General features: G+C 42.9%; 2 protein-coding genes and 2 non-coding genes across 11 annotated transcripts; 3 read left to right on the forward strand and 1 right to left on the reverse strand.

The window, feature by feature from the left end:
• Window positions 1–10,744: 10,744 nt before the first annotated feature.
• On the reverse strand, window positions 10,745–119,400 carry SLC18B1 (solute carrier family 18 member B1). Of its 8 annotated transcripts, none has more exons than XM_056566563.1 (15): window positions 95,533–95,639; window positions 92,985–93,090; window positions 60,975–61,135; window positions 53,368–53,463; window positions 48,036–48,109; window positions 46,571–46,718; window positions 46,039–46,195; window positions 42,849–42,985; window positions 40,935–41,036; window positions 40,750–40,841; window positions 31,140–31,235; window positions 18,856–18,930; window positions 13,001–13,094; window positions 12,859–12,911; window positions 10,745–11,146 (listed from the first exon to the last, which is right to left on the reverse strand). In XM_056566563.1, exons 2-15 carry the CDS (start codon window positions 93,046–93,048, stop codon window positions 11,083–11,085), a joined length of 1,413 nt encoding a protein of 470 aa, XP_056422538.1. In that variant the 5' UTR covers window positions 93,049–93,090; window positions 95,533–95,639; the 3' UTR covers window positions 10,745–11,082. The 8 variants fall into 8 exon arrangements, with proteins under 8 accessions (XP_056422538.1, XP_056422537.1, XP_056422539.1 ...); XM_056566562.1 differs by lacking the exon at window positions 95,533–95,639 and adding an exon at window positions 95,328–95,494; XM_056566564.1 differs by lacking the exon at window positions 95,533–95,639 and adding an exon at window positions 95,393–95,474.
• Window positions 95,593–102,714, forward strand: RPS12 (ribosomal protein S12). Its single transcript, XM_056566570.1, has 6 exons — window positions 95,593–95,682; window positions 95,807–95,854; window positions 99,370–99,486; window positions 100,961–101,063; window positions 102,084–102,185; window positions 102,625–102,714. Exons 2-6 carry the CDS (start codon window positions 95,841–95,843, stop codon window positions 102,685–102,687), a joined length of 399 nt encoding a protein of 132 aa, XP_056422545.1. The 5' UTR covers window positions 95,593–95,682; window positions 95,807–95,840; the 3' UTR covers window positions 102,688–102,714.
• On the forward strand, window positions 100,814–100,887 carry LOC130363461 (small nucleolar RNA SNORD101). Its single transcript, XR_008891865.1, has one exon. It is a non-coding gene; the product is annotated as a small nucleolar RNA SNORD101 (small nucleolar RNA).
• On the forward strand, window positions 101,931–102,017 carry LOC130363476 (small nucleolar RNA SNORD100). Its single transcript, XR_008891877.1, has one exon. It is a non-coding gene; the product is annotated as a small nucleolar RNA SNORD100 (small nucleolar RNA).
• Window positions 119,401–144,179: the final 24,779 nt, after the last annotated feature.

A 144,179-nucleotide genomic window follows, 5' to 3' on the forward strand; every position in this document is an offset into this window, starting at 1 on the left:
CTTAAACGTCTCTTCTCAAGACTAAACAATTGTAACTCCTTTAATCGCTCCTCATAGCTAAGATGTTCCATGCCCCATATTAGTTTAGTCGCGCGTCTCTGCACCCTTTCCAACTCCGCAGTGTCCCTTTTATGAACAGGCGACCAAAACTGAACAGCATATTCCAGGTGAGGCCGTACCAATGCTTTATAAAGGGGGAGTATTATGTCCCTGCCCCTCGAGTCCATGCCTCTTTTTATACATGACAATATCCTGCCGGCTTTGGAAGCAACAGCCTGACATTGCATGCTATTTTGTAGTCTGTGATCTACAAGTACACCCAGATCCTTCTCTACCAGTGACTCTGCCAGTTTAATCCCCCCTAAGACATACGACGCATGCAGGTTATTAGTACCCAGATGCATAACTTTACATTTATCCACATTGAACCTCATTTGCCAAGTGGATGCCCAGACACTTAGTCTATCCAAGTCATCTTGTAACTTATGCACATCCTCTATAGACTGTACCGTGCTACAAAGCTTGGTGTCATCTGCAAAGATAGAAACAGAGCTGTTAATACCATCCTCTATATCATTGATAAATAAATTAAACAGCAGCGGGCCCAGTACTGAACCTTGGGGTACACCACTAATAACCGGGGACCAATCAGAGTACGAATCATTTACCACCACTCTCTGGGTACGATCCATGAGCCAGTGATCAATCCAGTTACAAACTAAAGTTTCCAAGCCCAAGGACCTTAACTTACCTGTCAGATGTCTGTGAGGGACAGTATCAAACGCTTTGGCAAAATCCAGAAACACTATATCCACAGCCATTCCTCTGTCAAGGCTTCTACTCACCTCTTCATAAAAGCAAATTAGATTGGTTTGACAACTTCTATCCTTAGTAAACCCATGCTGGCTATCACTTATAATACTATTATCCCCTATGTATTCCTGTATGTAATCCCTTATAAGTCCTTCAAACAATTTACCCACAATGCACGTTAGACTTACCGGTCTATAATTGCCTGGCGAAGACCTAGAGCCCTTCTTGAAGATTGGTACCACATTAGCCTTGCGCCAGTCCCTTGGCACAATACCAGACACCAGAGAATCTCTAAATATCATGAACAAGGGTACAGATATTACTGAACTTACCTCTCTAAGAACTCTTGGGTGTAGTCCATCCGGCCCTGGAGATTTGCTTACATTTACTTTACTTAACTTACCTTGTACCATCTCTACATTAAGCCAGTTCAATACATTATATGATGTGTTACCAGCACTGACCTGACCAATGTCAGCTCCTTCTTCCATAGTATATACAGAACTAAAGAACCCATTCAGTAGCTCCGCCTTCTCTTGATCGCCCGTGACAACCTCCCCATTATCATTATTAAGGGGTCCTACATGCTCTGTCCTTGGTTTTTTTGTATTTATATATCTAAAAAAATATTTAGGATTAGTTTTGCTTTCTTTGGCCACCTGTCTCTCATTTTGAATTTTTGCTGTTTTTATTACATTTTTACAGATTTTATTAAGCTCCTTGTACTGTTTAAATGTTATAGCTGACCCATCAGATTTGTATTTTTTGAAGGCAATTTTTTTGTTGTTTATTGCTCTTTTAACCTCATTTGTCAGCCATGTAGGATTTAGTTTTAATCGTTTATATTTGTTCCCCTTTGGTATATATTTAGCTGTATAGTTATTTAGAGTTGATTTAAAGATGTCCCATTTACCTTCTGCATCAGCATTTGAGAACACCTCCCCCCAGTCTATGTCCTGTAGTGCAGCCCTCAACCCAGGGAAGTTTGCCTTTTTAAAGTTATATGTTTTTGCCTTCCCCGCCTGTCTTTGTTTTCTACATTTTAAGTCAAAAGTAACTATATTGTGGTCGCTATTACCAAGGTTTTCCCTCACAGTTACATTACCAACCAGCTCTGCGTTGTTGGAAATGATCAGATCCAACAAGGCATCACTTCTTGTTGGGTCCTCCACAAACTGGCCCATAAAATTATCCTGCAATAAATTTAGGAATTTTCTCCCCTTTGTAGTTTTAACCAACCCCCGGCCCCAATCTATATCTGGATAGTTAAAATCTCCCATTATTACCACTGTACCTGCCCGGGCGGCCCTCTCTATTTGTTTATACAGCCGACCTTCTATCTCTTCAGTGATATTAGGGGGTCTGTAAATTACACCAAATATTATTTTTTCAGTATTTCCCTCCTTTTGTAATTCTACCCACAGTGATTCCACCTTCTCAGAATCATCACACACTATGGCATCGTTCACACTGACTTTCATACCACTTCTTACATACAGACAGACTCCACCACCTTTTCTGTTCATTCTATCCTTGGGAAACAATGTAAACCCCTGCAGATTAACAGCCCAGTCATGCGAGGAGTCCAGCCATGTCTCAGTGACCCCAACTATATCAATTTGTTCCTCCAGTATCAAGGCCTCAAGCTCCCCCATTTTATTTGCTAGGCTTCTGGCATTTGTGAACATACACTTTACATTTCCATTAAGTTTTACACATATAGTCTCACTAATGGGATTTTCAGAGTTATTGGGGTTAATGTCATTTTTTGAGTTATAAGGGCTAATTGTACTATTTAAGTTATTGGGGCTAATGGGATTTTTTGAGTTATTGCGTCTAACGTTGTTATTTAAGTTATTGGGGCTAACGGTATTTTTTGAGTTAATGGGGCTTATTGTAGTTATTGAGTTATTGGGGCTAATGGAATTTTTTGAATTATTGGGATTACAATTTTTCGGGCTACATTTATTTTTACAGCTGGTTTGTAACGCATGAATCTCCTTATCCACTGTTCTTAACCTCCCCCCACAGAACTCCTCTCCACCCGCCATTATGTCCTGACCCCTCTCTAACCTATCCATCCCACTGTCTGCTCTCTTTGCTTTATTATCCTCCCCCCACTCACCTAGTTTAAATACTCAGCCACCCCTTCCAGGATTCTCTCCCCCAGCACAGCAGACCCCCTTCCATTCAGGTGCAAATTATCCGTAGAATAGAGTTTGTACCCCAATGAAAAGTCAGCCCAGTGCTCTAAAAACCCAAACCCTTCCCCCTCACACCACGACTTAAGCCATGCATTTAACTCCCTAAGCTCCCGCTGTCTTTCCTGCGATGCGCATGGCACAGGAAGTATTCCAGAGAACACAACCTTAGAGGTCCTTCCCTTCAGCTTGGCACCTAGTTCCTTGTAATTATTCTTCAAGGACCTCCACCTACCATGTATTCTGTCATTGGTTCCCACATGGACCACGACAGCTGGGTCATCCCCAGCCCCCCCTAGTAATTTGTCCACCCTTTCCACCACATGCCGAACCCTGGCACCAGGGAGACAGCAAACCATTCGGTTGAGGTGGTTTTGGCGACAAATTATTCTATCCGTCTTCCTGATTATAGAGTCCCCTACCACAACTAACTGTCTTGGCCTACCTGCGTTACCATCCCCCACACTACTAGTTGAGCTGTTCCCCCGGCTGTTAGGGAGACCAGTATCCACTAGGGTTGCCATCTCTGATACTGAGGCCCTCGCATCATCGCCCAACTTGGCAATTTTACTTGGGAGATCAGAAGCAGAAGTGACCTTCCTTTTCCTTGCCCCCTTTCCAGTCCCTCTAACTACATTAACCCAGCTCCCTACTTGGGCCTCCTGGCTAGTTTCTCCAACCTCCATTTCTACCCCACTAACTGCTTGCTCTGTAAGATTGTCAATCGCCCTCAATGTTGCATTTTGCTCCTCTAGATCTCTAATACGAGCTTCCAGGTGGGCAACATGCTCACATTTGTCACAGCGGTATTCACCCTGAAGCTGCTGCTCCAGAGATGTATACATGTGGCACAATGTGCACTGAAGAAAACCTCCAATCCTGCTGTCCATATCCTTGGTGACAAACAGCTGTTATTAACTATTAAGAAAAACTACTTTTATCAAGGGAGTGTAATACTTACAGTTACAGTGGGTCCTGCTTACAACTCCTGCTTTCTAAACTTCTGCTTATAAAACTTCTCAAATGTAACACTTAATAATACCACACTTTAGAATACAGACCCAGCTTCAGCTAGACTCAGTCAGAGCAGGGCTCACAGAGTTTCCTAGTTAGTTTTATACACCTGAGAGCAGTTAATCAATTAACCCCTCCCCCAGGTGTGCTACAGACAGGAGGAAAAAAAAAAAATGCAAGGGCTATGCAACCGCTGGAGACACCCTGTTTGGAAAACAATGATCCACAGTATACTTAGCACATGAACTTCTGCTTATAAAACTTCTCAAATGTAACACTTAATAATACCACACTTTAGAATACAGACCCAGCTTCAGCTAGACTCAGTCAGAGCAGGGCTCACAGAGTTTCCCAGTTAGTTTTATACACCTGAGAGCAGTTAATCAATTAACCCCTCCCCCAGGTGTGCTACAGACAGGAGGAAAAAAAAAAAAAAAAAAAATGCAAGGGCTATGCAACCGCTGGAGACACCCTGTTTGGAAAACAATGATCCACAGTATACTTAGCACATGAACTTCTGCTTATAAAACTTCTCAAATGTAACACTTAATAATACCACACTTTAGAATACAGACCCAGCTTCAGCTAGACTCAGTCAGAGCAGGGCTCACAGAGTTTCCCAGTTAGTTTTATACACCTGAGAGCAGTTAATCAATTAACCCCTCCCCCAGGTGTGCTACAGACAGGAGGAAAAAAAAAAAAAAAAAATGCAAGGGCTATGCAACCGCTGGAGACACCCTGTTTGGAAAACAATGATCCACAGTATACTTAGCACATGAACTTCTGCTTATAAAACTTCTCAAATGTAACACTTAATAATACCACACTTTAGAATACAGACCCAGCTTCAGCTAGACTCAGTCAGACCCAGCTTCAGCTAGACTCATATAGAAACTGCTGAGAACCTATACATGATAACTTCTATGGAAGTATACATGGGTGCGAAGCTATGACCAACTGCATGACATAGAGCCGCAACTGTATACCTGACCTAAATCCTAACCGTGCATATGAGATATACTGTGCACGATATAAGCACTGCAAGTATGAGCATAATGCCATGCTATGACCTACAACCTGATAAACTGCTATGAACATGCACATAAAATATGTTGTAAAATAGGAATGGTAAATCTACTAAAAACATGAAATAATTACAATGAATGTACACACAAAATGTAAGCTATGAAACCTATGCCCAGTATAATCCTATGAACAAATGTCCGGAATAGATGCTATGGCGGTATATGCTATGTATACACGAATTTACACACAGAATAAAAGCCACAATCATACACAATATGATGGTATGACTGCAAAAAAAATGCATGCTATGAACATGTAAGCACTATGAAACGTATACTAGGTAAGAATGAACGCAATGGACATAGTTGTGAAGCTACACACATATGCGCAAAGTAAACCTATGATGAAGTAAACTACAACCGTGTGTATCATAACGCCAAGAATTAACGCATATACAGTATAAGTGCTATGAGAATATGCAGTACGAAGGGTAAGAATGCTATGTATATATAAATGCTAAAAGCAAATGTGCAGTATAAAATATGTACAGTGGATTGTTACTTACAGGAATACCATGTATGACAGAAAATACTACAAGCAAATGTACAGTGAACGCTACGAGCTTATGTTCACAAAACGGACACAAGTGTGTATACAGTATAATGTTCCTAGTGTATGTACAGTATAAATGGTACAAACGTAAGTACAGTATAACTATTAGCATATGTGCAGTATGAAAGCTATGACCATGTGTACAGTATGAAAGCTACGAGCGAATGTACAATAAAACTACGTGCGTATGTACCATATGAAAGCTACGGATGAATGAACAATAAAGCTACAAGCGTATGTACAGTATGAAAGCTACGAGCTAATGTACAATAAAGCTACGAGCGTATGTATAGTAAATACAGTATGAAAGCCACGAGCTTATGTGCAGTATAACGCTACGAGCAAATGAACAGTAAAAGCAATGAATAGTAAGAAGCTACAACTGTATGAACAGTAAATGCAATGAACGTATAAACAGCAAGCTATAAACGTATGAACCGTAAGAAGCTACGAGTATATGTACAGTATAACTACTAGCTTATGTACAGAATATGGTACAAGTGAATGTACAGTACGACAACCACTAGTGTATATACAGTATGAATGGTACAAGCGTATGTAACAGTATGAATGGTACCGATGCCAGTACAGTATAACTACTAGTGTATGTACAGTATGAAAGCTATGAGCTTATAAAGCTACGAGCGTATGTACAGCAAACCACGAGCGGATGCAAAGTAAAACCGTATAACTTCGAGTATTTTTTTTTTTTTATCTTCATAATGACACTATAAATTACATATAGCTTGTTATACCCTCAATGTACATTAAACTCACTATACCTGATAATGTATACCTGCTACGGTGGCATGTCCGTTACACCAGAACTGACACATGCCAGATACGCTACCATGCGCCACGTGTACTAATAGTATACTAGCTGGAAGTGACCATGAAGCCATGTACTGCAGAGCATCTGTCTATGCTGGTACATGTAAGCATACCGATAGCATGACTATAAATGCATGGCATGTGTAATATAGTATATGTGCATACTGTATGGTGACCGTATACAAAGTAAAATGCCATACATTATAAATAACAAACTCTACACAAAAGTATGTTCCTGGCGAAGGGATACATCCATCCATCGACTTCCCTGTGTTCTTACCGACTCAGCCAGCGTTTATCTCTTTACCTCCCACACCGGGGTTGACCCCCCCACAACTTTAGTCAGTCAGTGTACCAGCTCCTGGTCTATTCCCTCTGGCTCCAGTTTATATACCAGCTCCCAGCGTTCCAGAAGTAGTCCCTGCCTCTCCAGCACCTGTACCGGCAGTTCCTGTTCAGCTGATCCCGGATCAAGTCCAAGCTTCAGTCCTTAATGAAGAAGTACCTGCGGAGCTTCCAGGGGTCCCTCCAGAGGTGGTGCTGTGCAGGTCCCAGTGGTCTACTTAAGACCAACTGCCTGCTAGATAATGTGAACAAAGCACTTTTGTACATAAAAGGTCAGTAGTCAAAAATATACTATTATTGTCTAGTCAGGTCTAATTATTAGGAAGTATATAATTTAATATACAGAAAGTCAGTAAAAATACTAAATAGTAATGTACATACTATATTTTTTGTACAGAAAATAGTCACGTCATATTCAGTTAGGACTGTAGCCACATAGTCTATATATATTCAGTCCACATCAGTCTATAAAATGTGTCATGTCTAATGCCTATTGTTCCCTGTGCACAGGGTTCTCTTATGGCCAGAAATATCAACTGAAGGTCGTAATTACCACACAAAAGTAGCAGAGCTACTGTGTACATATGTAATATTGTAAGAAGGTAAATAAATGCTAACTAACTGTTACGGGAAGAAGTAGTGTATATGCCGATGGGCCCCATTAGCACAGGCATCCAAAGGATAGGGGATAAGAAGTCTGATTGCGGGAGTCCCGCCGCTGGGAACCCCAGCGATCTCTCCTGTAGCACCCCTGTCATCTGGTGCACGGAGCGAGCTTCGCTCCTTGACGGATGACTGGCGATGCAGGGGCCTGAGTCGAAGCTCGCTCCGTGCACCAGATGACAGGGGTGTTGCAGGAGAGATCGCGGGATGTCTAGGGGCAGAGTACCCCTTTAAGGACACAGGAAAAAAATTTTTGCATTTTCATTTTTTCCCCTTCTCACATTCTAATAATCAGAACTTTTTTATATTTCCATCCACAGACCCATATGAGGGCTTATTTTTTGCGTGACCAATTATACTATTATTTTTTTAAATGAAAACTGCAATTTTGCACATTTTGGAAGGTTTTGTTTTTAAGCTGTACACTTTACGGTAAAAAATTACATACTTTTCTATTATTGTACTGCTTTTGAAAAAAAAAACTTTTTTTTTTACAAAATTTACAACATTTACGCATGCAGCAATACCAAAAAATTTTACACATTTTTATTAAGGGAGAGGATTTTTCACATTAAAATTTTTTATTTTTTTTTGTTACACTTTTTATGTCCCCATAGGGGACTATTTATAGCAATCATTCATAACGTTCATTGCTATACATATGCATAGCACTGATCAGCATTATCAGCGATTTTCTGCTCTGGTCTGCTCGATCTCAGACCAGAGCAGAAGACCCCAGGAGCCATTTTGGAGGATTGGATCTCCTTAGCAGCGCCGTGGGCGATCTGATCATCCAATTTAACGCCTGCATTGCCACAGATGCCGTGATCTGTATGGTCACTGCATCTGAGGGATTAATGTCTGACATCAGCGAGATCGCTGATAACCACATTTACCAGCGGGTCCCTGGCTGCTGTTAGCAGTTGGGACCTTCCACGCATGATGAGAGCTTTGTTCCAGAACACACGGCATGTATAGGATTGTAAATGTACATTCTGGTGCATTAAGTACCAGGGCACTGGAATGTACATTTATGTTCTATGTTGTTAAGGGGTTGATATTAGTAATGCAGTTACTTAATGGTCTTTCACATGGGACCATAAATATCCAGATCTATTATCGGTAATAAATTTTAACCATGGATGTCAATGTATATACCTTTAAAAGAAAACGTAATCAGTTTGGCTATAATATGTAAGACACAAATATGAATCTAGCCTTAAAGTGTGCATGTTTAAAAAGATTTTTAAAAACCTGTGTGGTTTTATTAGAATAACCCTTCAGAATGGTGACTTTAGTGCTCCTGCCAAATGAAAGAAATTATAAAACTAAGACTACCTATGTAGTCTCAAAAGCATGCAATTTGTTATCATCCATGCCATTAAAAAATATGAACTGAGGACTTTTACAATTTATTTGTTATTTCTATATACTGGCTAACAGCATTTTTTTTCCCACACAAAGTGAAAGTAATTCTTACAAGAACCCTTGACAATGAATGGACAAAAGGTTTGTTTAAGGTTTAATAATATTTTAATAAGATGACTATAAAAGACCAAGTATGTTGTAAGAGCTCCCATTATATCACTTTGAGAACAGATTTGGGGAGCTGTATACCGTTCCTGAAATTTAGCTGAAAAGAACATTCAGGAGGAGCTTCATGAGGAGACTATCAGCCAATGTGATCCTGATTGGCTGAGTTACAGAAGCGCACAGTCCTTCTTACCAATGTATGTGATCCTGATTGGTAAGAAGGACTGTGCGCTTCTGTAACTCAGCCAAAGTCCTTCTAAATACAACTTAATCTGATACAAAATCTAAAACTGGAAAGTGTCTTTTTGCATTTCTGCTTTAAATGGGCAATGTCATTTGCAAAAACTTAGATAAATGTAGATAATAACATTATATGTATATTTGTAATATTCATTGGTTAAAAATGTGTATATTTTTGTCCCTGCAGCTATTGCCTGTGTGTCTCTGTGTAGAGACAAAAAATACAGGAAGTTTTGGGAACAAGCAGGGCTCTGTTCATTGAGGCTCTGTGACATGCCCTGCTTGTCCAACCCACATTTTCTGTATTTTGTCCCAGATGAGACACACAGACAATACCTACAGGGACTTGACAGCATTTTTTTCACCAAACATACAAATTTTTTTAACCAATGTGTGTGTGTATATATATATATTTATTACAAAAATACATATGTTATCTACATTATATAAACGTTTTTGCAAATGACAGGGACAATTTAAGTACTATGAAAACAATTCAGCTTTTCAGCTTATATCTTCAAAGTCTGCTTTAGCACCTTCAAAAACAACTATTTTAAAAAAAGAAAAAAACAAACAAACATAAAAACATTGATTAATACTACTGTAAGAGATTGAGAATGCTGTCATGGCTTGTGTCTCTTCTGCCTCCTTAACAGTGAAGAGCAATATTTAGTCTATATCATTTCTGACAGAAAGGTTTCCAGTTGGGGTTATTAGGCAACACGTCCCTAGCAGCGGATCTGTTTACAAAAGAAAAAAAAAAAACTGCAGCAAATGTAAAACATAAAATAAATAAACAGTACAGTACTCAGCTTTTCCCCAGCGATGTTGCAGTGGTTCAGTTTGGGCCTTGTTCACACACTGGAAAATCGGTGCGGATTCCACCTTGCAGCACCCTCTCATTGATGTCAATGGGAATTCCATTGCTTAGTTCAAACAAACGGAAGTTCCATAGCAGAATTGGATGCCGCCAGAAGATTAAACGTGTTCAATCTTCTGGCGGAATCTGCCAGAGAAGTCCTATTTGTTAATGGGATTATGCTTATGTTTGAAGCAAATTACCACAGACATAAGAGCTCATTCCGGATCATTCGAAAAGGAAAAAATTTGCTTGTGAACATACACTTAGTCTTTTTTTTTTTCTTTAGGAGTAGGAGAGCCAAAGGACCATATGTGTTAGGATGGTGGGGGATTTAACAGGTGAGCAAATATTTTTGGGACTCTTAGTTGCTAATTAGAGATGAGCGAACTTACAGTAAATTCGATTCGTCACGAACTTCTCGGTTCGGCAGTTGATGACTTTTCCTGCATAAATTAGCTCAGCTTTCAGGTGCTCCCGTGGGCTGGAAAAGGTGGATACAGTCCTAGGAGACTCTTTCCTAGGACTGTATCCACCTTTTCCAGCCCACCGGAGCACCTGAAAGCTGAACTAATTTACGCAGGATAAGTCATCAACTGCTGAGCCGAGAAGTTCGTGACAAATCAAATTTACTGTAAGTTCGCTCATCTCTATTGCTAATGCCAGGATTTTTCTAATTCTTGGACAACATTATTTTATTTTAAGAAAATTTTTTGCAGAAACTAGCATTAGTAGGAAGTACCCGGTAAAGACAGTGTCAATAAGTGAAGCGATCAGCTTGCATGCACTGTTATGTACCCTCTGCCAGGCAAATGCACTACTATTATTATTCAGTCACTTTACTGAGCCAAATAGAAGTGAAATGTTGATTCTATCACAAGAACAGGAATTCCACAGGACGTAAGTGAACAGAAAAATCACAAACTGAATTTTCACTGGGCTTTATCATTCCTCTTGTAGCAGAGGCACCCTTTCTTCAACTGTAGTGTTAGTTTCCATAGAACTAGACCTGTCAAGAGAAGAAAATATTACCGATACCAGTCAAACTATTTACATACAAAAGCATTAAACCAGCTGACTTAAATGTGTTCACTGTCGAGTTGCTCCAACTCTGTATGTCTGCACCAAGTCTGCTTGTTTAGTGCCATATGGGAAGGATGGGGAAGGGGAGGGTTGCTTCACTTCCAGCAGCACCTATCTTCTGATGGGCTGACCCTATACTTATCAGATAGTCAGCACGAACGCATAACATAGCAGCACCCCCCGGAACCCTCAGTAAAGTGGTGTTAACCGTGTGGAATAAATACCATCATATTTTAATACTTTGGACATAGCAATATAAATTATACTTATTTTGTAGTGTAGATTAGTTTAGACTTTTTTTTTGATTTGGATGAGGCAATATTACTGTATGAATACAAAAATATTGTGTACAGTCCTTTTTTTTTTTTTTTTTTTGCTTTTCTCTTGTTATGCACTCTCTATGGTCTATAGGGGGAGATTTATCAAAACATGCCAACAGGAAATGTTGCCCATAGCAACCAATCAGCTTCCTTCTTTCATTTTTAAACAAGGCCTCTGCAAAATGAAAGAAGCGATCTGATTGGTCGCTATGGGCAACTGGGCAACTTTTCCTCTGGACAGGTTTTGATAAATCTCCCCCTATGAGTGTAATAGGAGCAATCATGGCAACCATGGAGGCCTTCAGAAAGCCCCTGGCCGCAATGTCTATAGATCAGCACTGTAAGATTACCTCATACATGGGGGGAGGGGGAGGGGTGATTGCTGGCCAGAAGGGAAAGGATGTGGCTTCTAACTCTCAACATCCTGTGGTTGCTATTAAACATGCCATCCAGGGACAGAGATTAGAGCTGGTGCAGATGCTGGTCACTAATGGAGACTGTCAGCTGTCACTAGCAGCCAGCACACAGTGCACTACATGTACAGTTGGCTGTGACTTTCATCATGATTGCAGCAGAAAGCTTTTAATTCCAGATTATCAAAACAAGCATATTTTTTTTTTTTTTTATCACATTTTAACTTTGGGCACTTATGATACTTGATATACCAGATAATAACCAATATTCATTATGAGCCATTTGGTCACAATACTATCAATTATTTGTAGGGATAACAAGCTGGGTGTGCTGAAAAGAAGCCACCAGCACATATAAGAAAAGAAAAAAAAAAGTGCATCTAAAAAGGTTAAATAAGCGCTGGAAACTGACTTGTGAAAGATTGGTCATTAAAATAGAAATCTGCACAGCAAACACCATTTTGGCTAGTTTACCATATATCTGTATGCATGTTATTTTATCTAAGTAATGCTATTGACCTCTGCCCAGAATACTTACAATGACTGCACATATAACCAGGCTCAGCATCTTAACTATAGTATGTTATAAATTAGACTAAAGGTCAATGTGACGTCAGGATTAAAAATGAATAAACACCATGGTGCAACCTGTTTGTAATGTCTTCAATGCTTGTACTAGCAATTTGCAGTTTCTATTGACATGATATGAACTTATGTTGAAGCAATAAAGTACTAGCTCCGTGTATAGATCAGTGTTTCCCAACCAGGGTGCCTTCAGCTGTTGCAAAACTGCAACTCCTATCATGCTCAGACACTAAAATGCTGCGAGTTGTAGTTTTACAACAGCTGGTGGCATCTTGGTTGGGAAAAAATGGTAGAGATACTTTAATCTAAGAAAGGCTCACCTTTTTTTCTTTTTATGCGCTTCCCAGGCATAATATAGTAAACTCAGTACAAACTGAAAAATAAATTAATAAAAATGCAACAGTAAATAATAAAACCATCAATATTTTTATCACATTGATATAAAACTCTGTGGTTACTCACAGCCAGTAGAGGTAAAAGTCCTTGACTGGCAGCTGCCCACTTAAAATGAAACTTTTCATTCAGAAACCCCCCAACTGTTGGGCCTACAAATGCTCTGAAAATGTATAAAGAAAAAAGAAATAGGTTAAATAATTGAAGCAAATTTTATACACTGTAGCGGGTGTCCAACTCAGAAACAATGGCCCTGATTTACTATTGTAAACCTAACATGTTTTGGCAGGTTGTGTGCCAGATTCTGGCGCATTGCCCCAGAAATTCTGTCTGCAACAGAATTTGCATCAGAATTGAAAAAAAAATAAATAAATAAAAACAACTCTCCATGTTACTGAGGAAACCCGAAAAAGGGGCGTGTCCATCAGTAAAAGGGGCAGAGTGTCCCCAACATTTTCAAAAAATCCCAACATATTTACTAAGGTTTCCACATAAAATGTAGTGGATATGAGTTGAGGAAAACCAGACAGATCAGAGCAGGTAGTCAAAACAGCTTGGAATCAGGGGCTTGTGTGCAGATCACGGATCCCACAAGCGCCAGAAGTTTGTGTCCTTAAAATACCCTATTATATGGTTCACTGACAACGACTGGTCACTAGCCCTTTTACAAGGGCCTTTTATCAGCAAACATAGTTGTTAGGAACACTCACTACTTTTTATCAGCAGCGGCTCATAGCCACTTTACATAGGGTGATTGTCAGAATCACCCCGTGTAAAATGGCCATGGGCCGCTTCTGCTGAAAAGTCAGAGAGGAGGGCTTTCCCCATGAAAACATCCTTGGCTCTTCCTCTTCCAACAATTGGGCGGGCTCTGCTGGTTGTGTACAAGTTACTAGTACTTTGTATAACTCACTAATATTTACTCATGATATTTACATAAGATAAGGTTCCTGGCTAACAAGGCACACAGGGGAGCCAGCATGTATGTGTAGGATCATGTCCCTCTCCTGCTTAGTGGAGAGGTGGTTGGTAACCTAGGTAATGAGCAGTAAATAAGGGGCAGAAAGGAGCAGCAGTAACATGAAAAGAAAAAGGATCTTTACAAAAGTATCACTTTACATGTCCTAGCTGATCATGGAGCTGGGAATACCTCTTTAGGGCACTCCGGTGGAAAACTTTTTTATTAATCAACTGGTGCCAGAACGTTAAACAGATTTGTAAATTACTTCTATTAAAAAATCTTAATCCTTCCAGTACTTTTTAGGGGCTGAATACTTCAGAGGAAATGCTTATCTTTTTGTATATCTCATCTGTTCCAACCACAGTGCTCTCTGCTGACCTCTGCCATCCGTTTTAGGAACTGTCCAGAGCAGCATATATTTGCTATGGAGATTTTCTCCTGCTTCCTAAAATAGACAGCAGAGGTAAGTAGAGAGCACTGTGGTTGTGACAAAAGAGAAATCCAAAAAGAAAAGCATTTTCTCTGTAGTATACAGCCGCTTATAAGTACTGGAAGGATTAAGATTTTTTTTAATATAAGCAATTTACAAATCTGTTTAACTTTCTGACACCAGTTGATTTAAAAAATAAATAAATAAATAAATAAATAGTTTTCCACCGGAGTACCTCTTTAAGGACTTTTTTTCTGCCACACCTTCTAAAAATCATAATGCTTTAAATGTTTAATACGGAATTTGGGTGGCTACACATTATAAAAGGTAATCAATGTCTGCACCAAGGTACTGAGTTATACTTTACCCAGAAGTGCCGAGGAAACAGAAATAATCAAAATGATGAAAATTCAGCCCTCTAGGTGTAGACAGGTAATAAATGTATAAATATTATCGGTATATAAAAGGTGTAGGATAAAAATGAGGCTGTAGCTGGTTTTCTGACAATTCACATGGATTTTATTATGAATAAACGTAAAATAAAATAAATACAAATATTTATAAAAGACTAGAATCTGAGCAGGGCCCTTGCTACAGATTCAAAATGATATGTATGGTATGGTATGTATGGTATCACAATAAAACATAAAAGTTAATGCTGTTTAGAAAGTACAGTATATACACAACAGACTTAACTGCTGCACAAGGAAGCTTTAAACCAGGTTTGCCAGCGCTACTTCTGCTACTTGATCTCCGCCACCCTAAGCTGGACGCCGATCCATGCCACAGAGCAGCTGAAGAAGCCGGCACCTTCATGCTGTACCAATAGACAGCGCTTCCTCATAGATACCCACTTACAGCTACGATCTCTGTTTTACTCATTCAGAGCCACAATCTCTGATTCGGGAACACAGGTAGCATACACCCATAGGCCGGGAGCAGCCGTGCCAACCTGTGGCGATAGCAACTACAGATAAGCAGCTTGTCTCAACAATTGCCCTTTCCAACCAGATCTATTGTGTTTTTAATTGCATATACTGCTTTATTAAATTGTTACAACCCGGAACTTGGTACTATCAGACATTTACTATGTTTATTTGCACCAATCTTTATGCATCCTATGATAAGGCTATTGTATCAGAGCTATATTTTGGACCTAGTCCAGTAAGGTGGCATATACTGTACTTTCTAAACAACATTTGCATAGCATTTTTCACTTTTATGTTTTATTGTGATACCATATACATATCATGATGAATCTGTAGCCCTGCTCAGATTCTAGCCTTTTAGAAATATTTTTAAGTGTACTTATTTTATTTTACGTTAATTCACGCTTTTTATTTTTTTATTTTGAATAGACAGAAAACCAGCTACATCCTCATTTTTCTCCAAAACATTTTATTTACCCATAATATTTATACATTTATTACCTGTCTACACCTAAAGGGTTGAATTTTCCTCATTTTTATTATTTCCGCTTTCAATTTTTACCTACAGACCCATATGAGGGTTTGTTTTTTGTGCCCCAATTTTACTTTGGAATGACAATCATTTCACCACAAAATCTACAAGGAAACAAAAAAATTAATAAAAATAAAATTATTTGTGGGGCAAAATGGAAAAAAATGCATTTATATTTTTAATTTTTGGGGCCCTTCACCTTCTATGCAGTGCGCTTTTTGTAAAAAATGACACATTGGCCCTTATTTACCAAGAGTGGAGTGTAGGTTTCTTTGTGAGTTTTAATTCCCTACAATGTATTTTCCATGGTATTTACTATGGTATGGTATTTACTATGGTATGGTTTTTTCATTTTTTTTATTCATTTTATTTTTTTTTAAACACATGCTCTGATCTGTCTGGTTTTCCTCAGCTCAAATCCACCACATTTTATGTGGAAACCTTAGTAAATATGTTGTTTTTTTGTGAAAAAAACGCCCCTTTATGGAGACCACGCCCCTTTTTCGGGTTCTCTTAGCAAAATGGAGAGTTAGTCTGGGTTTTTTCAATTCTGGCGCAAAATCTGGTGCAAAATCTGGCACAGAGAGAATTTCTGGTGCAATGCGACAGAATCAGGTGCACAACGCAACAAAACATGTCGGGTTTGCAATAGTAAATGAGGGCCATTGTCCATGATTTACTAAGAGTAGAGTGTAGTTTTCTTTGTTGGGTTTGTTTCCCAACAGGCATTTTTCATGGTATTTACTAATTCTTGCTCTGAGCTGTGGGGTTTACCAGAGCTCAAATCCACCACAAACATTAGTAAATATGTTGGAATTTTTCAAAAACTTCGGGAACATGCCCCCTTTCAGCTGGTACACCCCTTTTCCCAATGGCCACACCCCATTTGTGTTAGTAAAATAGAAAGTTTTTTTTTTTTTGAGTTTTTAGCACAAATTCTGGCGCAGACACAATTTGCGGCGCAATGCGACACATTTTGACGAACACCCCGACAACACAGGTAAATCAGTTTCTTGTTTCATGTTTATTCTGTAAGTCAATAAGGTTACAATGACACCCAAATTATATAGGTTTTATTTTGTCTTACTTCTTTTAAAAAATTGTAACTTTTTGTATGAAAATTAGCATGTTGAAAATCCTCTTCTGAGACCCCTATAACTTCTTTATTTTTCCATATACAGGGATGTGTGAGGACTCAATTTCTGTGCCCTGATGAGTAGTTTACATTTAAAAGCAGGGGCCCAATCGGAGCCTCTGACACAGATGTGAACAAACAGTCCATTCGAAAAGTCTTCAGAGCCTTTTATTTTTTCATTTTTGTTATGTTTCGGCCAAGTGCAAAAAAAAAAAAAATGATGTTTCTTTCCATCAATATGCATATAATAATAATAATAATAATAATATGTAGATAGAATTTTAGAAATATTTGCAAAATTATTTAAAAAAGAAATAAAAGGAAAGATAGGTATTCAGACCCATTTCTTTTAATCAACTTTGAGATGTTTCTACACCATGATTGGAGTCACCTGTGGTAAATTCAGATAATTGGACAGTATATAAGGTGTCGCAGCTGACTAATGCTGGCCACTATACCAAAGTACCGTAATTTGGGAGAAGGGCCTCAGTAAGAGAAGTGAACAAGAACCCAATGATCAATTTGAGCTCCAATGATCCTTTATGCAGATGGGAGTGGTCAGAAATAAACCTCAGTAAGAGACACAAAGCCCATCCGGAGTTTGCAAATAGGCACTTCAAAGACTCTCAGACTGCAAAAAACAAGATTCTCTAGTGTGATGAAAAAAGATTGAATTATTTTGCCTTCATTTCAAGCCTCATGTGTGGATGAAACCAGATACTTCTAATATCTTACTTAAAGAGGTACTACTGTGGTGACAACTTATCCCGTATCTAAAGGATAGGGGATAAGTTGCCTGATCGTGCGGGGTCCCGCCTCTGGGGACCACCGCGATCTCGCACGCAGCACCCCGCTCTCATCAGGCCCCGGATCAAACATCGCTCCGGGTCTGATGACTGCCGATCACGGGGCCGGTGTATCGTGATGCCACGGCTCCACCCTCATGTGATGTCACGCTCCGCCGTCTCAATGTAAGTCTATGGAAGGGGGCGAGACAGCTGTCTTGCCCCCTGCCATAGACTTGCATTGAGCCGGCACACACGGGGGCGGAGCTGTGACGTCATGATCAACGGCCCCGTCATCAGACCTGGAGCGAATGTTCGCTCCGGGGCCTGATGAGAGTGGGGTGCTGCGTGCGAGATCGCGGGGGTCCCCAGCGGCAGGACCCCGCACGATCAGGCAACTTATCCCCTATCCTTTAGATAGGGGATAAGTTGTCAGCATGGTAGTTCCCCTTTAATTCCATCTCAACTGTGAAGCATGGTGGTGGCAGCATCATGTTATGGGGGTGTTTTTGAGCAACTGGGACAGGGAGACTGGTCAGCATTTAGGGGAAGCTGAATGGAGCATAATACAGAGTTCTTAATAAAAACATGATCCAGAGAGATCTGGACCTCAGATTGGACCAAGGGTTCGCCTTTCAACAAGGTAATGCCTAAGCACACAGCAAAGAAAGCACACTGTGTGCTTAGGAATAACAAAATGTCCTAGAGTGGCCCAGCCAGAGGCCTGACTTGAACGCAATTGAATATTTAGAGATATCAGAAAATGGCTGTTTACCGATGGTCCTCATTCAAAAGAATGGTAGAATATCCCTAAAAGTGTGCAAACCTTGTAGCATCATACGCAAGATGACTGAGGGCTGAAATCATTGCCATTGGTGCTTCAACTAAGTACTGAGTAAAGGGTCCAAATCCTCAGGTCAATACAATATTTTAGTTTTTCCTTTTAAATACTATGCTACTATGTTAATACATTAGCAAATATTTCTAACATTCTAGTTTCACTTTGTCATTATAGGGTATTGAGTACAGATTGGTAGGGGACAATTTTTTTTATTATTATTTTAACACAAGGTCTGAAGGCTTCCTGAACGCACTGTAAAATAAATTGGTTGGATCTATAAATACGAACCCTGAGGATATAGATGTACATACCCTGCAGACCACAGTGCACTGAACAGTCCAGATATCAAGCCCAAAGTACTAAGACCTTCTTCAAAGCCGTTCTCACTGGAAGTAAATGAGATGCAAATTATATAAAAGTGCAGGATGTCAAAACCACATGTTTATGGGCATATGTTTATTGTATAGTTAATAATAATAACAATAATATTTATTTATGTAGTGCCAACAGATTTCGCAGCACTTGGGGGGGCGGGGGGTTTGGGGATGTAATTTACCTACTCGGGTCATCTCGCAACTTTCAGTCTAGCCACTTCCGATGTCCTGCTGCCACTTCCAAGATGTGGCAAAGCAGTGGCTCCCCAATCAGCCAGTCAGTGGCCACCGTGGCATCCCGTCTCAAACAAGTCTTTGAGTGGGCAGGTCCTGCTCCAACGCATTGTCACAGAGGTGATTACAGGAAGGGAGCAGTGGGGGACCAGAAGTCACCAGACAGAGCTGCGAAGACTGAGGTATTTTTTATTTTTTTTTACCAGCCTCCTAGCCACATATAGATTCATTACATCTTAGACTACCCCTTTTAGAGATGAGCGAACGTACAGTGCTTTGATTAGTCACCAACTTCTTGGCTCTGCAGTTGCTGACTTTAGCACTGCATAAATGAGTTCAGCTTTAAGGTGCTCCGGTGGGCTGGAAAAGTTGGATACAGTCCTAGGAGACTCTCTCCTAGGACTGTATCTACCTTTTCCAGCCCAACGGAGCACCTAAAAGCTGAACTAATTTATGCAGTCAGTAACTGCCAAGCCAAGAAGTTTGTGACGAAACGAATCACTGTAAGTTCGCTCATCTCTAACCACTTTAATAGAAAAATGCATAGAATGCCACATTTAAAAATAAATAAATACAATTAAAGGGGTTCTCTCACCATAAGGTGATTTTAGTACGTACCTGTCAGGCAGTAATGGACATGCTCAGGAAGGATCTACGCTTGTCTTGGGGCTAAATGGCTATGTTGTGAGATTACCATAACACTGTGGCTAGCTTTTTCTGAACTTGTATTTCCTGTTTGACTTTTCTTTTTTTGACTACAAATCCCACAATTCCATTTTCCTCCCTCCCACACATCAGCCACCCCTCCCATTGAAACAAAAGACCTGTGGTTTTCAATCAAGGTGCCTACAGCTGTTGCATTAGTTGCAGAATGATCTCTCTCCCACCAAGCGATCACTTCACCCATTGAAGCAGACAGGCTCCCTGTCATCAGCTGACTAGTGAGGCAGGTCTCAGCAGCATTGCAAGCTGGGAAAACAACAGTCCTTTTGTATGCTGGTAAAAATAAATATTGGGGTGAAAATAACATAAGAATTGTGAGAAAACCCATCACACACAGGTACAGACACTATATTATGAACTACACAAACTGTACAGCCCCTGTAGCATAGTCAAAGAAAAAAAATCCCGGAATACCCCTTTAACTCATATATATAAAAGCAAAACTAAAACCACACATTAATATCCAAAGCAATTAAAACTTGTGTGATAACAAAAGTCAAACTCCAGTTCATGAGATGTAGATATGCTGTGGATTTTACACACAGATTTTCAGTGCAATATTTACAGAATCCATACTGTGGAAATTGACCAATGGTGTGGATTTCGTATCTACAGGATGTCACCTGTTGTGATGGATTTGTTACAGATTTATTGTGGATTTTCCACATTGTTTTCTATGGCAAAGCCAAAATCAGCAGTAAACCAGCAGGTGTTTGCTGTTGCTCAGCAACATTCAGCTGTGTAAGGCTGGGTTCACCTCACGTTTTGTCCCATATGGGACCGCATTAGGGCAGGGAGAGCTGAAAACTTGCACTCCCGTATGCGGTCCCATATGTAATTCATTTCAATGAGCTGACCGGAGTGAAACGCTGACTCCAGTCGGCTCATTTTTGCCCCGTATGCAGTTTTCCACCGGACCAAAAAAAGTAGTCGACCACGATTTTAGGTGCGGTGGGAAAACCGCATACGGGGCAAAAATGAGCCGATCGGATTGAAATAAATTACATACGGGACCGCATATGAAGGCATAGGGGAGCGCAAGTTTTCAGCTGCCCCTGCCGTATGCGGTCCCATATGGGCAAAAACGTGATGTGAACCCAGCCTAACCGAAATAAAATGCAATGTGTGGCTGTACCCTTATAGTTAATGTTCATGCAAAATAGTAACATAGTTCATAAGGTTGAAAAAAGACCAGAGTGCATCACGTTCAACCTATATCCCTAATGAGTCCCTACTGAGTTGATCCAGAGGAAGGAAAAAAACACTAGAGGTAAAAATTCCTTCCTGACTCCAAATATGGAATAAATCCCTGGATCAACCTTCTGTTCCTATAAATCTAGTATCCATAACCTTTAATGTTATTATTCTCCAAAATGCATCCAGACCCCTTTTAAATTCTTTTACAGAGTTAAAGGGGTACTCCGGTGGAAAACTGGTGCCAGAAAGTTATCAACTGGTGCCAGAAAGTTAAACAGATTTGTAAATTACTCCTTTAACCATGACCACCTCTTCAGACCACCTCCTCAGAAAGAGAATTACACAGTCTCACTGCTTTTACAGTAAAGAACCCCTGTCTGTGCTGGTGTAGAAACCTTCTTTCCTCTAAATGTAGAGGATGCCCCCTTGTTATAGATACAGCCCTGGGTATAAATAGATCATGGGAGAGATCTCTGTACGGTCCCCCGATATATTTATACATAGTTATTAGGTTGCCTCTAAGTCGTCTTTTTTCTGAACTAAATAACCCTAATTCTGAGCTTTCTGGGTACTGTAGTCCTCCCATTCCCCATATTACTCTGGTTGCCTGTCTTTGAACCCTCTCCGGCTCCACTATATCTTTCTTGTACACTGGTGCCCAGTACTGTACACAGTATTCTATGTGGGGTCTGACTAGTGATTTTTACAGCAGTAGAATTATTTTCTTGTCAAGGGCATCTATGCTCCTATTGATGCATCCCATGATTTTATTTGCCTTGGCAGCAGCTGCCCGACACTGGTCACTACAGCTAAATTTACTATTAACTAAGACTCCTAAATCCTTTTCTACATCAGTCCTCCCAAGTGTGCTCCCATTTAATACATAATCCCAGCCCGGATTATTCTTCCCCACGTGCATTATCTTACATTTATCAGTGTTGAACCTCATGTGCCACTTCCCAGCCCAAACCTCCAACCTATCCAGATCCATTTGTAACAGTGCCCTGTCCTCTATAGTGTTTACTGCTTTACAGAGTTTAGTATCATCTGCACATATTGCTACTTTACTATTCAACCCTTCTACAAGGTCATTAATGAATATATTAAATAGAACAGGACCCGAAACGGACCCCTGTGGTACCCTACTAGTAACAGTCACCCAATCAGAATAAGTACCATTAATAACCACCCTCTGTTTCCTATTACTGAGCCAGTTATTAGCCACTTGCACACATTCTCCCCCAGCCCCATCATTCTCATTTTATGCACCAATCTTTTATGTGGCACCGTATCAAATGCTTTGGAAAAATCCAGATATATGACATCCAGCTATTGCCCCTGGTCCAGTCTGGAGCTCACCTCCTCATAAAAGCTTATCAGGTTAGTTTGACAGGACCGATCCCTCATAAAGCCATGCTGATATGGAGTCACACATTTATTTTTATCAAGATACTCCAAAATAGCATCCCTTAGAAAACCCTCAAACAATTTACATACAACGGAGATTAAACTAACAGGCCTATAATTCCCGGGGTCACCTTTTGACCCCTTTTTAAATATTGGCACCACATTTGTCATGCGCCAGTCCTGGGGAACAGTCCCTGTTACTATATAGTCCCTGAATATTAAAAATAGGGGTCTGTCTATTACATTACTTAATTCCTTTAGAACACGGAGGTGATTGCCTTCTGGACCTGGCGATTTGTCTATTTTGATTTTTTGAAGGCGGCACTATACTTCTACCTGGGTTAGACAGGTGACCTGTACTGGGGAGTTTACCCCAGCCCACTTCTCAGTTCCTATGCTTCATGGCTGATGTTTTGGACACTTTTGAATGCTGGTGGTGCTTTCACTCTAGTGGTAGCATGAGACTGAGTCTACAACCCACACAAGTGGCTCAGAGGTAGCCTGACTGCCATTAGGTACGAGATGAGATCCTCAGACCCCTTGTGAGACCATATGCTTGTGCAGTTGGCCCTGGGTTCCTCCTAATGCAAGAAAATGCTAGACCTTTTGTGGCTGGAGTGTGTCAGCAGTTCCTGCAAGAGGGAGGCATTGATGCTATGGACTGGCCCGCCTGTTCCCCAGACCTGAATCCTCTTGAGCACATCTGGGACAACACCATGTTGCACCACAGACTGTCCAGAAGTTGGCGGATGCTTTAGCCCAGGTCTGGGAGGATATCCCTCAGGAGACCATCTGCCACCTCATCTGGAGCATGCCTGGGTGTGTTAGGGAGGTCATACGGGCACGTGGAGGCCACACACACTACTGAGTCTCATTTTGACTTGTTTTAAAAAGGACATTACATCAAAGTTTGGTCAGCCTGTAGTGTGGTTTTCCACTTTGATTTTGAGTGTGACTCCATATCTAGACCTCCATGGGTTGATAAATTTGATAAATTTGTTGTCAGCACATTCAACTATGTAAAGACGAAAGTATTTCATACGATTAGTTCATTCAGATCTAGGATGTGTTATCTTAGAGTTCCCTTTATTTTTTTTGAACAGTGTATTTTCCTCCATTCATTTTCTGTTCTGTTTATTCCCAGATCCTCAGCCCATTTTTTCTTGTTGTGGGTTACTCCCCTCTATTTTTTCTATCAAACAGATTTTGTATATAGTTGATACGAGATGTTTTGGGGGTCGCTTCCTTCACACTGACATCTTCAGGATGGAGTTCAATTATTTTTCTTTTTTAAGTAAATTTATGTAACCCCTGAGTTGGAAATAATAATACCAAAGCTCATTTGGGGATTACTCCTCCCTGAACTATTTCAATCAACTCCATTATTCCCATTGGGCTCCCAACATCCCTTATTCTAGGGAGGCTATTGGGCCACTTAGGGAAAAGTCCACTTTTGTTTAGTGTATATGGTACGGCAGGGTTATCAATTAGGGGTGTTAGAGGATTAAAAAATCTTAATCCTTCCAGTACTTATTAGCTGCTGAATACTACAGAGGAAATGGTTTTCTTTTTGGAACACAGAGCTCTCTGCTGACATGATGGCCACAGTGCTCTCTGCTGACATCTCTGTCCATTTTAGGAACTGACCAGAGAAGCATATGTCTGCTATGGGGATTTTCTCCTACTCTGGACTGTTCTTAAAATGGACAGAGATATCAACAGAGAGCACTGTGGTCACAATGCCAGCAGAGAGCTCTGTGTTCCAAGAAAACCATTTCCTCTGTAGTATTCAACAGCTAATAAGTAAGGATTAAAGATTTTTTTAATAGAAGTAATTTACAAATCTGTTTAACTTTCTGGCACCTGTAGATTTAGAAAAAAAAAAAAAAAGTTTTCCACGGGAGTACCTCTTTAAAAAAAAGAGTTGGGGAAATACTATGGGAATGATTAAAAAATGTATAATAATCTAGGGGGAATGTCCATTTTTAAAGTGTTAATCTTCCCAAACCAAGTTATGTGTTTCAATGACCATTTATTACAATCAGTCTCTACTTTTTTCAAAGCTGTAAAGTAATTATAATTATATAATTCAATTCATCGAGGTTGGAGGGAATATCTACTCCAAGATAAGTAATTTTAGTTTCTGCCCATTTAAAGGGAAAGACTGCTTTCAACATCTCCTTTTCTTCTAAAGGGTAATATTAGTATTTCTGATTTTTTTAAGATTCATTTTAAACATTACTTTACCTACCAAATATTGAGAATTCCTGAAGTATAGACGGAAGAAAATTTTGGGGGAAGTTATATAAATTTAGAGATCATCTGCAAATAAAGCCAGTTTATGTGGTCTTGAGCCAATAATTATTCCAGAGATTGCAGGGTTTGATCTTAATGTGTCTGCTAATTTTTCCATAACCAGTATGTATAGATAAGGCGACAGGTGGCACCCTTGATGTGTCCCATTATGTATTGGGAAGGGTTCAGACAATACCCCATTAACTCAAACCTGTGCCATGGGGTTATGATAAAGAGCCATAACCCATCCAATGAATCTTTTCCCCATGGCTGGCCTTTTATATCAAATCATATATCCTCTGAAGTCAGACTTTTCTTACCATATACATTTTACTGTGGATATAGATATTTTGTTAGTTTTGCTTTGATCTTTATAATTAAGAATTAATTTTATTTTTACTTACTCTGACAAAAAAAAAAATAACACAGTGGTCCCTCAAGTTACAATATTAATTGGTTCCAGGATGGCCTTTGTATGTTAAAGACCATTGTACCGTATATACTCGAGTATAAGCAGAGTTTTTCAGTACGATTTTTCGTGCTTAAAACGCCCCCCTCGGCTTATAATCGAGGGAACTCTCCACCTGTCAATCCCTTCTCAGTGGTCTTCAACCTGCGGACATCCAGATGTCAGCTGTCCGGGCATGCTGGGAGTTGCAGTTCTGAAAACTCTGGAGGTCCGCAGGTTGAAGACCACTGCGTCCCTGTGCGTCATCGTCAAGGCAACGTCACTAGGCCAGGGCCGGGCCTGGAGCGGAGAAGAGGGCCTCCCTGTGAAAATGGACAGCCGGGAACGACTAACCCTCGACACCAGACGGTCCCTGCAGCATAGATGGCCTGGACCAGCTCACCCTTCCTTCCCACCGAGGGGAGTAGAAAACTAAAGGGGGGGGTCTGGATGATGACGAAGGCCGCAGTGGTCTTCAACCTCCGGACCTCCAGAGGTTTCAGAACTGCAACTCTGAGTATGCCTGGACAGCTGATGGCTGTCCGGGCATGCTGGGAGTTGTAGTTTTGCAACATCTGGAGGTCCGCAGGTTGAAGACCACTAAAAGGGATTGACAGGCGGTGATGATGAGAGGTGGGGGATAATGACGGGGTGAAAATGACGGGGGTGATGATGACGGGGGTCTGGATGATGAAAGGGGGGGGGGTTTATGACATGAGGGGGGGGATGATGTATTTCCCACCCTAGGCTTATAGTCGAGTCAATAACTTTTCCTGGGTTTTTGGGGTGAAATTAGGGGCCTCGGCTTATATTCCGGTTGGTTTATACTTGAGTATATATACGGTATGTTGAGACCAGAACTCTATGGAAACCTGGCAATTGGTTCTGAAGCCATCAAAATGTCATCCAAAGATAAGAAAAAGTGAGGATTAAATAGAAATAAGTAGATAACTAATACAGATAAAGCAAATACTTACATATAAAAGAAGGAAAGAGCTGCTGGAAGCTGTAATCACTGTCTATGTCAGTGTTTCCCATCCAGGGTGCCTCCAGCGGTTGCAAAACTACAACTCCCAGCATGCCTGGACAGCCAAAGGCTGTCAAGGCATGCTTGGAGTTGAAGTTTTGCAACCGCTGGAGACACCCTGGTTGGGAAAGTCTGGTCTATATAGAGGACAGGAGCTTCTTCAGGGTCCTGTACAGTACACGCAAAATGTAGCCGCCCTTACCTGTGTAAAAAGGAGCAGCTAAAGAACTAAAGGCACAGGTAAAGAGTAATACAGAACATGTAGTACCTCCCTGTATTGTAGGAAGGTGCTACCAGACAGTCAGTGCATGCACATCAGTAGTACAGGTGTGAATGTCCATTCTAATTGGTCAGTTCCTCCAGCCATTGACATGTTTCGCAGATCTGGACTGTCCGTAGCATTGTATGTGGAGTCTGGTTTCAAGTTACAATGGTCCAGAAAAGACCATTGTATGTTGAAATTACTGTATGTTGAGGCCATTGTAAGTTGAGGGATCACTGTACTGTCATGTTATGTTTTTTTCTATGCAATCCTTAATAAAATTGCTTGGTTTGTTACTAGAAATGCCTTATTGCTTTAAACACATGGCATGCAATTATGCCTCAAGCAAGTATCTAAGGGAATACAGGTGTGGTCTCAGACACTGGGTCTTGCCACAAGAGGGTGTATAAGTGTTTCTGCTGCTGCCCAACAAAAAAAGATTTCAGAGGCTACTTTTGGCTAGTGTAGTGGTGGGAGATTGTTGACTGCTAGGCATATCTCTGCAGTGCACTCAAAAGGCATTTTGCCCAGTTTACAGGCTTTATGTAGGGGTACATCATTGAACTGAGAAAAGCAGAATGGTTGCTGCCTGTCATCTAGGTCATTTTAACCAAGCTGTTAGATGTTGGGAGCAGCGAACTGGCTCAGAATGACCCAGATAGATCACCAGTAGAGAGGCTTATTTGATCTGTGGACAAGCATGAGAAGCTCCCACAATTTCCATGTCCACCATCCAGAAAAAAAGGCGAGACCTTAAAGGGATACTCCGGCGCTAATTCATCTTATCCACTATTCAAAGGATAGGGGATAAGATGCCTGATCGCGGGGGTCCCGCCGCGGGAGACCCCCCCGTGATCTTCAACGCCGCACCCAGTTAGAATCAGTGCTCGCTCCGGGTCTGATTACTAGTGATCACGGGGACGGAGCATAGTGATGTCACAGCTCCGCCCCCGTGATCACTAGTAATCAGACACGGAGCGAGCACGCTCCGGGGGCTGATTCTAACGGGGTGCAGCATGGAAGATCACGGGGGTCCCCAGCGATGAGACCCCAGCGATCAGGCATCTTATTCCCTATCCTTTGGATAGGGGATAAGATGTCTTAGCGCCGGAGTACACCTTTAATTACACATCCCTGTCTCTGCCCAGACCATTTCCAGGTGCTTAACAGAAAGAAATTTGGTGTCATAAAGCCTATTATGCCATTGACTCCATAATACTCCACATACAATGCTATGGACAGTCCAGATCTCTGAAATTTGTCAATGGCTGAAAGAACTGACCAATCAGAATGGGCATTTTACTGGTAAACCACTTATATTATGAATAGTGTTGCTCGCGAATATTCGCAATTCGAATTTTATTCGCGAATATCGCATATTCGCGAATATAGCGCTATATATTCGTAATTACGAATATTCATATTTTATTTTATTTTTTTTCACAGTTCACATCACCGTGATCATCCCTCTCTGCTTCCAGCTTATGTGGTGTAAGAAGGCTCTAATACTACTGTGTGAGACCGGTGTGCAAATTTTTGCTTATGCTAATTTTTGTATATGCAAATTTTCGCACACACGAATATTCGCATATGCGAAAATAAAATGAGAATATTCACGAATATGCGAATATTCACGAATATGACGAATATTCGCCCATATATTCGCAAATTCGAATATGGCCTATGCCGCTCAACACTACTGCCCAATACCATCCCTACAGTGATCATGGTGGGGGCAGCATCATGTCTGGAGGAAACCAGGTACTGCCCATCACCATCCCTACAGTGATCATGGTGGGGGAAGCATCATGTCTGGAGGAAACCAGGCCCTGCCCATCACCTGCCCAATACCATCCCTACAGTGATCATGGTGGGGGCAGCATCATGTCTGGAGGAAACCAGGTACTGCCCATTACCTGCCCAATACCATCCCTACAGTGATCATGGTGGGGGCAGTATCATGTCTGGAGGAAACCAGGCACTGCCCATTATCTGCCCAATACCATCCCTACAGTGATCATGGTGGGGGCAGCATCATGTATGGGGGAAACCAGGCACTGCCCGTCACCTGCCCAATACCATCCCTACAGTGATCATGGTGGGGGCAGCATCATGTCTGGAGGAAACCAGGCACTGCCCATCACCTGCACAATACCATCCCTACAGTGATCATGGTGGGGGCAGTATCATGTCTGGAGGAAACCAGGCACTGCCCATTACCTGCCCAATACCATCCCTACAGTGATCATGGTGGGGGCAGCATCATGTATGGGGGAAACCAGGCACTGCCCATCACCTGCCCAATACCATCCCTACAGTGATCATGGTGGGGGCAGCATCATGTCTGGAGGAAACCAGGTACTGCCCATTACCTGCCCAATACCATCCCTACAGTGATCATGGTGGGGGCAGCATCATGTCTGGAGGAAACCAGGCACTGCCCATCACCTGCCCATTACCATCCCTACAGTGATCATGGTGGGGGGCAGCATCATGTATGGGGGAAACCAGGTACTGCCCATCACCTGCCCAATACCATCCCTACAGTGATCATGGTGGGGGCAGCATCATGTCTGGGGGAAACCAAGCACTGCCCATCACCTGCCCAATAGTGTTGCTCGCGAATATTCGCAATTCGAATTTTATTATATTATTCGAATTCGCGAATATTAGCGAATATAGCGCTATATATTCGTAATTACGAATATTCGGGTTTTTTTTTGTATTTTTTTTTTCTCACAGTACACATCACCGTGATCATCCCTCTCTGCTTCCAGCTTATGTGGTGTAAGAAGGCTCTAATACTACTGTGTGAGACCGGTGTGCGAATTTTCGCATATGCGAAAATTTGCATATGCGAATTTCCACTTATGCTAATTTTTGTATATGCAAATTTTCGCATATGTTAATTTTCGCACACGCGAATATTCGCATATGCGAAAATAAAACGAGAATATTACGAATATGCGAATATTCGCGAATATGACGAATATTCGCCCATATATTCGCGAATTCGAACATGGCCTATGCCGCTCAACACTAATTATGAAGTGCGTGCACTGACTGGCTGTCTGGTAGGGCCTCCTTACAGGTAGGTACAACATGCTCTGTACTGCTCTTTACCTGTGCCAGGGTTAGCCGCTCTTTTGCACATTAGGCGAGGGTGACTCCATGACTTTTTTTGGGACACTGGGGGAGATTTATCAAAACCTGTCCAGAGGAAAAGTTGCCCAGTTGCCCTTAGCAACCAATAAGATTGCTTCTTATATTTTTGACAAGGCCTCTGCAAAAGGAAAGAAGCAATCTGATTGGTTTCTATGGGAAACTAGGCAACTTTTCCTTTGCACAGTTTTTGATAAATCTCCCCCATGGTGTGAACTGTAAAGGACCCTGAAGAAGCTCCTGTCCTTTAAATAGTAAGTGATTTACGTCTTTCAGCAACTCTTTCTTACTTTCATATGTAAGGACTTTCTTTAAATGTTTTAGTTATCTAATAATTTTTTTTCTTTTTTTGTTAACTCCTCATATTTTCCTATTTTTGAATGACATATTGGGGCTTCAGAACAAGGTTTCTATAGAGTTGTGGTCTCAACATACCATGGTTACAACATACAATATTTATTGGTTCCTTGATGAACATTGTAACTTGAGGAACCACTGTATTGTTAATAATTAACCCAGGTCCTGTCTGGAATGGGACGACCATCAGGTCTGAGTATAGAGGCCTCATGGTGAAGGGTTCAGTCCTGCCTTTGCTGTAGACTGACAGACTGCCCCAACTGCTGGTGTTTTGATCAGGGTAGCCATCATATAGACAGTAGGTCACCCCTACTAGTGATGCAAAGCACATTAACAGCTCCCTAATATGTGCAGGACATCCCGCAGCCACATGTGCTACCTCTCATGGCTTCCAACTCCCATTTTTCACTCACATAGTGAAATTTCCCAGCAGGCAAGACATCACTGAAGCCTGGTGGAGGACCACTTTTGCCCTCACATGGTTGCAGAGCTGTGCACCAGTCAATCAAGCTCAGTGCAGCCAAAAGCACTTCCTGAGTTTGGACTCCTGCCAGGTTGGGAGGAGACCAAACTCACTGTATTAACTGTTGCAGGGAACAGAACAGAGCCACCTAGTGGCCATTTTTTATATCACATTTTAAACATATTTATGTTGATAATTTTAAAAGCAAGTGAATGGGGAAGGATCTGCTAATTACAAAACACTATATTAAAATTTTTATGACAGGTACTCTTTAAAGTAGGATTCCCCCAAAAAACTTTTTTGCTGTATTTTTGATATTTTTTTTGTCAAGGAGTGTAGTTACATTCTATGGTCTTATACATCATGCTAGTGAACACACTGACCTCGACCATAGGACATGTTAACATTTTTTCGGAGTCACAAGTGCACTTTAATATTTGAACTAATGCAGTAGTTAGACTTAATGTCTGACCCCTTAGCACTGAACATTAGAAGAAAGATGGTCACAATTATTATTTACTTCTTTGTTCTATCTGTGTCACCACGGCCCCCACTATTTATGAGATCACACTTTCTGAGCATAAAGCAGAGTAGGGGAGAAATACTGAAAATATATTAACATGTTATAAAAGTATAACATACTTACTATGCTTCACTGAGCATTTCTGGATAAACTGGTATAGCAGAAAGACCTAAACAAAATCCATCCAAAACCAGTACAAAGATAAACAGCCAGAGTTTACTGTGAAAGACAAGAAAACATACTAGTTTTGTTAAGTGTATCTTATGATGCATAGTACCCATAATAGTAAGTACATTTTGAAAAGAAAAGTTTGCTATCTACCACATACAGTGCAGGACAAAAAAAAAAGAACAATCCATAATTTTATTGGTAGGTATATTAACCCCCTAAGGATGCATCCCATTTTGACCCTAAGGACCAGAGCATTTTTTGCAAATCTGACCACTGTCACTTTAACCCCTTAAGGACTCAGCCCATTTTGGCCTTAAGGACTCAGACAATTTAATTTTTACGTTTTCATTTTTTCCTCCTCGCCTTCTAAAAATCATAACTCTTTTATATTTTCATCCACAGACTAGTATGAGGGCTTATTTTTTGCGTGACCAGTTGTCCTTTGTAATGACATCACTCATTATATCATAAAATGTATGGCGCAACCAAAAAACACTATTTTTGTGGGGAAATTAAAACGAAAAACGCAATTTTGCTAATTTTGGAAGGTTTTGTTTTCACGCCGTACAATTTCTGGTAAAAATGACATGTGTTCTTTATTCTGAGGGTCAATACGATTAAAATGATACCCATTATTATATACTTTTATATTATTGTTGCGCTTAAAAAAAATCACAAACTTTTTAACCAAATTAGTACGTTTATAATCCCTTTATTTTGATGACCTATAACTTTTTATTTTTCAGTATAAGCGGCGGTATGGGGGCTCATTTTATGCGCCATGATCTGTACTTTTTTTTGATACCACATTTGTATATAAAAAACTTTTAATACATTTTTTATAATTTTTTTTTTTATAAAATGTATTAAAAAAGTAGGAATTTTGGACTTTTTAAATTTTTTTTTCGTTCACGCCGTTCACCGTACGGGATCATTAACATTTTATTTTAATAGTTCGGACATTTACGCACGCGGCGATACCAAATATGTCTATAAAAAATGTTTTTTACGCTTTTTGGGGGTAAAATAGGAAAAAACGGACGTTTTACTTTTTTATTGGGGGAGGGGATTTTTCACTTTTTTTTTACTTTTACTTTTACATTTTTTTACATTTTTTTTTACACTTGAATAGTCCCCATAGGGGACTATTCATAGCAATACCATGATTGCTAATACTGATCTGTTCTATGTATAGGACATAGAACAGATCAGTATTATCGGTCATCTCCTGCTCTGGTCTGCTCGATCACAGACCAGAGCAGGAGACGCCGGGAGCCGCACGGAGGAAGGTGAGGGGACCTCCGTGCGGCGTTATGAATGATCGGATCCCCGCAGCAGCACTGCGGGCGATCCGATCGTTCATTTTAATCGCGAACTCCCGCAGATGCCGGGATCTGTATTGATCCCGGCACCTGAGGGGTTAATGGCGGACGCCCGCGAGATCGCGGGCGTCGGCCATTGCCGGTGGGTCCCTGGCTGCGATTAGCAGCCGGGATCAGCCGCGCATGACACGGGCATCGCTCCGATGCCCGCGGTTATGCTTAGGACGTAAATGTACGTCCTGGTGCGTTAAGTACCACCTCACCAGGACGTACATTTACGTCCTGCGTCCTTAAGGGGTTAAAGGGGTTCTCCGGTGCTTAACCCCTTGAGGACTGAGCCCTTTTTCACCTTAAGGACTCAGCCATTTTTTTGCAATTCTGACCACTGTCACTTTAAACATTAATAACTCTGGAATGCTTCTAGTTATCAATCTGATTCCGAGAGAGTTTTTTCATGACATATTCTACTTTAACAGTGGTAACATTTTGTGGTAACTTGCATCCTTTCTTGGTGAAAAATCCCCAAATTTGATGAAAAATTTGAAAATTTTGCATTTTTCTAACTTTGAAGCTCTCTGCTTGTAAGGAAAATGGATATTCCAAATAATTTTTTTTTTATTCACATATACAATATGTCTACTTTATGTTTGCATCATAAAATTGACGAGTTTTTACTTTTGGAAGACACCAGAGGGCTTCAAAGTTCAGCAGCAATATTCCAATTTTTCACAAAATTTTGAAACTTGCTTTTTTTCAGGGACCAGTTCAGGTTTGAAGTAAATTTGAAGGGTCTTCATATTAGAAATACCCCATAAAAGACCCCATTATAAAAACTGCACCCCCCAAAGTATTCAAAATTACATTCAGTCAGCGTTTTAACCCTTTAGGTGTTTCACAGGAATAGCAGCAAAGTGAAGGAGAAAATTCACAATCTTCATTTTTTACACTCGCATGTTTTTGTAGACCCAATTTTTGAATTTTTGCAAGGGGTAAAAGGAGAAAATTTTTACTTGTATTTGAAACTCAATTTTTCTTGAGTAAGGACATACCTCATATGTCTATGTTAATTATTCGGCGGGCGCAGTAGCGGGCTCAGAAGGGAAGGAGCGACAAATGGTTTTTGGGGGGCATGTCACATTTAGGAAGCCCCTATGGTGCCAGAACAGCAAAAAACCCCACATGGCATACGATTTTGGAAACTAGACCCCTCGGGGAACACAACAAGGGGTAAAGTAAACCTTAATACCCCACAGGTGATTCACGACTTTTGCATATGTAAAAAAAAAAAAAAAAAAAAAAAATTCCCTAAAATGCTTGGTTTCCCAAAAGTTTTACATTTTTAAAAAGGGTAATAACAGAAAATACCCCCCAAAATTTGAAGCCCAATTTCTCCCGATTCAGAAAAATGCTCTGCTGGCGCACTACAGGTCTCAGAAGAGAAGGAGTCACATTTGGCTTTTTTGAAGGAAATTTTGCTCTGGGGGGCATGCCGCATTTAGGAAGCCCCTATGGTGCCAGGATAGCAAAAAAAAAAAACACATGGCATACTATTTTGGAAACTAGACCCCTTGGGGAACGTAATAAGGGGTGAAGTGAACCTTAATACCCCACAGGGGTTTCACAACTTTTGCATATGTAAAAAAAAAAATTTTTTTTTTTACCTAAAATGCCTCTTTTCCCAAAAATTTTACATTTTTAAAAAGGGTAAAAGCAGAAAATACCCCCCAAAATTTGTAACACAATTTCTCCTGAGTACGGCGATACCCCATATGTGGCCCTAAACTGTTGCCTTGAAATACGACAGGGCTCCAAAGTGAGAGCACCATGCGCATTTGAGGCCTAAATTAGGGACTTGCATAGGGGTATTCTACGCCAGTGATTCCCAAACAGGGTGCCTCCAGCTGTTGTAAAACTCCCAGCATGCCTAGACAGTCAGTGGCTATCTGGCAATACTGGGAGTAGTTGTTTTGCAACAGCTGGAGGCTCCGTTTTGGAAACAGTGGCGTACCAGACGTTTTTCATTTTTATTGGGGAGGGGAGGGGGGCTGTGTAGGGGTACGTGTATATGTAGTGTTTTTTACTTTTTATTTTATTTTTTGGTAGTGTAGTGTTTTTAGGGTACAGTCGCACGGGCGGGGGTTCACAGTAGTTTCTCGCTGGCAGTTTGAGCTGCGGCAGAAAATTTGCCGCAGCTCAAACTTGCAGCCGGATACTTACTGTAATCCTCCGCCCATGTGAGTGTACCCTGTACATTCACATTTTGGGGGGGGGGGGGGGACACATCCAGCTGTTGCAAAACTACAACTCCCAGCATGTACGGTCTATCAGTGCATGCTGGGAGTTGTAGTTTTGCAACAGCTGGAGGCACACTGGTTGTGAAACACCGGGTTTGGTAACAAATGCAGTGTTTTGCAACCAGTGTGCCTTCAGCTGTTGCAAAAGCTACAACCCCCAGCATGTACGGACAGCGGAAGGGCATGCTGGGTCTTGTAGTTATGCAACAGCTGGAGGCATACTACTTTGGCTGGGGATGCTGGGGACTGTAGTTATGCAACAGCTGGAGACACAGTGGTTTGCTACATAACTCAGTTTGCCTTCAGCTGTTGCAAAACTACAACTCCCAGCAGTCACCGACAGCCAACGGCCATGCTATGAGTTGTAGTTATGCAACCAGCAGATGCACTACTACAACTCCCAGCATGCACTTTAGCTGTTTGTGCAAGCTGGGAGTTGTAGTTACACAACAGCTGAAGGTACACTTTTCAATAGAAAAAATGTGCCTCCAGCTGTTGCAAAACTACAAGTCCCAGCATGCCCATAAGGGCATGCTGGGAGTTGTGGTGGTCTGCCTCCTGCTGTTGCATAACTACAGCTCCCAGCATGCCCTTTTTGCATGCTGGGAGCTGTTGCTAAGCAACAGCAGGAGGCTGTCACTCACCTCCAACGATCCAGCTGCATCACATCAGTCCCTCGTCGTCGCCGCCGCTGCTCCTGGGGCCCCGATCCCAACATTAACGCCGGGAATCGGGGTCCCCAGCACCCGGGGTGCACGTCACGCACCCGCTCACGTCCTCCGGAAGAGGGGTGGAGCGGGTTGCAGGAGTGACACCCGAATCAGGGCGATCGTGAGGTGGCACCAGTGCCACCTCAACCCTGCAGGCTCAGGCTGTTCGGGGCCATCGGAGACGGCCCCGAACAGCCTGTAATTCCGGGTCACTGGAGACCCGATTGACCCGGAATCTGCCGCAGATCGCTGGACTGAATTGTCTAGCGATCTGCGGCCATCGCCGACATGGGGGGGCATAATGACCCCCTGGGCGATATGCCCCGATGCCTGCTGAACGATTTCAGCAGGCATTGGGCACCGGCTCCCCTCCAGCTAGCGGCGGGGGGCCGGGATTTGACAGGATGTACTCAAACGTCCTGAGTCCTTAAGGACTCGGAAAAGGGGCCGTTTGAGTACGTCCTGCGTCCTTAAGGGGTTAAACATCTTATCCCCTATCCAAAGGATAGGGGATAAGATGCCTGATCGCAGGAGTCCCGCCGCTGGGGACCCCCGTGATCATGCACGCGGCACCCCGTTTGTAAATCAGTCCCCGGAGCGTGTTCGCTCCGGGACTGATTACCGGCGACTACAGGGCGGATGGTGTGTCGTCACTCTTGTGCAGGCGTGTAACGTCATGCTCCGCCCCTCAATGCAAGCCTACGGGAGGGGGCGTGATAGCCATCACGCCCCCTCCCATTGGCTTGCATTGCGGGGCGGGGCGGGGCGTGACGTCACACGCCGCCCGCCCTGTAGTCGCCGGTAATCAGTCCCGGAGCGAACACGCTCCGGGGACTGATTACAAACGGGGTGCCGCGTGCATGATCCCGGGGGGTCCCCAGCGGCGGGACTCCCGCGATCGGGCATCTTATCCCCTATGCTTTGGATAGGGGATAAGATGTTTAAGCACCGGAGAACCCCTTTAAGCATTAATAACTCTGGGATGCTTTTACTTATGAATTTGATTCCGAGAGTTTCTTTTTGTGACATATTCTACTTTAACATAGTGGTAAATTTCCGTCGATACTTGCATCATTTCTTGGTGAAATTTTTTTAAATGTCATGAAAAATTTGAAGATTTAGCATTTTTCTAACTTTGAAGCTCTCTGCTTGTAAGGAAAATAGACATACCAAATAAATTATATAATGATTCCCATATACAATATGTCTACTTTAATGTTTGCATCATAAAGTTGACATGTTTTTACTTTTTGAAGACATCAGAGGGCTTCAAAGTTCAGCAGCAATTTTCCAATTTTTCACAAAAATTTCAAAATCAGAATTTTTCAGGGACAAGTTCAGTTTTGAAGTGAAATTGAGGACCTTTATGTTAGAAATACCCCATAATGGACTGATTATAAAAACTGCACCCCTAAAAGTATTCAAAATGACATTCAGAAAGTTTGTTGACCTTTTAGGTGTTTCACAGGAATAGCAGCAAAGTGGAGGAGAAAATCTTCCTTTTTTCCACTAATGTTCTTTTAGACGCATGTTTTTTTTCCTTTTTACAACGGGTAAAGGAGAAAATGCTCCCCAAAATGTGTAACCCAATTTCTCTCGAGTAAGGAAATACCTCATATGTGGACGTAAAGTGGTCTGCGAGCGCACTACTGGGCTCAGAATGGAAGGAGCAACAATGGGATTTTGGAGAGCAAATTTTGCTGAAATGGTTTTTAGGGGGCATGTCGCATTTAGGAAGCCCCCCATGATGCCAGAACAGCAAAAAATAAAAAATTAAATAAAAAACACACAAAAACACACTATTTGGGAAACTGCACCCCTCAAGGAATGTAACAAGGGGTATAGTGAGCTTTAACACCCCACAGGTGATTGACAAACTTTTGTTAAAGTAGGATGGGAAAATTAAAAATGATTTTTTCACTAAAATACTGGTGTTACCCCAAATTTTTCATTTTCATTTGTAGCGCAATTTCTCCCGAGTACAGTAATACCTCATATGGGATACTAAACTGTTGCCTTGAAATACGACAGGGCTCCGGAGGGAGAGAGGGCCATGCGCATTTGAGGCCTAAATTAGGGATTTGAATAGGGACGGACCCGGAAGCAAGCATGGCACTTGCCTCCTCCACCAAAAATACTGTATGGCAGTGTTCCCCAAACAGGTGCCTCCAGTTGTTGCAAAACTCCCAGCATGCCTGGACAGTCAATGGCTGTCCTGCAATACTGGGAGTTATTTTGCAACAGCAGGAGGCTCTGTTTTGGAATCAGTGTCGTACCAGATGATTTTAATTATTTGCAGTGTTTTTTTTTACCCTTTAGTGTAGGGTAGTGTAGTCGTTTTAGGGTACAGTCATACGGGCGGGGGTTTACAGCGAGTTTCCTGCATGGAGTTTCAGCTGCCGCAGCTCCATCTTTGCCTGGGATACTCGCTGTTAACCCCCGCCTGTGTGATTGTACCTTATACATTCATATGGGGGGGGGGGGTTTGACAGACCGTGCATGCTGGGAGTTTTAGTTGAGCAACAGCTGGAGGCACACTGGTTGGGAAACACTGAGTTAGGTAACAGACTACCGCAGTGTTTCCACACCAGTGTACCTCCAGATGTTGCAAAACTACAACTCCCAGCATGCATGGTCTGTCAGTGTTTCCCAACCAGTGTGCCACCAGTTGTTGCAAAACTACAACTCCCAGCATGCCCAGACAGACGAATGGCATGCTGGGAGTTGTAGTTTTGCAACAACTGGAGGAGAACAGTTTGAAGACCACTGTGTAGTGGTCTCCCGACTGTGGCCCTCCAGATGTTGCATAAAACTTTTACTCCAAGTATGCCGAGGCATGCTAGGAGTTGTAGTTCTGAAACATCTGGCCCTTCAGATGTTGCCGAACTACAAAGCTCAGAATGCCTGGACTGTCTGGGCATGCTGGAAGTTGTAGTTTTGCAACATCTGGAGGGCTACAGTTTGGACTCCACTGTATAGTGGTCTCCAAATTGTGCCCTTCCAGGTATTGCAAAACAAACTCCCAGCATGCCGAGACTGTATTCATCCCCACCCCCTCCCTCCAGCTCTCCTTCTCTTCGCTGCTCCTAACTGAAGGGAGGGGGGATGAATATTCATAAGTGCCGCTGACGTCAGTGCCAGTTAGCTGCAGAAGCCCCGCCCGTGCCAGTTACAGCAAGATATACACATAGAATAAAACTACAATTGCGGGCGAACGGCCAGGCGGATCCAGGTAAGGTAGGGCTCGTTTTAATCAGAGTCTCCCACACTATCCACCAGTACTGTGGATAGTGCAGGAGAAAATATCTGACAATTTTCCTTTAATAATTCAGAAGAGAACTGGGTGAAAAAGGGTCGTGGTCAGATGTGACCAAAATTGAGCTCTTGGTATCAACTTAACTTGTTGTATTAGGATAAGAAATGATCCCTATGACCCCAAGAAAACCAGCCCCACCATCAAACATGGAGGTGGAAACATTATGTTTTAGGGGTGTTTTTCTGACAAGGGGACAGGACAATTTCTCCACATCAAGGGAAATATGCATGCCAAATACCGTAAAATTTTTGGCAAGAACCGCCCTTACCTTAACCAGGGCATTGAAACTGGGTCGTGAGTGGGTATTCTAGCATGGCAGTGACCCCAAATGCACGGCCAAGGCAACAAAGGAGTGGCTACAGATGAAGCACATTAAAGTCCTGAAGTGGCCATAGAACATTTCTGAAGGGAGCTGAAGGTTCGAGTTTGCAAATGTCAGCTTCAAAACCTCAATGACTTGGAGAGGATCTGCAAAGAAGTTTGGGACAAAAGGGGGAGACTGGTTGCCCAAAGCAACCATATTGCTTCTTTCATTTTTTACAGGCCTTGGTAAAAATGAAAGAAGCGATCTGATTGGTTGCTATGGGCAACTGCACCTCTCTTCCTCTAGTCAGGTTTTGATAAATCTCCCCCCAAAATCCCTGACTTCTGCAATTCGCAATAAAATGCAAATCAATTCATAACTGATTTAAAATGTGTTTTTATGAATTTTTTGTTGTTATTTTGTCTGTCATTGTTCAACTAAACCTACCATTAAAATTATAGACTGATCATTTCTTTGTCAGTGGGCATACGTACAAGGTCAAATATCACTGAAGCTTGCCAAAAATATATGTTCTCTAACCTTGGTTAAAAGTGTTAGAGCCCCACCTACTGCAAGCATTGCAGTAATGCAGAGAATTTAGCAAGTTTTTTGCTACATTTGCAATTCTGCCAAAATAATGAAATGTAAGAATAGAGCCAATTTTTATTGAATGGCCACGGAGCTGTAAGGGGACTTTTTTTTTTTGCGTGACAACTTGTACTTTCAAATTACACATTCCATTTTACTATTAGATTTAATAGAGGATTAAACACTTAAGAAATGACAGGAAATTATATTTGTAGGTGACATATATATACATACATATATATATATATATATATATATATATATATATATATATATATATATATATATATATAAAAAAAATTATAAATATATATATATTTTTTTTTATAAGAATGCTTTACCATCACACTTTTTTGTCATACTTTTTCTGGGACCATGTGACCAAAAATTGGCCATTCTAACATTTGCAAATTTTTTCATAAGCACCATTCACTGCACTGATTTATGTTACGTTAAATTTTTATAGTTTAGACATTTCTACAAGCAGTGATACCAAACTACTACCGGTACGTTTCATATTTTTTTGGTCCCCCTAGGCAACTTTTGTAAGCAATCGTTTAATTGCTTATACTGTTTGCTGCAAGCCTACTGCACTACATTGAATTATTAAATTGGGAATCTAATAGTAAAGCTTGCCTGTCATGATTGCATAAGAGGTCTAACAGGACAGTTACCTACAGTCACTACTGATCACAGAACTTATTAATTTAATGCAGGTTATTTTAACTTTCTATGCTAAATGCAATCTGACTTTCCTTCAGCAGAGTATGTGACTCCGCACAGGAGACACCCCCCTAAGAAAGTGAAAGCATGAAACATGTGTAGGAGATGGAATCTCTGGCCTCTATGAAGGCATGTAACTATTTATTGTGCATTAAATCTTACCATTACTTGACAATATAGTATGTTAAGTCTTTTTTCCCCCATTTAGTACATGGAAAGCTCTGTATCGGTCAGGGGTCTAATCATTTATACTGTATATACACACACACACACACACACCTATGAAATTCTATATTTTATCATACCTTTCAATGTGGAATATAGGTGCAGGTCCTAACATAACAAAACACATTGCAGTGCCAAGGTTGCCAACAATAACAAGCCATTTCCTTATTTGCTGTATTTATAAAGAAAAAGGAAAAAAAAAGTTGCTCAATCATAAATCATACTGAAAAGCAATGTGCATATTGAGTAAAAAATTATGACTTACAGGTAATTTGTCACTTATCACTCCAAGAAGTGGTGAACTTAGTGAATAGGATAAAGCAAGTCCAAGGAAAACTAATCCGACATAGCTGACTTTCAAATTAAACTGTAAGTAGAAGAAAAATTACTAATTTAATTATATATATATATATATATATATATATATATATATATATATATATATATATATATATATATATATTTATTACACACACACACATATACATACAACCAGGAATATCAGGATAATGTAAATTTGTATTATGGCAGACACGCACATAGAATATACATTATAAATGCATTTTTGGGCAAGCCTTTTTTGGGAGGGCAAAGATATTACACAAAGTGGGGTATGCACTGTCACAGGACATTTGAAATAATCAGTAAAAATTCCAACATGTGACTTCATGCAAGTTTGTGTAGTCTGTAATCATAGGTAGGTATGCATACATGCTGTAGACACACACCATGGGATATTTTCAGTGTATACTGTTTGTAAAGTAGCTTATTTAAATTGTCACTAACTTTTTAAGCTGTCCTGTGTGTATATGAGGAGTAGCACTATTTCTAACTATAATATAACTTTTACATAGCCTTTTTAACAGTTTCATCTTTGCAGGTTCAACCTCAAATTTTTGGTTGTTTTTAAGCTAAACGGTGGAAGCTACCCTCTATAAGGTCTCCTACACACTGTGTAAACAATACACCGAAGGATACTGGTCCTATATATCTCTGTAGTGCAGTGTTAGAAGCAAAACAGAAGACATTACAGAGCAGTACCGTGCAATGTAAGCTGTATTCCAAGTGCTGGAATTTAAACTTCTTCTATGCTTGTCCCTCTGCCTCTGTTTCAGTCTGCTCTTTTCTTCATAAACTTCTGTGGGCAGCATGTAACCTGAGTTAGCTATATCGGGGTGGGGGAGGAAAAAAGTGAATTGAGTGAAGGAAGGGGAGTGATAACTGGTCAATAAGGCATTTTTTTCTCAAGTAAACTAGGTTTATATGTATTTTATATTTTTTTATTGATTTATGTACAGTCTGCTGAAACGTTAGTGACCATTTAAATTGCATTTAGGAGCAACATAAAAATATGTTAAAAAGCAGACATATCATTTTTGCAGATACTCAGTATGAAAACCCATAGTCAGGAAGTAAACCCAGAAAAAGTATGGCAGAAAGACCTTAAAGGGGTTCTCTGGTGGAAAACAATGTTTTTTTAATTTATTTTTTGTTTGCTTTTTTTTCATATTAACTGGCTCCAGATGTTAAACAGATTTTTAAGTTACTTCTATTAAAAAAATCTTAATCCTTCCAGTACTTATCAGCTTCTGTATACTACAGAGGAAGTTGAGTTGTTCTTTTCTGTCTGACCACAGTGCTCTCTGCTGACACCTCTGTCCGTATCAGGAACTGTCCGAAGCAGGAGAGGTTTACTATGGGGATTTGCTCCAACTCTGGACAGTTCCTGACAAGGACAATGGTGTCAGCAGAGAGCACTGTGGTCAGACAGAAAAGAACAACTCAACTTCGTCTGTAGTATAAGCAGCTGCTAAGTACTGGAAGGATTAAGATTTTTTAATAAAAGTCATCTACAAATCTGTTTAACTTTCTGGAGCCAGTTAATATGAAAAAAAAAAAAAATTCCACCGGCGTACCACTTTAATATTAGTGAGATCAAATAATGTTTTAGAGACTACTACAAACAGCTGTTTCTTCTGGTACACTGACAACTCCTAAGGTGATCTAATATAGAAAGGACTATGAATGGAGTAGTGTCAGGTTATACACTATACAGACATCATTCTGGTTGATAAACAATACTAAAACTATTTGCTTAAGAATGTGTATGATCACATAGGTTCGATTATTTTACCTAAATTTGAGGAGGGGGGGGGGGGGGGGAGGACAAAATACTTACCGTTTCTGTAACAAAAAGTGACATAGTTGGGTCCAAAAATCCTAAACATGAACTGAATGAAAATATATTAAAACACATTAACATAATTTTTGGCAGCTTGAATAAAGTCCAAAAAGAATCTTTTCCAGGTAAAGAATCTGCAACCGATAGAAAAGACATTGTGAATAAAAAATATTTCATTTCATTCATTTGTATTATTAGGACACTAAAAGCCTGCAGAGAAGAAATCTGCTGAACAATATAGAAGGCATATAATGACCATAAATAGCGCTACTTCTCATGTACATACAGGGAAGCTCATACTGAAATTTCCCCTGAAATGAGAGACAAGCCTTAAAAGGGGTACTCCACTGGAAAACATTTTTTTTTTTTTTATCAATTGGTGCCAGAACAGATTTGTTAATTACTTCTATTAAAAAAATCTTAATCCTTCATGTACTTATCAGCTGCTGTATAATCCACAGGAAGTTCTTTTCTTTTTGAATTTCCTTTTTGCCTGACCACAGTGCTCTCCGCTGACACCTCTGTTCATTTTAGGAACTGTCCGGAGTAGGAGAAAATCCATAGAAAACTTATCCTGCTCTGGACAGTTCCTGAAATGGACAGAGATGTCAGCAGAGAGCACTGTGGTCAGGCAGAGAGGAAATTAAAAAAAAGGAAAGAACTTCCTGAGGATCATACAGCAGCTAATAAGTACTGAAAGGATTCAGATTTTTTTATAAAAGTAATTTACAAATCTTCTACCACTGAAGAAGGGGTCACACAATCTTTTATAAATACCCCGAAACACGTTTGGTGAAATTATACAGATACCGGAGCATATTGACCTCTGTTCACATTGTAAGAAACACGTGGACTTTGTTTTTTACCATTCTTCAAGGATGACCACATCATTTGAATACCTGCATTAGCTGATAACAGCTCACTTTGGACATCGCAACAGATTACTGCATTGTACCTCCACAGAGAACTTTCTGTTTGAAATATCTGTTTGAAATAACTGTGGCAAACGAAAAAGCCATTTGAAAGTGTGCGCTCCTTATCTGATCAGCTGAGTCGAGTTTCACATTCGATCAGCAGACCGCTGACGTCAGACGCCGCCGAAAGTACACGCTGACGAGAACACCTGCTGCCGCTCACCTACACCGGAGCTCGCTGGTGAGTACGGTATACCAACACCGCCCCAGCTTGAGCTGAACATACCCGCAGACCGGTATCGCAGCGCACAAACTATTATACTTCAGGCACCAATATATTTACAACGTACGGAGTACAACACGGAGCGCCACTTAAAGCTGTATGAACTGTGCTACTTTATTTACAGGTGTAGGACCTATTAGGATTTTGCAGAAATCTGTTGCAGGACTTTTTCTTTTGCAGGATTTGTCATATATAGGGCTTTCTCACACACAGGATTTTCCATATACAGGACTTTCCACATACAGGATTTTTCTTTGCAGGATTCTTCTTCATATAAGAATTTAATTTTACAGGACTAATGAGTTCCATTTGTTAATAAGATTGACTTCATAGGTGGTTGCTACGGACAACCACAAGGACATTATTCATTTTCAGGATCTTTTCCCAAATATATTTTCAGGATTTATTGTTTTTAGAAGTCATTCTAGCAATATTGGAATAATCAATAATCACTATCCACGCTATTTCTTGCAACCTTTATTATAATTTTATTTTATGTAATTTTTATATTATATTTTTTATATTTCTCTTGGCTATACTTGGGAATATATATGTATACACGGTATCTAATAATATTGTAAAAACTTTCACACTTAATTTTATAAACATTTTATAATAAAGAATTACTGTTTAACATACAACTATACTCTTTTCCTTTTCTCTGAGACAACAAACATCCGTCCAATACTATTTTATATAGGAGTGTGCTGAGGACTGAAACCCTGTCCCTTCTAAACATATTTGTTACATTTATTCTCTGTGGGTGAGAATATTCAGTTAACCTCGCACGCCCGACACTGTGAGCTGCACAGATCGCTTTTTTTCTTTAGTAATTTACAAATCTGTTTAACTTTCTGGCACCAGTTGATTTAAAAAAAAATGTTTTCCAATGGAGTACCCCTTTAAAGGGGTTATCCAGCCCATGCAAGTAAAGTGAGGTAGAGAAAAGGTACCACGATAACAGAGGCTGCGGGGGAGGTAAGTAGAGGCTTTTTAATTTTATTAGACAGCCTAGGCACAGGTCTTTAAAAAAAATATTGCTGGATAACCCCTAAAAAGCTTACCTGCCGTTTCTGTATAAGCTGCCCTGTTGAAAAACATTGATCCAGACCAAACAGGTATCTGTATAGCTCTCTGCATCTAGAAATTAGTGGTGGCTTGAGACCACAGATGCCACTAATGTGACTTCCTTAGTTACATACATTTACAAACCTGATGACCATTAAGCCTATGCACCACACACAGTATCAGTGCTGTATTAATGCATAATCTATGTATAGCAATATAATAAACTATAAATAGAGCAGTCAAGAAGGCCAAAAAGTTTAGCAGTTTGTTAGACTGTAGTCCAGATCAGTTATGACAACAGACGCTCAAATTCCAATGATACCGGTATAAACTCTTTGGGGGAGATCAAACGATTTAGACTGGTTTTTCCTGTCTAAATTTGTCGCACAGAAAGTCGCAGTCTAAATATGTGCGACTTTTCTGCGACTTTTGCTGTAGAGGATTTTTAGAACATGATACATGCAAGTCTATTTTAGACGGAAATGCATTGGAAAATGCATTGGTGATGAATTTATCAAGTGCGACAAGTCGCAGCTGCCCAAAATACGCTGAAATGTCAGACCATGTTGGAGCAGGTCTAAATGCAGTTTAAGCTGTAGACCCTGAAGTCTGAACACAGAATTTATCAAGGACTGTGAGACCTTTGATAAATTAGGAGCACAATAGACAGGAGACTACTACATACGCTGGTCTATAAGCATACCCAGAATAGACTAGATTAGTAAATGTCCCCCTTTGTGTAGTATGTTAGTCCTGTTCCAAGATCCACTGTCAACACAAAAGATCTGTACAGTACTGTACATCCTAACATACTGTAGCTGTAGTACCATTTTGCCTTCTTGCACAGTTGGCCACATTGAAAGTATTTAAAAAAAAGTATTTACAGGTTAAAAAATTATTGTCATTAAACACATTTACGTACCATATTTTGGTAAGATGAAAATATTTAGAGGAACCATTAACAGCACAACACAGCCAACTGTAATAAATGGAACTTCATATCCAAATGTGTCATAAAGAATTCCCCCGATAGGAGGACCCAACACAAGGCCCAGTCCTGTGAAAATTTCAAGACAACCCTGTACATTAAATAGAAGAAAAATGTTTTATTACTGTGGGAATTCTTTCCCAAACATAATAAACAAACATTTAAAAAATTACATAATTCCAGACAGACATCAAAAACACACAAAACATGTGAGTAGAGGTTGCATGGGGCAAAAATAGGTCTTTGGGTCATTTCAGACAGTGGTAATGAGACCGTATTTTAGGGTCCATATAACAGCAAGAACACGCCTGTCTAAGGAAGCATTATGTGTGTTATAACAGTGCTGAATACCCTATTCCTTTTTGTTTTGGGATCTGTCACCTAATTATCCAATTGCGTGTCTTAGGGTTTGAATAGATTATCTTCAGGTATCATCTCGTAATTAATTTATACATAACTGACTTACCATGGCAGTGGCTATATTGTTAGGAAATGCCTTCGCCAGAATAGAAAAAGATGCTGTCACTGAAGCTCCAAAGCCCACAGCATCCACAGATCTCACTAAAAAGCACATAACTATAAATAGTGTTCCTTCTGGAGCCTTATCGAGGAACCTGGAATATGAAACCATAAAAGTGTGTTATGAGACGGATCAGTCATCTTTTTATATTAATAGAAAAAAAGGGTATGCAAAGAATCAATGTATGCCCTTGAGAATATATTATTTTTAAGAAAGTCCTTTCCCATAAGAGGAACTGATGAATTAACAAAGCACTAATAGAAAATCTAATTCGACACAAAGTTTCATTGTTCTGTGACAGCAAAGCACAGTGATGCACAATAACATATTTTACACAGCCAAGAACAAAATGTTGATAGGGGATAGATTATAGAGAGAGAAAAAAGGAATACTGCTTAAGGGCTTTCACCAACCAGTTCTCGCCAGTCCCTCTACTATGTCTCAGAAGTAGTAACGCAGATTCTGTTCCCCTTGCATGGTATTCTGATGACCTATGTTTCCAAACTACAAACTAGAAGAAATTTGCTACTCAATCATACAAGTCCCTTATTTCTCAGCTAAACAAATCCCAGAAATAAAGGAGGACAAATTGCATTTTTCAATATATTTTTGTACCCTCAAGTGTCCCAAATCCAACATTTTTTTATTCTGTCGAGATGCCCTCCCGGCTCCAAGATATAGGGGTGTTACTATTTGGTTGATTATATGTACTTTTTCCAGTATAATCAGAAGGGCGAGAAATGTATTTAAAAAAAAAAAAAAAAATGATGTGCATGCTAGGCTCAGGGGGTGTCATGAGCTTTGTATTGGCTTTATATTGGGGTGTGGGGAGCTTTATATTTTTTTGGTCATGCCACCCCAGAGTTGGTCAACTGGGAGGGCGCATTAATGTGAATGCAAATTTATAAGCTTTAGGAAGTGGCCAAACAGGCTGATGGCAACCCCATCCCCGGGCCTGCTTCAGTAACAGTATAGCACAGGGGGTCATTGTATTAACAATATGGCCTTAAGGGAGATCTACTCAGATTACTGACGTGAACTAGTAAGTGGTAACAGGATTGTACTTACAGTAATTTACATTCAAATACAAACCAGATATACTGAGTTTATGGTTCTGGGAGATGGGGGGGGGGGGGGGTAGTCTACAGGGAGATGTAATGTTATTTTGGAAATTCTTTAAAACTTAATAAAAATTTCCATAAAAACACAGTTTAAAAAGGGTAACAGATCTCTCTCTATGGTCATAATGCTGGTCTTTGGATATATATTTTTTTGCTGCCCTACTTATCTAAGTAATTTATGCATAAAATAACAGCTACTGGGGAGGGGATATCACTTTAAAATGCCCCCCCCCCCCCCTCCCTCCAGAGGCCTGGTGTTGCCATTTATGTCATCCTTAAATGGAACATACCCAAAAAGAATTGTGGAAACTCCTGATATGGATAAACCAACCACAAACATAAATTTTGCTCCAACCTGGACAATCTGGAATATAAAAAAAAGCTGTCATTTGTACATTTCATTGCAAGAGAATTATAGAATTTAATACAAAATTATTTCTAGATGTTTACACAGAGGATTGAGACAAAAAGAATATAGCCCTTATAGATTAACCAACAAACATAATTCTATAACATATGCTATTAAAAGGGTACTCCGGTGAAAAACATTTTATTTTATTTTTTTTTAAATCAACTGGTTGGTGCCAGAAAGTTAAACAGATTTGTAAATTACTTCTATTAAAAAATCTTAATCCTTCCTGTACTTATTAGCTGCTGAATACTACAGCGGAAATTCTTTTCTTTTTGAAACCCAGAGCTGTATGCTGACATCATGAGCACAGTGCTCTCTGCTGACATCTCTGTCCATTTTAGGAACTATCCAGAACAGCATGTGTTTGCTATGGGGATTTCCTTTTATTCTGGACAGTACCTAAAATGGACAGAGAGGTCAGCAGAGAGCACTGTGCTCATGATGTCAGCAGAGAGCACTGTGCTCATGATGTCAGCAGAGAGCACTGTGTTTCAAACGGAAAATAATTTCCACTGTAGAATTCAGCAGCTAATAAGTACAGGAAGGATTAAGATTTTTTTAATAGAAGTAATTTACAAATCTGTTTAACTTTCTGGCACCAGTTGATTTAAAAAAAAAAAAAAAAGTTTTTCTCCGGGGTACCCCTTTAAGTACAATAACCCAGACTCCTACATATATCAGTATATATAAATTTAATTGTACATATGCACTGCCATACAAATTCAGTGAGGACTTCACAACTGAAGTTCCATGCTTGGAAATGGATTTACCTATAGTATGCTTCTACCTCCAGACATTCTGAATGTTTACTTTCTTATCAAAGGACACTGGAGCTGGCCATACACCTCTTTCCTGATATTCCTATATATATATATATATATATATATATATATAATATATTCACACTTTGCTTACATAAAGATTTAGGTGTTCTGAATGTGGAGAGGAGAGAAAGTGGCCATCGGACTTCTCTGGTGGGGACTTTTCTACCCAAAAACAAAAGGATCGGGTAGTAAAAATCCAGCAAATACTTTCCTTCTCTCCCCGTACTTTTGCCGCCAGGAGAGATTCGGGGGCCACTCTAAACATTAGATGATCTTTCAGACCTGCTAAAATTATTAGGTTTGGCCAAGGTGTATGGTCAGCTTTAGGAACAGAACAGGCACATAACAACATTGGATGTACAGTACACACGTCTGAAAGCTCAGCTTGTATACCGTTTTGCATTTATGTTTATGTGTAACACTCAACACAAACAATTGTGTGACTGAGATGGAATCCTAGATCTTACAAAGAATAGATCATCAAAGCAGAGGCATAGCGTGGGGGGTGCAGGGGGGGCCGGCCGCAACATCTGGGGGGGCGTGCTCGCACTCGCAGCTCTCCCCCCCTTCCTGGCTCACTCACTCTCTCTGCAGTGCTGGCTGTGCGATTCCGATCCGAGCCGCCGGGTCGCCCACTGTGGAGGCAGTGGCGGATCCAGGGGGGGGGGGCAACGGGGCAATTGCGTCCCCGCAGCTCTCACTGAATGGAGCAGCCACAGCGTGGGAGAAAGGTGACGGGCGTGAGAAAGGGGAGGGGGGGGAGCAAATTATAAGTGAGAGGGGCAAATGATGAGTAAGGAGCACATGTCAGGGGGCATTATATGTGGGGGCGCATGACAGGACCCCCCCTGTCATGTGCCCCTCATAATACCCCATGTCCTGTGCCCCTCACATATAATGCCCCCCTGACATGTGCCCTTCACATATAATGCCCCCTGTCCTGCCCCCTCAGGGGGCATTTTATGTGAGGGGCACATGTCAGGGGGGCATTATATGTGAGGGGCACAGGACATGGGGCATTATATGTGAGGGGCACCGGACAGGGGACATTATAAGTCAGGGTCACATGTCAGGGGGGCATTATATGTGAGGGGCACATGACAGGGGGGCATTATATGTGAGGGGCAATATATGTGGGGGCACATGACAGGGGCCCCCTGTCATGTGCCCATATAATGCCACCCTGACATTTGCCGCTTACTTATAATACCCAAAGTCATGTGCCTTGGATCATCTCCAGGGTATGGTTCCATTTTGATGTTTAGTTTTTGTTCTCAATATTTTTTGTCGTTTACGATGGTTGTGAGACGACATATAATAGCATGGCCCATGCTAGGTTACTACATTTGTAGATTTGTATTCATAGACCTGCTGAAAATATGGAGAATGTGTAATGCATGTTCGCACTCAATAAAGTGTTTGAAAATAAACTTGTATTTAGATGCATTTTACTTTAATTACATCAGTATTTTCATAACAAACAATACATGTGCTTAGGGGGTAAGGGTTTCTTTAACTAATCTAGTGGAAGAGACTCGAGTGCTAAAATCCACGGGTTAGGGGGCGCAAATTACTTGCCTTGCCCCGGGTGCCAACAACCCACACTACGCCACTGCATCAAAGCGATTAGGTTACCAGTCTTTCATGCTGTTCTTATACTATCAGGTCCTTGATGTCTTTAACAAGTAGGAAAGACATTATCCTTTGTTGTGCAAATTGGTATAGGCCTGAACCTGTATAATTGTTGGCTTCACTTCATCTGAATATGTTCCCAGCATTTAAAAACAATGTTATCCCTAAAATCCTTTATGTATGTAATGTTTATTTAACATTTTACTGGATAGAAATCAGATTCAGTTAACATTGGTTTATTAATATATGGTTATAGTGGTTCACAGTGAATATGCTGCATAAAATATATGCCTTGTGGACAATACCCTAGCAGATTGTTAAAAGGACAAATAGAGAGTATATAATGTCATCTAAAAAGGGTTGTCGGGCAAAATAAACAACCTGCTTATGATGTCAAATATATTAAAGCAACTTACTAATATAATGTTACTAGCCATAGTGCACATATGTTCCATTATCAGCTATGCTGTCTGACTTGTAGTTGTGACATTACGTCACACTCTATGAAAGCAGGGCTCCTACCCCTTTCCTTCCTGTCTACTCAGAAGGAGACCAGTGATGTGAAGGGGGGGGGGCTTGTATTACTGTTCATTAGATTTTAAGGCAGCAGGAAGCCTCTCTCAGTTACAGTAGTTTCTGACAGAACAGGCTAAAAATCAGCGTTCTGCTGCCTTATCTGAGAAAGGCTTCCTGCTGCCTTAAAATCTAATGAACAGTATCCTCTCATGAACAGCTCCTCTCTTCACAACAATGGTCTTGTCCAGCGAGACAGAAGAGGGGTGCAGGGTTTTCTGCATTCAGAGACTATGAGGTTAAGTCAAAACTACAAAAGGGAGAGAGCAGGGCTGAAAATAGAGAGATCTGTGCACTGTGGCTAATAAATTGGTAGTTTCTTTATTATGCTTTTTGACACCATACACGTTGTTTCTTTCACTGGGAAACCCCTTTAGGACCAGACCATTTGTAAAAATCTAAATCCCACCATCAGTGCACTTAGTATCTGCTTCATGTATAAATGAGACTAAGGAACCCTTCACAAATCGAATGTATTGTATACTGATAACTGTCTGTATAATTGTCAACCATGCATCCCATAGGGTAAGCATGCGGCACCATCATCCTTTGTTCCAGAGGTTTGTGTTGAGGACATCAAATGCCTTGAGTCCAACTTCTGAGCCAAAGTCACCTGCCTGTATATCACTCAGTATCTCAGGGGGATGGCTTTAGGTGTTAGATGTCATTAAGCCAAACCCATGGAACAAAAGGAGGATAGTAGCGTGCATACCCAATGTAAGGGTGAGTGAGTCAGCTCTGCAGGAGAGTAGGTAAGTAGAGTGTGACTCTGAAAGGCTTTACATATAAATTAAATAGAAATATATTAATAAAGTTCTCAACTATGTCTACTGGATTTTTTTATTTTTTTTTATGTCCCTTGAATAAGTTTTTTTGGGGGTTAAAGGGGTAGTCCAGTGGTGAAAAACTTATCCCCTATCCTAAGGATAGGGGATACGTTTAAGATCGCGGGGGGTCCGACCGCTGGGGCCCCCTGCGATCTCTCTGTACGGTGGCCAGGCTCTCCAGCCAGATAGCGGGTGTCTACCTCCGCACGAAGCGGTGGCCGACACGCCCCTTCAATACATCTCTACGGCAGAGCCGGAGATTGCCGAAGGCAGCGCTTCGGCTCTGCCATAGAGTTGTATTGAGGGGGCGTGTCGGCCGCCGCTTCATGCGGAGATCGACACGCCCCCTTCCCGCGGGCTGTCGGGGCTCCATACAGGAGATCGCAGGGGGCCCCAGTGGTCGGACCCCCCGCAATCTCAAACGTATCTCCTATCCTTAGGATAGGGGATAAGTTGTTCACCACTGGACTACTCCTTTAAACCATCAATATCAGACTGGTGAGGGTCCATCACCTAAAACCTCCAGTAATCAGCTGTTTGCCAGAACTATGCTAATATACAAAGAGCAGAGCCAGTAGCAAACAGTTCTTTATGTTGTGTAGTGGCTGGACAGTTACTTCAGCTCACCTCCCAAGTTAATGGGGCCTGGGTGCTGGACCCCCACCAATCTGATATTAATAGCCAACCCTGAAAAAAACCCCTTTAAAATCAATTAATCGTGACTGTTAGCAGTTAAATAACACATTTAAATATTTACATCCAATAATGGCACTGGCTCACGGCATGATATGTGTTTAAACAGTTACGGTCATAGAAAAAAATTTTTTGACCTGTCGATCAGACAAGTCAAAAGTTGTTGATCGCACCAGATCTTGTTCCCAAGACCCACTGCAATCTTGAGTTCTTAGCCGGGGGATCTCGCGGCATTGCACTCCTTTCCCTAGACAGCCAAAAGATTTGAACATTTCTCTGCATAGAAGTTTATGCAAAGAAATCTATGAGTCTCTGAGCCATTCGGAGAGCGGAGCGTAATCCCGCCAACTTCCCCGGCTAATAACTCAAAATCTGATTGGTATATTAAAAAATTTGTTTTAATGACAGTAAAGCTTCATATTCCAAGGCAACTTCTGAGCCCGAGACTACAGAAATCAGGAGTTGGATTTGCCAGAAGTCCCACAGACTTGCAGAGGACGTCCAGCAAATCCATATCCTGATCACTGTAGCCTCAGACAAGTCTTGGACTACATATATTCTGCCGCTAGAGTCATCAATGGATGTACAGTGTAAAGCTATGGTTTTTCAAACAAGAAGCTATACAAAATAACTTTTGGGGGAAAAATAAATAAATACTTACATATCTTCCAAGTATTAATGAACTTAAAAAATTAAACATAGCAAAGCAGCCAAATATAAGACCAGTCACTGTGTTACTAACTCCTTTCTTAGCTGCCTAGAAAAAAATAGAAATAAAAAATGTTTTTTATATAAATATATTAAAAAAAAACATTTGTTAATATTTAAACTCAGCCTCTTGGGCCTACTCTAGAGGACGCAATTCTACCAAAAGCAAAACAGTAACAAAAACTAGAACACAGATTAATTAATATTTGGCTTAGTCTGGTTCCCATGCAATTACTGAAAAGAAAAGTTGGTATTAAAACTTCCTCACATCATAACTTTAAAAAGTGAGGCCCTTTTAAAATGACACATTTCACAGATGACATTATAAGACTAACCTGGAATGTGCAACTGCACCTCATAAACAGACGCCAGATTTTGCTCTTGTGGGCCTGCACTAAGTGTACCACATATTCTAATGGAATTTAGTGTTGTACCCAAACCCCACAAGGATCCCTCTTGGCCATTAAAAAAAGATCACATAACATTATTCCAGACTTGCCTGAAATGTTCTACTATAAGCCAGTCTGGCACTGTTCCATGAGTTGCAGCACAGCCTCCACACATACCTACCATTTATGATACTGTTCATTATGATCCCAAAACTGGGACTTCTACTTGATATAATTTTACCAGCCAGTTTATGGTTATTAAAACATTGATATTCAGTAGTCAGATGAGCTTTTCTATCTGCTTATAAAAGCTCATCTAAGTATACCAACCCAATGGAGGCCATATGGACACTCTTTTGGCCTCCTTCAGAGCTCTATGGATGTGTCATGTATACTTTGGTATTCTTAACATTTATTACGAGTCATTTTAAAATGTAAATTTAGCAAAATGCTACAGTTTGTATGGCTCTCCCAGAGATAGAGCACAGCACCTGCTGCTGTAAACGTTTAATCGTTCAAATTATTTTTCTGCAGACACCGTTGAATAGCTGTTAGGGTATAAGAGCAAACTGTACCTGGAGCTGATGGTGGTTGACAAATTTATAAAAATCATCTCTTTATTCCTCAGCCAAGTGTCAAGGAGATGTTGCCAAGCTGCTCAAGTGCTATAGACGGACACACCTCCTTGCTTGCCCTTACCTCTCAGACCCTCTTTGACTGATGCACAGAGCCCTGTACATCAATCATGGAGAGTCTTGGAGATAAGAGCAGGCAAATAAGTGTGCCAGGTTAGGACACTATCAGCTTGGCACCACCTCCTTGACACTTGGCTGAGAAATAAAAGGAGATTTTATAAGCTTGGCCACCACCACCATATCAAGGTAAGGTACAGTTTGCTTTTATATCCTAACATTCATCCAACACCGTCTGCGATTCTTAGCAGCAAATACAGCTAACAGATTCACTTTAAGGGTAGGGTCACACATAACAGATCTGCAGCTTATTTTATGCTGTGGATCTGCTGATGACCGACCCTAGAGCCAGTCCCCTGCTTGTGCCTGTGTGTCTGCTTGTAGCAGCAATCCGCTGCTACGAGCACACACACAGGGATCTGCATGACTGTAGTAAACTGCACACACTGTTTACTCTCAGACACTGCAGCCGCTCTCTGCCTAGCTCAGGGAGCAGAAGAGCAACCACAATGTCTGTGAGCAAATCGCGATCACTGAGAGCAGTCGGGACCTGCCGTGCATGATGCAACGCTGTACAGGACATAAATGCACATAAATGTACGTGGTGCGTTAAGTTCCATCTCATCAGGACATAAGTTTTTTGTCCATTGTCCTTAACAACATAGCACGTCCTGGTGCCCTGTTACTTAACACACTAGGACATACATATAAATATATATGTATATAAATGCGAGGACCGGAGAGGTGCTCAAATCATGCACCACAGGTTCCGGATGCACCACAGGTTCGGGCCGCTATTAGCGGCCAGAGACCCGCCGGTAATGGTGGAAATCATCGATCACGCTGATACCTGCCATTATCCACTGTGATTTTGTGATCAATAGTGATCAGGGTATCTGCGGCAATGAGGCACTTGGAATGGATGATTGGATTGCGGGTATCCAATAATCCAAGATGGTGAACAGAGGTCACCTCACCTGCCTCCGTCCGTCCACCAGACATTTTGTTCCCTGTCTGCCTTCCATAGCGCTGATCAGTATCTGCAATCTAAAGATTTCAAAAAATAGTTCCCTAGGGCGATATAAAAATTGTAAAAAAAATAAATAAATAGTCTAAAAATCATAACGTTTATTTTTGCGCCACCAATCATTTCACCACAAAATCTATGGCAAAAAAAAAAAAAAAAAATTATTTGTGGGACAAAATATAGAATAATAAAAAACTCCCCAAAACGCTATTTTGTAAATTTTGGGGGCTTCTGTTTCTACGCAGTGCCTTTTTTTTGGAAAATTGAAACAAAACCTTATTCTATAGGTCCATAGGATTACAAGGACACAACTTATATAGGTTTGATAATGTCTTACTTCTATTACAAAATTATAACTTTTTGCACAAAAATTTGTATGTTTAAAATGTTCCTCTTCTTACCCCTATAGCTTTTCAAATTTTTTGTGCCGTAATCTGTAGTTTTTATCAATTCCATTTTTTGTTTTGATGGGACTTTTTGATTGCCTTTTAGAATTTTTTTTTTTAGAGTATACCAAGAGACCTACGCTGTGCGCTGCGCAATGACGAGTGACGTCCTCAACATGACTAAACCAAAACAGCCCAGAGTAGGGACAGGGATAACTAATACTGAAAAACTAAACCTCAATCACCCAAAGGTGATGGGGTAAAAAACCCCTGTAGGTGTATAAAACTTCACTTTTATTGTGTTTAATTAAAAGGTTCAAAATAGTGCTTAAAAACACTAGCACAGTCGCTATTGTAGTAGAATCAAATCCTATATAGGAGGTGTGTTAGTCACTGGACGTCTGCAGTACGTCCCTCAAGGGACTGATCGCTAGTGATTAAAAGGCAAAACTTTGTCTCCCCTACATGTTTCGTGGTGTCATAGGGGAGACATAGTTTTGAACTGTCTGACCACAGTGCTCTCTGCTGACGCCTCTGTCCGTTTCAGGAACTGCCCTGGGAGCAAATTCAAGTAGCAAACCTCTCCTGCTACGGACAGTTCCTGGACATTGACAGAGGTGTCAGCAGAGAGCACTGTGGTCAGACAGAAAAGAACAACTCAACTTCCTGTAGATCATACAGCAGCTGATAAGTACTGGAAGGATTAAGATTTTTAAATAGAAGTAATTTACAAATCTGTTTAACTTTCTAGCACCAGTTGGTTTAAAAAAAAAAAAAAAAAAAAAAAACCTTTTCCACTGGAGTACCCATTTAAAAGAGGTTATCTGGGCATACACAGTTACCCCGTTATAATCAGTCCCCAGAGCATGTTGGCTCCGGGTCTGATTACTGGCGATCACGGGGGCCGGAGCATTGTGACCTCACGGCCTCGCCCCTGTGTGACGTCACACTCTGCCCCCTCAATGCAAGCCTATGGGAGGGGGCGTGACTGAGCTGCCATGCCCCCTCACATAGGCTTGCATTGAGGGGGCGGAGCATGATGTCACATGGGGCGGGGCCGTGACGTCACCATGCTCCGGCCCCCCAGTGGCGGGACCCCCCGCGATCAGGCATCTTATCCCTTATCCTTTGGATAGAGGATAAGATGTCTTAGCGCCGGAGTTCCTCTTTAAAGAACAGAGATCACTCCCTACATAAAGTTCATATTTGAACAGTTTGGCTATGTCTTTAAGGAGTTAAAGGGGTACACTGCCCCAAGACATCTTATCCCCTATCCAAAGAATAGGGGATAGGATGTCTGATCGTGGGGATCCCGCCGCTGGGGACCCAGTGATCTCTCTGCTGCACCCAGCATTTGTTTAGAGCGTCGGGTGCAGCTCCGGAAGCTCATGACATCACAGTCACGCCCCGTTCGTAACATCACGACCAGGCCCCCCTCAATGCAAGTCTATGGGAGGGGGTATGACGCCCGTTATGCCCCCTCCCATAGACTTGCATTGAGGAGGCGTGGCTGTGACGTCACAAAGAGGGCGTGACTGATATTTCGAGCCTCCGCCCGGCAACACCAGTCATCCGGCATGGAGCGACATTCGCTCTGTGCACCGGATGTCTGGGGTGCCACAGCCGAGATATCCTTTGCATAGGGGATAAGATGTCTAGGGGCAGAGTACCCCTTTAACCTGTCTGTTTGACTGTACCTAGGAGATTTTAACCCATTTGATATTGTACTGCTGTAGAAAAAAAGAAAAAAAAACTGGAAAAACTGCATTTTTCTGATGACATTTCCTTTAAGAAGCTTTTGCAGGAAAGCACTTCACACCATAATACCATTTTCTTACTGTATGTTCTCTGGTTGAGGAGATGTGTTTTGACTGAATACATGTGATCACCATCTGAATACTATGTAGCCTCTAATGCTGTGTTGCCAAGTGTTTTGTAGGGAAACAAATACCTTCACACGAGTGCTAAAGTACATTTCCCAGCTCATCCTGCAAAAAAATAAAATAAGTCTGGGATCTAATTTCCACAGCAGAATGTCCTTGGCAAAAATTCTGTAGTGTGAATGGTGCAGCAGAATCCAATTGCAAACAATATGAAATTGCTGCACCACATGTTCTGCAGCAAAATTCCGCGCTCAGTAAATACGTAATGTGAATGGGGACTTCCTTTCCATGGCTAGAAACCTCAATCAAATCTATATCTTTATACTATTATTAGAAAATAATGTAGAGGTTCTTGTGTTTGCCCTGTGCTTACCTGTTTCAGCTGACATGAAATTGTTGTGTAATGACTACATTTCTCAAAAATCCTTTGACTTTGGGTGCAGCGTTTGATCATGGTACCTGGTCATCTAATCAGGCTGCTGGTCTTGGAGTTCACCCAGGTTGAGGTCAGTTCACACTATGTGCAGTTTTGATGCATTTTCTTATTCAAAGTGCATTTTTTTTAGAGCAATATTGCAACAAGGCAAAAGTGATTTGACCTATACTCACAACTGAGGTGTTTTATGAAGCTATAATGTCCTTAGGCTGTGTTCCCACATTGATTTTTTACAGCAATTTTTACATATTTTTATTGCATGTTGTCTGTCTGCTGCAATTTTCTAAAATAGCTGTAAAAATTAAAAAATGTGACTGATTTGCATAATTTTGTCAAAAGTGCAGCAAAAACACACTATTTGAACACAGCCTCAGAAGAGATGTATATCTACTAAATATCCTGATCCCACTGGAATAGCAGCAGTATACAGATCGGGTGGTGAGGGGGTCTGGGAGCTAGTAGGAGCAAACTAATAGGTGATGACATCATCCTGTAGTTTACAGGAAATCAGCTGACCCAGGACTGACTTCTGTTTGACACATTCAGCCATGTAACTTTCTGTGGGTTAGACTGGTGACCACATAACCAAATTAGAGTAATGAAACACATAGTTACAGCTGTGCTGGAATGAAACAAACGGCGATGTATAACAAGTGATAATGATTGTGCACTGACATGGGCAAAAAAACTTGACCACAACCATTAACAGCACCAACATATTGAAATAATACCAAATCTCTTTTCTTGGACCAGTTGCAGGTTTACGGTACATTGAGAGATGTACTGTAGCATTCTAAAGAGGACTTGAGGGCAACCCAAAAAAAAAAAAATCAGATTGCATTATCATAAAATAGCTTAGGGTGCCCTGATCATGCACCTATTTAAAATTTGTGGACACACCCTTCTGTTTCAGAGACATGTGGACTTATAATTTGTTGGAAAATTCAGGGAAACAGTCGGATTGGCATGAACTTAATTTTAATAATGGGAATGAATATCAGGTGATAGATGGGATTAAACAGTCAGGGGGTTTGTATTAGGCATACACGCCTTACAGTGTACAACATTCACACCCCCTGACTGTAGAAACCCGCTTGTCACCTGATCTGATTAATTCCCTAAAACGTCAGACAAACTATTGGGCCATGTTCACAAGACGGAATCTCCGCAAACTGCGAGACCGCACAGGAATGTCCAGTCTCATAGACTGCTATGCATCCTGTGCGAACTCCGCACAAAGAATGAACGTGTTCATTCTTTGTGTGGACACGGAAAACTGAATTTCCTTGCCAAAAACATCAGGCATGGAAATTCCACCATGTGCACAGCACAGCAGAATCCTGTTGAATTCAATGGGACTCTGATGCAGCGAAATCTCCATGCCGACTTCCAAGGCAGAATCCAACACGGAAATTCTAAGGTATGAACATGGCCTAAACCCTCACATCTCAGGAATGAAAAGGTGTATCAAGAAAGGGTGTATTAAGAAAAAGGTGTGTGATCAGGTGCCGGGGCCGAAAACGTCACACTGCCACTCAGCCTATCGCTGGCCGATGATTGGCTGACTGCAGTATGACTTGCCGACCACCGGCAACCAGGAAGAGGATCGCGGCGGAGACTGGTGTGGGTTACCGGAGGCACCGGGGGAGCAAAGGAAGGTATGTATCTATTTTTATTTTTTTTTAACTGCCGGCAGTATGGAGAACAATTTTTGTATTCTGGAGTTCTCCTTTAAAGGAGTACTCTGATCTAAAAAAATATGGCACCATAGCGAAGTGTACTTGATTACCTTTCATTAGAGGTCCTGCTCGCCAAAATCGGTCCAGCCGTTCTCCTGCAATCATCCCCGGTATTTTAGCATACTTCCGGGTACTGTAAGCATGGCCGTGACGTCATGAATGACGTTTTCCCAGCATGCTTACTCCTCTTCTTCCGCTCCCAACCCCTCCCTCACTCCGGTTCCCAACCCCACAAATTATGCATGCGCGCTTCAATCTCCCTTTACTCCGATTGCTAGCCTAACTAGCTATGTGAATATAACTTAGTTACTGCGGCGTAAAGTTATATTATTGGACGGGAGAGATCACATGTCCGGTATGCTGATGCCTCACGCATGCTGATAGGAGGATAGAGGGAGAGGAGTTTACTCAGCAGAGCGAATAGCTGCTGAGTAATCCAGGGGGTTTATGAATATTCAGAGGTGGGAGTGAACGAGCGGCACTAGTGGGGGCTGGCATAACTCGGGGAGGAACAACACCATGATGACGATTCGTTCAAAAGATGGCCGCGGGTGGCCGGAGAGCGTGGAACGAGTGTCATAATTGGTAAAGACAGGCGGCACTTCTGGAATCGCTATAAAACATGGATGGCTGCAGGTTACATAGTTAGTACGGTCGAAAAAAGACATATGTCCATCAAGTTCAACCAGGGAATTAAGGGGTAGGGGTGTGGCGCGATATTGTTTAACACTACTGAGGTAATTTACTAAGTTATATATCTCGGGTAAAGCTTGCTAATGGTGGGTAAAAGTTTTGATTCAGAGTACTCCTTTAATGACAGTAAAATCTAAAAATCTTTGGGGTGGCCACTGGTTTTCTTTAAATAAAAAATATGTATATTTTCTTTAAAAAAAAAAAAAAAAAAAATAATAATCTTGACTACAATAAAGGTCTTCCCCAAGTTCTAGCCCCTTGGCTCCCACAAACTAAATGGTTGTTCACACATTGGAAACATTGTATATATAATACCTCTTGAGGAAAGAAGGGTCCCAAAATGGAATAACATATCATAGAACTGAAGTTAAGTGAAGCCGTTGAAATGAGTGTGAGGATTTGATTTCTGGATAGTTTGTTGCCACCAGTGGTGTTATTTTCTGGCATGTTGTCGGTGTTTTCAGGCATGATGGTATCTGAAAATAAAACAGATGTAAACACTTAGAGAAAACTACACAAAATACTTGGGGAGATTTATATGGGATAAGAACTTCCAAAAAATATGGCAGCCGATCACTTGCCATGGTAATGAGGTCAGTAAGGTTGTCACATCACTGCTCTGGCCACTTGTTGGGGAGATGCACCACCTCTGCAGTGTTTGGTCATGTTCACACACCATTATTTTATTTTTTTAATTACAGCAAATTTTCAGCCTGTTTACTGTTCAAAATATCAATATTTTGTAATATATATTACAACTCAAAATATTTGCCAAAACACTGCTGAACAAAACAGCCATGACACAATTTTACGGCTGTTAAGTTAACGCTTGTCTGCAGAAACAAGCTACTAAGTAAATTGTAACACATTCTGCTGCGTTTTTCACCCATAAGATAACCATTTTAGGCTATGTACACATGGCCGTTGTCTTCCATCCCCCTTTTCTCCCGTTATTGAGGTTTACTGACCTATCTTTTTTTTTTTTAAACACAGACAAACTGAAGTAAAAACGGATGCAAACTGATGAAATTAACGGCTCATCCATTTCTTATAGACTTCAATGTTAAATTTATTGTATCCATTTTTGTTCTGTTTTTTTATGACGAAGAAATACTGCATGCATCGTCTTTTCTCCGGCAAAAAAAAACTAAACAGAAAGCAAAAGGGTGCATAGGAGGTGACAAAGGACTGTAAAAAAAAATCCCATTGACATCAATGGGATCTATTTACAGCCATTTGCAACCTGTTTGCAAAAGTATCAAACGGATTGCAGAACGGGCATGAATAAACGGGGACAGAGGGCCGTGTGAACGAGCCCTTACAGGTGAAAAAAAATTGACGTGGTGTGTGTCAATATAGCCTTTAAAACAAAGGCCAATAGGAAATAGTGGCAATGTATGAGCAAGCATGGTGGAGGGTTCGAAACAAATGCATATTGCATGACCGAGACATGTTGACCTTTGCACTGGCCATAAATGAGCTAAGGGGACCATTTATGGTAAAAGAGAGGAGCTGGAGACAAGTCTGCAAATGTCTGCTTTGTCCATATCAACCAATCATAGCTCAGCTTTAATTTTACCAGAGTAATCTGAGATATGAATGATACACTGTGATTGGTTGGTATGGGATTGATAAATCTGAAGTGTCTCTATTAACCCCTTAAAGGAGTACTCCGGCGCTAAGACATCTTATCCCCTATCCAAAGGATAGGGGATAAGATGCCTGATCGCGGGGGTCCCGCCGCTGGGGACCCCGCGATCTTCCACGCCACACCCAGTTAGAATCAGCCCCCGGAGCGGAGCATAGTGACATCACGGATCCGCCCCCGTGTGACGTCACGCTTCGCCCCCTCAATGCAAGCCTCCTCCATGTAGTTCTATGGGAGAGGAGGGAAGGCAGCGTTCGTACCTCACTACCTCTCCCATAGGACTGTATGGGGAATGGACGGGTGTTCCCGAAATTTATTTTCTAGGAATGGATGAAGTGTACTGAATGAAAATTACAATTTTACTAATGATATGCCTTTATGTTCCCAGAATGATGACCCAGAGCATAGCCAAAAGTAAAAGATATGCCTGCCCCAAACCCTACGCTCTGAATAATTATTCTGGCAACATAAACACCCAAACCCCCCACACCCGATGATAGCGCCTTAGTGACCCATGACCCATTTTTGGGAAAGAATACCCCCAGAGGTGTTATCAGTTTTTTTTTTATTGTTTTTTTTTTATGAGAGTTTTTTTTTGGCAATTTAGTGGTTTATGGGGTTAAAATTTGGAATGTACCCTGGACTTGGTACATTGGGGTCAAATTATGGGAAATTAAAATGAAAAGGGAAAATTTAGTACTCCATGGAAGTGTAATACATCCCTGAAGCAATCCTTAATGCAGAGGCCCTGATGATCGCAAGTGTCACATCGAGTGGTTGTGTCCTTCCAAATCCCCCGCTTGTGACACACTGCATTTTTTCTGGGATCGTCCCTTCTTTCCAGTGTGGGGGAACTCACCTGAAAAGTGTTGGCCTTGGGAAGTCCAGCCTGTTCTTTCCCAGTCGCCAAAGATCAAGGCCTTTAGGACTTCTTTTTGCAATTGGAGGAATGTCCCTGTGTTGCCAGCGTACTGGGACAGTACAAAAGAGTTGTACATAGCAACCTGTACCATGTAAACAGCAACTTTTTTGTACCATGCCCGTGGTTTCCGCATGGTGTTGTTTGGCTTGAGGTAAGAGAGATCAACTACCCCCATATACTGATTTTAGTCAAGAATACAATTGGGCTTGAGGACCGTTGTTGTGGTACCTCGCACAGGGTCAGGTGAGCTGCCGTTACAATGAATTGTGGTCAGCATAAAGACATCCCTCTTATCCTACCAGCAACTACTTATACCTGACCAGCAACAGGTTTTCATGGGTAAGGGCACGGGACTCACCCTTGGGCATAGGTGTCTGGATAAAATTTTGTGGGCGGCCTCTCTGGTTCTTCTGCACGGTCCCACAAGTGTACATTGATCTAGCGGTGAGGGATGTGAACAGAGAGATGCTGGTATAAAAGTTCTCCACATACACGTGATAACCCTTATCCAGCAATGGGTGCACAAGGTCCAAAACGAGTTTCCCGCTAACACCCAGAGTGGGAGGACATTCTGGGGGTTCAATACGGGAATCCCGTCCCTCATATACTCTAAACTTGCAAGTGTACCCTGAGGTACTCTCACATGTTTGTAGAGTTTCACGCCATACCTCGCCTGCTTCGTGGGAATGTACTGGAGGAAGATCAGTCACCCTTTAAAACTGATATGATACTCATCAATTCGGTGTCGGAGGCAGGTAAGGAATATGCCCGGCGGGCCATCACTTGTTTTTTCTACGGTGGGGCGGTGGAAGTGTTTGTGTGTGTGTGTGTGTGTGTGCGCGCGCAAACTATATAATGGTGTCACACCGTTAGATTACAACAGAAATAAAAACTCTGCGGCCAAAAAAAAAAAAAAAAAGTGGCAAATTGCAGTGCCCTAATAGGGCCTGGGTCACAAAAAAAAAAAAAAAAGTGTAGCGGACCCCTGGGGACCTATTAGGGGGTCAAGGGGAATTTTTAATTTTTTTTTTAAAACACCTCTCCCTCACGATCACTCTCCTTGCACTAAGGGTGGCAAGATGCCACTTTCTCTGCCCTGAGGGGCACAGATCCAGTCAGATGGGGGTCCCTGGCACCTTCTCTCAGGTCTGCCCGCTGACTGAGGTAGGGCTGGGAGAGCTGAGAGAAGGGACATTAACCTCTCCTCTGCCGGCAGCTATTGGTCGTCCGATCGCCACCTCCCCCTAGCAACAGGAGGTGATTGGTGGTTTATAGTAATACACGTGACCCGTATGACCGGAATCGACGCAGATCTCCGATGTGAGTTCACCAGTGATCGCCGACATGGGGGGGGGGGGGGGGGGGGGGGGGGATCTCAGGACCCCCCCCCCCCCCCCCCCCCCCCCAAGCATTGACACGGGGTGCCTGCTTAATGATTTCAGCAGGCATCCCATTCTGTTCACCGCCCAGTTACTGGCAGTGAATGGAAACGTTCAGGGCATACTGGTACTCACATATGGTCTCACAAGGGGTCTGAGGATCTCATCTCGGTACCTAATGGAAGTCAGGCTTCCTCTGGTAAGCACATGGAGGGCTGTGCGGCCCACCAAAGAAATGCCACCCCACATCATTACTGACCCACCGCCAAACCGGTCATGCTGGAGGATGTTGCAGGCAGAACATTCTCCACGGCGTCTCCAGACTCTTTCACATCTGTCACATGTGCTCAGTGTGAACCAGCTTTCATCTGTGAAGATCACAGGGCTCCAGTGGCCAATTTGCCAATCTTGGTGTTCTCTGGCAAATGGCCTGCATGGTGTTGGGCTGTAAGCACAACCCCCACCTGTGGATGTAGGGCCCTCATACCACCCTCATGGAGTCTGTTTCTGACCGTTTGAGTGGAGACATGCACATTTGTGGCCTGCTGGAGGTCATTTTGCAGGGCTCTGGCAGTGCTCCTCTACTTCTGGGAAGTTCCCCTCCTTCGGCGTCCTCCACGTCTCCTGATTTACTGGCCTGTCTCCTGGTAGCACCTCCATGCTCTGGACATTACGCTGACAGATAAAGCAAACCTTCTTGCCACAACTTGCATTGATGTGCCATCCTGGATGAGCTGCACTACCTGAGCCACTTGTGTGGGTTGTAGACTCAGTCTCATGCTACCACTAGAGTGAAAGCACCACCAGCATTCAAAAGTGACCAAAACATCTGCCAGGAAGCATAGGAACTGGCAAGTGGTCTGTGGTCACCACCTGCAGAACCACTCCTTTATTGGGGGGTGTCTTGCTATTTGGCTATAATTTCCACCTATTTGTTCCATTTGCACCACAGCATGTGAAATTGATTGTCAATCAGTGTTGCTTCCTGAGTGGACAGTGTGATTGACTTGGAGTTTCATTGAGTTGTTTAGGTGTTCCCTCTATTTTTTTGAGATAGATAGATAGATATATAGATATAGATATAGATATAGATATATATATATATATATATATATATATATATACATATATATACACACACACACACACACACACACACACACACACACAGAGCCAGGATTTCTTTTAATTGCCGCATGTCACGCAAGTGGTATTATGTGATGTTGAGGATGGCAGTGAGGACACTGGTGTCACGATTCGGCTGGCAGGAGGTGGATCCTCTGTGCCAGAGAGGGATTGGCGTGGACCGTGCTGGTGGACCAGTTCTAAGTTGCTACTGGTATTCACCAGAGCCCGCCGCAAAGCGGGATGGTCTTGCAGCGGTGGTAGCAACCAGGTCGTATCCACCAGCAACGGCTCAACCTCTCTGACTGCTGAAGATAGGCGCGGTACAAGGGAGAAGACAAGAGCAAGGTCGGACGTAGCAGAAGGTCGGGGCAGGCAGCAAGGATCGTAGTCAGGGGCAACGGCAGGAGGTCTGGAACACAGGCTAGGAACACACAAGGAAACGCTTTCACTGGCACAATGGCAACAAGATCCGGCAAGGGAGTGCAGGGGAAGTGATCAGATATAGCCAGGGAGCAGGTGGAAGCCAATTAAGCTAATTGGGCCAGGCACCAATCATTGGTGCACTGGCCCTTTAAGTCTCAGAGAGCTGGCGCGCGCGCGCGCCCTAGAGAGCGGAGCCGCGCGCGCCAGCACATGACAGGAGGGGCCCGGGACGGGTAAGTGGCTTGGGATGCGATTCGCGAGCGGGCGCGTCCCGCTGTGCGAATTGCATCCCCGACGGCCATGTCAGTGCAGCGCTCCCGGTCAGCGGGACTGACCGGGGCGCTGCAGGGAGAGAGACGCCGTGAGCGCTCCGGGGAGGAGCGGGGACCCGGAGCGCTAGGCGTAACAACTGGATAGGCACTGTGGGAGACTATTAAAAGCTCTCAACAGGATAATGGGAACCAGGAGAATCATAGACTGCGGTGCTGAGTTTATATAAAATATAGAATCCAAAACACAAGAAAACTGATCTATATAGCACACACCAGTCGTAGTTCAGTATAAACAACTGTACTTTATTCAAGCTTCAGTAGTCACACCTACAGGGAGGGAGAAAAATCGGGTGCAGGGAGGGTCGCATGCAAAGTCGCATGTAAAGTGTAGCAAAGTAACGACAGACCGTTTTGTGTCAGGGACGCTTCATCCGGTTCATTTTTACCTTAAGGACGAAGGGTGTACATGTACGCCCTTGTCCCGCTCCCCTTCTATGACGTGGGCTCAGGAGCTGACACTGCGTCATATCGGGGTGGTCCCAGCAGCTGATAGAACCCGTGGCTAATGCCAGACATATCACCAATCGCTGTGATGCCTAGCATCAACCCCTTAGATGCCACCATCAAAGTTGATCGTGGCCTCTAACAAAGAAAAAACAGTCCGGCAGCTCAGCGCAGGACTAAAAAATAGAAATATGTGGCATTGCGGTGTGCAGAAATGTTCGAACTATAAAAATGTAATGTTAATTAAGCCGCACGGGCAGTGGTATATACAAAATAAAGTCCAAAATTGCATGTTTTTGGTCACTTTGTATAAAAATTATAAAAAGCAATCAAAAAGTCCCATCAAAATTAAAATGGTACCGATAAAAACTACAGATCACGGTGCAAAAAAAAATAAAATGAGCCCTCACAAATCCTCGAACACGGAACTTATAGGGGTCAGAAGATGACATTTTTAAACGTTATAATTTTTTAACAGAAGTAAAACAAAATCAAACCTATTTATGTTGGGTATCATTTTAATTGTATGGACCTACAGAGTAAAACATTTTTTAATTAAATTTTTAATTATTTGTTAATGGAAAAAGGTGACGATTTTAATTTTTATTGGGGGGTTATATTACATTTATTATTATTTTTTTTACCTGGCTGGTTAGAAAATAGAGGTGGGACCTCATGCCTTACGGACATGTGTCATAAATGTACGGTGCTGCAGCGAGTAAGTTCACACACAGCACCGCACATTTACAGCGCCTATGACTCCCCAGCTGTTGCAAGACTACAACCCCCAGCATGTCCTCACTGTCAGAGCATGCATGCTTTAAGTTGTAGTTTTGCTAATGCTAGGAAGCCACAGGTAGTGGTCTGCTTTGTTAGGATACAGCAATCCGCAATCTATGACTCTCCAGCTGTGGCAAAACTACAACCCCAAGCAAGTCCTCACTGTCAGGGCATGCTGCGAGTTGTAGTTTTACTAATGCTAGCAGGTGGAGGTAGATGTTACAAGGGCTGGCAATACTGTTTGTGTGAGGCTGGGTTCACACCACGTTTTTGCAATACAGTTCCCGTATACATTTTCAATTTGAAAACCGTACGAAGCTGTATTAAAAACCGTATGCATGGACTCTCCATTGAAAACCGTATGCCAAAAGATGCATCAGATTGTGTCCGTTTTGCATCCTGTACAGTTTTGTCAGTTTTTTTTCCAGTACCCAAAAACCATAGCCTACCACGGTTTTTGGTCCGGGTGAAAAACTATATTGAAACGTATACATTTTTTTTTAACATGGGAGTCAATGGGAACTGTACAGAAACATATGTGTGTACGGTTCCATCCGGTTTTCGACTTCGCACAGTTTTTTTCTTGGAATTTCAATCAAACTAGTGAAACCTTATTCATAATGGAGTGAAAAGTTAAAAACGTATACTTTTTTATTTCTTAAAAAACGGAAGCAACTGGACATCATTTTTCAAACCGTATACGGATTAAAATTTGTACACACATTTTGATAGAGTTTAGTCAGGTTTTGACGAATCTGTTTATCAAAAACCTGATACGGGAACTGTATTGCAAAAACGTGGTGACTCCCATTAAAGTCAATAGGGGGTTACACAAATTGTGTAAATTCCCCGCATTGGCTGCTTTTGGCTTTCCTGAACACCTCAGGTGACCACAAACAGGTCGAAGATGGGCAGAAAAAAAAGCAATGTGAAGAGATGGAACAACCCTTTTAAGGGGTTGCATAAATAGCATAGCAGCACGAGCTACGGCGCCTATGTAACTTTGAAAGCTAAATTGCGTCAATATGGAAAGTGCGCAATGCTACAGTTTAAATCCACACCGCTGGGTCAATTTACAGGGTGTAAAAGATTTCCTAAACTCTCGTTCACACTGCTAGTACTGTAGTATGCTGCATATTGTCTGCTCACACATCCACAGCACATCAGACTTGTGTGAAGATGGAGGAGAAGGGAAATACTGGAAGAAAATGTCTGGGCATGTTCCCCTGCCCCTTGTGTACACATGGCTATATACGCACACAGATGATCCTATACTTTGTGCTGTAGGATCTGTAAATAGCAGTGATCTATATACAGATTGTATAGTACACAGTATATAATCATCTATAACACAGCACTGTTTAGACTTGCTATACTTTTACAGTGCTAGGATAGAAGTTATTTGTTTACTGGTATCAGCCATTCTGTCTCTCTGTAAAGTGTGTCCTGGAGCGGAGGATCAGGATCGGTCACCCAGTGCCCCCCTCTTGGGTCCCCCTCCTCACTTACTTGGTGGTGCAGGCAGCCTGTATCTCCGTCCCCGGCACTCACTACTGTGTTACTTCTGCTCCCTCCCTCCAGTCACATGGAGCAGATCTCCAGGAGGATCAGGTTTACATAGAGGCAGGCTGCTAGGACTGACTGCCCTATAGCAGTCATGAGTGATCAGCTGTCAGCAATCACAGGGCACAAGTATAGGGACAAGTTCACATAGAGCTTTGTATGGCTGCTCTATCATTCACAAGTCACATGAAAATGATGGGATTCCTCTGAAACAACCTTAGTGTTTACCAGTGGAAACAAATCTATCCAGTCTGAATTGTTTACATTGGCAGTAGGGATATATTTAACCCCTTAGGGACTCAGCCTATTTTCACTTAATGACTCAGCAAATTTCCGTTTTTGCATTTTCGTTTTTTTCCTTCTCTCCTTCTAAAAATAATAACACTTTCAATTTTGCACCTACAGACCCATATAAGGGCTTGTTTTTTGCTTCTCTAATTGTACTTTGCAATGACATCACTTATTTTATAATATAACCTTTGGCGAAACCCCAAAAAAATATTTGTGGGGTGAAATAAAAAAAGAAACGCCGTTTTGTAACTTTTGGGGGGCTCCAGTTTCTGCACCGTGCAAAAAATGACACCATACCTTTATTCTGTAGGTCCATACGGTGACAAGGATACCTAATTTATACAGATTGTATTTTATTTTAATACTTAAAAAAATTATAAACTATATGCACTAAAATTAGTATGTTTAAAATCTTCTGACCTCTATAACTTTTTTATTTTTCAGTGTACGGGGTGGTATGAGGGTTCATTTTTTGCGCCGTCATCTGTAGTTTTTATAGGTACCATTTTTGTTTTGATGGAACTTTTTGATTGCTTTTTATTAATATTTTTATAGTATCTGTAGTGTTCAAAATTGCACAATTTTTGACTTTGGTATTTTTTCGCGTGTACACCACTGACCGTGTGGTTTAGCTACCCTAATATTTAAAAAGTTCGGACATTTATGCATGCGGTGACACCACATATGATTATTTTTATTCTTTATTACATTATTTTATTTTTAAAAAAGGGGGAGGGGTTAATGAACTTTTATAAAAATTTTAAAAAAGTATCCTTTTTTTTTAAGCCCCATAGGGGGCTAACACATGAAATCTTCGGATTGCATACACTGATCAGTGTTATGCCATTGCAAAGCACTGATCAGTGTAACTGGCGATCTACTGCTCTAGCGCTGATCAGACAACAGAGAGGCAGGTGAGGACCCTCCCGTCATCCGGTAAGCTGATCGGGACATTGTGATTTGGTTGCAATAGTCCCAATCAGCTCCGCTGAGCTGACAGGATTCTTTTACTTTGATCACAGCGTCTAAAGGGTTAATTCCGGGTATCGGCCCGATACGGTGCCGGTATCAGACCGTGCCCGGCATTAGCCGTAGGTCCAGGCTGCCCGTAGCAACCCGCTGGTGAGAATGGTTTAAACCCGTAAAACTGGACCAGGGTGTACAGGTACGCCCTGAGTCCTTAAGGATGCATATGCCCTGCGTCCTCAAGAGGTTACGTTTTTATAAGTTTTGTTTTTCCTAGAAGAAAACATTAAAATAACTCACTTGTGTATCTTGGAATATTATAGCATATTCTAATGATACACTATAACCAGGTTATGGGGGTTCTACTTCTGGGACCCCACCAATCTGAAGAACAAATAGGACAGCACCTCACCCAGCAGCAGTGTTGTGTGGGGGATCCCTAAACCAGTGTTTTGCAAACAGGGTGCCTCCAGCTGTTACAAAACTACAACTTCCAGCAAAGTCTGTCAGGGCATGCTGGGAGTTGTAGTTTTTCAAAAGCTGGAGGCACCCTGGTTGGGAAACAATGCCCTAAACAGTGGGTGGGTGGAAGCACAATTCTTTTTTTTTTATTTATTTATTTTTTTTATAATTGTTTATTTTATACATTTTTACAACATATATAACAAGTAAAAGAGAAAGTAAAAAAGAAAATAAAACAAAAAGGAAATAATATCAATAACTGCAATATAAATCACTTCAATAAAGAGGAAGCATATAACAGCACAATGATGGTATAGGATGATGGCATGTTTTTACACATTTTTTTTTTTTTTTTTGAGTAATCAACACATATATCAGTTCTAGTCCAATCTGTTGAGCAACGGAATATAAGGTCCCGAGGGGTACCTATGGTAGGAGGGTAATTAGCCAAATATGGTCAACAAAAATGTAAAATGCTCCCAGTAGCTGAGGGTAAAAGCCCCAGACACTATGGAGTGCATAGAAAGGAGAAATGTCAATCCTATTGATGTAAGAAGTGAGTAGTGGAACTAGAGGAGTGATTTAGCGTTTAGGAGAAAGTAGAGTCTAGTGATGAAAATGAAAAGAAGGAGAGGAGATTGAAGAAATAAAGGAAAGCAAAGTAGAGGAAACAAAGCAGAAGAAAAGATGTCTCCATCCGCATGGTTTCGTGTTTCATAAATGAGGAAGAATTAGGAGGTCTCAAGTTGTCCCTCTTCCCATAATTCCCAAGGGTGCCAGGTTAAATGAAATTGTGTTACTGTGTGATCTATCAAGGCAGACAGGTGTTCCATATGTTTGATGTCTCTATTCTAATTGAAGGAGCCTTAAAGGGTAGCTCCCACCATCCTATTTAAATTTTTTTTGCTAGCCCGTACGCCCCCCCCTCCCTGCTACGGCACTAGCCCGTTCACTCCTCCCCCAACCCCCCACCCCCCACCCCGCATACCCCGTTCCCTCATTACACTTGCAGTTACTGCAGAGTCCGGCAGAGGGCGTGCAGGGACAGCGGCGGCAACGAGGCAGCGGCGGAGATGTGCGGGAGGAGAGGCCTCCCAGCCAGTGGCCAATGCGCTCGCTCCCGCCTGTCTGATTGACAGGCAGTGAGCGGGTGCAGCCTAACTGAAAAAGGACTGATTGCCAGGCCAAAATCAGTCCTTTTTCAGTGGCCGGTTTTTAAATGTAAATTAAACCTTTTTAATGAAAAAAAAAAAATTATAAAAGTATATTAGAGATATATTGTAGTACATAAGTACTACAACATATCAAAAAATAAAGTTGGTGACAGTGCCCATTTAAAGGAAAACGGTCATCCTGTTCACCCACATCAAACGCAGTACACTGGGAGACTGATGAGGGGTCAATAACTACAATATGTACCTTTGTTCCAGAGATATGTCCCATCCTCTCTGAAATGCACGCTGGAGGTGGTCCTGCCAGGTCAATTTGAATATTCATTGTTGCTGGTCACGTGAGCGCTTGTACCTACTGAATGCTAACGTGACCAGCAACAATAAATGTTCAAATTAAGCTGTCAGGCCCATCTCCAGCACACAATTTAGAGAAGAAAGAAGCAGATCTTCGATGGGACATATCTCCAGAACAAAGGAATGTTTTGTAGACAGTGACACCTCATCAGTCTCCTATTCACCCACACTATAACCCAGTGTATTGGGTTTAGTGAGGGTGAACAGGATGATCATACTCTTTTAACCACTATAAGACCAGGACAATTTGGGGGAGATTTATCGGTCCAGAGGAACCAATCAGATCGCTTCTTTCATTTTTCACAGTCCTCTTTAAAAATGAAAGAAGCAATATGATTGGTTGCTATGGGCAACCCAGCAACTTTTTCTCTGGACAGGTTCTGATAAATCTCCCACTTTGTGTTTTTGTTTTTTTCTCTTAGGCTGGAATTCCACTTTTTTTAGGGGGGGAAAACGCAAAAGAAAAACGCCAATTCTGCCACATGTCGTTTTTTCAGCCAAAAAACGCTGCAGCCAAAAATTTCATAGGGTACCATTAAAAAAAAAAAATAAAAAAAGATACAGTAGTGATGGAAAAAAATTTTCTTTTTTATAACAACCTTTTTATTAATTTTTAAACAGGGATCAATTTATGTGGGCAGGCAGGTCACTAAAAATGTAGCAGACAATAATAAAAATGTAGTGTGTGTGTGTTTTTCACTTTTTTTGAGGGGGTACTACTACTCCCAGCATGGAACACACTGTCCCATGATGGGAGTAGTAGTACCTGTACTTATTGACAGATCACCCAGATCTGTTGCGATCCTTCTGTATAATGTATAGATGTGTCCGGCCGCTCTTCTATGGTCCCCTGCACTGCCGTATATATACACCTATTCATATTTCCCGCAAAGAGCTGTGATTGGCCAGATGGTTCCAGCCAATCACAGCTCTGTGGGAAAGAGCAATAGGTGTATATATACGTCAGCGCAGGGGACCATAGAAGAGCGGCCGGACACATCTATACATTATACAGAAGGATCGCAACAAATTCGGGTGATCTGTCAATCTATACATGGAGGATCACAGCGGGTGTCAGAAGTGACATTCGCTGTGATCTATCCTTAACTGCAGGTACTACTACTCCGAACATGGAGTGCACTTTGCTCAATGCTGGGAGCTGTAGTACCTACATTAATAGACAGATCGCAACAGGTGTCAGAAGTTACACTCGCTGTGATCTGTCTATTAATGCAGGTACTACAGCTCCCAGCATGGAGCAGAGTGTACTCCATTATGGGAGTAGTAGTACCTACAGTTAAGGACATATAACAGCAAGTGTCACTCCTGACATCCACTGTGATCGTCCTTTCCATTGCAGAGATGCGGAGCGGCTCTATACAGCGCTCCGCATTTCTGCAATATACATCACTCATTCATATTTCCCTCAGAGAGCGGTGATTGGCTGCAACCATCCGGCCAATCACCACTCTGGGCCGTAAATATGAATGAGTGATGTTCTATTCACATCACTGGCTGGAGTATAGTGCAGAGATGTTAGTGCTGTATAGAGCTGCTCCGCATCTCTGCTATATTATGGACAATCGCATCGGCTATCAGGACTGACACCCGGGGCGATATATCTATTAGTACAGGTGTAGTACTCCCATCGTGGAACAGTCTGTTCCATGCTGGGAGTAGTAGTACTACCTAAAAAAAATATATAATAGAGAAAAAAAGTTAAACACACATACACACTTTATTAAAAAAATAATTAAAAGTTCATTATAAAAAATAAAAATGACCTTAAATAATTTTTTTCCCATCCCTACTGTATCCTTTTTTTTTTTTTGGTAGCCAACACAATTTGAAACAAAATGCCAAAATTGCAGTTACAATGCAAAACGCCAGAAAAAACGTCAGATGCAGGAAATTGCACTGGCGTTTTATTTTTTTGGCATTTTTTCTGGCATTTTTTTTTTGCGAAAAGAACACTGGAAAATAAACCAAGTGGAATTCCAGCCTTAGGATTCTTTTCACATGTCCGCACTAGAATTCCGCTGGAGATTCCGAAGCAACACAGTCCCATTGAATTAAATCGGATTCTGCTATGCTGTGCACTCAGTGGAATTTCCACGCCAGATGTTTCTGGCATGGAAATTCGGATTTCTGTGTCCGCAGAAAGAATGAATCTGCACAGGAATGGGCCATTTCATAGACTAGGTCCATGTAAGGCTGGGTTCACATCATGTTTATTACATACGTGGACCGAATCTGGCTGGGAGATGGGAAAATGGTGCGCTCCCGTATCCAAGCCCCGGCCCCCATCTCATTGAAATAAAATGAGCCGTCTGGATTCAGATAGTGACTCCGGTCGGCTCATTTTTGCCCCGTATCCGGTTTTGTGACTGGACTTAAAACCGTGGTATACTACACGTCCTGCGCCCGCAGACTTTGGAGCTATATGGACGCGTTCACGCTGGGTTCACACTGGTTCACATTGGTACACTTTTGTGTACACCCACAAAAACTGATATGCTAAAATCTGTTCTTTTTTTTATGATGTAAGCCAATAGGAAACAGATTATGCTGTATTGCATACAGCGACATCCTTTTTTAGCATCTGTTAACTAATATGTTTTTGGGCTGTGGAATCTGGGTGCACTATATAATTAAATAATTCTTATTGTGAATCACTGATATCATCGTGTAGTCTGCCTGACTGTGTTCCATCCGTATTGTTATTACTTGAACGTTCTGCAGTTAGGATTGGTTAAACAACAACTCCCAGCATTCTCTCCCACTGTTTAGATCATACTGGGAGCTATAGTGTCACCTGTTAAAAAAACATTTTAAATAATTTTCCCCAATGCTCTACACCGCAGGCATCCATCATACCAAGTAGGGAACCGGTTAAATATTTGAATCTCAACCCTGTATGAGCCCTCCAAAATATTAGGGCAAGAGTCGCCACTATCTAGGACGATCATTGTAAGTTGAATATTGTGTACAGGAGTCCGACAAGGGTACACTGACTAAAATACATACCTTAGGTCTGGAGATATGTCCCACAGGGGGCTAAAACATGCAGTACATTGATTCAATACGCTGATCACTGCTATTGCATTCAATGGCAGGGATCAGTGTTATTGGCAGTTGATTGCTGAAGCCTGGATTTCAGGCTTTGAGAAATCAATCGACGATCGGACGCACAGGAGACAGGTGAGGGGACCTCCTGCTGCGTACTAGCTGATCAGGACATCGCAATTTTATCGCGATGGTCGGGATGCTTTTACTTTCACTTTTAGATGCGGCGGTTAACTTTGATCGCCGTGTCTAAAGAGTTAATACCGGACCTCAGCCTGATCGGCGATGTCCGGCATTAGCGTGGGTCCTGGTTGCTTATAGCAACCGGGACCCACCGGGTATGATGCGCGCTCACCTCGTGAGCGCGCATTATATATGGAGACACGCATATGGACATTCATAAACGTCCATATGCGCTAAGGGGTTAAGAATAGACCCATTTTTTACCTTAAAGGGGTTATCCAGGAAAAGCAGCAGAGAGCACTGTTGCCAGACAAAAAAAGAACAAAACTTTTTTTTTTTCAGCAGCTGATAATTATTGGAAGGATTAAGATTTTTTTTAGGCTAGGTTTCCACTTGTTTTTTTTCTGACAGTTTTTGGATATCTGCCACTGCAGTTTTTGAGCCAAAGCCAGAAGTGTATTTAAAAGGAATAGGATATATAAAGGAAGGACTTACACTTCTCCTCCCTTATGGATCCACTTCTGACTTTGGCTCAAAAACTGCAGTGGCAGTATTCCAAAAACTGCCAGAAAAAAAAGCAAGTGGAAACCTAGCCTGATAGAAGTAATTTACAAATCTGTTTAACCTTCTGGTGTCAGTTGACCGGTAATAACTTTAGAACACTTTTTCTGAGCAGAGCGATTCTGAGATTATGATGATTATGGCGATACCAATTTTATGTAGCTTTTGATGTTCTTTTTCCCTTTTTCTGAGCAAAATTCTTTTTTTCCCCTTTTTTGTATTATCATGTTCCAACTTTTTAAATTTTTTTTGTCCATCGCCATTGAGTGAGGGCTTATTTTTTGCGGGACAAGCTGTATATTTTTTATTGCTATTATTTTTGCGATACATGCTACCCTTTGATCTTTTTTATTCCGCTATTTTTACCATGATTGGTGAATTTTGCGCTTTTCTGTTATTTTTTATGGCATTCACCATGCGGTATAATTTACATTATAGCTTTATAGTACGCGTCATTACGGACGTGGCAATACCTGTATATGTTTTTTTTTTTTATGATAATACAAGGCTTTTATTAGGAAAGGGGCATTTTTCCTTTTTTTACACTTCATACTTTTATTGAAGAACTTTTTATAAACTTTTTTTTCACTTTTTACAGGTTATACTATGTTGCAATACATTTGTACTGCAACACAGTATGACCTGATCAGCTTCACAGACTACAGCCTGTGCGATCCAGCCTGGGGCTGGATCTAACAGGCTTCCTTAGCAGGCAGACAGAAGTTCATCATCTGCATATGTCCCAGCTCGTGAACATGTCGGATGCTGGGACGTATGAATATGTCCCATAGCGGGGAGGGGTTAAATGTAAGGTTATTGCATTTGGACCATAAAAAAAAAATGTACAATTATGTGCTAAATAATAAACATAAGGTGAAACGTCTATCGAAAAGGACTTGTGGGTACTGGCAGACTTTAATGATCAGTGCCAGGCAAGGGCTTCCAAGGCTGATAAAGTCATGGGATGTATCAAGAGAGGCGTAGAGGCTTGTGACAAGAACATAGTCAGATCATACATAGAGTATTGTGTCCAATTTTAAAGGGGTACTCCAGTGGAAAACTTTTTTATTTTATTTTTTTAAATCAACTGGTGACAGAAAGTTAAACAGATTTGTAAATTACTTCTGTTGAAAAATCTTAATCCTTCCAGTACTTATTAGCTGCTGAATACTACAGAGGAAATTCTTTTCTTTTTGGAACACAGAGCTCTCTGCTGACATCACGAGCACAGTGCTCTCTTCTGACATCTCTGTCCATTTTTAGAACTGTCTAGAGTAGGAGAAAATCCCCATAGCAAACATATGCTGCTCTGGTCAGTTCCTAAAATGTGCAGAAATGTCAGCAGAGAGCACTGTGCTCGTGATGTCAGCAGAGAGCTCTGTGTTCCAAAAAGAAAATAATTTCCTCTGTAGTATTCAGCAGCTAATAAGTACTGGAAGGATTAAAGGAAAACTGTCATATGTTTTCTCCCGCACTATCCACAGGTGCTGATGGAAAGTGCTGGAGACGCTGAACATTTTGAGTCCTACCTTGCCCGGATGCGCTGCTCCGTTCGCCCACTATAGCAGTTTTTCTGTATATTTAAATTAGCTGCTAACTGGCACGGGTGGGGTTACTGCCTTCATCTGGCACTGTGACATAACCGCTGCCCGGCCCACAGCACCACCTGGCTAATGAATATTCATATAATGTCTTACACTCTCCTTCTCATCCCGGCCGAAACTGCGCATGTGAAGGATTTCCTACTATACCTGGAAGCGGTCTTCAGCGCTGCTTCATTAGTCCGGAGCAGTGCTGGAGTAAGGTTGTAGGCATGTTCATGCCTACCATCTATTAGCAATATAATGAAGCAGCGCTGAAGACCGCTTCCGGGTATAGTAGGAAATTCCACACATGCACAGTATCGGCGGGGATGAGAAGGAGAGTATAAGACATTATATGAATATTCATTAGCCGGGCGGTGCTGCGGGCCGGGCGGCGGTTACGTCACAGTGCCAGATGAAGGCAGTAACTCCTCCCGTGCCAGTTAGCAGCTAATTTAAATATACAGAAAAACTGCTATAACGGGCGAACAGCGCAGCGCATCCGGTAGGACTCAAAATGTTCAGCATCTCCCGCACTATCCATCGGTACCTGTGAATAGTGTGGGAGAAAACATATGACAGTTTTCCTTTAAGATTTTTTAATAGAAGTAATTTACAAATCTGTTTAACTTTCTGGCACCAGTTGATTTAAAGAAAAAAAGTTTTCCACCGGAGTACCCCTTTTAAGCACCAGTATATAAGAAACTGGAGCGGGTGCAGAGGAGGGTAACTAAAGTCATTTATGGCATGGGTAGATTAGATACCTAGATAGATTATTAAGTTTGTAATTATATAGTTTGTAAAATATATATATTAGGGGAGATTTTCATCACAATGTACAAATATATGAATTGACAGTATAGAGATATTTCTAGTGATATTTTCATACCTAGGCCGGTAACTATGACAAGGGGGCATCCTCTACGTCTAGAGGAAAGAACGTTTTCACCATCATTACAGATGGGGATTCTTTACAGTAAGAGCAGTGACACTATAGAAATCTCTGCCACAGGATGTGGGGCCTGGATGTTTTCTGGAAAAATATAATATTACAAGTTATGGAGCAATTTGTATAAGGATTTTTTTTTTCCATCCTGTGGATCAACACAGTTAAGTGAAAGGTTGAGCTTGATGGACTATTGTCTTTTTTAATCCTTATGAACTAGGTAGCTAATACAGAAAAAGCGATTGCAAACATATAGCAGTTAGAAATAGTTGTTAGACGTTACAAATAGCCTAATACAAAGAGGGCAAGGGCTTCTTCTTAGTCTTGTACAGTAAACACATGGTCAAACCTGCCAAAAGAGCAATAAACCCTGACACAGGTAAAGAGCAGATGACACTAAATAAATGGGGCTGTACCTGAAAAGATATTGGTGTGTTTGTAGTGTTTCCAGAAACACAATGCAAATTTTGAAAAGAAAAAGCCAAATAATCTTTACTGGCATACTTTGATGGCACACAAAAATCATAGAAATAAAATAGACACAACAATTAAAAACAGTTAAAATGCTTAATCTGAGCCACACCGGAAAAGCAGGAGGGGGCTGGGAACACCCACCCTCCAGTTGGCCCCTGTCCATGATACAAACAATATTTCACAGTTTTATCCTTAACCCCTTCCCGCAAACAGACATATATATACGTCCATTTTGCTTGTGACTTCACGCAAATGGACGTAAATATATACGTCCATTCATGATGACTGTGCTGCAGATGTGCGGTGATTGGCTGCGGGGCCAGCGATCGCATATCACCGGGCATCCACCGCAACTGTCAGGAGCAGATGGAGTTCCGATTCTGACAGTTAACCCCTTCAGTGCTACTGTCAATGTTACCGCAACACCGATTGCCAGAAGGAGGGAGCTTCTTCTGTTCTCCAATGAGACCCCACAATCGCATTGTGGGGTCTCATTGTAGCCATGGCAACCAGGAACCTCCGAACAGCCCCCTAGTTACCTGGCTATGGAAGCCGATCATGCTCTGCAGGAGGCAAAGTCTGATCTGCTCTGCATGTCAGTGTTACACTGATAGGGATAATGCATTGCAGTACAGATCTGTACTGCAATGTATTATAATTGTCAAGTCCCCTAATGGGACAGAAAAAACACTAAAGTTAAAAAAATAACAAAAAAAATACAGTAAATCATAAACAATAAATATAAATAATAAATAGAAAAAAATAATCATACACAATCTCCCTTTCCCTCCCCCAACAATTATATACACATTTTTGGTATTGCCACGTCCGGTACAACCCAAGCAATAAGACTATCACATCATTCAACCCGCACGATGAACACAGTAAAAAAAAAAAAAAAAAAATGCAGCTCTCAGAAAATAGCGATGGACTAACAAGATTTTTTAGATCAAAAATAGTTTTTATAGTGCAAAAGTAATAAAACATCAAATAAAGTGCATAAATATTTTTATACCGACAATGTTATGTGATAGCATAATTGTACCTTCCTGCAGCATAAAATGACCATATCATTGATACTGCATATAATAATCTTGCCAAAATTACTGCTTTTTGGTAATCCCACCTCACTAAAAATGTTATAAAAAGTGATCAAAATGTCTACTATTCAAAACCGCTACTTATTCCACAAAAAATAGGCCCTCACACGGCTCCATTTTTTTTTAACCAAAAAAATATATTTTTGTGATGTAAATGGGATAAACCATAAAACATTTATATAAACTAGGTATTGGCATAATCGTACCGAATGGCAGACTAAAAATAACATGTAATTTATACTGCATGAAAAATTTGAGTTAAAAATAAATAAAAAACAATAGCAGAATCATTTTTTTTTCTTCGCACCACCTCATAAAATATGGAATAAAAAGCGATCAGTGTCACATGTACCTCAAAATGGTACCTATAAAAATATCAATTTGTCTCCCAAAAATATTTTGTAACCAAAGGCCCCTGCATCTTGATAAGGTTTACAAAATATCCTAAATAAAAGGAAGACCCAAAATCCACATGGTGCTCCATCATGTCTGAGGCCTGTGTTTGAGTCAAGTAGCCTTCTAGGGCCACATATGGGATATTTATAAATGTGTCAGAATTAGGGGAATAAATATTGAGTTATATTTCCCTGTTAGTTCCCGCTGTGTTGCAGAAAAAATGGAGCAAAAGGGGATATTTTGCAAAAAATAAAAAATAAATAAATACAATGAGAGAATTCCACTTCCACTTTTCTTTCATTTCTGTGAAACACCTAAAGAGTTGATAAACTTCCCAAATGTCATTTTGATTAAGTTGAGGGGTGCAGTTTTTATAATGGGGTGATTTGTAGGGGGTTTTTATATTCAGGCCCCTCAAATCCACTTCAGAACTGAACTGGTACTAAAAAGATCTTATTTTGAAATTTTCTCTATAATTTTGAAAATTGCTGCCAAACTAAGCTGCCTTCTAAGTCCCCTAACGTCCTAAAAAAGTAAAACATCATTTAACAAATTGATATATTGTAAATGTGAATTAATAACTAATTTACGGTATGCTGTGTGACTATCTTTCTTAGGGTACATTCCCACACAGCAAATTTGCTGCGTATTTGCTGCTGCATATTTTATTTTCTCTGTTGAAGTCAATGGGTAGGAAAATACGCAGCACCAAATACGGAGCAAATACGCAGCAAAATACGCCGTGTGGGAACGTACCCTTAAAAGTAGAATCTAGAATTCGGAAAAATGCTAAATTTTGAATTTTTTCCGAAATTTGAGAGTTTTTCACACAAAAATGCTAAATTTATTGACCAAAATTTACCACTAACATTAAGTGCAATATGTCACGACAAAATCAGAATCACTTTGATAAGTTAAAGGGGCATTCCGGGCACACCACGCCCCCTACCTTCATGTCTATGGGAGGGGGCGTTGCGGCCGTTACGCCCCCTTTCATAGAAATTAATGGAGGGGGGTGGCGTGATGTCACATCCCCATCTCGGAAGCTCAGCAGTTTCCAAAACTGCAGACGCAGCTACGCATAGAATGTGGGCTGCTGCAGGGAGATCGGGGGGGGGGGGGGGGGGGGATCCCAGTGGCAGGCCTCCTACCATCAGACATCTTATCCCCTATCCTTTCGATAGGGGATAAGATGATAAATAGAGGCCATGTGTTATTACACTGAATAAGTCATGAAATGCACTGTCCAGAAAGCCAAAAAAAAAAAAAAAAAAACTAAGCCAAAGACAATCCTACAAAACAACAAACAATTGTACAATATAGTAACAGGAACAATGCATGCACATAAATTATAAAAGCAAAAAAGGATTGCAAAAAATAGTGTCACTTATAGGTACTGTCATTTGTCATTTGCATAGATTGCACAGGCAAATAAAAGAAACTTTGCAATATTTGTTATTAGAAATACATTATTGAAGTGAAGTTTTTCTCCTGTTATCAAACATCTGCTCCTGCTGCTAAATTCTTCTACTCTGAAAATCTCAGCTCAGCTTTGTCATGTGTCTGTGTCAAGTCAGGCAATACACGTCTATGGAGGGGGAAAAGGGGCTCCGCCCACCAACTTTGGGAGACATGCAAATTATAGATGAAGCCCACAGAGCAGAAATCTGCTGAAATATGCCATATACACAGGGCTGCAGTCAGGGGGGTACAGACAGTATCCCTGTAAGGGGCCTGGGACCTGAGGGGGGCAGAGCAACGTGTGCGGCCAGCAATTAAACAGGCACAGTGCAGAGCATGTCACCATCTGTGCTCCGACCACTGCTCCTCCGGTTCGGGGAGCTGCTGCTATAGGGCCCAGACTGAAAGAGCAATGGTCGCAGCACAGAAGCAGGGAAATACACAGACATACTGCCTTCAGCCATATACTGTATATGGCTGGAGGCAGTATGTCTGTGGGGGCACAGGGGGCCTATAACTATATTGGGGGCACATGGGGCATATAACTATTTTGGGGGAACAGGGCGCCTATAACTATATTGGAGGCACAGTGGACATATAACTTTTTTGGGGGGGAACAGGGGCCTATAACTATATTAGAGGCACAGGGGGCATATAACTATATTGGGGGTACAGGGGGCATATAACTATATTGGGGGGAACAGGGGGCCTTTAACTATATTGGAGGCACAGGGGGCATATAACTGTATTATGGGGAACAGGGAGCCTATAACTATATTGGAGGCAAAGGGGGCATATAACTATATTGGGGGAACAGGAGACACATAATTATATTGGAGGCAAAGGGGGTCAATAACTATTTTGGGGTACAGGGGACCTATAACTATTTTGGAGGTACAGAGGGGGGCTAAAACTATATCAGGGGCACATGCGGTGTAAAACTATATTGGGGTCCCATGCGGCTTAAAACTATACTGTATTGGGGGTACACAGGGCATAAAACTATATTGGGGGCACATGGGGCCTGAAACTATATTGGGGGCACATGGGGCCTAAAACTATATTGAGGGGAACATGGGACCTAAAACTATATTGGGGGCACAGGGGATCTATAACTATATAGGGGGCAAAGAAGGCCTATAACTATATTGAGGGCACAGGGGGCATATAACTATATTGGGGGTACAGGGGGCCTATAATTATATTGGGGGCACAGGGGACCTATAACTATATTGGCCTATAACTATATTGGGGACAATGGGGGCCTATAACTTTTCAGGGGGGCACATGTGGGAGATTTACAACTATATATGGGACCTAAAAGGGGCCTAAAATAATATATGAAGCACAAAGCTAGCACTATGTGTGGTAAACTTGGGGAATAAAGCCTTGTGGGGGTGTAGGGTAGTTGGGGTGTTGCTGTTCGGTATTATAAAGGACACTGTTACGCCAGGGTGCTGGTTAAAACTCTGTAGTGATGCTGGGCCTATCGCCACCCTTCCCAAGAGCGATAGGTGAGTGTAAAATAAGTGGATTGTACACAGCAGTGCTGAACTTAAAACTTGCAGGAACTTGCAGTATCGGTGACAGTCCAGATAACAAAGTCTATATAGACAGCACAGCAGTGACTGACAGTTGCTTAGGACCGGAAAGTTCTCTTAAGATTAGGAGGATTAGATCCACTGGATTTAGGGGTTGGATTAGGTTCCGAGATCTTGCGGAGATAGCGGGGAATTGTAAGAACTATCTGTCTCTAGCGCAGGCTTAGGCCGCAAGGCTGTGGCCCAGTAATTGTCTTGTAAGCTGCGGAGGTCCTACCTTGTCCAGAATCAGCAACCCAAGAGAGAGACAAGATGGCGCAGCTCCCTTATATGGGCAGGGGCTGGCCGTTTTGGATTGGTCCATATCAGCTGTCACTCACCTTTACAATGGATTGTGGGTGATCACCTGACTAGAACCACCAAAGGTCCTTTAGCAAAACCATAGAATTCTGTAACCCGGTAACATGACCCGCAGGTCCTGCGACGCGAACAAGGTAGGAATATTAAATATACATCTTTACATTTATATTTACATAAATTCTAGTTAACTGAGGGGCGACGAGGGGTTAACTAAGGAAGAGGATCCCCACTGTTCCTAGGGACTCTGACTTTGAGGACCTCACCACAAGGTAACGTATGTAATACAGTACCAGGACACCACATATGTATTTGGGTAATACATATAAAATGTTTGTCTGACTGCTCTGGCAGGTTCTTGGGAGACAAGTCTTGGCAAGGAGAAGTGAAGAAAAAGGAAAAATGAATGACTCAATCAGAGAAGACGTTGCCTGTGATTCACTACAGAGGGCTTGTTTGTATCTAGCTCAATATGGTCAGAATGTGGGAACATTGGCAAATTTTTAGGCCGATTTTAAGGTCGCTTACTGCACGGCACTCTGCTATAATCTAATTAGAAATATATAACTAGAAAATAAAAATCAAATTGGGGCAGATACAGGAACAGGCAATGGGGGGGGGGGGGGGGAAGGCCTTGAGCCGTGTAAGGGGTCATACAATTTCTGATGGCAGCCCTGCATATAAAGGTAATACAATAGCCACATATAGGGTAGCTTATCCTGCAGGTACACTTTAAGGCAGACCTGGGCATTGTACGGCCCGCGGGCCACATAGTGCCCTTTGATTGGCTCTGACCGGCCCGCGCTGACTGTCGGGCCATACAATGCCCAGGTCTGACAGAGATTGTACAGTGCTGGGGAGGGGGCGTGCACCTCTTGTCTCCTCTCTCCCCCTCCCCCGCCTTCTCTCTGCCGTGCAGTCTTACAACCCTCCATAGGCAGAGCAGGGAGGGGAGAGGAGGAGAGGCCGTGTATCCTGTCTCCCTCTGCTACGCAGGGCAGGTGAGTGTCTGTGTTTATATGTGTCTGTGTGTGATTATATGTGTCTGTGTTTATATGTGTCTGTGTGTATATATGTGTCTTTGTGTGATTATATGTGTCTGTGTATGTGTCTGTGTTTATATGTGTCTGTGTCAGTGTGTGTGTGGGCGAGGGAGCTGCCTAATCTGGGGTACAACTATACTGCCTTATCTGGGGGGCAACTATACTAATCTGGGGTACAACTATGCTGCCTTATCTGGGGGGCAACTATACTAATCTGGGGGACAACTATGCTCCTAATCTGGGGGACAACTATGCTCCTAATCTGAGGGACAACTATGCTCCTAATCTGGGGGACAACTATACTAATCTGGGGGACAACTATGCTCCTAATCTGGGGGACAACTATGCTCCTAATCTGGAGGAAAACTATACTGATCTGGGGGACAACTATGCTCCTAATCTGCGGGACAACAATCCTGCCTAATCTGGGGGACAACTATGCTTCTAATCTGGGGGACAAATATGCTCCTATTCTAAGGGAACAACTATCCTGCCTAATCTGGGGGACAACTATGCTCCTAATTTGGGGGACAACTATGCTCCTAATCTGGGGACAACTATGCTCCTAATCTGGGGGACAACTATGCTCCTAATCTGGGGGGCAACTATGCTCCTAATCTGGGGGACAACTATGCTGCCTGATCTGGGGGACAACTATGCTCCTAATCTGGGGGACAACTATGCTCCTAATCTGGGGGGCAACTATGCTCCTAATCTGGGGGACAACTATGCTGCATAATCTGGGGGACAACTATGCTCCTAATCTGGGGGACAACTATGCTCCTAATCTGGGGGACAACTATGCTCCTAATCTGGGGGACAACTATGCTGCCTAATCTGGGGGACAACTATGCTCCTAATCTGGGGGACAACTATGCTGCCTAATCTGGGGGACAACTATGCTGCCTAATTTGGATGACAATTATGCTGCCTATTCTGGGGGACAATTATGCTGCCTAATCTGGGGGACAACTATGCTCCTAATCTGGGGGACAACTATGCTGCCTAATCTGGGGGACAACTATGCTGCCTAATTTGGGTGACAACTATGCTGCCTAATCTGGGGGACAATTATTCTGCCTAATCTGGGGGACAACTATGCTCCTAATCTGGGGAACAACTATGCTGCCTAATCTGGGGGACAACTATGCTGCCTAATTTGGGTGACAACTATGCTGCCTAATCTGGGGGACAATTATACTGTCTAATCTGGGGGACAACTATGCTCCTAATCTGGGGACAACTATGCTCCTAATCTGGGGGACAACTATGCTCCTAATCTGGGGGACAACTATGCTCCTAATCTGGGGGACAACTATGCTGCCTAATCTGGGGGACAACTATGCTGCCTAATTTGGATGACAATTATGCTGCCTATTCTGGGGGACAATTATGCTGCCTAATCTGGGGGACAACTATGCTCCTAATCTGGGGGACAACTATGCTGCCTAATCTGGGGGACAACTATGCTCCTAATCTGGGGGACAACAATGCTCCTAATCTGGGGGACAACTATGCTCCTAATCTGGGGACAACTATGCTCCTAATCTGGGGGACAACTATGCTGCCTAATTTGGGTGACAACTATGCTCCTAATCTGGGGACAACTATGCTCCTAATCTGGGGGACAACTATGCTCCTAATCTGGGGGACAACTATGCTCCTAATCTGGGGGACAACTATGCTGCCTAATTTGGGTGACAACTATGCTGCCTAATCTAGGGGACAATTATGCTGCCTAATCTGGGGGACAACTATGCTCCTAATCTGGGGGACAACTATGCTGCCTAATCTGTGGGACAACTATGCTCCTAATCTGGGGGACAACTATGCTGCCTAATCTGGGGGACAACTATGCTGCCTAATCTTTGGGACAACTATGCTGCCTGATCTGAGGGACAACTATGCTCCTAATCTGGGGGACAACTATGCTCCTAATCTGGGGGACAACGATGCTGCCTAATCTGGGGGACAACTATGCTGCCTAATCTGGGGGACAACTATGCTGCCTGATCTGGGGGAAAACTATGCTCTTAATCTGGGGGACAACTATGCTCCTAATCTGGGGGACAACTATGCTCCTAATCTGGGGGACAACTATGCTGCCTAATTTGGGTGACAATTATGCTGCCTAATCTGGGGGACAACTATGCTCCTAATCTGGGGGACAACTATGCTGCCTAATCTGGGGGACCATTATGCTCCTAATCTGGGGGACAACTATGCTCCTAATCTGGGGGACAACTATGCTGCCTAATCTGGGGGAAAACTATGCTGCCTAATCTGGGGGACAACTATGCTGCTTGATCTGGAGGACAACTATGCTCCTAATCTGGGGGACAATTATGCTGCGTAATCTGGGGGACAACTATGCTCCTAATCTGGGGACAACTATGCTCCTAATCTGGGGGACAACTATGCTCCTAATCTGGGGGACAACTATGCTCCTAATCTGGGGACAACTATGCTCCTAATCTGGGGAACAAATATGCTCCTAATCTGGGGGACAACTATGCTGCCTAATCTGGAGGACAACTATGCTGCCTAATTAGGGTGACAACTATGCTCCTTATCTGGGGACAACTATGCTCCTAATCTGGGGGACAAATATGCTCCTAATCTGGGGGACAACTATGCTGCCTGATCTGGGGGACAACTATGCTGCCTAATTTGGGTGACAACTATGCTGTCTAATCTGGGGGACAATTATGATGCCTATTCTGGGGGACAATTATGCTGCCTAATCTGGGGGACAACTATGCCTCTAATCTGGGGGACAACTATGCTGCCTAATCTGGGGGACAACTATGCTCCTCATCTGTGGACAACTATGCTCCTAATCTGGGGGACAACTATGCTCCTAATCTGGGGGACAACTATGCTCCTAATCTGGGGGACAACTATGCTGCCTAATTTGGGTGACAACTATGCTCCTAATCTGGGGACAACTATGATCCTAATCTGGGGGACAAATATGCTCCTAATCTGGAGGACAACTATGCTGCCTGATCTGGGGGACAACTATGCTGCCTAATCTGGGGGACAACTATGCTCCTAATCTCGGGGACAACTATGCTCCTAATCTGGGGGACAACTATGCTGCCTAATCTGGGGGACAACTATGCTCCTAATCTGGGGACAACTATGCTCCTAATCTGGGGGACAACTATGCTCCTAATCTGGGGGACAACTATGCTCCTTATCTGGGGGACAACTATGCTGCCTAATTTGGGTGACAACTATGCTGCCTAATCTGGGGGAAAATGATGCTGCCTAATCTGGGGGACAACTATGCTCTTAATCTGGGGGACAACTATGCTGCCTAATCTGGGGGACAACTATGCTCCTAATCTGGGAGACAACTATGCTGCCTAATCTGGGGGACAACTATGCTGCCTAATCTTTGGGACAACTATGCTGCCTGATCTGGGGGACAACTATGCTCCTAATCTGGGGGACAACTATGCTCCTAATCTGGGGTATAACTATGATGCCTAATCTGGGGGGAAATTATGCTGCCTAATCTAGGGGACAACTATGCTCCTAATCTGGGGGACAACTATGCTGCCTAATCTGGGGGGCAACTATGCTCCTAATCTGGGGGACAACTATGCTGCCTAATCTGGAGGACAACTATGCTGCCTAATCTTTGGGACAACTATGCTGCCTGATCTGGGGGACAACTATGCTCCTATCCTGGGGGACAACTATTCTCCTAATCTGGGGGACAACTATGCTCCTAATCTGGGGGACAACTATGCTGCCTAATCTGGGGGACAACTATGCTGCCTAATCTGGGGGACAACTATGCTGCCTGATCTGGGGGACAACTATGCTCCTAATCTGTGGGACAACTATGCTCCTAATCTGGGGGACAACTATGCTGCCTAATCTGGGGGACAACAATGCTGCCTAATCTGGGGGACAACTATGCTGCCTGATCTGGGGGACAACTATGCTCCTAATCTGGGGGACAACTATGCTCCTAATCTGGGGGACAACTATGCTGCCTAATCTGGGGGGAAAACTACCCGGCCCTCCACAATATTTTTAATTTCTCATGTGGCCCCATAATTGCCCACCCCTGCTTTAAGGGGGAGATTTATCAAAACCTGTGCAGAGGAAGAGTGGTGCAATTGCCCATAGCAACCAATGAGATTGCTTCTTTAATTTTGCAGAGTATTTTTTTTTTTTATGAAAGAAGAAATCTTTTGGTTTCTATGGGCAACTGGGCAACTTTTCCTCTGCACAGGTTTTGAAAAATCTTCCCCTAAGTGTGTGGACTAGGCAAATGACCTGAGAGAAAAAATGCAAACATAATCAGTAGAAGACATCGGTCTGAAGAAGTACGGAAGTACGATACAGCTGTTACCTCCACGCTGATTCCCCGGCGTCTCTGCCATGTTCACCTGTTTGACACCGTCTTCATGATTTCTTACCATGGTTGAAGCACAATGAAGAAGTTGAAGCGTCTTCATGGTGAGTGCAGTCCTTTGTTCTTTTCATGTGGATAATCAGTAGAAGACATGCCCCTGCTGAAACCCCACACGTTCCCTCACCCCATAGTGACTTCCTCAGGGGAATAATGGTGTGTGGGAGATGGTGTCTTCTCACAGTAGTAGTCGGTGATTCGAATATATGTCAGGTGTTGAGGCATAGATTTTACACTGCTCAAAAAAATTAAAGGAACACTAAGATCCTAGATCTGAATAAATTTACTAATCGTATGAGATACTTTCGTCTTTACATGGTTGAATGTGCTGACAACAAAATCACACAAAAATTATCAATGGAAATCAAATGTATCAACCCATGGAGGTCTGGATATGGAGTCACACTCAAAATCAAAGTGGAAAACCACACTACAAGCTGATCCAACTTTGATGTAATGTCCTTAAAACAAGTCAAAATGAGGCTCAGTAGTGTGTGTGGCCTCCACATGCCCGTATGACCTCCCAACAACACCTGGGCATGAGTGGTGGATGGTCTCCTGAGGGATGTCCTCCCAGACCTGGACTAAAGCATCCGCCAACTCCTGGACAGTCTGTGGTGTTGGTGGATGGAGCGAGACATGATGTACCAGATGTGCTCAATCGGATTAAGGTCTTGGGAATGGGCAGGCCAGTCCATAGCATCAATGCCTTCCTCTTGCAGGAACTGCTGACACACTCCAGTCACATGAGGTCTAGCATTGTCTTGCATTAGGAGAAACCAGGGCCAACTGCACCAGGATACGGTCTCACAAGGGGTCTGAGGATCTCATCTCGGTACCTAATGGCAGTCAGGCTACCTCTGAAAAGCATATGGAGGGCTGTGAGGCCCTGAGGCCCCCCAAAGAAATGCTACCCCACATCATTACTGACCCACCACCAAACCGGTCATGCTGGAGGATGTTGAAGGCAGCAGAACGTTCTCCATGGCATCTCCAGACTCTGTCACATCTGTCACATGTGCTCAGTGTGAACCTGCTTCCATCTGTGAAGATCACAGGGCACCAGTGGCAAATTTGCCAATCTTGGTGTTCTCTGGTAAATGCCAAATGTCCTGCACGGTGTTGGGCTGTATGCACAACCTCCACCTGTGGATGTCGGGCCCTCATACAACCCTCATGGAGTCTGTTTCTGACCGTTTCAGTGGACACATGCACATTTGTGTCCTGCTGGAGATCATTTTGCAGGGCTCTGGCAGTGCTCCTCCTTGCACAAAGGCGGAGGTAGCAGTACTACTGCTGGGTTGTTGCCCTCCTACGGCCTCCTCCACATCTCCTGATGTACTGGCCTGTCTCCTTGTAGCGGTTCCATGCTCTGGACACTATGCTGACAGACACAGCAAACCTTCTTCCCACAGCTCGTATTGATGTGCCATTCTGGATGAGCTGCACTACCTGAGCCACTTGTGTGGGTTGCAGACTCCGTCTCATGCTATCACTAGAGTGAAAGCACCGCCAGCATTCAAAAGTGACCAAAACATCAGCCAGGAAGCATAGGAACTGAGAAGTGGTCTGTGGTCACCACCTGCAGAACCACTTCTTTATTGGGGGTGTCTTGCTAATTGCCTATAATTTCCACCTGTTGTCTGTTCCATTTGCACAACAGCATGTAAAATTGATTGTCAATCAGTGTTGCTTCCTGAGTGGACAGTGTGATTTCACAGAAGTGTGATTGACTTGGAGTTATATTGTGTTGTTTAAGTATTTCCCTTATGTTTTTTTGAGCAGTGTATCTGCACACAATGGCAAAAGCTGGAAGAACACTGGCATGGTATAGTAGATCAGTGTAGAAAAAATGCAATTTTCAGCTTGCCTCCTATTGTAGTGTGCCTAAACCTTCACCTGGCCAGGTGACTTGGATAGTCCACGAAAATGTACAGTGTACATTTTTGTAGTAGATCAGTGTCTGGTGAATATTCATGTTGAACATTGATGTGAGTGCACACTGAATAATTTATATGCACAGGTGCAGTGGATGCATAAATTACATATAGATGGCACATCTGGCACAATATCAGAAGAGATAAATGGCAAGGGAAAGCAATATCCAATAGTGGAAAAAAAAAAAAAAAAATAATAAGTTAGGCAGCAGTTCCGACACATTAGGTATGCAGCAGTTCCCCCAAATTAGGTAGACAGCAATTCCCCCACATTAGGTAAAGCACTCAGACGGATCCCTCCAAGGAACAGCCCAGGATAAAGGCAGCACACAAAATGGTTTATTTACCCGGCATGCAACGCGTTTCGCTGGATAACCAGCTTCATCAGGCCGGGTAAATAAACCATTTTACCTTTGAAGTCTTGTGCGCTGCCTTTATCCTGGGCTGTTCCTTGGAGGGATCTGTCTGAGTGCTTCACCTGTGTTACCAGGAGCGTCTGCCGTTCTTCGCCCGTTGAAGGGTTATTCCACTCTTTTACCATAGTTGTACTTGGTCGTAGTACAACTATACTTGGTGAGCAATTCTACTTGTTTGTTCATCTCCTTTTCACATTACGTTATCACACTCCTTGTTTGTAAATCCTTGTTTGTAAATCCCACATTAGGTAGGCAGCATAGTTTCCCCACATTAGGTAGGCAACATAGTTTTCCCACATTAGGTAGGCAGTAAAGTTTCTCCAAATTAGACAGAGCATAGTTTCCCCACATTAGATAGGCAGCATAGATTCCCCACATTAGATAGGCAGCATGTTTTCCCCACATTAGGTAGCATATTTTCCCCACAGTAGATAGGCAGCATAGTTTCCCCACAGTAGATAGGCAGCATAGTTTCCCCACATTAGGTAGCATAGTTTCCCCACATTAGGTAGCTTCGTTTCCCACATTAGGTAGCAGTTTCCCCACATTAGGTAGCAGTTTCCCCCCATTAGGTAGGCAGCATATTTTCCCCACATTAGATAGGCAGCATAGTTTCCCCACATTTGATAGGCAGCATAGTTTGCTCACATTAGATAGGCAGCATAGTTTCCCCAGTTTGGTAGCAGCACAGTTTCCCCACATTAGGTAGCATAATTTCCCCACATTAGGTAGCATAGTTCTCCCACATTAGGTAGCATAGTTTTCCCACATTAGGTAGCATAGTTTCCCCACATGAGGTAGCACAGTTTCCCCACATGAGGTAGCACAGTTTCCCCACATTAGGTAGCAGTTTCCCCACATTAGGTAGCATAGTTTTCCCACATTAGGTAGCAAAGTTTTCCCAAGTTAGGTAGCATAGTCTCCCCCCCACCCCCTGACACAGAGACACACACAGACACACTCACCTGGCCTGTGCAGTGCTTCTTCTCTCTGGAGTGATGACCATGGAACTTCTTTTTTCTTCTCCATGGTGCAGTTTTTGTGGCATCAGGGCAGCTCTCCATTTATTCTCTATGTGGCGGCAGAATGTTGCAAACTTCACTGCTCGGCAATGTTCTTTCTAAGCCAAAATAACTCTATACCCAATGAGGTTCTTCTATTATTGTCCCATAACCCAATTAGGGACCAATATATGGAGGGTTGTTTTAAACCAATTAAACAAAAGATCACCAAGGAGGTGATCCACTAATCCCCTATATTTTCCATATATTAAAATACTATAATCTTTATTGAACACAAAAACACCAAAAAACTAATGGGTTAAAAGTATCAGCGTATTTCTCTTCCCATAGAATTAGTTATTAGAGTGCCATTCTGGCGTCACTGTATCTCAATCTGTCCGTGCGCATCTGCAGTATGCGCACTATAAGGGAAGAGTGTGCACTGTATTTAAAACCTACTCGCGGCCCCCCTCGACATGTTTCGCCGTGCTATACGGCTTTGTCAAGAGGTTTTAGGGCACTGGAAACCTAAAACCTCTTGACAAAGCCGTATAGCACGGCGAAACATGTCGAGTAGGTTTTAAATACAGTGCACACTCTTCCCTTATAGTGCGCATACTGCAGATGCGCACGGACGGATTGAGATACAGTGACGCCAGAATGGCACTCTAATAACTAATACTATGGGAGGTGAAATACGCTGATACCTTTAACCCATTAGTTTTTTGGTGTTTTTGTGTTCAATAAAGATTATAGTATTTTAATATATGGGAAATATAGGGGATTAGTGGATCACCTCCTTGATGATCTTTTGGATGATTTCTATTATTGTCCCTACACAGCTTTTTTGTTTTGCTTTTGCAGTGGTTACCGATTTATCATATTTTTGCCCCAACTCACTTTTGCCCGGATCATACTTAGAAACTTGTCTACATCTAAGGGTAGGTTCACACTACGTTCTTGCTCCCATTAGTCGTATCCGCTGGCTCCCGCCGAAAACAAGATTCTGACATATACTGTTAACAGGACCAGCGGACCTCATTGATTTCTATAGCCGAACTAGTGATTCCGTTCAGGACATATGCACTATTTTCAACTCAAAAACATGGCCCGCTACGCTTCTGAAATCGCACTTATGTCCTCAAGAGAGTGACTTGGTGACTCCGTAGGGCTATAGAAAGCAATGGGGGCTGCTTCTCTCGTTTACAGTATACTTTGGCATCCCATTTTTGTGGCGGGATACAGATGGATATGAATAATGGTAGCAGTAACGTTGTGTGAACCTACCCTAAGCTACTTTGCTGTTTATAAAGAACATGCACCTCTTTGATAAATGTGGGGGAAGTACAGACAAATGGGGGTAAGAAGAACTTCATTTACACAATGATAAATCCCCAACCCTCCTATGTGTGATGGAGGTAGAAGTGTATCCAAAATGAAAAAAAAAAAAAAAAAGGTTAATGGAAATTACTTTCACTATTCATTAGTACGGAACCTGCATTAAAGGGGGACTCCCATGGAAAACTTTTTTTTTTTAAATCAACTGGTGCCAGAAAGTTAAACAGATTTGTAAATTACTTCTATTAAAAAATCTTAATCCTTCCAGTACTAATTAGCTGCTGAATACTACAGAGGAAATTATTTTCTTTTTGGAACACAGAGCTCTCTGCTGACATCATGACCACAGTGCTCTCTGCTGACATCTCTGTCCATTTTAGGAACTGTCCAGAGCTGAAGAAAATCCCCATAGCAAACATATGCTGCTCTGGACAGTTCCTAAAATGGACAGATATGTCAGCAGAGAGCACTGTGGTCATGATGTCAGCAGAGAGCTCTGTGTATCAAAAAGAAAACAATTTCCTCTGTAGTATTCAACAGCTAATAAGTACTGGAAGGATTAAGATATTTTAATAGAAGTCATTTACAAATCTGTTTAACTTTCTGGCACCAGTTGATTTAAAAAAAAAAGTTTTCCACAGGAGTACCCCTTTAAGCCAAAAAGAACACATGGGTTTTATATTTATGCCAGCATGGCTGTTCACTGTATCAACATCACTTTTAGGGAAAAAGCAAAACATTCCCCTGAATCAGCATTTTCTAAACAGCGTGTAAAGCAGCGTGTTTGAAACAGTGTGTCTCCAGCTGTTGCAAAACTACAACTCCCAACATGCCCAGACAGCCAACAGCTGTCTGGACATGCCAGGAGTTGTAGTTTTGCAACAGCTGGAGACACACTTTTTGGAAAATACTGCCTTGGAGTGCTGCTTTATACCCATGAAGTGGGTTCACCACAGTATGTGCATTCACCGGCCACTTGCACTACTGAGCTTTATATGAGGAAAAACTGCAGGTAGGCCTTCTTTCTCTCTCACTCTTCCGTTGCATTATGGGAGATGTAGTCTTTTATTTCCTCCCACCCCCCCCCCGTCTTGGAAGCACTAAGACTAAGTAACACAAACAACTATGCACAAGCGTCCCCATAGTAAAATATAGTATAATAATGTAAACTTGCCCTAAATAAACATGGCGGAGTAGGTCTTCCGAGTACGTAGTGCTTGCCTTTGCCCTTACGTAAGGAGGCGACGCTACGTCCGGCGGACTATATATACGTGAGGCGCACGCATGGTTCTCTCTCTTTCCTTCATGCAGTGGAGCAGGTTGGGTAAGTGATTGCGGCGCTGGCCACAATCTGTCGCCCATCTCTGGCATCCCGCCCTCCCTGAGCCCGGGAACAGCGGCGGCGTCATGAGCGCTCCTAACGCTTCTCGTTTATGTCTGTATTGCAGCGGAGTAACGCCCAACATCCATTAGACATCGAGGATGGCCGAGGAAGGGTGAGTAGTCTCTACGGGCGGCATGGCTTCCCTTCTGTAGGGTCAGGACACTGGGATCTTATTGGGCAGGGTAACTACAACCCCTATCTGGGCATGCATGATGAGAGTTGTAGTTCTGCCTAGATGGGGGGGGGGGGGGGAGAGGGACTTATAGGAGCTGATGGGTTCTATTGTGCTGTCACTTATACTGAGAAGTCTGTTCCTGTTTCTTAACCAGTATAGATTCAGCTGTTGCAAAACTACATCTCCCATTGTGCCCAGATTTACTCTGGCTGTCTGGACGTGCAGGGATGTGTAGTTGGCTTTCTGGGCATGCTGGGAGTTGTAGTTTTGCAACATCTGCAGGTTGAAGACCACTGCTCTAGAGCATTGTTTGCAAAACTACAACTCCCAGCATGCCTGGACAGCCGAAGGCTGTCCAGGCATGCTGGGAGTTGTAGTTTTGCACAGCTGGAGGTGCCCTGGTTGGGAAACACTGCAGCATAGTGTCATTCTGTTCATTGTCCCTATTGTCTTGTCCCCAAATGACATTCCTCAATATCATGGAGTTCTTCACCTGATGTGGCATCACTATGAAGGAGATTTATCAAGCTCTGTAGTACTATATAGTTTTTTTGCGTAAAAAAAAAAAGTTGCCCGTGCGACTTTTCTACACATGCTGTGACTTTTTTGATCTTTTTTTTTTTGCTTATTCCAAAGCACATTTCTGAAATCTGCTCACGTAGTAACTTTTTCTTTTTTTTTTTACTTTGCTGTGGTCATGTGATTATCAAATGCAATAGTCGCTATTTATGAAGTCATATCTCCATTTATAAGTGACATATGTATTCCAGGTCCAACCTGGCTTATAGCACATGTCTGCAGTAAAGGACATTAACCCCTTAACGACCACTGATGTAAATGTACTTCGTGCACCATGATGTACATTTACGTCCTGTGTATGGCCATGAGCATCGGAACGGCACTTGCGTCATACACAGCAGGTTCCGGCTGCTAGCAGCAGCCCGGGACCCGCCGGTAATGGCCGACATCCACGATCGTGCAGATGTCCGCCATTAACCCCTCAGATGCCGTGATCAATGCAGATCACGGCATCTGCGGCAGTGCGGTACTTTGAATGGATGATTGGATTGCCCGCGGCGGTCCGATCATCCAGCATGGCGGCTGGAGGTCCCCTTACCTGCCTCTGGCCGTCTCCCGGGGTCTTCTGGTCTGAGATCGAGCAGATCACCACCGATAATACTGATCAGTGCTATGTCCTATGCAGAGCACTGAACAGTATTAGCAATCAAATGATTGCTATAGATAGTCCCCTATGGGGACATTAAGTGTTTAAAAAAAATTTGTAAAATTTAAAAGTAAAAAGTGAAAAATCCCCTTCCCCCCCAATAAAAATAAAAATTATCCATTTTACCCCCAAAAAGCGTAACATTTGTTTCATAAACATATTTTGTATCGCAACTTTCGTAAATGTCCGTACTATCAAATTATGATTCCGTATGGTGAATGGTGTAAAGGTAAAAAATAGTCCAAAAATAGCTTTTTCTTGTCATTTTATAAAAAAAAAAAATTTATAAATTTATCAGTTTTATATATGCAAATGTGGTATTGATAAAGTACAGATGACGGCGCATAAAATTAACCCTCATCCCGCCCTATAGATAGAAGAAATGAAAGTTATAGGTCAAAATAGGGCGATTTTAGATTTTTTTTTTTTTTTTAAGCGGTACAAAAATAGAAAAGTATCTAGCCATGGGTATAATTTTAATCGTATTGACCCACAGAATAAAGAACACGTAATTTTTACCGTAAAGTGTATAGTGAGAAAACAAAACCCTCCAATGCACAAAATTGTAGTTTTCATTTAAATTTCCTCCCTAAAATATATTTTTTGGGGTTCGCCGTACGTTTAATGGTAAAATGAGAGGTTTCATTACAAAATACAATTGGTCACGCAAAAGCAAGCCCTTATATGGGTCTGTAGATGGAAATATAAAGGAGTTTCCAAAGGCTCATCTTGTGTCTAGTTCAAGCGGAGGAGCCGTCGTAGGAATCCCTTAATGGGAAGCCACAACTGATCCGATTTTAGGAGAGGAGGAAAAAATGAAAACATAAAAATAAAACTGGCCTGGTCTTGGTCCTTAAGGGGTAAACACGCACTTTAACTGTTGTGTCATAAAACAAGGCTACTACACTAATGTTAGTTAAAGAAAAAATGAATTATATAACTACTCTTAATTTTAAGGTTGAAAATACACACTGCACACCTTAATTTTAGGACACGTACATGCTGGCGTACCCACTAAACTTTAAATTTAATGTTGTGTTAAAATAGAATAAGGCACAAAATAATTGTGTAAGAATTTTTAGACTACATAATTAATCCATATGTGTCACAAAATTTTCTTAGAAAAAGAAACATCCATAGTAATACAGTTTCATGCACATTTTGGGGTGGGTAACGTACCGAGCCTTTTATTTTTATATTTTGTGGCTTCACTATTTGTGCATGGTGCTGCGCGGTCTTCCTTCCTGATGTAAACTCCGGCCTCAGCGACTCAAGACTCCGCCCACCAACGTCACAAAATGGCTCAAAATTAAACAAAGTCTCCAGTACAGATTCATGGTGCAGCATAGTATGTTTTATTTCTGAGGGTGGATAGAGTGCAGTTACTTAGTGCCAGTCAGGGTGTTGCCTGATGCAGAACCCCCTCTCCCGTCACTATCTACCGTATATACTCGAGTATAAGCCGAGTTTTTCAGCACGATTTTACGTGCTGAAAACACCCCCCCTCGGCTTATACTTGAGTGAACTCTCCACCCGCAGTGGTCTTCAACCTGCGGACCTCCAGAGGTTTCAAAACTACAACTCCCAGCAAGCCCCGGCAGCCATCGGATGAAGTGTGGGATGATGAAGGGGGGTGGGGATGATGACAAGGGGATGATGAAGGGGGGTGGGGATGATGAAGGGGGGGGGGGTGTGGGATGACAAGGGGATGATGCCAGGTGATGATGAGGGTCTGGATGATGACAGGCGGTGATGATGATGATGTTAATGATGGGTCTGGATGATGTATTTCCCATCCTAAGCTTATACTTGAGTCAATAACTTGATTTTGGGTTGAAATTAGGGGTCTCGGCTTATACTCGGGTCGGCTTATACTCGAGTATATACGGTAGTAACGCTACAGGTAATAAAGGGTAGATAAAGAACTTCAGCTATTAACATAAGGGAAAACTTTTCTGCTTTAAAAAATGCTTTTGTAAGCGGGCTTTGCTTATGTGCAATTTATCTTGATAAATAGGTCACATGTAAGCAAAAGTTAAAAAAAACTTGTCATAAAAGCCATACGTTAGAGTGATAAATCTCCTTGATTGTGTTCCTGTATCCCAGGTACTGTTCCCCTGCCCATGTCTGTATGCAGTAAACACTGCAGTGCCCACCTTTCACTGCTGGCATGGGGGGGGGGGCCTTATGATGAAGTACAGGAATAAGCTCTTCATGTTTTTTTCAGCATTTCTGCTGGAGGTGTAATGGATATCAACACCGCTCTTCAAGAAGTGCTGAAGACCGCACTTATACACGATGGCCTGGCCCGTGGGATTCGTGAAGCTGCCAAGGCCCTTGATAAGTAAGTCCATGAAGGGGCTGTTATCGGCCTATATAAAAAATGTCTAAAATTTAAGTACCACTTAAAATAAAGATGCATGTCATTGTTAACGGGTTATCCAGGAAGAAACGGTAAATTATTCCTCCCACGCTTGTCTTCAGGTTGTGTTGAATAAATGCAGCTAAATTGTAATACCTTGTCTGATGACCTCAGGACAGATGTGGTGTTTGGAAGAAATTGGCCTTTTGTTTTCTCTATCCCTGGATAATCCCTATCTAGTGACTCCTAGATGTGAAGGTGTCTGTACAGAGGCTAGAGGACGGGCAGTACTAAATGTTAGGATTTTATGCTCTCCATGGTAGGTCCCTCCTGAGGGTCACTAGGTTTATGCTGTTCCAAGTGCAGCAAGACACCAGTCAGGCTGGGTTCACACAACCTGACTGGGCAATACAGTTCCCTTATCAGGTTTTTGATGAAAAAACGGATTCCTCAAAACCAGACTAAATTATCAAAATGTGTACAAATTTTAACCTGTTTAGTCTGAAAAATGATGTCCAGTTGCATCAGTTAAGAGAAACCATATGCATTAACTTTTCACTCCACTATGAATTATAATTTGACTTGTCTTATTGAAATTCCAAGAGAACTTTCAGTGTGCACTGCGCATGTGCAAAGTCAAAAACCGGATGGAACTGTAAACACATATGGTTCTGTAAGTTCCCATTGACCCCCCCCCATGTTAAAAAACCATGTACAGTTTCAATAGTTTCATCCAGACCAAAAACCGTGGTCGGCTACGGTTTTGGGTACATGAATAACTGACTAAACTGTACAAGATGCAAAACGGACAACTGATTTTTATTACGGTTTTCTAATTGAGAACGTATACGGGAACTATTGTAAAGATTGTGGTGTGAACCCAGCCTTACAGAGAAGCTGATCTACTACTTGCAATGCAGACATCCTCCTGATATCAGGACACAAGCAGGGTCATGCTGCCCACCTGCTGATTGACAGCTGTCATCATACTGCATAGACAAGAAGCTGGCAGTGGGTGGAGGACAAGTCCTCAGATATCTTCCCTGCATTCTCTCCTTGGTGAGAGGAATATTTGTGCATCCAGCATGCCCAGATGGCCTTGGGCCTAAGAATTCAGTCTAGAGCCACCTCTACTGTTACATGACATTATTGGTAAGTTTATTCTGCCCTCAGATAGGACAGCATAAACCCGACAGTCCTGTTATAGAACACTGAACAAAGTAGCATAGTTTTATCACCTAGTTGCTATTGAATAGGATACTGCTGGAAAACAATGGTATGATATGGGGTGGGGAGGGTTTGCTACAGAGCTTGAATGATGAATTGTATTATGTCGGATACCCCTTCACTCTGTGTATGAGTGAGAAAATACAACTGACAAGTCTGTAGCAAAAACCTAGGTTTATGAAGGAATAAGAGGATTGTGCTGGTGCTAATGTGCAATTTCTTGTACTAGACGCCAAGCTCACCTGTGCGTCCTGGCTTCCAACTGTGATGAGCCAATGTACGTGAAACTAGTCGAGGCTTTGTGTGCAGAGCATCAGATCAATCTCATCAAGGTGAGTAGTGGCTGGGTAAGATTCCATATGTTGAAAAATACCAGAATGGTATATTTTTTTTTCTGTATGCGAAAGTTGGTTTTCTAAGGGTTATCAAGCCAAAAATGTATCTCCCTTTGCACAGAATAAGGAAACACTTGATGTAGGGGTCTCAGTAGTTGAATCCCCAAAATCTCCAGAATGGGCCCCCAGCCGCAGGCTGTTGTGGATGCTATGGGAACACTTGAGATACTGGTGTGCAGTGCTTGTGGAGTATGCAGTCTACAGCTGGGAGTGCTGGTGTCCTGTTCTGGAGTGCATGCGTCTTCTCCCTATCCTGTGGTTAGGGGATATTCATTTATTTTTTTTGGGCTGTATATAACTTAAAGGAGAACTCCGGAATAGGAAAATTGCCCATAATACTCCTGGCATTAAAAATATACATACCTTCCTTCGCACCTCCGGTCTCCACTGCAATCCTCTTCCTGGTGGTCGGTGAGTCATACTGCACTCAGCCAATCACTGGCTGCAGCAAAGTCCTGACTCGGCTGGCTATGGGCTGAGCGGCAGTCTGTGTTCGGCCCCGGCAGCATAGGGCCAGTGTAGTGAAGAATGTGTCTTGAAGTGTTCTCACACTGCCACTCAGCCTATTGCTGGCTGAGTCAGGAATTTGCTGTGACTGGCTGAGTGCAGTATGACTCGCCGACCACAAGCTTCCAGGAAGAGGATTGCAGCGGAGGCCGGAGCGGGTTACCAGAGGCACTGAGGGAGCAAAGGAAGGTATGTACCTGTCTTTATTTTTTTACTGCCGGGTGTATGACAGGCAACTTTCCTACTCCAGAGTTCTCATTTAAGAAAATGCTAGCTATGCATACCTCTTCATGACATACTGCATATGATGACAGCTTGGCTCCCTCTACTGAATGCTGTGAGGAAAAAAGCCTACCTGTTACCCAACTTCTTCTGAGCTGCAGTAGTTGTTGATGAAGCCAATTGAACAAATATTTTAATGGATGCTAAGTTTTGGACTTTGTCTTATAGGTTGACGACAGCAAGAAGCTAGGCGAATGGGTGGGTCTCTGTAAAATCGACAGAGAAGGCAAGCCCCGTAAGGTGGTTGGCTGCAGCTGTGTGGTTGTCAAGGTAAGCAGATTACTGGCTGAAAGTGTCAAGGATGCTCTGATTGTGGGGGTCGGACTTCTGGGACACCTGCGATCTTAACAGGCTTCAGAAATCTGGCCACCTAAGGGGTGACTGCCTGCTCAGCCAGAGTACCCCTTTAACACTTGTACTTTAGGATCAATGGGTATAGAGGACAGATATTTACTCTTTAATGTGTAATACAGGGTTTTTCTTAAACTATTTTACTTTGTGCCATCAGAGCTTCTGCCAAACTGAATGTGTTTTGTGGAACTTGCTCAAATGTGGTGGCAAGAACAAGGCCACTGTACGAGCCTTGGGGCCTTCATGTGGCACTTAAGGTCCCTGAAAATGGCTACATGATTGAAATGTTGGCTTTAAAACTTCTATTACACTAAAGCTAGCTTCAAAGCACATCCTAATATGCTCTTCCTTCTCCTAGGACTATGGCAAGGAATCCCAGGCCAAGGATGTTATTGAAGAATACTTTAAGTGCAAGAAATGAACATCTGAATAAAAGCTTTGAACTTGACTAGTTGTGTGGTTGTTCCCCATTTTGGAGTACATAAAGGGGTAAAATGTACAGCATTAAAAGAGGTCCTGCCGTAGGGGTGTAAATAAGCACTGTGCTCTAGTACTCAGGTTTCAGAGCTAAACTTATATTTCCAGAGTCATTGTTTGAATAAAGGCTTGAGCCCAATAATTAGAGCCAATGTCCTCTTTACCACCTCCCCAGTTTGAGGGCATGGGTTTGACTTGCTGGGGCTATTGCCATGCTGGATAGTGCACCTGGGCTTTTCATCCTAAATTAAATAATGGAAGCATTCTTTTATCTAGTCTTTTCCAGCACGAAGTAGCCCTACTTAACCTGTGTACTTGGGGTTCTGTTTCCTACGGAGGTTCACGTTAAGGGCCTTTTCATATGGATGAATATCTCCATGGAAACTAGACACATACAATGCACAAGCCAGCATTCTCCATGTATAATACACTTTTCCAAGCAGATTCCGCTGAACCAAACAGAAGTTCATAGTCCAGAATCTGCAGTTCTGCTGTGTGCAGTGCAGCTAAATCCTATTGAAAACAATGGCAGGCTGCAGCTGAATTCTGCTTGGAAAGTCTGTGAATGGGCCCTCTTGCTGCTAAACTAACATGGTAGTGCTCAAGCAAAATTGTTGTGGGGAAATGTAAAATACTACTGGTCTTGCAGCCTCTCATACAGGTAGTTGGGCATCTAGTACAATGTTCAGGGTAATTAACAGAAGTATCTCAAGCTATCATCAATATCAGACTAGTGGGGGTGCTGGCATCCCCTAACTTGCTGTTTGGCAGTGTGGTCCTACCATACACAGTGCAGCATGGCAGGAAGTAGGGTTTGTCTTGTATAGTGGTTATGCTGCATTAATGCAGCTCAGTTCCCATTGAAGTAAATGAGAACAGAGCTATAGTAACCAGCAAGACCAATACACATATGGAGCAGTTTTTCTGCTGTTCTGAAAGAGGTACTCCGCTGCTCAGCATTTGGAACACAGTTCTGAACGCTGGAGCAAGGAGCTTTTGACATCACAGCCCTGCCCCTAATGATGTTGCAGCCTGCCCACTCAATGAAAATCTATGTGATGGCGGTCATGCCTCCCATAGACTTGCATTCAGATGGTGTGACATCACAAGCTCCCGGCTCCAGCATTCGGGACAGTTCGTTCCAAACACTGAGCAGCAAAGTATCCCTTTTAAAAGTAAAATAAAACTGATCTGTCATGTTCTCAGCAAAAGGAGTCTCAGCACAGGGATCAAGTAGGGAGAAGCATAGAGTAGCACCCTTTTTACTCCCTGCCTTTTAGCAATCTGTCTAGAAGTAGAACAGAAGTGAGACAAAGATTGTTGCGGGAACAGAGTAAAGCATGCTTGTTTCCTGATCTGTAGGTCACGACAGCAAGACACTGACTAATAAAGACAGCAAGACACTGACTAATAAAAACTTTTTTCACATTTGTTAAAGCAACGGACACTCTAAAATTCAGTGAAGATAACTAGGTGGATGCACTATGGGGAAATTAAACATTTACAAATACATGTAATTGTCAGAAGCTAATCTTTGAAAGCCAGCCCTACTAATATAGGCTGGATGCTTCCACTTTTTAGGGCTTGGTCACATGAGCAGACTTGAATTCAAACTGCCCACTGTCTTTGAAAGGGGCAGAATGTCTGCCGCAGACCCCTGCTGCGGGTTTGAAATGAAGTTGGCTTGTGTGAGCACTTAGGCAGGTTTCTCTGGTCAGGCATGAGAAGTTCTCATCACAGCTCAAGTAATCTTGGCTACTAATGGCTGTATCTCAGCCTGTAAGGGTGCATGCACACGTTTACACTGTACAGGTGCCGGATCAGGCTGGGGGAAGGGAAACCATGCGCTCCCATACCCCAGCCAGACTGGCGCTGAAATCCATTGACATAAATGAGCTGACCAGTCAGTTTTACTCCAGTCGTCTAATATTTTTTACCCGTATCTGTTTTTCTGACGGACCTCAATGTAGTATACTACATTTTTGAGGTCTGGTCGGAAAACCAGATACAGGTCAAAAATGAGCCGACCAGAGTAAAACTGACTCCGATCGGCTCTTAAGTCAATGGATTTCAGCGTCGGTCCAACTGGGGTATGGTAGTGCATGGTTTCCCCTCGCCCAGCCTGATCCGGCACCCATACAGTGAAAACATGGTGTGCATGCGCCCTAATACAGATCTTGATGGATGGATGCAGTCTTGGGCTTGTGTTGTAGCAGTCACTGCCTGTCCTGGTTTCTACAGGCTGTTGCAGCTTTCCCTTCACTACAAGTGGGAGTGTACTTGTTTTTGTCAACACTTCTGCAGTATCAAATGCTCCACTGAACACTCCATAATCAGGGCCGACTGAATATCTCTGGTCCCTGAGCAAAAATTATGGCAAGCCCCCCCCCCTTTCCCTTATTGTTACACACATCCAGCTACCATAGGGGAGATTATCAAAGCCTGTGCAGAGGAAAAATTGCCCACAGCAACCAGTCAGACTTCACAGGCCTCTTTAAAAATAAAAAGCAATCTGGTAGCTTTGGGCAACTGCACCACTTTCTCTGCACAGGTTTTGATAAATCCCCCCCCCCCACCCCTTTATGTTTTTAAAAGTGTCTCCTGTGGCTTGGTTGTGTTTTTTTTTTTTTTTTTAGGCTGGTTGGCCCTTAAGCAAGTGCACACTTTACCCGTGTAATAAGGCTGCTCTGTCTATAATTCTCAATACTCAGTGTAAGGACTTGGCACTTGTCTCATGAGGGCTTGTTTTTTGAGTGACCAATTGTACTGACTCCTAACTATTATAATGGTAATATGGCAAAACCAAAAAAAGTGTGGGGGGGGGGGGGATTGAAGAGAACTGAAATTTTGCAACTTTGAGGGTTTTGTTTTTATGCTGTCCACTTTATGGTAAATGATAAAACATTTTATATTCTGTAGCTCAAAGCAATTTGACACCCAATTTATAGTTTTTCTAATGTACTACTTGAACAAAATCAGTGTTAAAATTCTTGTGATCCCTATTTTTTTGTATGTATATATATTTTTATCGGTACTATTCTGGTCTTTATTGCTTTTTTTTTTCTGACCATATTGTGATTTAAAAATTGATATTTTTGGATTTTTCATTCAATTAATATTTCAATCAAACATTTCTGCACATGGCGATACAAAGTGCATTTTTTTTTCTCCCCAATTTTTTTTTTTAATTGGGGAACAGGTTTACTTTAAGAGAATTTACTGACTTTGTATATGGGTCCCATTTTTTGCAATAGATGTAGATATGTACATGTCATTTGTTAACATGAGACCATGAACATAGTTTTGATGGCACAGTTGATAAATATAAAATGTTACTCATAGTGACCTTTACATTTGACATGTGCTCATTAACCCCTTGGGGACGGAGCCCATTATGACCCTAAGGATGGGAGCATTTTTTGCAAATCTGACCACTGTCACTTTAAGCATTAACTCTGATGCTTTTACTTATAAATTTGATTCCAAGTTTTTCGTGACATATTCTACTTTGTTAGTGGTAAATTTCCGTCAATACTTGCATCATTTCTTGGTGAAAATCAAAAATTTGATGTACAATTTGAAAATTTTGCATTTTTCTAACTTTGAAGCTCTCTGCTTGTAAGGAAAATAGACATTCCAAATTATATTTTTATTCACACTTTATATTTGCATCATAAAAGACTTTTATTTTTACTTTTGGAAGACAACAGAGGGCTTTAAAGTTCAGCATCAATTTTCAAATTTTTTGCAAAATTCTCAAAATCAGAATTTTTCAGGGACCAGTTCATGTTTGAAGTGGATTTGAAGGGTCTTCATATTAGAAATACCCCATAAATGACCCAATTATAAAAACTGCACCCCTCAAAGTAGTCAAAATGACATTCAGTAAGTTTGTTAACCCTTTAGGTGTTTCACAGAAATAGCAGCAAAGTGAAGGAGAATTCACAATCTTCATTTTTTTTTTTTACACGCATGTTCTTGTAGACCCAGTTTTTGAACTTTTACAAGGGGTGAAAGGAAAAAATCCTCAATTTGTAACCCAATTTCTCTCGTAAGAAAATACCTCGTGTGTCAAGTGTTCGGCGGGCTCAGAAGGGAAGGAGCCACAATGGGATTTTGGAGAGTGAGTTTTTCTGAAATGTTTTTTGGGGGGCATGTCACATTTAGGAAGCCTCTATGGTGCCAGGATAGCAATCCCTCCCCCCACATTGCACACTATTATGGAAACTACACCCCCCAAGGAATGTAACAAGGGGTAGGTGAGCTTTAACACTCCACAGGTATTTTACAACTTTTTGTTTAAAGTTGGATGTGTAAATGGAAAAAAAATTCACTAAAATGTTTTTCCCCAAATTTTACTTTTTTACAAGGGGTAATAGGTGAAATGCCCCCCAAAATTTGTAACCCCATTTCTTGAGTATGGAAATACCCCTTGTTTGGACATCAAGTGCACTGTAAGCAAACTACAATGCTCAGAAGAGGAGCGCCATTGAGCTTTTAGAGAGATAATTTGTTTGGAATGGAAGTTGGGGGCCATGTGCATTTACAAAGCCCCCCCCCCCTGTGGTGCCAGAACAGTGGACACCCCCCCCCCATGTGACCCCATTTTGGAAACTACACTCCTCACGGAATGTAATAAGGGGTACAGTGAATATTTACACCCCACTGGCGTTTGACAGATCTTTGGAACAGTGGGCTGTGCAAACCAAAAAAATTACATTTTTCATTTTCACGGACCACTGTTCCAAAAATCTGTCAGACACATGTGGGGCGGAAATGCTCACTGTACCCCTTGTTACATTCCGTGAGGGGTGTAGTTTCCAAAATGGGTCACATGTGGGTATTTGTTTGCGTTTGTCAGAACTGCTATAAAATCAGCCACCCCTGTGCAAATCACCAATTTAGGCCTCAAATGTACATGGTGCGCTCTCACTCCTGAGCCTTGTGCGTCTGCAGAGCATTTTACGCCCACGTATGGGGTATTTCTTTTTTACCTCTTATGAAAATAAAAAGTAAAGGGCAACACTTTTTTTTTTTTTTTTTTTTTTTTTTATATACACAGGCTGGTGTAGCCCCCAACTTTTCCTTTTCATAAGGGGTAAAAGGAGAAAGAGCCCCCCAAAATTTGTAGTGCAATTTCTCCCGAGTACGGAAATACCCCATATGTGGCCCTAAACTGTTTCCTTGAAATACGACAGGTCTCCGAAGTGAGAGAGCACCATGCGCATATGAGGACTAAATTAGGCATTGCATAGGGGTGGACATAGGGGTATTCTACGCCAGTGATTCCCAAGCAGGGTGCCTCCAGCTGTTGCTAAACTCCCAGCATGCCTGGACAGTCAGTGGCTGTCCTGAAATGCGTGGAGTTGTTATTTTGCAACAGCTGGAGCCTCCGTTTTGGAAACACTGCCGTACAATACGTTTTTCATTTTTATTGGGGGGGAGGGGGACAGTGTAAGGGGTGTATATGTAGTGTTTTACTCTTTATTAGGTGTTAGTGTAGTGTTTTTAGGGTACATTCACACTGGCGGGTTACGGTGAGTTTCCCGCTAAGAATTTGCGCTGCTTATACTTGAAGCAGGAAACTTACTGTAAACCTGTCTGTGTGAATGTCCCCTGTACGCTCACATGGGGGTCAAACCTTCAGCTGTTTCAAAACTACAACTCCCAGCATGTACTGACATACCGTGCATGCTGGCAGTTGTAGTTTTGCAACAGCTGGAGGCACACTGGTTGGAAAACCTTCAGTTAGGTTCTGTCACCTAACTCAGTATTTTCCAACCAGTGTGCCTCCAGCTGTTGCAAAACTACAGTTCCAAGCATGTACTGAGCACAGAAGGGCATGCTGGGAGATGTAGTTATGCAACAGCTTGAGGTACGCAACTACAACTCCCAGCATGCCAAGACAGCTGTTTGCGCTTGCTGGGATTTGCAGTCTTGCAACATCTGGAGTGCTACAATTTAGAGACCACTGAACAGTGATCTCCAAACTGGACCTTCAGATGTTGCAAAACTGCAACTCCCAGCATGCCCAGACAGCAAACAGCTGTGTGGGCATGCTAGGAGTTGTAGTTTTGCAAGATCTAGAGGGCAGTATCGAGATCACTGCAGTGGTCTCTAAACTGTAGACCTCCAGCTGCTGCAAATGACCCCCCCTGGGCATTTGCACGGGTTTCCTTCTGATAGATATCAGCAGTCCCCCTGGTCCGGTCCCTGCGCGGTGGGGACCAAAATTCCCACGGGTGTATGGATACGCCCTTCGTCCCCAACAGGTTAAGGCTATGTTCACACTGAACATTTTGCAAGGAATTTCCTCAGTGAATCTGCACTGTCCAGAAATTTCTGCAAAAATTTACTCAAATTCTAAGTCGCATTGACTAATGGGCTTTTCTGGGTGGATTTCAACAAAAAGATGAATTTTTAATCTTCTGGAAACAAATTTGTTGTTGGAAGTCTTGTTACAGAATTTATGAAGTGTAAACTGAGCAGCAGTGTCCTATCCAAGCAGTGTCTTCTCCAAGCAGAATCTGTGGAATTACAAAGGAAGCAACAATTATATATACTGCTCAGAAAAATAAAGGGAACACTCAGATAACACATCCTAGATCTGAATGAACTAATTGTATGAAATACTTTCATCTTTACATTGTTGAATGTGCTGACAACACAATCACACAAATTATCAATGGACATCAGTTATCAACCTGTGCAGGTCTGGATATGGAGTCACACTCAAAATGAAAAACCATACTACAGGCTGATCCAACTTTGATGTAATGTCCTTAAAACAAGTCAAAATGAGGCTCAGTAGTGTGTGTGGCCTCCACGTGCCCGTATGACCTCCCTACAACACCTGGGCATGTTCCTGATGAGGTGGCAGAGGGTCTCCTGAGGGATGTTCTCCCAGACCTGGACTAAAGCATCCGCCAACTCCTGGACAGACTGGTGCAACGTGGCTTTGGTGGATGGAGCGAGACATGATGTCCCAGATGTGCTCAATCGGATTCATGTCTGGGGAACGGGCGAGCCAGTCCATCGCATCAATGCCTTCCTCTTGCAGGAACTGCTGACAAACTCCAGCCACATGAGGTCTTGCATTAGGAGGAACCCAGGGCCAACCGCACAAGCAGTCTGGCTACCTCTGTCAAGCACATGGAGGGCTATGTGGCCCCCAAAGAAATGCCACCCACACCATTACTGACCAACTGGCAAACCAGTCATGCTAGAGGATGTTGCAGGCAGAAGAACGTTCTCCACGGCATCTCCAGGGCGTCACATCTGTCACATGAGTTCAGTGTGAACCTGCTTTCATCTGTGAAGATCTCAGGGTGCCAGTGGTGAATTTGCCAATCTTTGTGTTCTCTGGCAAATGCCAAACGTCCTGTACTGTGTTGGGCTGTAAGCACAACCCCCACCTGTGGAGGTCGGTTTCAGCTTAGTGAGGCCCATTGTGTTCAAGTGTTCCCTTAATTTTTTGGAGCAGTGTATATCCACCATAGTATGGATAACATCACAATGGCATAACCACTATTACTACAAATCACCATATTGTTGCACATAAAAATGCCAAAGGAGACTAAAATTACCACCATACTTTAAGTTATTTCCTCCATACTAAAACTAGTTGCTGATCATAGAGTGGTCTGATACCACATAGACAGTCTAGTGTATTAACCTTGGTGTATTAACCAAGGTAAGTATAGTATAGATCTCAGCAATTTTGGTTGAAGTTATTCTTGCACTTAATTCAGACAGTCGTCTATTGCTCCTCTAAATGGCTTTGACCGTTTTTCTTTTTGTTGTGTTTTAGTTTTTTTGTTAACAATTGTGTGTTTGTTGTTTTTTGTTTAAAAAAAAACTTTAAGAAATACAGAGACTACAAAATAAAGAGGTTACAGACACCAGAGAGTATCAGATTAGATAAAGCCGTGTTACGCCAATACAAAAACAATTCCATTTGGCAAATTCTGTGGAGACAGTTTGTGGCTGAAAGAAGTTTTCAAGATGTTCTTGGGTAATGTCCTCATTAATTTTTTCATAACATATGCTCCAAAATGGAAAAAAAAAAATAAAATATTTAAATTAAAATTTATTTTACATTTTCTGACCACTATAACTTTTTTTAATTTTTTTTATTTACCGAGCTCTGTGAGGGCTCATTTTTGGCGCCGTGATCTGTAGTTTTTGCCAGTACCATTGTGTTATTTATCTGGCTTTTTGATCACTTTTTACTTAATTTTTTCTGGGGTATGATGTGATAAAAAAAAAAAAAAAATCAATTCTGGGGTTTGGTATTTTTTAAAGTTTACACTGTTCACCTAACGGGATAAATAATGTCTTATTTTAATAGTTCGGACAATTATCTTTGCGGCAATACAAAATATGTTTATTATTATGGTTACATATTTTTATATGGAATTTGGGAAAAGGGGCATGAATTAAACTTTTCATATGGAAGGGGTCAATAGGTGTTGTTTTAAACTTTTATTCAACTTTTTTTTTTACACTTTATTAGTCCTCTTAGGGGACTTTTAGGAGGAATCAATTAGATTCCTCATACAGATCAATGTAGTTCCATAGAACTACATTGATCTGTGTGCTCTGTGCTCCATTGATAAAGCCTGGTCCAGGCCCTTTCGTCTGGAGTCCCCCTCCTCTCTTCCGGCAGGGGTGCAGGTGGTTTCCCGTTTTAGATACTTAGGGGTGAAGATAACTGCTTCTCTGATGGACTATCTGTCCCTGAACTTGGAGCAGCTTTTATGCTCCACTGTGGAGCGGTTGAAGGTCTGGTCCTAATTTCCTCTCTCCCTAGCTGGCAGGATCAATATATTTAAAATGATTTACCTCCCTAAATTCCTTTATTCTTTTTCATTTTGCTCCCATGATCCCCCTAGGAAATATTTTAATACATTATGTGGTGCTCTGGGATCCTTCTACTGGCAGGGAAAACCTCCCAGACTTGGTCAGGCTCTTCTCCAGGCTCCTAGGCGGCATGAAGGCTTAGCTGCCCCTGATGTCTATAACTATTTTCTTGCCTCCCAACTGGTCTGTGCAGCGTGGTGGATCGATCTGGATTTGTCGAACTCGGTGATGGCCTTGGCTGAAGCAATTATGGGTTCCTATGAAGCTCTTACTAATACTCTCTACAAGTATCACTCTCTCTCTCTCTCTTCCTTTCCTATTCCCATTCAAACTATAGCTAAAATGTTGTCCGTGGTGTGAAGTAAATTTCTGCAGCCTCTGGGATCTCCTCGGGCACCCTTGTGGGGAAATGTACATTTACCTCACCTACAAGGGTTACAGGAGGCCAGTTTCTGGGGTTCTCATGGAGTCAAATTTGTGATCTACTTGCTTGGGGAGGATCAGATTTTCTTCTCCTTCTTGGACATAAAGGAGCGTTATAGAATCCCTGGAAATGCCTTTTATAGGTATCTTAAGCTTCGGCATGTGGTTTAGGCGCAGTTTGGCTCCCAGATGTTTACTCCTGTTTTTTTTCTGATGTGGAGGTTCTCCTGGGCACTACGGATCTTTCTAAACCCCTTACTCAGACCTATGCTCTCCTCTAGACATTGGGGCCTATCCCTTTTTCACAAGCCTTTCATAAATGGGTGGCTAATATCCCGGATTTGTCTGTCAGTCAGTGGAATGAGGTTGAAGGCTCTTATTATTCCACTGTAGTAGTAGAGATATGCTGATCCAATATAGATATGTTTTGAGGTTGTATTATACCCCTGCTAAGCTGTAGCGCATTGGTGTTTCTCCGTCTGATCTGTGTTTCTGTTGCTCTTCGGAAATCGCTGCTTTTTTGCATGCTGTGTGTGAGTGTCCCGTCATTGCTCTCTTCTGGAGGGAGGTGATGGGTTTTATGGCTGATAATCTAGAATTCCCTTTCTTACTCACACATGTGGTATGCCTGCTGGGAGTCATTAATGAGGTGGGCTCTGGTTCGCATAGACATATACTAATTCACTTACTGCTATTCTGTGCCCATAAGGTGGTAGTGATGACCTGGAAGGACGCTTCCCCTCCCCTGCTGTCTCGTTGGCTAACTTTGGTTAATAAATATCTCCCATTATACCAGGATCTATATGTAAACATATTGACAAGGTATGGACCTCCTGGCTTTTGCTGGATGTGTCGAAGGACCTCCCGGCTAGACTATCCCAGTAGGTATTCTGTAGTGTGCTATGGTTCTTTATGGGAAGGGTCTGGGTTGGGGGAGGGTTGGGGTTACCGGGAGTAATGCTTGTGTGTGTGAGTATATCTGTCTGTGTTGGGCTTCCTATGGTTGGGTCTCCGATGCACCCTTCTGTTTTACTGGAACATATTTTTACATACTCTGAATCTCTGTCACTGTGCTAGAGCCAGTCTCTGGGACCTACATAGTCTGTTGTATATGTTCTACTTAGTTTCACCTTGTTGGTGGTGTTTGTTAACCCCTTAAGGACTGAGGGTTTTTCCGTTTTTGCATTTTCGTTTTTTCCTCCTTGCCCTTAAAAAATCATAACTCTTTCAATTTTGCACCTAAAAATCCATATGATGGCTTATTTTTTGCGCCACCAATTCTACTTTGTAATGATGCCAGTAATTTTTCCCAAAAATCTACGTCAAAACGGAAAATAAAATCATTGAGAGACAAAATAAAAAAAAACGCCTTTTTGTAACTTTTGGGGGCTTCCATTTCTACGTAGTGCATTTTTCGGTATAAATGACACCTTATGTTTATTCTGTCGGTCCATACGATTAAAATGATACCCTACTTATATAGGTTTGATTTTGTCGTACTTCTGGAAAAAATCATAACTACATGCAGGAAAATTAATACGTTTAAAATTGTCATCTTCTGACCCCTATAACTTTTTTATTTTTCCGCATATGGGGCGGTATGAGGGCTAATTTTTTGTGCCGTGATCTGAAGTTTTTAGCAGTACCATTTTTGCATTGATAGGACTTTTTATTCATTTTTTCATGATATAAAAAGTGACCAAAAATGCACTATTTTGGACTTTGTATTTTTTTTGCACGTACGCCATTGACCGTGCGGTTTAATTAACGATATATTTTTATAATTCGGACATTTCCGCACGCGGCGATACCATATATGTTTATTTTTTTTCACACTGGTTTTTTTTTATGGGGAAAAGGGGGGTGATTCAAACTTTTAATAGGGAAGGGGTTAAATGATCTTTATTCACTTTTTTTTGCACTTAATTTTTGCAGTGTTATAGCTCCCATAGGGACCTATAACACTGCACACACTGATCTTTTACATTCATCACTGGTTTCTCATTCTCATCGATGATTCTGCCGTTTGACTGCTCATGCCTGGATCTCAGGCACTGAGCAGTCATTCGGTGATCGGACAGCGAGGAGGCAGGTAGGGATCCTCCAGCTCTCCTGTAAGCTGTTCGGGATGCCGCGATTTCGCTGCCGCTATCCCGAACAGCTCCCTGAGCTAACCGGCATGCTTTCACTTTAGACGCGGCGTTCAACTTTGAAAGCCGCGTCTAAAGGGTTAACAGCGCGTGGCACCGCGATCAATGCCGCGCGCTATTAGCCACGGCCCGCCGTGGCCCCGTATAGATCGGGAGCGGACTCATGACGTACCGGTACGTCATGTGTCCTTATAGGGTTAATTAAAATGCAAAACTTAAATAAATTATAAATAAAAAAAGATAAAGCCTGTTCCAGACAGGCTCTATCAATAAAAGAGCTGCATCAGCCACAGGGGGAGAGGTATGCCCAACACAGACAGATATACTCACACACACAGTGGATCGCTCCAACGCGATCGTGCTGAAGAGGGGCGATCCACCCCAGTGGACCACCCGGGACTGTTTAAAGGTCCCTTTAGATGCCGCTGTCAAAGCTGGCAGCGGCGATCTAAAGGGTTACTAGCCGACCGCGGCGCATGTTGGCTATTAACGGCTATTTAATGGCAGTGTGGTAGTAATATGTGGTGATAATATGTGGCAGTGGTGCGGTAGTATTATTGTCCCTTGTATACTGCTATTGGTAATATTGATTTCAGTATACATGATTTGGTCAGTAACAGTGTGGTCATAATATGTATAATGATAATATTGCCTCCTTATATACTAGTAATATTGGTTTCAGTAATTGCGTAACTCTCATTATAGTCAATGGGGGTTACCCAGATTGCGTAACTCCCTGCTTCGACTACTTCTGGCTTTTCAGACCACGTCCTGTGATTGCAGAGAGGCAGGAGCTAACCGGAAAACTGAAAGAGTAAGGTAGGACATCCCCTTAAAGAAAAGCTAGGATTAGATTTGAAGTGATGAGAATTCTATCTTTCCACCCCGTCACAACAGCACCACCAGAGAGATGGGACTCCTCCTCCAGGAACAGGAAACCTAGAGTTTAAAAAGGATGCACCTCCCTCTCTGCCTCAGTGGTTTCCTGTTCCTGCAGGAAGCCTGGAGTAGTCCATGTCTCTGATGGTGTGGATATCGGGACGGTGGGGACGGTGGGGGGGTCCAGAGGATGCATTTTCTCTCCTAGTTGGGAGAGTATTCTGGACCTCCAATAACCCCCTGGCTGGGGGGGGTTTCCCTTCTGTGCCCCCAGTTGCGGTATCCCAACACCACCGCCAGCCTCCCTTCTCCCTCCACCTCCTCATCTAAAGTATGTGCGTGGCCGGCCTGTAGTTGCGGGTCAGGCTGCTCTTTTTACCTTGAAACCTAGCTGGCGATGAGGAGGTCCGGAGCTCCGGCGGAGTCAGGCAGAGAGCTCCGTGGCTGCGGCCTTCCTGGAGGCGGGGCTAATAGGTCACATTACGTGACTGCTGTGGAGGAGGGGGCGCATGTGACAGTGGACGTGACGTCAGATGCCGCAGTCCGGGCCTTCCAGGGTGGCAGTTTTAAAAAAGGAAATCCTTTCTGCTGCCCTGCCTCCGTTGCTCAGAGGACATCCGTCTGGAAGCTGAAGCTGCTGGCCTCCAGGAGGGAGAAGTGTGAAGGAAGATGAGCTCCACTGGGGAGATTTCTTCCAAGCGGGACCGTGAAGATTCCAAGACTACAGGGTGGGCCATTTATATGGATACACCTTAATAAAATGGGAATGGTTGGTGATATTAACTTCCTGTTTGTGGCACATTAGTATATGTGAGGGGGGAAACTTTTCAAGATGGGTGGTGACTAATGGCGGCCATTATGAAGTCGGCCATTTTTAATCCAACTTTTGTTTTTTCAATAGGAAGAGGGTCATGTGACACATCAAACTTATTGGGAATTTCACAAGAAAAACAATGATGTGCTTGGTTTTAACGTTACTTTATTCTTTCATGAGTTATTTACAAGTTTCTGACCACTTATAAAATGTGTTCTATGTGCTGCCCATTGTGTTGGATTGTCAATGCAACCCTCTTCTCCCACTCTTCACACACTGATAGCAACACCGCAGGAGAAATGCTAGCACAGGCTTCCAGTATCTGTAGTTTCAGGTGTTGCAGAATGGCCAAAACAAAAATTGGAACAGGACCCTCAGTTTACGCAGAAGATTTTGTTCAGTGATGAGGCAAACTTTTATGTGAATGGTGAAGTTAACAAACAAAACCACCGTTATTGGTCTGACACTAACCCACATTGGATAGATCCCTCCAAGACTGTTGGAACACAAAAATTTATGGTATGGTGTGGTATATGGGGTACAAAGATAGTGGGGCCATTCTTCATCAATGCCACTCCTCAAGGCCACTGGATATGTGAAATTGCTACATGATGATGTGTTTCTCTCTTTATGCACTGAAGCTGGCACGTTCCCTGAGTTTTTCCAGTAAGATGGTGCACCACCACATTATGGGTGTCAGGTCCGAGCATTCCTAGATGAACAGTTTCCTGGAAAGTGGATTGGTCGTCGTGGGCCAGTTGAATGGCCCCCAAGGTCTCTCGATCTGACCCCCTTAGACTTTTATCTTTGGGGTCATCTGAAGGCAATTGTCTAGGTTGTGAATATACGAGATGTGCAGCACCTGAAACTACGGATACTGGAAGCCTGTGCTAGCATTTCTAATGCGGTGTTGCTATCAGTGTGTGATGAGTTGGAGAAGAGGGTTGCATTGACAATCCAACTTCAAAAACCGGACCTATGGGTGGAGGGTTATTATCCTCAATTTATTTACATTTGATCACTAAGTGATCACTAAGACCCTAATTTTACCACCCATGTGTTGCATTGACAATCCAACACAATGGGTAGCACATTGAACACATTTTATAAGTGGTCATAAACTTGCAAATAACTCATGAAAGAATAAAGTTACATTATAACCAAGCACATCATTGTTTTTCTTGTGAAATTCCCAGTAAGTTTGATGTGTCACATGACCCTCTTCCTATTGAAGAATCAAAAGTTGGATTCAAAATAGCCGACTTCAGAATGGCCGCCATGGTCACCACTAGGGATCGACCGATTATCGGTATGGCCGATATTATCGGCCGATAATCACGATTTTGGGCATTATCGGTATCGGCAATTACCTTGCCGATAAGCCGATAATGCCCCGCCCCCGCACCGCCCCCACTGCACCGCCCCCCAGACCCGCCGCACCGCGTCGCACCCCCCTACCGCCCCGGCCCCATTGCCTCCCCCATCCCCGGGGCCCACGCTACTTCTTGCTCCTGCTGCGTCCTGCGTTACACTGTGCGCAATGACGAGTGACGGGACGTCACCGTCAGTGCACACAGTGACAGCTCAGGAGGACGCCACCGGAGCCAGATGTGGAGTGGACCCCGGGAACAGGTAATTATAAAACCGGGGATGGGGGAGGCAATGGGGCCGGTTCGGGTCGGGGGGGGGGGGGGGGGGGCGTTGGCGGTCACAGGACTCCTGGACAGGCAGGAGGAGAGAAGCGGGTGGCAGCGGCGGTCTATGACACCGCAAAAGCCACTGCAGTGAATTGATTTAAAGCGCCCGCTTTAAATCAATGATCTGCAGCGGTGTCGCGGGGGGATAAATAGCCGATAACTTATACCGGAATATCGGAATAAGTTTTCGGATATCGGCCCTAAAAAACCAATATTGGTCGATCCCTAGTCACCACCCATCTTGAAAAGTTTCCCCCCCTCACATATACTAATGTGCCACAAACAGGAAGTTAATATCACTAACCATTCCCATTTTATTATGGTGTATCCATATAAATGGCCCACCCTGTACTTCCGTGGTACTGTCTCTTGCGGAGGGGTGAGTGTTATGGCTCTTTTTTTGTTCCATGTTTTTCTTATTGTTATCTTATTTATTAGGATACTCCTAGGAAAGTGGTTAAGAAGACTAAACATAGGCAATGCCTTATGTATAATGTTGCGTTAACACCTGATTACTATAAGCCTAACTGTCCAACTTGTATTAATAGTATCATTGCTGCAGGTGGGTGCAGGTGTAATTATAAAAAAAAAAAATTTATAATAATTATTTATTTAAGTTTATTGTGTTAAATTTTAGAATCCCCGTCATTGATTACCGTATTTATCGGCGTATAACACACACTTTTTAGGCTAAAATTTTTAGCCTAAAGTCTGTGTGCGTGTTATACGCCGATACACCCCCAGGAAAGGCAGGGGGAGAGAGGCCGTCGCTGCCCGCTTCTCTCCCCCTGCCTTTCCTGGGGTCTAGAGCGCTGCTGTCGGCCCTTCTCACCCCCTGGTTATCGGCGCCGCTGCCCGTTCTGTCCCCCTGACTATTGGTGCCGGCACCGATAGCCAGGGGGAGAGAAGCAGCGCCGACAGCCAGGGGGAGAGAAGGGGCAGCGGCACCCATTGCCGGCGCCGCTGCCCCGTTGCCTCCCCCCATCCCCGGTGGCATAATTACCTGAGTCGGGTCCGCGCTGCTGCAGGCCTCCGGCGTGCGTCCCCGGCGTCGTTGCTATGCGCTGAACGGCGCGGCGCATTACGTCAGTGCGCAGCGCCGTGCATAGCAACGACGCTGGGGACGCACGATGGAGGCTTGCAGCAGCGCGGACCCGACTCAGGTAATTATGCCACCGGGGATGGGGGGAGGCAACGGGGCAGCGGCGCCGGCAATGGGTGCCGCTGCCCCTTCTCTCCCCCTGGCTGTTGGCGCCGCTTCTCTCCCCCTGGCTATCGGCGCCGGCACCGATAGTCAGGGGGACAGAACGGGCAGCGGCGCCGATAACCAGGGGGTGAGAAGGGCTGACAGCAGCGCTCTAGACCCCAGGAAAGGCAGGGGGAGAGAAGGGGGCAGCGACGGCCTCTCTCCCCCTGCCTTTCCTGGGGGTATATCGGGGTATACACGCGCACACACGCACCCTCATTTTACCATGGATATTTGGGTAAAAAACTTTTTTTACCCAAATATCCTTGGTAAAATGAGGGTGCGTGTTATAGGCCTGTGCGTGGTATACCCCGATAAATACGGTATGCAGATGCAAGACATGGTTAAGAACGAGATAGAGTCTGCCCTTAAAGGGGTACTCCGGTGGTTAATTTTTTTGACTATATGGCATCTTCTATGTAAGTTTAGTTTTTTTGCAATATACATGTGTTATATGTTTTGGGAGCATGTATGTGTTTTTGTTACCTGTTTGTTGGGCAGGAAGTTCTGTAGTTCAGAGGGTTTTCTTTTACTGTTGTTAACAGTTCTGAGTCTATTGTGGACAAGATGTCACAGCTTTTTTTTTTTTTTTCCTCTGTCTGCATGAGAGGAATAAGCCACGCCCCCTCATCTCATCCAGCTGAGTACACAGCTCCTCCCCCTCCCCCTGCTCTGTATTCTAAGGACACAGGTGTGCACAGGAGAAGGACCTCACAGAGAAGATAAGTGTTATCTGAAGGGGAGGATGAGAAGGTGCATTGGCCGGGGATGTATGGACTGCAGGGGAATAAATCTCATACTGGGAATGATCTCTATGGGAGAGATTTATCAAAACCTGTGCAGAGGAAAACTTGCCCAGTTGCCCATAGCAACCAATCAGATTGCTTCTTTCATTTTTCACAGGCCTTCATAAAAATGAAAGCACAACTCCTAGCGTGCCCAAAGGCTGTCAGGGCATGCTGGGAGTTGTAGTTTTGCAACACCTGGAGGCACCCTGGTTGGGAAACACTGGTGTATGCCCTACAGAGGTGTGGTGAACTACAACCCCCAGGAGACTACAGAGGCAGCATGCTGGTGTTATACCACAGACTGAAGACTCCTGAATGACACATGCTGGGAGTTGTAGTCCCTTTTGTGTGTGTATGCCAGTGTACCCCAACCAAGGCTGATTATATTAGTGTGCAGTGTATAAGGGGGCTGACCCGGGAAAATAGTAGGATGGGTAAAGGGCGGAACAAACAAACAAAAAAAACGGAGCCGCCCCAAACCAGCAAGACATGTGGCATGCTGGGATTTGTAGTTTTCAGCACAGCAAGAAACAGGAAATAGAAGCAAAGATGGGAAAACAAAGTGGGGGATAAAAAGACAAAAAAGAACGGAAATAGAGTAGGCTAAACAACAAGAATAGAAATGAAACAAAACAAATAGAGTAAGTCAAAAACAGAAAAACACGTTGACCACCCCTTTAAAGGGTTACTACCATTTGTTACCCCTCCGCAGCCATTAATGGCCCCTTCTGTCCCTGGTGATATTGAGGAGGAAGAAGGTTTGATTTCTGTTCATTCTGATTCAGATATTTCTTTTATCTGTTATTGGGTTGTTCATTTTTTTTTTATATACTATGGGTGGTCATAGTTATGTATTCCCTACAGGGGATGACTCCCATTCATCAGAGGATGACTTGTCGGGAAAGCCTCTTTTTCTGTCGGAGGATTCTGAGCAATTGATTAGGGCTGTATGATACACCATGGGGCTTGAGGAGACTAAAGAGTAGAAGTCTATTCAAGACATCATGTTCAAGAAGAAAGAAAACGTAGAGTTTTCCCGGTTCATAGAACCATGTCTCAATTAAGAAAGAATGGGAGACTCCGGATAAGAAAACCTTCATTCCTAGGTCAATTAAAAGGAAATACCCCCTTTCAGAGGCCGACATTAAGTATTGGGATCGCTCTCCTAAGATTGATGTGGCAAAAGGGCTGGGGAGACTGCAGGGAGCACTCTAAAACCCACAGTCGCTGGTACCACTGTTGCAAGATCCCTGGTGATGTGGGTTGACCAGTTGTCTTAATTTGTGCAAAATGATGTGCCCAAAGAGCAGACTCTTTCCTTAATGTCTACAATTAAAAAAAACTTTTGCTTTTCCGGTGGATTCATCTACAGATGCAGTTAGGTTATCCTCCAGATCTGCAGCACTTACTTACTCAGCCAGAAGAGCACTATGGATAAAAAATGGTCAGGGGAAAGTGGCTCAAAAAGTAAGTTATGTGCCATTCCCTGTGAGGGAGAAATTTTGTTTGGTTCTGTCCTCTCTGACGTGTTAGACAAGGCTTGGGATAGGAAGAAGGGGTTCCCAGCCTCCTAGACAAAATTAGCCTTTTCACTTTAAAGGGAAAAGAGGTGGTCAGATTAAAAATAGAGATCCTTCTAACAAGTAGAAGTTTTCTCGTAAGGGGAGTGGCCTTATGTTCAATCAGCCTAGCACTTCCACCAAAAAGCCTGACTCCCAATGACGGGATCTCCAAGTAGGTGGCAGACTTAAAGGGGTACTCCGGTGCTAAGACATCTTATCCCCTATCCAAAGGATAGGGTATAAGATGCCTGATCGCGGGGGTCCTGCCGCTGGGGACCCCCGTGATCTTGCATGCAGCACCCCGTTAGAATCAGTCCTCGGAGCACTTTCGATCCGGGTCTGATTACTGGCGATCACGTGTGCCGGCTGTCAAGCCCCACTCACATAGGCTTGCATTTAGGGGGCGGAGCGTGATTTCACACGGGGCCGTGACATCACAATGCTCTGGCCCCCGTGATCACCAAATTTTGATTTGGACAGACCAAATTATGCCTTTATTCTTGATTTTTTTTTACAAAAAGAACTTGAGAAAGGATTAAGGGCTGTCATCCTCAAAGTACAAGTAGCTGCTTTAGGGTCATTATATGTCCAGAAGATCGCTAATCATCCCTGGGTGGTGAGATTTTTTAAGTATGTTACCAGAATGCAGCTATTTAGTCCACCAGCTGTTTCTTCTTGGGTTCGTACTTTGGTGCTTAACTCTCTCTGCAGAAGTCCCTTTGAGCCTTTGTCTTCTATACCGCTGAAGGTTTTGGTGCAAAGAACTGCTTTTCTTATAGCTATCACGTCTGCCAGGAGAGTAGGGGAGCTAGCGGCCTTATCCACTAGAGAACCCTATATTCAAATCGGAGATGATAGGATTATTTTAAGACCTGATCCTGTTTTTTTTGTTTTTTTTACCTAAGGTTGTTTCAGATTTCCAGAAGTTGTCCTTCCGTCCTTCTGTGCAAATCCATCTTCAGAAGGTGAAATTTTGTTCCACGTGCTTGATGTCCGCAGATGTGTTATAGAGTATTTAGAAAGAACCAAACATTTTAGGAAATCTGATAAATTGTTTGTTCCAGTTTGCAGGTCCCAATAGGGGAAATAGTGTCAGAGCAGATACTATTGGTGGCCGGGTGGCCACTTGGTCGTCCCCACATACTTTTTTTTTGGCACTATAGGCTCAGGGCTGATGATCTATCCTCCTTGCCTTTTGGGCGCAAAGTTCTTCAGGCGGTGGTCCCTCCCTAATACTTCTCTGGTATTCTCTCTAGTGGTGCTGTTGTGACGGGGTGGAAAGCTGATAATTACTCACCGGTAATTCTATTTCCTCGTAGTCACAACAGCACCACATACTATTCCCACCCTTTTTCTTGTTCTTCTCACATGTGGTGTGTTCACTGTGGCGTTGCAAAAAAAAAATAAAAAATTGTATATACATTTGTTATGTGTATAGTGTTGTTTTCTAACTTTATCTAGGATGCTTCTTAAGTCTCTGTAATTCACTGAGGCAGAGAGGGAGGTACATCCTTTTTATACTCTAGGTTTCCTGTTCCTGGAGGAGGAGTCCATCTCTCTGGGGGTACTGTTGTGACTATGAGGAAATGTAATTACCAGCTTTCCTGTACCCTGCATTTACAGTGGGGCAAAAGCGTATTTAGTTAGCCACCAATTGTGCAAGTTCTCCCACTTAAAAAGATGAGAGAGGCCTGTAATTTTCATCATAGGGATACCTCCACTTTGAGAGACATAATGAGAAAAAAAAATCCATAAAATCCCATTGTCTGATTTTTAAATAATTTATTTGCAAATTATGGTGGAAAATAAGTAATTGGTCAATAACAAAAGTTTATCTCAATACTTTGTTATACAGTGATCCCCGACCTACAATGGCCCCGACATACGATAATTTCAACATGCGATGGCCTCTCAGAAGCCATCGCATTTTGAAGGCAGCATCAATATGCAATGCTTTTGTATGTCGGGGCCATCGCATAAACGGCTATCCGGCAGCGTTGACTGCTTCAGCTGCTGCCAGATAGCCGTTTATGGTGCCCCGTGTGCTCCGGGGATGGTCTCCTACCTGTCCTCGGGGCTCCGGAGCATCATCTTCACGTTTCCCTCCATCGCCGGTGCTCTCCTTCGTTGTCATCACGTCGCGCGCACGCCGTCCCGTCATCCAATAGGAGCGGCGTGCGTGCGTAGTGATGTTATGACGGAAAGCGGAGAGCGAGGATCACGGGGAAGCCTAGACATCCGGAGCATCGGGGAAACCACGGGGACGCGGCAACAGCGATGGAGGGCGACATCCAGGGCAGTGGTGACGGGTCCGGAGCGGCAGGGGACAGGTGAGTACAGCTTCTTATACTTTACATTGCACGGATCCCTCAACATACGATGGTTTCAACAAACGATGGTTCATTTGGAACGGATTACCATCGTATGTTGAGGGACCACTGTATACCCTTTGTTGGCAATGACAGAGGTCAAATGTTTTCTGTAAGTCTTCAAGGCTTTCACACACTGTTGCTGGTATTATGGCCCATTATTCCATGCAGATCTCCTCTAGAGCAGTGATGTTTTGGGGCTGTCGCTGGGCAACATGGACTTTCAACTCCCTCCAAAGGATTTCAATGGGTGTTAAGATCTGGAGACCGGCTAGGCCACTCCAGGACCTTGAAATGCTTCTTACAAAGCCACTCCTTCGTTACCCGGGCTGTGTGTTTGTGATCAATGTCATGCTGAAAGACCAAGCCATGTTTCATATTCAATGGAAGGATGATGGAAGGAGGTTTTCACTCAAAATCTCATGATACATGGCCCCATTCATTCTTTCCTTTACATGGATCAGTCCTCCTGGTCCCTTAGCAGAAAAACAGCCCCAAAGCATGATGTCTCCACCCCCATGCTTCATAGTAGGTATGGTGTTCTTTGGATGCAGCTCAGCATTCTTTCTCCTCCAAACATGACGAGTTGAGTATTTACCAAAAAGTTCTACTTTGGTTTTATCTGATCATATGACATTCTCCCAATACTCTTCTGGATCATCCAAATGCTCTTTAGCAAACTTCAGACGGGCTCGGACATGTACTGGCTTAAGCAGGGGGACACGTCTGGCACTGCATGATTTGAGTCACTAGCGGCGTAGTGTTTTACTGATGGTAGCCTTTGTTACTTTGGTCCCAGCTCTCTGCAGGTCATTCACTAGGCCCCCCTGTGTGGTTCTGGTATTTTTGCTCACCATTCTTGTGATCATTTTGACACCACTGGGTGAGATCTTGCATGGAGCCCCCAGATCGAATATCAGTGGTCTTGTATGTCTTCCACTTTCTAATAATTGCTCCCACAGTTGATTTCTTCACACTAAGCTGCTTGCCTATTGCATATTCAGATTCCCAGCCAAACAGCTCTTTGGTCTTGGCCATAGTGGAATTTGGAGTGTGACTGTTTGAGGTTGTGGACAGGTGTCTTTTATACTAATAACAAGTTCAAACAGGTGCCGTTAATACAGGTAACAAGTGGAAACAGAGGAAACTCTTAAAGAAGAAGTTACAGGTCTGTGAGAGCCAGAAATCTTGCTTGTTTCTAGGTGACTAAATACTTATTTATCACCATAATTTGCAAATAAATTCTTTAAAAACCAGATAATGTGATTTTATGGATTTTTTTTCTCTCATTCTGTATCATAGTTGAGGTATACATATGATGAAAATGACAGGCCTTTCTCATCTTTTTAAGTGGTTTAACTTGCACAATTGGTGACTAAATACTTTCCAAAAGCTTGCTTCATCATTAAGGTCTAAATAGGCTTGGTAACTAAGGGTTAATGTAATCCATAAAACATTTTATGGGGCAAATACTACCTCTTGCACAGACTCCAAATGCACAGTTTATTACGAAGCAAAAAAGTAATTTGGCAACGATGCTTAAAGACATGTTTAGTTAAAACTAAAGACAGCAATTTAATAGAACAACGTGACACCGCCAATAAAGTATATGGTAGGAATGTTATGGACTTGTTTTAGTGCATCAGGGCCTGGACATTTCACTATGGTAGAATCTGCTATGAATTCTTTATTGTATGATAGGTTAGAGGATGTGAGACCACCAGTCTGAAAAATGGAGTTCAGCCAAAAGTGAACCCTGCATCATATTGATCCTAAACATACTTGAACATCAACCAATGCAATGACTAGGCAAAAAAAAAAAAAAGAAATACATGGTTCTCAGATGGCCAAGCCTAAATTTTAATCCCACTGAGGAACTGTAGATAGACATGAAACAGGCTGTGCATGCAAGAAACTCCTCAAATTTTGCACACCTAAAATATTCTCTCTGAAGGGATGGAGAAAGATTTTGCCTTGTCAACGTAAGAAGCTGATAAACGGATAGAAAGCAACCTTAAGAAAGGATTTCTTATATGTGGTGTGAACATAGGTAATAGCAGGTACTACAATTATTAACTATTCGAGAAAAAAAAAATATGCCAGTGTGATGGAGATCTACTGTTACGCCGAGCGCTCCGGGTCCCTGCTCCTCCCCGGAGCGCTCGCGGCGTTCTCCTCTCTGCAGCGCCCCGGTCAGACCCGCTGACCGGGAGCGCTGCACTGTCACTGCCGACGGGGATGCGATTCGCATAGTGGGACGCGACCGCTCGCGGGTCGCATCCCAATCTGCTTACCTGTCCCGTTTCCCGGCTGTCACGTCCTGGCACGCGCGCGCCGGCTCTCTAAGATTTAAAGGGCCAGTGCACCACTAATTGGTGCCTTGCCCAATCAGTGTATTAGCTCCCATCTGCTCCATGCCTATAAAACCTCACTATCCCTTCCCAGCATTGCCGGATCTTGTTGCCTCAGTGCCTAGTGAAAGCGTTTCTGTGTTTGCCTTACCAGTGTTACCAGACCTTCTGCCGTTGCCCTTGACTACGAACCTTGCCGTCTGCCCTGACCTTCTGCTATGTCTGACCTCGCCTCTGTCTAGTCCTCCTGTCCCACGCCACCCTCAGCAGTCAGTGAGGTTGAGCCGTTACCGGTGGACACGACCTGGTTGCTACCGCCGCAGCAAGACCATCCCGCTTTGCGGCGGGCTCTGGTGAATACCAGTAGCAACTTAGAACCGGTCCACCGGTACGGTCCACGCCAATCCCTCTCTGACACAGAGGATCCACCTCCAGCCTGCCGAATCCTGACATCTATATATTGTATGCCCACCTTTCTTTTTTTTTTTTGTTTTTTTTTTACATTTTTTTTTTTAACATGGGGTGTGTTTGACACATGTGAAGGCCAAACCAAAACAATTTACCAGCAACTGTTGTGTTCCACTCCAAGGTGCCAGGAGAGCCGTGTGTCAATCTAGTATAAACAAGAGCAGTTAGTCTTTATTTTAAAGAAAAAATCCAGACAACATAGCGTAAATCCAGTAATCTTATCAACTCAAACCATTCTTTTTTCAATAGATATTTTATTATAGTTCAAATTATAGTATGCTGTGACACATTTTAGCACTTTTAAAAAAACTGAAGTAACAAACTATAGTAAAACACAGTGATATAGCAATTATACACTAAACAGTCATTGCATTATAAACTCAAAAATGAATTGGTAAACCTTTAAAGGGAAACTGACAGATGGATCAACCCCAGTAACCTGAATACACAGGTGGTTAGTGGGAGTGATCCTAAGTAAAACAATGTCCGCCTTACCCCAATCCATTCAGCTATTCCTGAGGTAAACCAACATCTTGCAATACACAATTTACTGCACTGGAGGTGGGTTTGAAAACTATTTGCTTAACTGACGCCATCCTTTGGAATATCTTCAGTGCAGTTAAAAGTTCATTTGCATATTGCAAGATTGTGCTATATCTTAGGAATGGCTAGAGTAAGGAACATATACACCCTGTTCCAATTTTTTATGCAAATGGTATTTTTCTAATTTCCCTAAATAATTGATGTAAATAACAGTCAGCATAATTCTCATGTTATCAATTATTGAGTAGAATTAAAATTTTATTAAACAAACCTCCTAATGATAACAGTATTTTTTTTTAAACATAAAAAACTTACAATGCACTGTTCCAAATTGTAATGCACAGTAACTTTCAAAACACTTTATAGGTTGTAAAGAACTGAAAATTGTCGTTTGTTGTGTTTGCAGCATATGTACTGAAATGAAAAATGAAATAATCAAACTTTTAACAATATTTAAACTTTTTAAACATTTTAACAGGTCACGTTACATTTTAACATATGACCCCTTATTTGATAGCAGCTTCACAAGTCTTGCATCCATTGAACTTGTGAGTTTTTGGACAGTTTCTGCTTGAATCTGTTTGCAAGGTGTCAGAATAGCCTCCCAGAGCTGCTGTTTGGATGTAAACTGCCTCCCACCCTCATAGATCTTTTGCTTGAGGATGTTCCAAAGGTTCTCAATAGGATTGAGGTCAGGGGAGGATGGAGGCCACACCATGACTTTCTCTCCTTTTATCCCCATAGCAGCCATTGATGCAGAGGTATTCTTTGCAGCATGAGATGGTGCATTGTCATACATGAAGATGATTTTATTACGGAAAGCATAGTTCTTCCTTCTGTACCAGGGAAGAAAGTAACTTCACATACTTTGCAGAGGTCATCTTTATACCTTCGGGGCCCGAAAGGGGCCGACCAGCTCTCTTCACATAATTCCGGCCTAAAACATGACTCCGCCACCACCTTGCTGAAGTCGCAGCCTTGTTGGAACAGGGTGGCCTTCTACTAACCATCCACTACTCCATCCATCTGGACCATCCAGGGTTGCACAGTACTCATCAGTGCACATGACTGTTTCAAAATTAGTCTTTATGTATTTTTCTGCCCAGTTTAGGCATTTCTGCTTGTGAGCATTGATTAGTGGTGGCTGAATAAAAGGTTTATGCACAGTTGTATGACTCTGGAGGACTACACAGCTTGATGTCCGTGGGACCAGCAGCTTCAAATATCTGTTTGTCAGATCTAAGGTCGGGACACACAGCGTTCCATCAGTACATGCAAAAATACATATGGGGCAGGATGATCATCAGTCACAAAACAAAATCAATCAACTATCTTGTCACATCCAAATATACTGTAGCAAATGATAACCATACTTTCACACTAACAAGAACCATGTTGCTTGGGCAAGATAAGTGTAATAAATTAATTTAAATATTCATGCAGGCAGATATCTAGTATGCCCTTGGCCTTAAATGTGGTGTACATCTCTACACTGACCGCGACATGGAGCATGTAAGTAGAGGTCACATGGGCACATGCATGGAGGAGGCGATAAGACCTAGCCAGGGTCTTAGGTCTACTGGTACCAAACAAGAAGAGCTCCGCAGGGAAGAACACACACTTGTCAGATGAAAGTTATGAGACTTTTACTTGGTAACTGGAAACAACATGCTTATGAGAAATGTAGCCCAATTCTTCCCCAGTGGAAAGACAATTCTTGAATGTTTGCAAAACAACTTTAACACTTGTCTGGGTACTTACTGTCGCTTGGTGGCATGTTAAGAACTCAGTGCAGAAAGGTATTTAACATAGAGTATCCCCTTTAATGATCGATGGCAGAAGTGTTCTCTGAATGACAATAGTCCTCTTGATAATGTGGCAGTCCAAACATGTCTCTCAGTGATTTGTCAGCTTGGTAGATCGATGTTTTGGTATCAGGAATCATCTGATGATCTTACTATGTGCATTCAGGTGCAGGAGGTTGTGATACCTACTGAACATGTATCAGAATGTGGCCCACAGCCTTTCTCTCACTTTGCAGCATCAACTTCTTCCTTGCTCAGTAGCTATTTTATGAACTAGAGTGCCAGTCCCTGGGAAATGCGCGCAACAGAGCACCCTTCCAGGCAGAATACCTAATGGACCAAGTAACATCATGTCCCTGGACTGAATCACTCCTTCTCAACAACTTTCACCAATCAGATGGAACTTTTAGAAAGAGTCACATACCATTCGGAATACAAATGTAACAACATCAGTAAAACTTTTACAAATTAATTTCTCTCATGTTTTTTATGAAAATAAAAAAAGTAAGCTACAGCTATATAATTGTAGGCCAACATGCTCATTACATCCCTAGTTAAAATTCCTTGAAGGGTGTCTATTTCTAATGTTTTGGCACCTCAACTTCTCCATAATTCTGAAATGGTGCATCAAAAACATTCTAATAATAAGAATGTCCTAAAATGCCACAGGTGCTCTATCATATTTGAGACCTGCATCAAGAAGTAGCACACAAGAGGACACATATAAGACCTAAAAGAGATATTGCCCATAACAACCAATAACAGCTCAGATTTTCTATCTTACTGAGCTCTGATAAAATAAATGCTGAGCTGTGATTGGTTGTTTGTAAATCTCTACACATTTTCAAGAAATCAGGGCCATTGGGGTTAATTCTGGTGTACATGGCCTCAGCTACTTATGCATCCTCGGCTCACTCTGTCCCCCACATTCCTGGACGAGTGCAAGTGATAAGACCTGTAGAAAGAGAAAAATAGGGGAGAGGGCTGTGCCTAATGTATTATCCAGGGTACCAGTGTCCCAGACAGGGACACGGGGAGTGACGTATCTATAAAATGGCTGCTCGCCAGATATAAGTTGAAACTAGCATATCACCCCTTAGGGTTACTTAGCAGGAGCGAACTGCACGGCCCAGGGTCCAACAGGAGAGGATGAGATCTTCTCCCATGCAATCAAGAAGGAACAAAGAGAGAAAATTGAACCTTTTCTAGGCGCTGTTTGCAGATCCAGGGTAATCAAACACAATTGTGTATGGAAAAAAAGTGCCAGGAGGCACTATGTTTATTAAAATAACTTCCAATGATGCGTTTTGGGGGGTATTTCCTCTGTCCTCAGATTGGTATGATCAATTGTCAGTCCAGAAAGGTGGAGGCTGGAGAGCGTCAAGGATGTGTAAGTAGCTAGGGCCCTGCTACTGCTACTCCGGCTCTGCGATCAGACACTTATCCCTTATCCTGTGGGTAGGAGATAAATGTCTAAAAAGTTCAGTTCCTTAGACTTTGCCTTTAATTCTTAAAAAACTAAAGGTTTAACAGACTTACTAAATTCTGTTTTCAGTGCTTTGAGTGGTGCACTTTTTAAATGGGGTAATTTACGCTCTTTAATCTCATATAGAAATAAAAGGGTGTAAAAATAATACTAACAGACATATAGTGAGCCGATAGAGAGCAAAAATTACTAGACTTGTGCACTAGAAAAATTTTCGTTTAATTTCGTTTCGTTTTTTCGTTCTGGAAATTTCGGTTCGGCAATATTTTCGGTTTAGATTTTTCGGATACATTCGGTATTCGGGTATTCGAGTAGTTTTTTTCGGATACATTCGGTATTCGGGTACATTCGGTAAATCTTTTTAGTCTTTTTTTGGACTTTAGCGATCCTAATAAATAATGGAGATACCTTTTTTATTAAAATTTCGCAGGGTATCATAAAAAAATCATAATAAAAAAGATACAGTGGTGATGAAAAAAATTGTATCTAACGAAATGTATCTTTTTTATTATGAAATGTTTATTCATTTTTAAACAGGGATCAATTTATGTGAGCGGGTAAAGCACTAAAAATGTAGCCGACAATAATGAAAATGTAGTGTGTGCGTGTTTTTCACTTTTTTTTAAAACATTTTTTAGGTAGTACTACTACTCCCAGCATGGAACACACTCTTCCATGATGGGAGTAGTAGTTACCTGTACTAATTGACAGATTGCAGGGGTCCCTTGCAATCCTCTTGTATAATGTATAGATGCGCCGGCTGCTCTCCTATGGTCCCCTGCACTCACGTATATATACACATATTCATATTTCCCGCAGAGCTGTGATTGGCCAGATGGTTCCAGCCAATCACAGCTCTCTGTGAGAAATAGGAATATGTGTATATATACGGCCATGCAGGGGACCATAGAAGAGCAGCCGCCGCATCCATACATTATACTGGAGGATCGCAGCGGGTGTCAGGAGTGATACCCGCAGTGATCTTCCCTTTACTACAAGTACTACCACTCCCAACATGGAGTACACTCTGCTCCATGCTGGGAACTGTAGTACCTGTATTAATAGACAGATCGCAGCGGGTGTCAGAAGTTACACTCGCTGCCATATGTCTATTAATGCAGGTACTACAGCTCCCAGCATGGAGCAGAGTGTGCTCCATGTTGGGAGTATTAGTACCTGCAGTAAGGGACAGATCCCAGGGATGTCACTCCTCCTGACACCCGCTGCGATCGTCCTTATGTGAATGTCGGGATCAGCTGTTCTCAGGGCTACAGAGCCAGGAGAACAGCTGACGCTGAGCCGTAGGTATACATCGTATATCTACTGCCCAGCAAGAACTTACAGTGAGCTTGCAATGTGTATACAGTATACACATTGCTGGCTCACTTAACCCCTTGCTGAGCTGTGCGCTATGCGCAAGCCCAGCAAGGGAAGAGTTAACTTACACTGCTGGACAGTGTAGGTTAACCCTTTGGGCGGTATACACTTTATACAGCTATCTATAGATAGCTGTATACAGTGTATACAGAAGACGAAGTCCAGCTTACTTCCCTCGAGTCCCGGGCCGGGTTCGTGTAGCTCCGCCCCCTAGTGGTGACGTCATTAGGGGGCGGAGCTACAGAAGGGAACAAGGCTAGTTTATCTGAAGCTCTGTTCACATTGTACGTTTTGTATAATGTGAACAGACCCTTCTGGCAGTGTCTACCCAGACAGGGAGACTCCAGCTGTTGCTAAACTACAACTCCCAGCATGCCCAGACAGCCAAAGGCTGTCTGGGCATGCTGGGAGTTGTAGTTTTGCACCAATTGGTGGCTCCCTGTTTGGGTAGACATTGCATCATGGGTGCTCTCCCCAGCGGACAGCGCCAAAAATGTCATAACCAATTTTTTGTGTTTTTTTTTCTTCTCGTTTCAGATCCGTGTATGCAGAGGATTACTGCGGATTCGATGGATTACGGCGGATAATTTTTTTTCCCTTTAATAAAATGGTTAACGAGGGCTGTGGGGGAGTGTTTTTTTAAATAAAATAATTTTTCCAATGTGTTGTGTTTTTTTTTAATTTTTATTGAATTTTCAGGGTTAGTAGCGGAAGCTGTCTTATTGACGGAATCCATTACTAGGCTAGGGCTTAGTGCTAGCCCCAAAAACAGCTAGCGCTAACCCCCAATTATTACCCCGGTACCCACCGCCACAGGGGTGCCGGGAAGAGCCGGTACCAACAGGCCCGGAGCGTCAAAAATGGCGCTCCTGGACCTAGGCGGTAACAGGCTGGCGTTATTTAGGCTGGGGAGGGCCAGTAACAATGGTCCTCGCCCACCCTGGTAACGTCAGGCTGTTGCTGTTTGGTTGGTATTGTGCTGAGAATGAAAATACGGGGAACCCTATGCGTTTTTTTTTTTTAAATTTAAATAAAAAAATGTAAAAAAAAAACGCATAGGGTTCCCCGTATTTTCATTCTCAGCCAGATACCAACCAAACAGCAACAGCCTGACGTTACCAGGGTGGGCGAGGACCATTGTTACTGGCCCTCCCCAGCCTAAATAACGCCAGCCTGTTACCGCCTAGGCCCAGGAGCGCCATTTTGACGCTCCGGGCCTGTTGGTACCGGCTCTTCCCGGCACCCCTGTGGCGGTGGGTACCGGGGTAATAATTGGGGGTTAGCGCTAGCTGTTTTTGGGGCTAGCACTAAGCCCTGGCCTAGTAATGGATTCCGTCAATAAGACAGCGTCCACTACTAACCTTGAAAATTCAATAAAAAAAAAAAACACAACACATTGGAAAAATTATTTTATTTAAAAAAACACTCCCCCACAGCCCTCGTTAACCATTTTATTAAAGGAAAAAATAAATAATCCGCCGTAATCCATCGAATCCGCAGTAATCCTCTGCATACACGAATCTGAAACGAGAAGAAAAAAACACAAAAAATTGGTTATGACATTTTTGGCGCTGTCCGCTGGGGAGAGCACCCATGATGCAATGTCTACCCAAACAGGGAGCCACCAATTGGTGCAAAACTATAACTCCCAGCATGCCCAGACAGCCTTTGGCTGTCTGGGCATGCTGGGAGTTGTAGTTTAGCAACAGCTGGAGTCTCCCTGTCTGGGTAGACACTGCCAGAAGGGTCTGTTCACATTATACATAACGTACAATGTGAACAGAGCTTCAGATTAATTAGCCTTGTTCCCTTCTGTAGCTCCGCCCCCTAATGACGTCATCACTAGGGGGCGGAGCTACACGAACCCGGCCCGGGACTCGAGGGAAGTAAGCTGGACTTCGTCGTCTGTATACACTGTATACAGCTATCTATAGATAGCTGTATATAGTGTATACCGCCCAAAGGGTTAACCTACACTGTCCAACAGTGTAAGTTAACTCTTCCCTTGCTGGGCTTGCGCATAGCGCACAGCTCAGCAAGGGGTTAAGTGAGCCAGCAATGTGTATACTGTATACACATTGCAGGCTCACTGTAAGTTCTTGCTGGGCAGTAGATATACGATGTATACCTACGGCTCAGCGTCAGCTGTTCTCCTGGCTCTGTAGCCCTGAGAACAGCTGATCCTGACATTCACATCAGGAGGATCGCAGCGGGTGTCAGGAGAAGTGACATCCCTGGGATCTGTCCCTTACTGCAGGTACTAATACTCCCAACATGGAGCACACTCTGCTCCATGCTGGTAGCTGTAGTACCTGCATTAATAGACATATGGCAGCCAGTGTAACCGCTGCGATCTGTCTATTAATACAGGTACTACAGTTCCCAGCATGGAGCAGAGTGTGCTCCATGTTGGGAGTATTAGTACTTGTAGTAAAGGGAAGATCACTGCGGGTATCACTCCTGACGCCCGCTGCGATCCTCCAGTATAATGTATGAATGCGGCGGCCGCTCTCCTATGGTCCCCTGCATGGCCGTATATATACACATATTCCTATTTCTCACAGAGAGCTGTGATTGGCTGGAACCATCTGGCCAATCACAGCTCTGCGGGAAATATGAATATGTGTACATATACGTGAGTGCAGGGGACCATAGAAGAGCAGCCGGCGCATCTATACATTATACAAGAGGATCGCAAGGGACCCCTGCAATCTGTCAATTAGTACAGGTAACTACTACTCCCATCATGGAAGAGTGTGTTCCATGCTGGGAGTAGTAGTACTACCTAAAAAATGTTTTAAAAAAAAGTGAAAAACACGCACACAATACATTTTCATTATTGTCGGCTACATTTTTAGTGCTTTACCCGCTCACATAAATTGATCCCTGTTTAAAAATGAATAAACATTTCATAATAAAAATGATACATTTAATTAGATACAATTTTTTCCATCACCACTGTATCTTTTTTATTATGATTTTTTTATGATACCCTACGAAATTTTTATAAAAAAGGTATCTCCATAATTTTTTAGGATCGCTAAAGTCCAAAAAAAGAATAAAAAGATTTACCGAATGTACCCGAATACCGAATGTATCCGAAAAATCAAACTATCTATATCCTTTTCATTATATTTGTTTTCAGAATGAATTCTTCACGTTCGTTTACAGATAACGAATGCATTCGTTATTTACAGCATTATGGTCGGGAAATAACGAATGTATTCGTTACTTTGCTATTCGTATTATCGTGTCTATTCGGGAATGTTCAAAATATGTTTTCGTGCATTCGGATCGGTCCGAATGCACGAAAACGGTAAAATTCGTTAATTTAGACATTCGTGCCGAACCGAATTGCACATGTCTAAAAATTACCTTCACAATTACTGTAAGTACAATGTGCCATGAAAAAATACAATTTCACAATCACTTGGATAGCATATAGGGACATGTGCGAAATTAGAAATTTGGGCAAATACCTCTCCGGCCTCTCTACTTTTCTAGCATTGCCTATAGCACTTGTCTATAGTATATGTGAAACACCATCATAACCAATAATTTTTTTTGTCTAAATATATAAAACTATGTTGAATAAGTTGTTTGCTTTTTCACTTGTGGAATATAGTCAACAATGAGTGGAATTTTGGACAATCACTTACCTCAATATTTTAAGTCCAATAAATTCATGAGATGTCATTTTTGATTTTGAACAACAGGTGGCGCTCTTGTTAAAGGCAAAAAAAAAAAATCCAACTGATTACTTTTTGCTGGCCTCTGTAGCAGGTGCTGTATGTAGTGAATACTGGAAAGAAGAAATGTTAAGTAAAACTAGTAAATGCTCTCAAATGTTATAAATTTTTACACATATTTTCCACTATTAGATCTCCCCTTGTAAAAACTGAAAATGGGTCAGTTGTTTCAATTTTACAGGAGTTACAAAGCAATTCGTGAGAACAAAAAGATTTACAGTGCAGCTGTGGCACCTTATAACCTTTGTTCTATTGGTGAGGCACTGGATTATTTTATTGTTTTGCATACTGCGTCCTATGTGATGAGGAAAAGGAATGGTTGGATGGTTGGAGCAGCAGACCTAGAATAATAGGTAACTGTACATATTTGATAAATATACATATACACTTTGATGCAAAATAATCAGATTTGCTCCATTCTATGCCTACTTGTATACATTAGTGTGGATGTTGGCAAATAGAAATGTTGCATCTTGACATTGTCTATAGCAGTGTTCGCCAACCAGGGTGCCTCCAGCTGTTTCAGAACTACAACTCCCAGCATGCCCGGACAGCCTTTGGCTGTCCTGGCATGCTGGGAGTTGTAGTTCTGAAACAGCTGGAGGCACCCTGGTTAGAAACACTGGTCTATAGCCTTAGCATTGCATTAGACCCTTTGTAAATTGGTATGTGGGAGGGCAGCGGGATGCCTTAGCTATTGTCTGCTATTTACTACGTTCGTGCACCTGTTGAGTCTGAAGACAGCATAAATTGTCATTAGTCCAGCTAAATATGAAGGTAAAACTAAGGGCACATTTATTTTAAGATGCCCTCCTGTTAGTACCATGTAATATTATACATGATAATAATAAAAGAGATCAGGGAATCAAAGTGCAGAAATCATGCAACAATCAACCTACGTAAAGGAATTGCTTTGTAAAGGGTTCTTAAATGGGGTACTCTGCCCTTAGACATCTTATCCCCTTTCCAAAGGATAGGGGATAAGATGTCTGATGGCAGGGGTCTCTCCTGCAGTGCCCCCATTTCTCAGCTGCACAGAGCGAGCAGGGGACGGAATATCGTGACGTAACCGGCTCTGCCCCCTCGTGACGTCACGCCTTGCCCCCTCAATGCAAGTCTATGGGAGTGGGTGTGACGATAGTCCCTCCTCTGCATCGCCCGTCATCAGCCACAGAGCCGGTGCAGCTGAGAAATCCTCGCTCTGTGAAGCTGAGAAACGGGGGCACTGCAGGAGAGACCGCGTGGGTCCCCAGCGGCTGGACCCCCGCGATCAGACATCTTATCCCCTATCCTTTGGAAAGGGGGATAAGATGTGTAGGGGCAGTGTACCCCTTTAATGTTGTACATCTTGGCAAAACATTAACTTTGCTAATATACTTATAAAAATGTTTTATCTCCTTTTTATAGAAATCATGGCTTATAAAAAAGACCAGTAGGGGTCCCCATACCATCCATAACATGATCCTGTATGGCAGCAGCATCATCTTTGTCCCAGGCACAGGCTTTAAAGGGGTTATCCAGGCGGAAATATTTTTTTTTATAGTTAGGGTCAGGAAGGTGGTTAACTCAACTTTAGAAAAACGTATCCCTTATCCACAGAGGTCTGACCCCTGAGGCTCCCCACGATCTCCCGAATAGGGCTTTGGTAATTGGCTGAGCAGGCCAAGAGACAGGGCCCCTGCAGGGCATTATATATATATATATATATATATATATATATATATATATATATATTTCAGGTTATTACAGACGTGGTGATACCAAATAGGATTATTTTTTTTATTATATTGTTTTACTCAAAAATAAATATATTATGAGGTATTTCTGCATTTTTTTTTTTGGGGGGGGGGGGGGGATGTTAAGTGGGGTTTGTCACTCCTATTGTCATACTGTGAAAGGATAGCCAAAGTATTCACGGGCTGGTGTTGTACACATACTTTTTTAAGCATACTGTAGCAATTTAAGTGTTGCACCATTTTGTTCCTGATAAAGTCTTAAGGGCCTAGATACTGTGAAAGGACAGCCAAAAGTACTCACCGGCTGATGTTGTACACATGCTTTTTTAAGCGTACTGTAGCGCATTTTTCTGCCCTTATAATTGCATGCTACATACGTACATCTAACTGTTGTACCATTTTGTTCCTGATAAAGTCTCAAGGGTCTAGATACTGTGAATGGACAGCCAAAAGTACTCACCGACTGGTGTTGTACACAAAAACTTTTTAAGCATTCTGTAGCATATTTTTCTGCCCTCATAAGTGCATACTACATACGTAAATCTAAATGTTGTACCATTTTGTTCCTGATAAAATCTTAAGGGACTAGTTACTGTAAAAGGCCAGCCAAAAGTACACACCTGGTGCTGTTATAGACAAATACTGTTTTAAGCGTAGTGAAGCGCATTGTACTCCCCTCATATACGCACTAAGTATGTCAGGCAGAGAATTGCCAGGATGTGCACAGAGGAGTGGCCTGATCTCCCGGTATCAGTCGTGTCTCGACCAGCAACCCATCTGCCATTATAGATTGGTTAACACGGTCATCTACTTCATCACAAGTGAATCTGATAACCCCATTCAAGAGTTGGTGGGTTCCTCAGACAAAAGCCTCAGTTGGCATGGCCTGGGAGCAGTCCCTGTGCTCCCATTGCCTCTGTCCTATGCTGTTCCCTCCCCTACAAAAGTATCTTATACTGTGGGTTCAGCTCCACTATTAAGTGAGGACAATCTAATAGAGGACAGTCAGCAAATACTGCCCAGCCGAGAAATTAAGGAAACATCCGCCGCTTCCTCCGATAGGCGGGCAAGTAGTGATGAGGAGAGTGAAGTGGGAGGTGGTGTTGCCAGCGTTCAGGGTCCTGAAGCAGACACTGTTGAGGAACCTGAGGAGGACATCAGTGACATGCAGACACTTGATGATGATGAAGCCGATTGCAATTGGGAGCCGAGTGCAGAAGGGGCTTCAGCATCATCAGGAGAAGAGGGTTGCAGGTTGCCTGTGAGGCAGCAGCTGAACCAGCAAGGTGGTAGCATGGTTGGCAGTCAGCATGGTGGCAGAAGGGGAAATTTTGGAGCCAAACGTTCCCGGGGGAGACCACCTGCTTCGCGGCAGCCTACCTTCCCGGGAGGTAGTGGAACAGGGGTTCCTGGAGACGGCGGCAGTAGCAGTCAATCAGTGCGGACTGTTGGTAGGAAAATGAGCTACTCGCCGGTGTGGCAGTTTTTCATCAAGCATCTGGAGGAGGTTAACATAGATTGGCAGAGTGTCAGCAGAAGGTGATGCGTGGCCAGGGTCCCAATGTTGGCACCATGGCCCTGCGTCAAACTATGCTGCGCAACCATAAAGCGGTTTTGGAGAACCGTGGCTCCGATGCGGTGGTCCAGCCTGCTGCCGCAACTGCTGCATCACCCAGTGGCACACCACTCCCTCTTTCAGCCAGCCAAGGCTCCACCACCTCAGCTGTATGTCATACCCTCCTTCTGTCGCTCAAGATGTTTCTGCTCCTACTATTTTTATTCAGTCATTCTGCCAGCAATCCATTGGCAAAGCCATGTCTGTTACGCCGAGCGCTCCGGGTCCCCGCTCCTCCCCGGAGCGCTCGCTTCACTCTCCCTGCTGCAGCGCTCCGGTCACATCCTCTGACCCGGGGCGCTGCGATTCCGCTGCCAGCCGGGATGCGATTCGCGATGCGGGTAGCGCCCGCTCGCGATGCGCACCCCGGCTCCCGTACCTGACTCGCTCTCCGTCTGTCCTGTCCCGGCGCGCGCGGCCCCGCTCCCTAGGGCGCGCGCGCGCCGGGTCTCTGCGATTTAAAGGGCCACTGCGCCGCTGATTGGCGCAGTGGTTCCAATTAGTGTGTTCACCTGTGCACTTCCCTATATCACCTCACTTCCCCTGCACTCCCTTGCCGGATCTTGTTGCCATTGTGCCAGTGAAAGCGTTCCTTGTGTGTTCCTAGCCTGTGTTCCAGACCTTCTGCCGTTGCCCCTGACTACGATCCTTGCTGCCTGCCCCGACCTTCTGCTACGTCCGACCTTGCTTCTGCCTACTCCCTTGTACCGCGCCTATCTTCAGCAGCCAGAGAGGTGAGCCGTTGCTAGTGGATACGACCTGGTCACTACCGCCGCAGCAAGACCATCCCGCTTTGCGGCGGGCTCTGGTGAAAACCAGTAGTGGCTTAGAACCGGTCCACTAGCACGGTCCACGCCAATCCCTCTCTGGCACAGAGGATCCACTACCTGCCAGCCGGCATCGTGACAGTAGATCCGGCCATGGATCCCGCTGAAGTTCCTCTGCCAGTTGTCGCTGACCTCACCACGGTGGTCGCCCAGCAGTCACAACAGATAGCGCAACAAGGCCAACAGCTGTCTCAACTGACCGTTATGCTACAACAGTTACTACCACAGCTTCAGCAGTCATCTCCTCCGCCAGCTCCTGCACCTCCTCCGCAGCGAGTGGCCGCTCCTGGGCTACGCCTATCCTTGCCGGATAAATTTGATGGGGACTCTAAGTTTTGCCGTGGCTTTCTTTCCCAATGTTCCCTGCATCTGGAGATGATGTCGGACCTGTTTCCCACTGAAAGGTCTAAGGTGGCTTTCGTAGTCAGCCTTCTGTCCGGAAAAGCCCTGTCATGGGCCACACCGCTCTGGGACCGCAATGACCCCGTCACTGCCTCTGTACACTCCTTCTTCTCGGAAATCCGAAGTGTCTTTGAGGAACCTGCCCGAGCCTCTTCTGCTGAGACTGCCCTGTTGAACCTGGTCCAGGGTAATTCTTCCGTTGGCGAGTATGCCGTACAATTCCGTACTCTTGCTTCAGAATTGTCCTGGAATAATGAGGCCCTCTGCGCGACCTTCAAAAAAGGCCTATCCAGCAACATTAAAGATGTTCTGGCCGCACGAGAAATTCCTGCTAATCTACATGAACTTATTCACCTAGCCACTCGCATTGACATGCGTTTTTCCGAAAGGCGTCAGGAACTCCGCCAAGATATGGACTCTGTTCGCACGAGGCGTTTCTTCTCCTCGGCTCCTCTCTCCTCTGGTCCCCTGCAATCTGTTCCTGTGCCTCCCGCCGTGGAGGCTATGCAGGTCGACCGGTCTCGCCTGACACCTCAAGAGAGGACACGACGCCGTATGGAGAACCTCTGCCTGTACTGTGCTAGTACCGAACACTTCCTGAGGGATTGTCCTATCCGTCCTCCCCGCCTGGAAAGACGTACGCTGACTCCGCACAAAGGTGAGACAGTCCTTGATGTCTACTCTGCTTCTCCACGTCTTACTGTGCCTGTGCGGATGTCTGCCTCGGCCTTCTCCTTCTCTACTGTGGCCTTCTTGGACTCTGGATCTGCAGGAAATTTTATTTTGGCCTCTCTTGTCAACAGGTTCAACATCCCGGTGACCAGTCTCGCCAGACCCCTCTACATCAATTGTGTAAATAATGAAAGATTGGACTGTACCATACGTTTCCGCACGGAGCCCCTTCTTATGAGCATCGGATCTCATCACGAGAGGATTGAACTTTTGGTCCTCCCCAATTGCACCTCGGAAATTCTCCTTGGACTTCCCTGGCTTCAACTTCATTCCCCAACCCTGGATTGGTCCACTGGGGAGATCAAGAGTTGGGGGTCCTCTTGTTCCAAGAACTGTCTAAAACCGGTTCCCAGTAACCCTTGCCGTAACTCTGTGGTTCCTCCAGTAACCGGTCTCCCTAAGGCCTATATGGACTTCGCGGATGTATTCTGCAAAAAACAAGCTGAGACTCTACCTCCTCACAGGCCTTATGATTGTCCTATCGACCTCCTCCCGGGCACTACTCCACCCCGGGGCAGAATTTATCCTCTCTCTGCCCCAGAGACTCTTGCCATGTCTGAATACGTCCAGGAAAATCTAAAAAAGGGCTTTATCCGTAAATCCTCCTCTCCTGCCGGAGCCGGATTTTTCTTTGTGTCCAAAAAAGATGGCTCTCTACGTCCTTGCATTGACTACCGCGGTCTTAATAAAATCACGGTTAAGAACCTCTACCCCTTACCCCTCATCTCTGAACTCTTTGATCGCCTCCAAGGTGCCCACATCTTTACTAAATTGGACTTAAGAGGCGCCTATAACCTCATCCGCATCAGAGAGGGGGATGAGTGGAAAACGGCATTTAACACCAGAGATGGACACTTTGAGTATCTGGTCATGCCCTTTGGCCTGTGCAACGCCCCTGCCGTCTTCCAAGACTTTGTCAATGAAATTTTTCGTGATCTGTTATACTCCTGTGTTGTTGTATATCTGGACGATATCCTAATTTTTTCTGCCAATCTAGAAGAACACCGCCAGCATGTCCGTATGGTTCTTCAGAGACTTCGTGACAATCAACTCTATGCCAAAATTGAGAAATGTCTGTTTGAATGCCAATCTCTTCCTTTTCTAGGATATTTGGTCTCTGGCCAGGGACTACAGATGGATCCAGACAAACTCTCTGCCGTCTTAGATTGGCCACGCCCCTCCGGACTCCGTGCTATCCAACGCTTTTTGGGGTTCGCCAATTATTACAGGCAATTTATTCCACATTTTTCTACCATTGTGGCTCCTATCGTGGCTTTAACCAAGAAAAATGCTGATCCCAAGTCCTGGCCTCCTCAAGCAGAAGACGCCTTCAAACGACTCAAGTCTGCCTTTTCTTCGGCTCCCGTCCTCTCCAGACCTGACCCTTCCAAACCCTTCCTATTGGAGGTTGATGCCTCCTCAGTGGGAGCTGGAGCTGTTCTTCTACAAAAAAATTCTTCCGGGCATGCTGTCACTTGTGGTTTTTTCTCTAGGACCTTCTCTCCAGCGGAGAGGAACTACTCCATCGGGGATCGAGAGCTTCTAGCCATTAAATTAGCACTTGAGGAATGGAGGCATCTGCTGGAGGGATCAAGTTCTCCTGTTATTATCTACACCGACCACAAGAACCTCTCCTACCTCCAGTCTGCCCAACGGCTGAATCCTCGCCAGGCCCGGTGGTCTCTGTTCTTTGCCCGATTTAATTTTGAGATTCACTTTCGTCCTGCCGATAAGAACATTAGGGCCGATGCTCTCTCTCGTTCCTCGGATGCCTCAGAAGTTGAACTCTCTCCGCAACACATCATTCCACCTGACTGCCTGATCTCCACTTCTCCTGCCTCCATCAGGCAGACTCCTCCAGGAAAGACCTTTGTTTCTCCTCGCCAACGCCTCGGAATCCTCAAATGGGGTCACTCCTCCCATCTCGCAGGTCATGCGGGCATCAAGAAATCTGTGCAACTCATCTCCCGCTTCTATTGGTGGCCGACTCTGGAGACGGATGTTGTGGACTTTGTGCGAGCCTGCACTATCTGTGCCCGGGATAAGACTCCTCGCCAGAAGCCCGCTGGTTTTCTTCATCCTCTGCCTGTCCCCGAACAGCCTTGGTCTCTGATTGGTATGGATTTTATTACTGATTTACCCCCTTCCCGTGGCAACACTGTTATTTGGGTGGTTGTTGATCGATTCTCCAAAATGGCACATTTCATCCCTCTTCCTGGTCTTCCTTCTGCGCCTCAGTTGGCTAAACAATTTTTTGTACACATTTTTCGTCTTCACGGGTTGCCTACGCAGATTGTCTCGGATAGAGGCGTCCAATTCGTGTCTAAATTCTGGAGGGCTCTCTGTAAACAACTCAAGATTAAATTAAATTTTTCTTCTGCATATCATCCCCAGTCCAATGGACAAGTAGAAAGAATTAACCAGATCTTGGGTGATTATTTGCGACATTTTGTTTCCTCCCGCCAGGATGACTGGGCAGATCTCCTCCCATGGGCCGAATTCTCGTATAACTTCAGGGTCTCTGAATCTTCCTCCAAATCCCCATTTTTCGTGGTGTACGGCCGTCACCCTCTTCCCCCCCTCCCTACTCCCTTGCCCTCTGGTCTGCCCGCTGTGGATGAAATTTCTCGTGACCTTTCCATCATATGGAGAGAGACCCAAAATTCTCTCTTACAGGCTTCATCACGCATGAAGAAGTTCGCGGATAAGAAAAGAAGAGCTCCTCCCGTTTTTTCCCCTGGAGACAAGGTATGGCTCTCCGCTAAATATGTCCGCTTCCGTGTCCCTAGCTACAAGTTGGGACCACGCTATCTTGGTCCTTTCAAAATTTTGTGTCAAATTAATCCTGTCTCTTATAAACTTCTTCTTCCTCCTTCTCTTCGTATCCCTAATGCCTTTCACGTCTCTCTTCTCAAACCACTCATCCTCAACCGTTTTTCTCCCAAATCTGTTCCTCCCACTCCTGTTTCCGGCTCCTCGGACATCTTCTCTGTCAAAGAAATCTTAGCTTCCAAAAAGGTCAGAGGGAAAACTTTTTTTTTAGTGGACTGGGAGGGTTGTGGTCCTGAAGAGAGATCCTGGGAACCTGAGGACAACATCCTAGACAAAAGTCTGCTCCTCAGGTTCTCAGGCTCTAAGAAGAGGGGGAGACCCAAGGGGGGGGGTACTGTTACGCCGAGCGCTCCGGGTCCCCGCTCCTCCCCGGAGCGCTCGCTTCACTCTCCCTGCTGCAGCGCTCCGGTCACATCCTCTGACCCGGGGCGCTGCGATTCCGCTGCCAGCCGGGATGCGATTCGCGATGCGGGTAGCGCCCGCTCGCGAAGCGCACCCAGGCTCCCGTACCTGACTCGCTCTCCGTCTGTCCTGTCCCGGCGCGCGCGGCCCCGCTCCCTAGGGCGCGCGCGCGCCGGGTCTCTGCGATTTAAAGGGCCACTGCGCCGCTGATTGGCGCAGTGGTTCCAATTAGTGTGTTCACCTGTGCACTTCCCTATATCACCTCACTTCCCCTGCACTCCCTTGCCGGATCTTGTTGCCATTGTGCCAGTGAAAGCGTTC

Source organism: Hyla sarda, chromosome 3, assembly GCF_029499605.1.
Source record: "Hyla sarda isolate aHylSar1 chromosome 3, aHylSar1.hap1, whole genome shotgun sequence".
Taxonomy (NCBI): Eukaryota; Metazoa; Chordata; class Amphibia; order Anura; family Hylidae; genus Hyla; species Hyla sarda.

What these genes read in the sequence shown, in the direction of transcription:
- SLC18B1 (XM_056566563.1), bottom strand. Translation starts at nt 93,048, where the DNA reads ATGGAGAAGAAAAAAGAAGTTCCATGGTCATCACTCCAGAGAGAAGAA. An exon ending in GACCCTTCTTTCCTCAAGAG is followed by an intron (nt 53,464 to 60,974) that starts GTATTATATATA and finishes ATTTTTTTCTAG; the next exon opens with GCAGCTAAGAAAGGAGTTAG. An exon ending in GCGCATAAAAAGAAAAAAAG is followed by an intron (nt 11,147 to 12,858) that starts GTGAGCCTTTCT and finishes TTCTCTTGACAG; the next exon opens with GTCTAGTTCTATGGAAACTA.
- RPS12 (XM_056566570.1), top strand. An exon ending in GCTGCCAAGGCCCTTGATAA is followed by an intron (nt 99,487 to 100,960) that starts GTAAGTCCATGA and finishes TTCTTGTACTAG; the next exon opens with ACGCCAAGCTCACCTGTGCG. An exon ending in ATCAGATCAATCTCATCAAG is followed by an intron (nt 101,064 to 102,083) that starts GTGAGTAGTGGC and finishes TTTGTCTTATAG; the next exon opens with GTTGACGACAGCAAGAAGCT.